The 110443-nt window shown below is 41.6% G+C and overlaps 3 protein-coding genes across 5 annotated transcripts in view; 2 read left to right on the plus strand and 1 right to left on the minus strand.

Moving 5' to 3' along the window:
* Positions 1-3690, minus strand: part of NOLC1 (nucleolar and coiled-body phosphoprotein 1) — a 10416-nt gene extending 6726 nt beyond the window's left edge. The window contains exons 1-6 of the mRNA XM_075717941.1: positions 3580-3690; positions 3437-3492; positions 3185-3306; positions 1457-1572; positions 536-677; positions 1-18 (exon numbers count right to left, since the gene is read on the minus strand). The exon at positions 1-18 is cut by the window's left edge and continues 89 nt beyond it. Coding sequence (XP_075574056.1) covers positions 1-18; positions 536-677; positions 1457-1572; positions 3185-3306; positions 3437-3492; positions 3580-3690 — 565 coding nt within the window. The remainder of the gene's footprint in view (positions 19-535; positions 678-1456; positions 1573-3184; positions 3307-3436; positions 3493-3579) is intronic.
* Positions 3691-8202: 4512 nt separating this feature from the next.
* Positions 8203-53259, plus strand: PIK3AP1 (phosphoinositide-3-kinase adaptor protein 1). The gene is made up of 17 exons (XM_075717606.1): positions 8203-8215; positions 14051-14467; positions 31301-31449; positions 32288-32432; positions 33997-34139; positions 35281-35413; positions 36156-36352; positions 38613-38802; positions 43942-44037; positions 45497-45676; positions 46476-46538; positions 47478-47683; positions 48992-49064; positions 49394-49549; positions 51262-51332; positions 51520-51629; positions 52721-53259. Exons 1-17 carry the CDS (start codon positions 8203-8205, stop codon positions 52773-52775), a joined length of 2397 nt encoding a protein of 798 aa, XP_075573721.1. The 3' UTR covers positions 52776-53259.
* Positions 53260-57549: 4290 nt separating this feature from the next.
* TM9SF3 (transmembrane 9 superfamily member 3) lies at positions 57550-108767 on the plus strand. 3 transcript variants are annotated; one of them, XM_075717457.1, is made up of 15 exons: positions 57550-57648; positions 67547-67742; positions 76617-76739; positions 80776-80936; positions 84507-84584; positions 85400-85531; positions 86064-86230; positions 88967-89061; positions 90987-91117; positions 99720-99859; positions 101441-101509; positions 101611-101757; positions 102192-102275; positions 102385-102461; positions 107023-108767. In XM_075717457.1, exons 1-15 carry the CDS (start codon positions 57550-57552, stop codon positions 107088-107090), a joined length of 1767 nt encoding a protein of 588 aa, XP_075573572.1. In that variant the 3' UTR covers positions 107091-108767. The 3 variants fall into 3 exon arrangements, with proteins under 3 accessions (XP_075573572.1, XP_075573573.1, XP_075573574.1); XM_075717458.1 differs by lacking the exon at positions 57550-57648 and adding an exon at positions 58645-58968; XM_075717459.1 differs by lacking the exon at positions 57550-57648 and adding an exon at positions 58683-58699.
* The last annotated feature ends 1676 nt before the right edge of the window (positions 108768-110443 follow it).

The raw sequence follows: 110443 nt of genomic DNA on the forward strand, positions 1-110443 counted from the left end.
CCTGGGCAGCTTTACTTGCTTTTGAGATAAGTAAAAAGGGACATTAGAAAACATGCTATGGTAGATGAGGGGTAATTGCATTCAGCATAAAGTATCATAGAGAGAACTAAGAACCCCAGGAAGCCAATAGAGCAGATTAAGGCAGTACTGCAAAACTGTTGTTTTATGCTACTACAAGCTTAAAGAAAGTTTTCAGAAAACTGTCCATTCTAGCTCATTGGAAGTTCCAGGACTAAAGGCTAAGTAAAGATCTTCCCTGCTCTTTGAGGGGAAGACACTGGCAAAAGCACAACTTAAGCAGTTAAGCTACTTAAGCAAACAGCGCAGCATTTGGGACCAGACATTTCATTTGTGATCAGTTCTACACCTATTCCATGTCAGAAGCAGACTGGACTTGAGTGCAAGTGGCAGTGACAGCAGATTTGCAGACTGCTATGTTAATACATATGCCTTTGCATGTAAGTACAGTCCCCCTCACTCCTCCCCTGGCCTTTTCGGTTTTGCACTTTGACTCATGATACACAATAAAAGGTACCTGATTTAGGTGTTGCTGGTTTTGGTGGCTGTTTCTTTGGTGCTTCTTCATCTGAGCTGCTGGAGTCAGAGCTGGAACTCTCTGCTTTCTTCTGAGGCTGGATTTTGGTTCCAGCTGGCTTCACCATGGGTTTTGCACCTTTCTAAACAACAGGAGTGAAAACTGATTGGCCCTTGTAGCCATGAAAAGAAAAAGAGGCTAATAAGTGGGACACACGTACAGAGACTATAAACAGCTGTCTTTCACAGAGGTTACCATTTTGACTTGGGAACACCACTCTGCCTAATGGTTAGGGCCTGAAAATCCCTGGATAACAATTGTACTCTGGGAAACCTCCCAGCAGCCTATGGGAGACTTGCTTTGCGTCTCAGTCTCCAGTTCTGCCTCCTCAAAATGGGGCAGCTCTGGGGCTGGCCCTGTGCTCTTCCTTTTCCAGATCATACTAGTTTGAAGACTGAAAATACTGACTGGGCAACTCTGGTTGGTTTCCTCTAGTGTACACTGACATCATTCTTCCTCCCTCCCACTTCTCAAGACCACGACTGCAACAAGAAAGATATGATTCTCTTTTTATATATACATATATATATATGTAGAAAAAGATCAAATTTCTTTCAGTGATTGTAAATAAATCTTTCTCTGCAAAAAATGTAAGCCCTGGCAGTCTTAGAATAAAAGCAAGGAGCAGACTTGGACAGGGAGCAAAGCGGGTGCTACACATGAAATTAATTTTTCACAGGACCAGTCCAAATGGCACAACATCCACTACAGAAATGACATCTTACATTGCACCTGCACCAGTCTAGGCACTTCATAGTTCAGGAAAAGCAAGCCCAATTTCAGAGAGAATTCTGCTGGTCAAATTTGCTATTATCCACCACTGTCAAAAATGCATTAAGGACACTGGAAAGAAAAGCTGACCTTTGTTGGCTTCTTCTCCTCCTCTGAGTCTGAATCATCACTGGAGTCCTCGCTGCTGCTCTCTGCCTTCTTGGCTGGAGGAACTGCTTTTGCCTTGGGCACAGCTACTGCTTTAGCTGCAAATAAGGGACAGCACACATGGATGATAAGTTGATGCACAACCTTCACATACCTATATCCCGCACTAGTGCGTATATCAGGGCAAAAGGATATACTAAGATCATTAAACCATCACCCAAGATCATAACGCTTTGTTTCTTGAGCAGGGCGCAGCAGAAGACTCCAAAATGGGTAGCCAAGAGGATAAAACCAATTCCAGATTTTATCTTTGTTATGTACACATTTAAGTGCAGACTTCTATCACCAAAAAGGATACCCCACAAGGAAAGTGTCCCCACAATCTGAGATAACATTAACCGGGTCTGCACACCTTCCAGCTTACAAAAACGCGTTGAACAAGCACCGATTTCCAAGGAGAACTATTGCAATGCTGTGTTAAGGTTCCAGACACTTTGCTTAATGTGTTTTAGCCAAATCTACTCCTTCCTGGTCAGCAATTGCTTTTTAATAATATGGAGCAAAATAAATCATCTTGCCTTAAGTTATATTTGCAACTGTCCTCATCAAATAAAAAAAATCAGATCTAAGTTCAAATTCAGCTTCAGGATGGCTCAAGTCAAAGACCAGTTTTCTTTCTCTCTCTCTCTCCCTCTCCCTATCTACTAATTCTCACCTGCAAATCTACCGCTAGATATACACAAACTTGGGTACACCATGATTAAGGCAAGGTGTAAGAACAATTTCAGATAAAAAGGGAAAAATACAGCTCACCACATACCAAAGTGCAGTGGAGGGATGTATTTTTTGATAGCACTAGGACACAAGCTTAAGAGAAAGGAGGGTAGTAACCTCACGCAAGCACCAGGTGAGTAAGGATGCCTAGCATTTCTGTAGAACTTGAGGATATCGTGTACAACTGCTCTGCATCAAACAGGTCACGGTGCCCACCACTACAGAGGAGCCCGATAAATCCTAGCCATGCCAGAGTTTTGTCAAATTATGCATATTTTAACAAATGTGAAAGCACCTATAAAACCTGAATCAGTTTTCCAACAATAGCACGATGAGAAACCATTCTTTAAAGCTCTCAGTGAAACTGAGAGTCCCTGGAAAATAGCACGGGAAAAAAAAAATCATGAGGGAAGTGCCTACATCCCATGAAGACAGTGCCAGCCCAAACTACATGCACTCAAAAAACCAGTTTTACCCAATATTTAAACCAACACATAATTTGAAAGTGCTGAAGCAAGTAGGAGTAACCCTGCCAAGATATCCTACCAGTGAGCGTTTGGAAAGCAGAATCTCAATACAGTCAAGGTAACAAAGGTGCTACTGCAATAGCACCTTCAAAACTCAGCACAGCCTAATGCCTTCACCAGTCTCAGGCAAACGAGACAAAATGACCAGCTAAAACATTCTAGCGGACACAAACCCTGACGTGCTTAAATCATAACTGGATGAAGAGAGATCACCCCTAGCTAGGGTGAAACACACCGTACATGCCATGGGCAAAAGACATGCCAGAAACAAGATGGGTCAATACAAACCCAGACCTTGATAGCCGCTGAAGGGCCTCAAACGAGCCGCGGAAGCCGAGCTCGATACCCAGGTGAGGAGCCAGCGTCAAACACAACCCTGGCCTGCCCCAGGGCCGCCCCCAAACCCCACCTGGTTTCTTGGCCGGGGGCGTCTCGTCCTCCTCGCTGGAGCTGTCATCGCTGCTGGAGGACGGCTTCCTCTTCGCCTGGGGGCCGTTGGGGACGAGCTTTCTCTTCTTGGCCGCTGGAGACCTACCGGGAGAAAGGCTGAGCCGGGGACCACGCGGCGAGGGCCGGAGGGCGGCGGCTGCTGCCGGAGGGAGCCCGGCAGCGCGGCGGAGCGCCCCCCGGGCCCGGGCCCCGCCGCCGGAGGGGCACTTACTTCAGCCAGTAACTGAAGATGTCCAGGAGGGAGGCCGCGTTGGGGTCCTGCTCCTTCTAAAGCAAGAGAGAGGCCGCGTCAGACCCCCCGCCGCGCCGCCCGCCCCCCCCCCCCCCCCCCGCCGCGTCGCCGCCCCCGCTCACCGCCGCCGCCTCCCTGGCGAAGGCGCGCGCGGCGCCCTCGAAGCGGTTCTCGCGCAGGAAGGCGAGCACGAAGGGGAAGAGGTCGCTGGGCACCGCGCGCCACTCCGCCATGCTGCCCCGTCGCCACGTGCCGTCTGCGCGCACGCGCGCGGCGCGCCGGCGTGCGCATGCGCGCGCAGCGCCTCGGCTCCGCCCCCCCCGCCCCCGCCATCTTGGCCGGGCCGCGGCTGAGCGGAGGCGAGCACCGGCAGCCTGCTGGCGGGGCGGGCGGGGAGGCCGCGCAGAGCAGGCACCCGTGAGGCACAGCCGCCCTCCCGGCGTGGCGTGGGGGGGATTTGGAGAGGCCCCGCCCGCGTCTGGGTGAAGGCTCCAAGCAGGGCGGGAAGGCTGCGTGTGGTGCAAAAGGCGCAGCGGGGAGGAGGAGGAGGAAGGGGGAACCCGGGACAGCCTTGGCAGGGAAACTCGGGAGTACGCACGTGAAACTGGAAGAGAGAAGACTTCAGTCCACTTAAACCCCTTCCTCCCCATCAGGCTACTCCTGGTTGTAATCCATTTTAAATACGATCAGTGAAAGGAGAATGGTAGGGAGCAGAAGGAGCAGGGCTGCTCCACGGAGGAGAACAAAGTGGGAGCGGTGGGCAGCCTCAGCGCTGGCAGCGTCCTCGCCAACAGGGTGCAGTCGTGCATAGCTTGAACATGGCAGGCAGAGCCAGATGCTGACAACAAACTTCATCGGTAGTCCCAGGAAAGGTGAGCTACGAACCAGGTCTAGGATCCACATGAGGAATCTGTTCAGGAGCAAAGGGAGATGGTACCAGGTGAAATGCTGGGGAAGAAGTAGCACTAGGGGTCTAAAGGGACTATCTATAAGATGCAGCTAGAGAGGGAATTGGGGACAGGATTACTTACAACATAGGTTTGAAGGGTATCAAGAAGGTAATGTTGGAGATAGGACTTGAAACAGAAACACCCACAAGATAGGGTAGCACTGAGGACCCAAGCCTGAGCTGAAATGGAGCTCCTGGGCCTGTGGGCAAAGGGTGGGTGTGGAAGCCCCAGGTGAGGCTGATCAGGACGAGCATGGCCTGTTAGGGTACTCAGGACCCTGATAAGAGATTTCATTCAGCTGTTGTGTAATGCCATGGCTTTAAATTGGTCATTTCTCCACTGAAGTTTTTTCTTCTGTGAAACTGGAGGTTTGCTTTAATGAATGTAGTGCTCTATTCTTATTGCTTTTATGATGGGGCTTTTTTGATTCTCTTTGATAGAGTGTACTATAAAGCTTGCTGAGGACAAAGGAAGAAGAGAGTCCTACATTGAAAGTTCTGAGTTAGGGCTGCCAGGGTCAAATAAGCAGTAGTAGGTAGGTAGTGTTATGCTCTTTACATTTCCTCTGCCTAGTCCTCTGCTCTTAACTATCTCCAAATGCTGCTGTGCATGGGTTCTGTCCCTCTCGTGTGCAATTAGGTAGCACCAGTTGAATGCACACTTGGGCAGGCTCTGTGCCCATTAGAGCACACATGGTGTTGGTGTCTCTGGAAGGTGCCATGTTTGCAGTGCTGGGGAAATAAAAGTAGTCATGTAGTGGTAGATTGTACTGTAGGATTCTGTCATTTGGTACAGGTGCTGTTGCCTGTAGTACTGAAAAGGGACATTCAGCTGAGGGCTTGTTAAATATGTGTACTTTGTTTTCAGATGCCCCTGATCTGGCCTGCCCTTGTTACTTATGGAATAACTCAGGTCTGTGTTGCAGAAAGGAAACCATTGCCAGGAACCAGTATTTCTCTCATTTCTTTTAGCTTCCATCCACAGTAAACTACAGCTGCAAGTTTCATCTGCAAAGCTCAGCACAAATTCTGTGCTTTTGTCTGCATTAGAAAGGAAGAGATGCAGCCATTGCTGGTAAACTGTCCTTATTTTAAGTACTAGTGTCTGAAGTAACTGCTGTGAGGAACCAGGGAAATTACTGGCCGTGATTGCTTCACTGGGTCATTTTGCTTCTTGCCTGGTTAGCAAGCGTCTTCCTCTCTTGCCAGGCCTTTGCCAGTTCGGTCTGTTCCCGGATGCTGTGTGACTGCCTCTCTTCAGAGCTGTGTGTGGCTGTCTAGGGGTGTTCCCCTGTGTTGTGCCTGGAACTCTCCAGATGACCTGGCAGGGCAGTAACCATGCAAGGAAAGCTATTTTGTTCTTGTATTCCCCCAGGCAGTAGTGGGAGATCCTGGGATCTAAAAAGCAAGCAAATTCAACTGATTTTTGCTAGTGCTTGTGAATTCCTTTGCTCCCCTCATAGGTCTTTCCAGTCTTTCCCCTTGGCTGGGCTCTTTCGTTAATGCTGCAGGGAGAGCTATTTACCTCAGAAGAAAGCATTCCCGTGACAGGTCTCTGCTCTTCCCACTCTTTTTGTGGCCAAGAAAAAGTGAAGAGAGATGGCATGGGTATTCAGACACTTGTGGAATCCTTTTCTTGTTGACCCTTCAAAAGTAGCTAGCAAAAAAAGCAATGTCTCCGGAAAGAGCAATCCTTTGCTTTGGACAGGGATAGGACAGACCCCTGAAAATAATGCTGCAAATGCAATTGTGTTCACATGCTGCAGTGAATTGAAGGGAGGAAGGTTAAGACTTGTACAGTCAATTTTGGGCAAGGGAGGATGAAAAGCTCCCTCTGTTTCCTCATTTTGTTCTTAATTCATTACAAGCTGTGTAACTGTTTCCCTTAGGCCAGCCTAATGTTCTAGGGTTTGAAGGGGCTTTCACCTCAATTTGTGATCTGAGTTTTCAGGTGGAGGTTGCTGTAAAGGCTTATGAAACAACATGCTAGCAGTTATTTTACTTAAGGTCCTTTGGGGAGGCATATTAATTTCACTTCAGAGGCTTAGGAAGTTTAAACCCTAAAGAGGTTCCCCCTGGGCTTTGCGTTGATTAAATAAAATACGTAGCATCCTATGTGACACTGATACATATGGAGAAGCATGGGTTCTCACTAAGCAGGAAGCTGACTGCTAGTCCTTTGTATTATACTGCAAGGCTTTAAAGAGAAAAAGAATTTAAAAGCTTGTTCCAAGGAGCATGTTGAAATCCTCGTCTAACATCAGAGATACGGTTTTGGTTTTAACTTTTTAGTCTGGAAGTTAGAAGATAAACAGTTTTACAAGGTAAATAATGTGGAACAATCATTATAAAGTCATATACATGGTTATCCATCTGTTTTACTAGTTTTTAATATATGCGTATTATTCCATAATAGTAAAAGAATTTGGCCAGAGACTCTAGTTTCCAACTAATAAATTTTTGTCCCTCACCTAAATCCCAAGTAGGTTCTGTATTTCCACACTTCTGCAGTGCCCAGATGTTCTGTATTCTATTGTACATTTTCAGGAGGATTCAGATGGGAAAGTGCTGGTTTCTTCCCTGTATACCTGCAGATTCTCATAAGGCTGTATCATCAGGAAGTGTTTTTTATCCTAGTACTTTCTTATTGTGGAAGCAAACACTCTGTTTTTGGAAGATGGGCTGTGGCACATGGTTTGTATACTTAAAGCAGGTTTTGGGTAAAGAAGGACTTGGAGGTATCAGAGAGTTTGACCAACTTCTAAGGTAGGGTTGATTAGTAGGAAACAGTCAGTTCCTTACTGTTTGTAGCCACCTCTGTTCTAACATTAGTGTTCGTGACATTAAGCAAGCTGCACACAGAATGTCTGCTGACTGCTTGGGAGTGGCTGTCTTGACCGGGAAACCAGACTGCAAGGAATCTGCTTTTGCTTAACTAAAGTGCAGCAATGAAAGACTTCACTGGTTCTCAGCAAAGAAATGTTTGAGTGCAAATCAGTGCGAGTGAGTTTTCTGAGTTTGCAAGGAAATAGTCTGAAATGATTATTTAGGCAGAATCTCTTGCTTTGTCTTCAGCAACAAAATTGAGTCCTCTCTGAACTCCAGCAGTGTCCTGCTGCTTATTTTACTCAAATGAGAGCATAGGCATATGGAATCTGGTGAATCTAAGTTAAAGGGCTGCGGCTTCTAGAGGAAAATACAGAATATCAAGTTGCTTCATTCTTTACATGAACAACTTCTGGCTCCTATGAGCAAGCAGTTTTATTTTTTCCTAGGGAAGAAGAAGTCAAAGCCTGAGACAAGGGTGCGCATAAAGCAGGTCTCGCTTGTTCTCTTCCACAACCATTGCTCCAAGTTTCTCAGGACAGGGCGTTTCGCTCTCAGCGTAACGCACAACCTTTCCTCGTTGTAGCGCCGTTTCCTTGCCCGCCTATGGGGTATATGCCTGGAGCCAGCTGGAAAGGGGCTTTTCCTTCCTGTGGCAGGAAGATCGCGCCCTGCCCCCGGAGGGCGATGCGCCGCCGGCCCGAAGGCGGCCCGAAGCAGCGGCCGGCCGGGCCGGGCCGGGCAGGAGCCGCCGTGTGCCCGGCGCTGCAGCGGCCGTGGCGGCCCGCCCCGCGCTGCCGAGCGCCCTCCCGCCGCGGCCGGGCAGCGGGGCGGGAGGCGGGGCCGGGCGGCGGGACGGAGCGCCCGGCCGGGGGCGAGGAAGTGGCCGCGGGAGGGACGCGCCGCGCCGCTCCGCTCCGCCGGCGATGTGAGGGGCGGGGAGCGGCCCCTTCCCCGCCAGACCCGGACCATGGCGAGCCCCGGTAGGTGCCGCGGCCGCTCGCCCCGGGAGCCGGGGGGGAGCGGCGAGGTTTGTCGCTGCGCGGCGGGGCAGGCTGGGGGCGCGGCGCCGGGCGGGCTCTGCCCCGGCGAGCCGAGGCCCTCCGCGGCAGCTCAGCCCCGGGCGCCAGCCGCCCCGCGCCTCGGTGCCGGGGAGCGCGGCTCTGCTCGCCCCTGGCGCTCCTCCGCTGCTGGGGGAAGGGGGAGGAGGGTCCCCTCCCCGAGGTCAGGGGAGCCCCGGGGCTCCTCAGGGCGGCGGTGGCTCCTCTGTTCGCAGCCGGGTTGCTGCGCTTTCTACCTTCTCTCGCTTCACTTGGCTTGTGCTCGGGGCAGGTGCTGGCAGAGCTCTCCTCTGTCTTGAGTGCACGTCGGGTTGGCAGCTCAGCTAGCCCTGAGGGGAGGGTATTCGACGAGGAGTCTGTCCCTGCTCAGCCTTTACCACCTAGATGGTTTTCTGTGATGTTTTGTAGAGAAGTCAGTTCTTCCTAAATACTGCTTTATCCCCCTATATTTGCATACTTCCTTTTTGGGGTATGACTTGATGCCCCTTGCCACAGTGGCACAGGATCCAAACAAACTGAGCTAGGCTGCCATCAATGAAAATGTTTTAGCTAACATACGTGCACGTAAAACGTAAAACTGGTTAGAATGGAGCTGCGAACTCCAGGGGGCGAGGGGTTTAGCCTATGTTGTGTAAGTCTTGCTAGTGCCCAATTTGCAAGTTCCCCTCCCTGTGGGGAAGTGTACGTGTTTTATCTAAAAAAGGAAAAACGTGCCATTCTCAGGGTGTGAAGTAACGTTACTGTTTCACTGACGCGTATCTCCTTGTGATGTAAAAATAAGCTAAACGGGGGCCTCAGGAGACTTGTGGGCAAAACTACTTTTCTCCTTATAAACAGAAGGTGATTTCACAGAGACTCTTAAAAGTAGAACAACTTTAGGTTCGCATATCGTAATGCAAATCTCATGTTCCTATCACTGAAGTTTGGTTCGCAAAACTTTTATCTACTTTGATTCTGCTATTTCCTCTTGCTTGTTTGCAGCACTTTTTTCAAAGCGAAGGTTTTCTGTTCCAGTCAAAGTGAGAGGTCTCGCTAAGATGTTAATAATTATTGTATGTGATCACTAAGACTTTGTTAGGCATTCCAGCTAGGCAAAGAATGCATTCATTTCCTCATACATCACTTAAATACACACACTTCAGACACTGAAATATGAAAGGTGCTGAGGACTTTTGTTAATGGCTCACCAGCAACTTCTAACACCTCTTGGAAGTGCTCTCTCTTTTAAGAATTTGATGATTAAGGTGGCTTGGGTTGGGTTTCATTTGTATCATAGGAACTTTCATCTTTCATAGGAAGATGGATCCCCCTCTGTCAAGGACTGATATTTTGGACTGCCATATTCGTGTATCCTCTATGCACATGAATCCCAAAGCAAACTGCTAACAGGCTACTTAGCGCTTTTTCATTTAGTCAGAATTTGAGGTAGAAAATAGATTTGCTTGCCACTGCATATCATAGAATCATAGAATGCTTTGGGTTTGATATAATCATCTGAGTTGGAGTAAAGGATTTGTCTGTCAGTTTTTTACCTGGTCTGTGGACAATGAGAAGTCATGGTCTACTTATGAGAAGGATGTGAAAGGTGGCACAGAAAAGCTGTGTATTGTGAGAGGCCCTGCATTTGCTTTATGGGGACCCGCAAGTACAATGGAAAGCTATTTATGATCTGTAAATTGAAAAAGGTCAAACCTTTTGGCTTGTAGAATGAAGTAGTAGGTAATACCAGTTGATGACATCCGATTCAAGTTTGGGGAGTGTTAAGTGGGCAAGATGTAGTCTTACCCAGACCTGATATGCCCGCTTCCCACAGTATTCTTTAGCTATTTCAGCGGTAATCCGAACCTTACGATATGGCCATAAACCAGTCTTCCATGTTTGCTCTGAACTCAAAGATTGTCACCTCACTACTCCCAAACACGGTCTGAAGATGCGCCTGATTTGTTTGCTTCTCAGAGAGGGATTATGAAGGCATGATATAGTCTATCACTATAGGATACTTTTATTCTCTTGCCATGGGCCTTCTGTGATTTTGACTGAATTGCTTCATCCCCTTCCATTCTGCATGCAGTTCATAAGCTAGGGAAAGCTTTGTATCATGTTCTGTCTCTGTGCTATCTAGTCTGCGGGCCTTCTACCTCAATTAGAGGTCTTGGGCATTTCTACAGTACTGGTTTGTAATCTCATCGGTCCTTTATCATTGCTGTATGATGGAGTGTGCAGCTAAGCACTGAAGGGGCAGTTACAGCTGAAAAGGAGACGGAGGGTTATGTTTTATCATTGCAAAGTGGAACAGAACCACACCTGGATGTTTTTCTATGAAATAACTAGTTAAACATGCCCTGCAATATTATTAATAGTGCCGGCATTTTGTAAACAGAAGCAGAAGTCACTTTTATACCCTAAGTTTAGGAATGCAGAAACCAGGTATTGTTAAAATTTAAACTAGATGACACTTCAGAGTGTGAAAGATATTTTGAAATGGTTGGCTGACACAAATCTTTCTTTGTCTTGCTATTGCATATACTGTTCATATCTTTCTTACTTGAACTGAAGGCTTCCTTGTGTTTGTTTTTCCAAAACGAGCCTGTTGAATGCATTGTCAAAGCATCCATCTAAGGTCAGGGTTTAAAGAAATAAAATTCCTGGTGTTCACCTAGGGATTTACTTATCTATGTACCACAGGCATAGTATACATTGTACTTTGAAGTGTGCTGTGTGAGTTTTTCTGTAACTGCTGTGTGAAGAGTTGTGGGAAAAACTCCCCCAAACATTCTGTATTTTCCATTTATTAGAGTTTTCCCTGAGGACTGGACAGTAGTTGGTGCTGCAAAGGGGGAGGTATTTGGTTAGACAAATAATAGCATGATCCAGGAAAGCAAGTCCTATGTCATCCTTCTTTTAAAAGAGGATGTTGCAATTGAAACTGTTTCTAGATTTTTGTTTTCTTTGGAGCAGTCTTGTTGCTGACTTAAGCTTATTTAGCTCTTCCAGTATTTAGCCACTTCCAGTATTTTTGCTTATGAACACAGAGAGTTTCCTTGGCTCTAAAAGTGGAGTCAGTTATTTTATTTTTCAGTTCTCCTTTTAAAAGCATTGTTCCTCAGTTTATCCTAGAAGTGTAAAAGGCTATAGGAGTTGAGGTAAGAGGGCCTGAGGAGAGTTGGCACAGCTCTGTTATGGGGAATGGTGTGCCCATAAAGCAGTGCTATCTAGGGAATCAATACCTTTCCTAAACACTAGGTGAAGTTCCTTCCTACTGGGTGCAGAGGCTGCACTGCTCTGGGTGATGTTGTCTCTGGGGATATAAATGCTGGCAGGGAGCTTGCAGAGAGTGTCAAGTTTGCATCTTTTGCCTACATATCGGAGAAGGGAGGCTTCTTGGATACTTAGTGCCCCACAGCGCAACGCATGTTTAAAATCAATGACTCTCCCACCCTGTGTCCTCTCCAAGCACAGCTGCTTCCGTTCATGGAGAGACTGGAGAAGGGCCTCTTTGCGAACAGGTTTAGTTGTGGAAGCTGTGCTCTTTTCAAAAACGCATGGTAGGATTCGGTATTCCATTTTACAGAACGTTAACATGCCCTGGAGACCACTGCTGGTTTCCCCAGAGTCCGGAGGTGGGACTTCTCCCAGAGAGTGCTGGCCACACCTCAGAGAGTCGCTGCGTTGTCTCCCCATCTGACGAGGTCAGACTCAGCTGGCTATGCTGCCGTGCATGGGCTCTGTTCTTGGCACACAGTTGTGCTGCCCTTTCCCACTGTACTGCATGTAAATCAACACGTGGCACTGGAGGCAGAAGTCTTTGGTACTCTTCCCTTTCTAGAATAAAACAACTGACCTCCTGATTTCTGCTTGGTTTTCCTGTTTCTGCTCATGTGATTCTATCATCTTTGTCAGGTGGTGTTCAGCCAGAAGGGCTATTTGGGCGACAGTGGTGTTCACTGGTGTGAAAGCCATCTTTTTTCACAGCAGTTCTGCACTGTTAGCTTAAGGGACCCAAGGCTTTAGGTCTGTTTGTCTGCTTTGAGTTGCTGGATCCCCTCCACTGAGAACGCTGTCTCCTACAAGCCTTCATCTGGGGTTTGGGGGCTGTATTCACACAGAAACGTGCAGCCATCCTCGTGAATACTGCTGAATTGCAGTGTCTGCAGTTCATCCATAGCTAGGACATCACGCTTTCACTGCTAGAGACTTTCCATTTATGCAGGCAACCATAACGTTATTGGTTGAGCACAGAGCACATCTCCACGCTTTACTTCTCAACTGTACCACTTCTACTCAACTACAGTTTAAAGTTGGTAATTGTATGGTTTAGAGCTGGGGTAGCATAGCCTAGACATCATTTCAGCCTTCATTTCTTAATGGAGGTTCTGGGGAAGGTGGGAGAATGGAGTCTTTGGAGGCTGTTCAATTTTGGTTGAATTTTAATAAGGTGACTGCAAAACTTTCGTCTTCAATTCTGATAAATTCACTCTCTGCAGATGCTCTTTTTGGCATGCCAAATTTCAGGCATTGCCTTCTACTTTAATTAGAAAAATCTGCCTTTGTTTGCTTGCTTCTGGATGGAGATGGGTTGGAAATGTTGACACTTTTAAAGACTCAAACTGGAATTAGAAGACAACAATTTGCTAATAAGATTTGAAATGCTTAGCACTGAAATTTACCATGGGACCAGAGCCATAATCCTCAAATTTGGGTAAACTTCTTCACAGGTGAATGGGAAAATTAAATTTAGACTTAAAAGTTTTCTTGACATTGGTGGGAGAACACTGCATCATGTCATATTTGTTCAATCTGCATGTGATCTTCTTAGCAAGCTGGAAACAGTTTTAAAAGTGCTTTCGTTTCAGAGCACAGAAATGCAGGAGTGTGTCAGTAGGAGCTGTCTCTAGAGAATTACGGAATAAGTCAACTTTGGTGAGCGTTATTTTGGGCTGTGTTATGGCCACCACTGTTGTATTAGTTCTTTCCCTCTGAAGAGAGGGTTTGTCCTGCCAAAATGGTTGGGAAGCCTTTGTAGGACAGTTCTGCGGGAGGGACTCTAACACAGGTTTGCAAAGTGTCTGAAGCCTGAATGATAGCATTGCTGTGCTGCAAGGACTGGGGCTGGTGTACCCTCCAGTTGCACGCATACTTTGCAGGCAGTTTGCTTTCTGCTGCAGTGAGAGTAAATGTCTAACACCATGGAAGCCATAGTGACTTCCTGTAAGCGTTGTGGGACCTCATTTAAATAAAGGCCTTTTTATTTTAGGTGTGCTATGTTTAGTGTATACTCTTGCTTGAGCATGTAATGGTCTGCAGTTGTGTTGCAGAGACTCTATAGTTGCCTAAAATGCTTTCACTTCGCACACAAAGGTGAACTCTCCTTTTCAAGGTAGTTTGTTTTGGAGGTCGGGTTTTTGTGAGGGTTTTTTCCTGTCAATATGCCCTAAATCTGTAAATCTCCACATGTGGTTTGTTTCACTTGAAACTACATGGGAAATCCCCTTTTTCATAGGGAGGTTTTTGAGAATGGAAAACCTACTGAAGTTTTAGTGGGGTAAATGCAAGTAGGAGTTCAACCACAGTTAGAATTGCTCTGTGGCTGTGAACACCTCACCTTGGATATATCTACTGTTCTTTTGAAGTGCTTTGGAGCTCCTGACATGAATTATAGGGACAACCCTGTGGATTTTTTGCTGCAAAGCTGTGGGTCGGTTCTTGCTTTGAATTTAATTTAATCCTCCTCCCTGTGGTCGTCTTGCACCTGCACAGGAACCCCTGGGGGATATGATGTGCTGATTGTGTATGCGAGTGACGCCACTGAATGGTGTCAGTACCTCCAGAACCTCTTCCTCTTTACTCGGCATGTTCGAAAGCATCGGATTCTGAGCTACCAGCTGGAAGGCGAGTCTGCCATCTCCCACCAGGAGCTGGACCTGTTCAACAGAAGTCGGAGCATCATCCTTCTGCTGTCTGCTGAGCTGGTGCAGAGTTTTTATCTCCCTCCCGTCCTGCAGAGCCTTCAGGAAGCTTTATGGCCCCCGTACAAAGTAGTCAAGCTGTTCTGCGGTGTTACGGACTGTGATGACTATTTGACCTTTTTCAAGGACTGGTCTCAGTGGCAAGAACTCACAAATGATGATGAGCCTGATGCTTACCTTGCAGCTGTCAAGAAGGCTATTTCAGAAGGTAAGGTAGCAGCCGTGGAGTTGCGCTTACTGGTCAGGGGTTGGAGGAGGGAGAGACGCGATACTGTTTATCCTTATTTTAAAACTGGTAACATGTTTTACTGAGATAGAAAACTAAAGCAAATTGCACAACCTTTGGAAACTAGGAAGTTTTGCAAGCCAGTTTTTCTATGCCTGGTCAGTTGGTCCCTAACTCAGGAGAGATTAGCAGGGACTCACAGAGGACTTCTGAATTTGGAGGTTATCTTAGGTGCCTGGTTTTGAAAGCAAATCGAAAATAAAAACTGAGTATCTTTAAAGTTCTGCCTGTAAATATTGTGCCCTGCAGTTTATTGACCCCAGCTGATGGAAAATTATCTTTTCCTTCAGACTTACATTTCTGTTGTACCAGGACCAAAATAAGGTTGTCTGATGTGTATTCGCTAGCACTGGGCCTAAAGTCAGAGAGATAACCATACTGGCAACAGATCAGCTTGTTACCTGTGATGCAATGGCAGAGATTAACTGGAGAATTGCACTGATGGCCTTAAAAATAACCCAACCAGTCTGAAAGTGATCACCTCATAACAAGCACAGAGGACTTAATAGTGCAGAAGTGTTAACAGCTGGAGACTACAGAAGCCCAATGTACTAAGTTTTAATTGGGTCTGAACTTTTCTAAACTCCAGAGGAGTGTGTGGTACTCTTTTCTCATAGTTTCTGTTGAAATGAAGGTGGAGAGCTCTGGGGAGTCATGCTGGTCAGGATGTTTTTATGACACTGCCATACATAGGGTTATAGTGTTCTTCGTCAGCCTTAGCAGGATTGGAGTCCTGTGGTTGCGTCTTGGATTAAGATATATCTGTATTTAGTGGCACAAATGAGGCAGTGCAGTCTTCTAGTGTGTCTGGTGTTGTGTGCATAAAGGTGCTTTATGCCAGGATAACAATGGTAATAATCATGATGACAAGTTTAATCACAGTAAAACCAAATTTTGAAAGTCATGATCTTGGCCAAAACAGTCCCTCTGAAAAAAGATGACCTAGGGATTGTGCTGAAGATGGCATTCTCGGGTAACCAGGTCACAACAGATGTTTCCTAGTACCTTTTAAAAACCTGCATAAGCTAAAGTTTGCATCTCCAAATACCAGATAAAACTCAGGTCAGTGTTTTAATAACAAATCTCCCAGGAAAACATCACTAATCACTGCAGAGCACAGCAAACTGCAAAAACCAACACCAATCTTTAACATGTACAGCAAAAAACGGAGCATGGTGCAGATCAGATAAACTAAGATCGAGAACAGATGAGTCAATATTGTGACCCGCAACTATTAACAGATATAAATTCCTTAATAAGCTCTGGTTAATCTGTTATTATCTCAAACCCTTTGTAGCCCCACATTGGGCGCCAAAAAAGGACTGTCATGGTTTAGCCCCTATTGGCAACCAAGCACCACACAGCTGCTCGCTCACCCTCCCCCCCCGCCCGTGTCCCCCGTCCGTCTGCTCCGTCCCCCCCACCAGTGGGATGGGGGAGAGAATCGGAAGGGCAGAAGTAAGAAAACTCATGGGTTGAGATAAGAACAGTTTAATAATTTAAATAATAATAATAATTAAAAAATTGTAATGAAAAGGAGAACGAGAGAGAAACAAAACCCAGGAAAAAAAAAAGTGATGCAACCGCTCACCACCCACCGACCGACACCCATCCCATCCCTGAGCAGCGATCGCTGCCCCCCGGCCAACTGCCCCCAGTTTATATGCTGAGCATGATGCCATATGGTATGGAATAGCCCTTTCGTCAGTTTGGATCAACTATCTTGGCTGTGCCCCCTCCCGGTTTCTTGTGGACCCAGCAGAGCATGGGAAGCTGAAAAGTCCTTGACTAGTGTAAGCACTACCTAGCAACAGTGCAAACATCAGTGTGTTATCAGCATTCTTCTCCTACTAAATCCAAAACACAGCACTATGCCAGCTACTAGGAAGAAAATTAACTCTATCCCAGCTGAAACCAGGACACTTTCAAACACACCTAAAATGTTTTGGTTTCCCAGTGGATAACCTAGGGCTGGTTAATAAAGTGGTCTGGCTCCTTTGCTTTCAGCCTGGAAGAAGGCAGAAAACAGTGGCTGAGCTTTTGTATTCTGAAAAATAAAACTGACCAGAGGTTAAATTAGCTTTTCTGACACTTTCTGGCAAAAGTAAAAGTTTAGTTACTGTTTCCTCCAAACTTGGGTCTAGAGCACGGCACCAGTATTTTACTGATTTTTAAATATGCTATTCAAAGTTAGGGAGGTTTAAACAACATCTCCCCGGATTACTAGTGTTAATGGTTTTACTTAACATGTCCAAGGACTGTTGGAGTTATTTTACACCAGAGTAGGAGTAAGTTCTAATGTAGCTGAAGAGTGTGTGAGAGGTCAAAGGGATGTTGATCCTGAAATCTCTTCCCAGAGCCAGCTCTTGCCAGTCTCTTCTGGCCTGCTGCATTCTGAGTGCACAAAGCACAACACGGGGCGGAAGAAAGATTCCTGCTGCCTGGGCTGCAGGTGGAGTGGGCAGCGCGAGTGTCTCTGTCCTTCATTAGATGGACCAGCTGTAGTGGGAGGTTTCATGTAGCCAAGTGGATCTGTACTAGTGAGAGGCTTTCACCCATCTTGCTTGTTTTAGGCGCATTAAAAATCAAAGAGAATTTCAGGTGAAGGGAGGGGGTTGGGAGTGGGAATGGATCAGCTAGAAACCACTCTGGATCAACTGCTTCTCTCTATAGAGAGAAGCTGTGTTTGTCAAAAGGAAGCACCCCAAATCTGCTTTTTATGCTAGGAAAGCATATCTGTTGGCAGCGGTGTGCTGAATACAGAGCATTACCAACTAAAGAGCAGCCTCCACCCTCTTTCGTGTCAGACGCAGTCAATGAATTGTATTAAGCTGACCTGGCTCTCTTCCTCCACTTCAACAAATGGTTCTCCACAGGTGAGCTAGCTCTCTCAGTGTACAGCTGGCTGCCCCTTGGCGCACTGGGGGCTGTGCCCAGGCAACCTGGGTGCTGGATCTTCCCAGCACTTTTCAGAGCCCACACTGGGAGGGGGCAGAGGTGAGTCTTGCTGGTAGCACTATGCTGTCTGTCTGAGCAGCCAGGGAAGTAAGTCTTGTATGCCTGGCTGTTTAGTGGGCTGGCTGCCATACATCTACGGCAAAACTTCTTTGGGGTAAGGCACTACAGTCTGACTTTTCACAGTTGGATGTAGAGTCGTTCTCCAGAGGTGTCATCTGTGCTGAAAGTTAGCATGTGCTGAAAAAAACCTGTGCTTTAGCGTTATGTGAAAGGTGTTTTGAAAGGGAGATTGTGCTTTGGATTTCTGTTGTTGTTTCTACATAACAAAAAAAATCAGCTTATTTTCTGTTTTCTCATTTGAACAATCATACGTTGATCTCAAACTGACTTCACTATATCTAGAAAATATCTGAGAGGAAAAACGAGATAAAAACAAACTCATTTGCTGTGGAGACTGCTGTAGCATTTTCCAAATAGTTTGGTACACAAAGATTCAGAATTTCTGGACTTCTGTTACTGTTATGAGCCCTACCTGATGTGAGCTGTCAGCTGCATGCAACAGTTGGGTGGCGTCAGGCTGTTTCTTCGTGCACATCAGAGCAGTTGCCAAGGCAAGCCATCTGCTGTCACTCTGACTCTTGTGAAGGAAGAACCTACTTAAGGTAGGCTGGTTTCATGGCAAAAGTGTTTGGATGAATGTATCAGATCCTACCTCTCTGTGGGGAAAAAAATGACTAGGTGACCTCTTCCACTGCGTGATTCTGCAGACCAAGTTTTGTGAATGGCCTCAAATGCAAATGTTCTGATGCTTCCTCTGAAGAGAAGACAACCCCAGGTGTACATAGTTCCCTTTTCGGGTGAAACTGTGAAAACTTTCTTCTCAGTTGGTAATAAAAAATTAGCATCTGCGTTACAGTTTGGTTGCAGCCAACCCCAGCGTGAGTGACTTAAAGCAACAGTGTTTGTGACAGCAGACCTCTCCCGCAGGGAAACACAGCCTGTGCTCTGCTCCAAGGACTTCATTGTTAGGATTTTAGATGAAGGCTTTGAAGTCAGGAGCTGTTAGAAGGTCTTGGCTAAGTCCATTCTCTACAGCAGACTGTGAACTTTTCCTAAGGCAACCCTCAGTTCCTACAGCACTCAGCAGAGAAAGTTTATGACCATATTTGAAATGATTTGTCTGGGTGTCTTCCTCTGGGAGGTACTTCTTCTCTCCATACACGTTCACCACTACTTCTAACAGCAGTGTCAGCACACGTTGAAAAACTAGGCCTGATGCAAAAATGACCGAGCTTCAGCTTCTTGATGGGTGAATCCTGAGCTAGTGGAGCATATGACACAGGACACAGTGATGGCAAATACCTCTCCAGGGTCTGCACACTGGCCCTGCTCAGGCTATGCTGTTGCTTCCAGCACAGCTGTTAGGCTGTGGTTTGTTTAGTGCATCATGGGAACATGACACCCCCAGACATCACACGCTGAAAGCTATTTTAATTTTTATTAGTTCAGTACAAATTCAGAAATGAGGAAGCACTCATCTAGCCTTCTTGAGAACTAACTGTGTGCTGACACTGAGTCTTGCTCTCTTGTAGATGGGACATTTTTAGTTCTACAGTTTCTCAGTCCTGGCAAACTGCAGAGGGCATGAAGGTTTCCATTTGCAGGCACTCCTGTAATCTGTGGGGAAGTTTTTCAGGCTATTCAATAACTGTGCTAAGGGCATGGAAATGCGCAGGATGGCACTGTACAAGCCAGCTCAGGTCCGTCAGGGTGCAGTGACCAGCCTGCTACTTAAACCCTCTTGTCTGGCTTGTGATACCACATCATCCTGTGCAGTGTGCATTGGGCAGCTGGGAGTCTGTGCCACACAGTTGGAGTCAGTGACCTTTCTCTTCCTCCTATGTTCTCAAAGCTCAGTTGACATCTGTTCTGTATTATGCACATTTCAACTTCTCCAGTTTGTTTCAGCCCCTACCTATGTTGTCCTGAAAAATTCCAAATTTCCTGCTTTGAAAGTTGATGTTTCCAAAGCAATTCCTAGTTAATCAGTGGCTTTGAACTTTCTGTGCACAAGCAAATTCTTGCAGGGAAAAACCCAGGGAAGTTGACATCAGTGTGAGATTGCTAAGGTGATAACTGAATGCAACAGCAGCTGTGAACTGTGCCGTTTGAAGGACAAGTGCAGCCTTGGCTGAGCAGAGCTCTCATGCAGTGAAATGGACAAAAAAGAAAGATGAGTACCAGCAAACTTCTTGCAAAATAGGAGGGTCAGAAGTGGGTGTGAGGAAACGTGGTGAATATGGAGGACATGGGCAGTTAGAAGCAAGATGAGAGTTTTGCTGGAGCCCTGTAGATAAGGAAGAGCTGGAATGTTACTCCACATAGTGAGGGTCTCATCAAGAGAGACCAAAGCAGTGAGCTTTTGTTGGGAGGGAAATGGCATAACAGAAACTGCATAAGCTGTTACCGTTCTCCCTCCTGTACGTGTCAAGGAATTGAATTAAATTCCTGGCTTTCTTCTTTTGTGCTGGTGAAACCACAAATGGAACTTGCGAGCATATCACAGAATTATTCAGGTTGGAAGGGACCTCTTGACATCATCTAGTCCAACCTCCCTGCTCAAGCATGGTCAGATAAAGCAGGTTGCCCAAGACCATGTCCGGTCAGGTTTTGAATGTCTCTGCAGGTGGCGACTTTACAACCTCTCTGAGCAACCTGTTCCAGTATTTGACCACCCTCAGAGTAAAAAAGTGTTTCTTGTGTTCAGATGGAATTTCACGTGTTTCAGCTTGTGCCTATTGCCTCTTGTCCTGTCAGTGGGCACTATAGAGAAGAGTCTGGCTCCCTCTTTTTCATTCCCTCCCATCAGGTAAACATTGATAAGATCCCCCAAGTCTTCTTTTCTCCAGGCTGAAGAGTTCCAGCTCTTGCAGCCTCTCCTCTTATGAAAGGTGCTGTGGTCCCTTAATCATCTTTGTGGTCCTGTGCTGGACTCAAGCTGTAAAGGTAAAGTAACCTTGGAATAGGCTACTCAGAGTTTTGAGGTCAGGTTGGATACAGCATAAGATGTTCTCAAGTGTGTCTCAACCCAGGGGGATTGTGGTAGTGCATGGGAGATTCCCTTCAGCCTGACACTTCTGTAATGACTTGATTGCTAACTTTTGCTCATCGCTGCCATTTAGGGCTAGAGCCCTAAATTCACAATGAATTCTTAAGTTTGGCAGGAGCTTCTCTCCTGTTACTTTGGGGTTAATGATAAATGATCTGTTCAGTGATGATACATAAATTCCTATTTGTTACGTATCTCAAGATTTCTGCTGAAAGGCACGTTTCTCCTGCTGTAGCTCATTGGCCAGCAGTCTTTCTGTGGAAGAGTGTCAGTTTGTTCATTTGATTGCTCAGGCAAGCTCCATGTTGGGCCTTGAGGCACATACGTCCTTCTGCTTTACCGTGTAACTATTTCAGGACACAAGCACAGTGAAATCCAGTGTTATCTGGTGTGTTACCCTTATACTTGAGATGTCCTGAGGAATGACAAAGCAAATAGCATAACCTAGAAGAATAGTCTGTGGCTTTTGCGGATAAATTTGAACACTCTTTCCTTTCTTCCCAACCCCCCCCTTAAAAATATGTTAACTCACACTGAATACTTTTAAGGGCAACTTTTCACTAGAAACTACAAAAGCCACCAGACAGTAACAGAGCTGCACACTTTAGCATAGGATGGTGGTGATCGTATCTCGGGTGCCTGCTCCAACAATTCATTGACGTGCAGGCTCTTTGTACTGTAACAGTGGCATTGGTAACTATTCCTCTGACAGTAGCAGCTACTTTATCTGTTGTGCTGTGTCTGTTTCTGGCAGGTAGCACTTCAGTCAGGGCTACTCTGTCAGCCTGACGCTGAGATGTGTGGGTGAGGCAATACTGAAGGAGATGCTATGAACTGGGAACTGCAACCTCCCTCCCCACAGGTCCACCGTGTCCTGCATGGGAGCATGTTCCTACAAGAGGGAGTGCTATAGTGTGATTTCCAGTGCCTGTGGAGTTTGCTGTTGCATGTGGAGTCAGAACAAGACCTGAATGCTGTAGCAGCCCTTCCCTGTACTGCTTTTTAAATTTCATAAAGCATGGCCATTGAGGAACATTGGATGCAGAAAGTAATCGTTCTAGGAAGAGGCATGGCATGGCCAAGTACTTTATGGGAAAGTTGTGCCACCCCCTTAAAGGATACATCCTGGAAATAAAGCACCCAAAAAGAGTTCTGCGAGTTAATGTGACATCCCTGGTCATCTTGCAGAAGGATCATGAAGCCATGTCAGATCAATGTCTCTATGAAACTACTTTCTTAATCTTTGGCCTTACAGGAAGCGGTGCTTTGGGACCTGTTGCACTGCTAGAGAGCTAATACTGTATCTGAGGCTCCAGCTTATGAGCAGACCCCAGTTCATGCAGCTCTAACTTACTGTGATGTTCTGCTAGATCTGCAGGAGTCTCTTTACCTGTCTGTATGAGATCCTAGCATTGCATTTTCCTCAGCAGCTGATCTCTTCAAGCCCTCATACTGTGGTCCCATGTCCTCACAATGTTCCTGAAGAGTTTCCAGTCCCATGCATGCAATTGCCATTTTCTGCAAGATCCATTTTGGCCCTTAGGAGGTTCTACAAACTGCAGATTGGATGTGGATGCCTGTGCCAAGTTGTGATCTCTGCTTGCATCTTCAGAGTCTGTCTGGATATCAGAAGTACAGTAAAGGAGGGAAGCTTGGAGGTAGGAGGGGACAGGAATCGATGTACAGACCTAAAGGGACAGAGAAGTGTGAAGCTGGGGACTATTTGGTGTTTACTTCTGGCTCTCAGTGCTCTGTGGAGGAATATGTTCTGAGTAGTCCTGTCTCAGAGAATTGCATCCAGCATTTATTTTTGCCAGCTTATTGGAGTGGCCTGGAAGACATGAGGCAGCATGATTATCTGCTGTGCTGCAGTCCTCCCTCCCTCCCTTGCTCTTTTTTTTTTCCCCCCTCTTTGAAGGGGCAAAATTAAGTGAATTCTTAAAACTGTATTTTTCTCTGTTACATTGTGTTGAAATAGAAGATATGCTTCTTTGGCCCTGCTCTTTGAAGAGGAACTGGTGAGGTATTAGTCAGCCCTCTGGGTGCAGTGAGAGTCTGCTTCATTATATGGGAGCTCTGCAGCCTGGCTGGTTCTCAGTGTCTGTCAAGGAGAGGAAACTGTGATGCTCTTGCACAGGAGTTAAGGTTGAGAGAACATACTGGTAGCATGCCCTTCCTTGCAGATGGTTATAAATGATTGATGCTGGAAATGCAGAGGCTTCAGAGAGCTGGTTAAAGCAATCAGAGAAACCTTAACTAAGCCCCCAAGTGATATTGAGAGAAATGCATCTTATCCATCTGTAGCAAACGGGATCGAGCAGTTGAAATAGTCTTCCCAGCTGCAGGATGGATGCATTGTTTGTCATCAAGTTGCTTCATGAAGTCCCAGTTTATGCACATTAAAAGCAATACTTCACGGCTCGTCTTTCATGACAGTACGAGATTCAAGCAGTGCTAGCATAGGTGCATACTAGCTTTCTAGACAGAGACAATGAAATGATAGCCTGGAACGAGTACAGAAACTGGTGTGGTTAGGAAGTGTCAGGCTATAATAGACTTCATGCACATCACAAATACTAATCATACTTCTCTGTAGTTTATGGTTCTGATAATCTCCCAACAGGTTGCTTTAAGGTAGTGACTACGCCTAATTCTAAGTCTCTGCCAATGTGAACTGCAACGCTTTAAAGCACCTGCTTAAAATAAGAGCCCCGTGACCATCACTGATGGCTTCTTCCAAGTTTGGAACAGCTGAAGTAATTTCTGCAAAATCTTTGCAAAGTGTGTGGTCAAACCAAAGATGCTTTACAGAGCAGGTCTGAAGAGATGAGTGGGGGACTTCAGATTGTTTCAAAGACCTTTGTTGTGTGCTTGGACAGTTGTTTTTCTTCTAGGGTTGCATTTTGTAGGATTTTCCATGGCTGTTTGTTATTACCACAGAAAAGTTTTGACGTGTTTTTCAAAAGTGACTTGAGAATAACAGTGAATCTTGAGCTTATCAGGGGGAAGTTTCATTAGTGGTGTAGGCTGGCCTTAGCACGGACTGCTGCAAAAGGGAGTGGTCTGCCTCATTCTGCACCTTTACTGGCTGGATGATCTGGTGTGGCATTGGACTGCAAGGGTGGTATTCCAAGAGAGACTATTTGAAGGAGAGGGCAGGACTGCCCTTTCAGTAGTAATGTGGCCTTAGATCTACCAAAGCCACTTGTAGAACCACACCTTCAGTCAAACAGTGATCTCCTGGTGGGATGTTTCCAAAGCTGCTACCCAGCTCTTCTAGGTGGAATTTCAGCTTTGTGCACTTTTATGTGGACAGTCTTTTCTGTCATGCAAGCGTTACACATTGTGCTTAAATTAAAGCGAGGAGATACTGGAAGAGGAGAGAGAATTAATCGGCAAGTTGGATGTTCACGTTTCTTGCATGCAGGTGCTCAGGAAGACTTGAGTCAGTGACGAATGTAATGTGATTCTTGGCACCCTCAAAAATCATCAGCTATGCATATGCTTTTTCAGTATGTGTTGTCTCCTCCTGGCACAGGTGGTTGAAGTGAACTATTCTAGCCTCTCTTTCTTGAGATTTTGGTCATGTACACAGTGTCTGTTGTCTGGGTGGCCAGAACCCTGCATCTTCATCAGAAGCTCTTTCCTATCTCTGTGCTGTTCCTGTGCACCCCAGCTAGTTCTTTAGGTTTATACACTTAATCCTGTCACAAATGGACCACTAGGCCTGAGAGACTGTCAGGCTAACTGAGAGCTCAAAGAATTATAATGAGTTGGCTTGCAGTTTCTGAACCATAATAGCCAGGCATGCTTTTAGCTTGAGGCAGGCATAGCGTGGTACATGTTTGCTTGAACCTTAGTGAAAGAACTACAAGCATTACACTTTGCATTTGTAGCACGCTCTAGACGTGGTCAGATAAACAATGTTATCTCTGTGTTATAAGGGGGACTCTGCATTTCACCCCTGAGCTGGCAGCTACTGTCTTTGCAGTAGGCATGAGTGAAATGCATAAATGTTCCTCCTCATCCTGAAGTTCATAGACTGGCAGCTTAGCTTACACCCCTGTTGTCAGCTGCTGAAGCAGAGATCCTGATCCTGCGTCTCGCTGACGCAGCCAAACACATGCTGTGTGTTTTCCACTGGTTCTGCTGCGTGGGCCATAGCCCCTGGTGAAAATAAAGACAAGAAGGGGAAACAGGAAGAGGAAAGAGGGCTGTGATGGGTGCAGTTATACTTTAAACTGCTGTAGCTCTTTCTGTTGTGAACATCTGCCCCCAGACGAATGCACTTTTTTTTTTTCCCCCAGCTCAGCAGACTCACTAAGCCAGGATAACTCTCTGGAGTGAGGTGTGCATTTGAGCTAAAACAAAGTCTTTTCTGGACAAGTAACAATGCTGTAGGGACAGTGTTGCTACTCACGTGCTTTATTAGATAATGGAAGAAGATATTTCTTCTCCAGGACTGTGCAAGGTCATCTGATAAGATTTCTAAGAGCAGAATTTGGCACAATCTCAGAACCATATTTTGAGGGGTCTGTATTTGGGGAATGTCTGTCTGTTACTGGGGTTGGAGGAAAACCCATGCTGGATTCAGACTGTGTGCTTTCCCTGAGGTCTTGCACGTTGCAGCTGTAAGAGTCACTGTTATCTCAGGTGCGTCCAGTTCTTTTACATTAAAGGTCCTGCTCTTGGCTCAGGGCTGCTAGTGAATGAACAAGAGCTGTAAGTTTGAAAGTTTTGCAGGAGGTCACAAATTGCAATTTCTTCTTTAACCTGTGATAGGATTACTGAGCGTTGTCATCTTGGGGAAATTGCTGAGCTTCTGTGAAACTTCCCTGTGCTTAGATCTTTGTGGATGGTGCCTTCATGCAACCTGCAGCATTACAGACCTAGAGTGTACCTTCCTGAGCTACTGAGGAAGAGGGGGCTGCAGACCAGTGATCCCAAACTGAACTATAAGAGCCCATCCAATAGTCATCTGCAGTCAAGGCAGAGGAGGCTGAGGAGCATTGCTGGGGCAGATGATGTGTGGTAGGCAGTTTCCCAGCTGTTAACCTGTGTGGCACTGTATCCATGACAAGAATTTCAGTGATGTGTTAATCCAGTTCCCATTTCCATCCATTTCTAATGCAGGAAGCACTTCCCATCTGGGATTCCTCCGCATGCTTCTGCACATCAGGAAATGTCATGTGAGGTGCAATGGTTATATGCATCAGTCTGATCACAGTTGCTTTGCAGCTGACTTTGCCTCCTCAGTCCCATTTTTCATCTGACATTAATAATGAATGCCAGTAATGATTAAAAACTGAGCTCAGCCCAAGCAGCCAACTGGAAGTTACCGGTGACATTTGTCCCTAAACTGGAATATTCCCACAGAAGGTACCTTTGATCCTGTGGGTTACCTTCCTGTTCTCTGCCAATTCCCCATCTGCTTGAGGTTTTTATTTTACCACTCTTTTCTAGTGTGGTATTTTTTCATATTTTTTCTTCTTGCTTTCTCTTCTGTGTCCTCTCCACTCTTGTAGCTTTTCAGACTTTCCTTTCTTAACCTCACTGTTCTCAGAAACTGCCGAGTTTCCTGTTCCTGCAACCCAAGTATGGTATTCACTGGCCACTTTGTCATCCCTACCTTACAGTATTTACAGGAGTGACATGAAGTTGCCCTTGGCATTGTAAACAACTTCTGGTGACTCAGCTTTCTCCAAATCCTTTTCGTTTCAAAGATGAAATTAAAAAATAACTTGGAAGCAGCATTTGGGAACACTGAACCAAGAAAAGTGAACAAATTCATTCACTTGGGTTAAATTTTCATGAAGATCATGAAAGCCTCTTGCACTCTGCTGCAAAGACATTATTCTCTGTTTAGTTACTTGTTTGTAGTGCTAAAATATAACAAAGAAAACACGTTCCTTGAAGTGTGGATGAGATGTGCTTTATAGAGGACTGTGCAGTAATGTATGTTTTTGAGTATAAGGATATATATTGTCTTAGTAGGTTACAGAGGTAAAAACTGTACCTTCTGGCTTCTCACGATTTGCTGAAATGCTGGTCCTAACAGGTCTTTTAATAACCCAGTTGTGTTCTTCGTAAGGATACAGCTTCTGTAAGAGATGCACAAGTGTGTGTGCGCACACTGGCTCAAGCAAAACTTGGCATAATAAAATACGGCTTATTTCCTTGATGAGGATGAGAACTAGTTTACTGTAACTTCCAACTTCACAGGACAAATGAAACGTGACCACTTTCTTTATAGAACTGAAAATCTGGTTCTAGGTGCTATGCTTGTAGATGAGCTGCTTGGGGTGAGGGGTTTGGAGAGAAGGGGAGATGTCCCATATTTTATTTGTTCTGTATGGACAGTTTTACAAAGTGTGTTTTTTCTTCTCCTCACCTGCTGCTTTTCTGCACACTTCACTCTGTTGAAAGGGGAAATGTTACTACAGTATAAGCCAGTTTTGAGGGGTTATCACAAGATGTTTCACTGCTGAGCATGTATCTCCTTGGTAAAGCAAGGGCTCTGAGGTTAGCATGATGGAAGATAACTTTCCCTGCTTTCCCTGACTACTTTGTCAGTACTCTGCCTGCTTCTCACGAATGCAGCTGGAGTTGCTCTGAGAGACCTAATGTCCTTGTTCGCACTGGGAAAAGGAGGCTGGCCAGTTGCAAGCTTCAGGTGATAGCTGGAGCTCTCTTTGAGGGCCTTCCCTCTTGTTCTGAGTGTACTGAGGTGAAAGTCTGAGGCCTCATGAAGGCTAGTTGTCTCGGCTGGTGAGCTGGTAGATGGACGGAGTGGGAAGTGTTCACAGATGCCAGCGAGGGGGTAGTCTGCACATGCAGAACCCATAGGGACAAGCTGTTGCCCAGTCGTGCCATTTGCATTAATATCTGGATGACAGAGTGGTCCGGACAGGCTGCTGACTCCTTCCGAGCATTCACGTGTCCTGTGGTCTAAGGGCTGACTTCTGAGAAACCACAGCTGTCGGCTCCATGCCGATAGCCCGCCAGCTTAGCCAGGAGGAAATGGATGACAGAGCGAGCTGTGTGTGCTGTACAGCAACAGGTCAAAATAACTGGCTGCTTCGTATTAGTTTCTAAAACTGCTAAATGGCTTGTGAAGTACGTGGCCATGCCTATGTTCTCCCTGGGTTTTTCCTGGGGGTGAGATTCTACAGGGCCCGTGTTGCAGGGAGCCTGGCAGGGCAAGCGAGAAGGGGCCGGTGTGGGGCTTGTTCTCTGTAGCTCAGCTACTGACGCTTCCTGGAGGGGGGCACATTCTTCAAGGGGAAATGTGGTTGGGTTTCTTGGACCGCATCTCCTCCCCTTGCTGCTATTCTCACAAGTATTTCACAGACTGTCAAGCGTGGCCTGAGGTAGCCTTCGTTTAAAGGGGAACAGAAAGGCCCTCCAGTCAAGGCAGAGCCGTTTATAACCACGAGCTGTTGACCTACAGCAGCTGCTCATGGAGAAGCTCAATTCAGGTATTCACTTCACTTTCTAATGAGTCTGTTGATCTCCTCAGTGAAGGCCTCTCTAGCCTGAGTATCATTACAGTGATATAATTGCTGAATCTGTATATGCAAATGGGTTGTCATTACTCAAGTATCGTAGTGAGTGGGAAGCCTGATCTAACAACATGTCCCTTTATAGCATGGATATTATCAAATGTAAATGGGATGGTTTCCTCTTCCAATGCTTGCATGTTCACAAGTCAGTAGCACATGACTGGAACTTGCAAGATGACCATATCATCACTCCATTGCTTATGTGGGAAGTTGGTAATTTGCAATTTCAGAATTTTCTGAGTGAAAAAACAAATGAATAATTCATACCTGAAACTCCAAGTGCCTGTTCCGTCAGCTGTTAATCCAATTACTGATTAACGTTGCTTGCTTCTTCCCGTATTACCTAACAGCTCTGTTCTTACATATGACCTCTGGGCAGTCAACTCTGTTACAAGAATGCAGAAGTGCAAGACAGGATCAGGCAATGCCAGAATGTCTTAAAAACTCAAGTTACTCTTTATCTGCTAATTTGTTTCTAGTATCAAATAACATCAGTAAAGCAGAGAGACTGGGGGGCTTGTTCTCTCTTTGCTCCCCTCTTACCTTTGCTTAGATGTTGTAGCTGAGATCCCACAGCTTTAGGTTTCATTTTCCTCCGAAATGGACCATAGGTTGGGCAAGTGAGGTACAAATTACCACACTAATGGTTCTGTATTGGGGTGGGGATGATGCCCTTAGTCTCAGAATGCTGGCAAGTGTCAGCTTGTGCATATGTTCCAAGAACAGTAATGCTTTGCTCTAATTTGGTCATAATTTTCCCTCTCTTATCTGCAGTAAGCTTAGTCTTTCTGATTTAGTCATATTGGAAATAACCAACAGAGATTAGAGACACTATTCTAGTAACAGTTGCCTCTTCTCCTCCTCCCCAAAAGACACGGTGTCTTGCTCTGCATGTGCCAAATGCCTGATGTGATAGCTATCATGTAAGGGAACGATGTGGGACCAATGCTTTATTTTCTCCTCTGCAGCTGGGCAGCCTGGCACTCCCAGGTAGGAGTAGTCCACCTTTCCCTAAGAGAAGGGTTCCCAAAACTGGGGTCTGGCTCTTGCAGCTGATGACTTTGGACAGTATCAATCAAAATATTAAGTTAAGGAATTTAAAAAGTCTGTTTTCTGTAATGCTTAGTTACCACTGTCTGAAAATCCAAAAGACCACCTTCAGTACATAGCCTTGTGTCAAAGTAGTTTCTTAGTCAAATCTGCAGATTTGTGTTGGTGCAGTATTAAAATCTATTTGCTAAATTACATGTGCTGTTCTAGGTTTGTTTAAGAAATGTTGGTGTTGGTGGTGATGCCTTACTTGAACTTTACAGAGCTGCAGATTTTTGGCTCTCCTCTCTCTAGAGCAAACATTAAAGCAGCAATCTACTTGTACTCATGTGAGTAGGCTTACTTGCCATGTGGAGTGATTCACATACTTGAAGTTAAGTGTATGTGCACCACTATTTGTGACAAAAATTTCAGCTGAATGATTCACTAAGATTTTGTGGCTTAAAATCTGTCTTCTCAAAGCAAAGTTGCATTTGTATAATTCATAAAATCCCATTTAAATGTATAGAAAATATGTAAAAAAATGTGCATGACAAAGAATTTCAACTATCCTAAGTTTAAGTCTTTTGTTAATAATAGTAATAATGAAGAAGTCTACCTTTAAATTCCTGACTGACTGCTAGCTTCACTGTTTGAAACTAGCAGGACATGAACTCCTAATAGAAGCCTGCTTTAATAACTTTGGCTGTCTTGGTTTGTGGAAAACTTGATGTACCCAGAGGTTGGGGGATTCTGAGTAACACCTGGACTGTTGGCAGATTCACTGTGTGGATCCCGCAGGTTAGACAGTGCAGTTGGCCACTTAGGTCTTTCTCATCAGGACCGAGCATTTTAAATAGAACCTTTCTTACTAACGTAAAAACTCTGCCAGTCCAAATCTGAGATTTTATCTAGTAAATAATTTGTACTATTCTTTACAGGTGTGTTTTACAGTATATAGTAAATAACAAATAACTTCCAAAATGTAGTCTTAAATCCTTGACTGCTCCACATTTTTCAAAGGTTTGGAAAATTTTGGCCATGGGAGATAGAGTTTTAAGAATTCATGCTAGCCTTCTGACAAGGGGAAGTCAGTGACTTTCACCCCATGTTTTGGGAGATGGGGAAAAAAGGTGTGAATTATGTGAAACAAGAGGTAGAAACTAGATAAGATAAGTGCTCTCTACTAAGCAGATACAAAATCGTCTGTTGTTTCCTTTCTCTAGTTGGGAAAAGTATTTCCTGGCAGGGGTGGACCACCTGTAATCTACTTTAATTCTTGCTAGGTTTTTTGGCAGCCAGTGATATCAATTCGGTTTGTTTGCTCTTCCATCAATATCCATGCTCTTACTGGGAAACTGAAAAGAGAACATTGTTGTGTACACACAGATTGTAGGGTTACATGTGTTTACTTCTACTCTTGGATCTGTTTGGGTAGAGTACTGTTATTCTTCAACGCAAAGGCTCTGGTACGTTTCAATTTCACTCTTGTATAGATACAGGAGCTTACAGTTCTTGCTCGAGGAACACAATCCCTTCAGACTACTGCCTCATGTTGTGTTTTGTTGACAGAATAATAAACTTGGGAGTTGGGGTGAGCAACATAACCAGGGTCCAGAAAACTAAAGATACTACTGAAATGAAAGAAAAGTTGGTTTTCTTCATTTACTTTAGGAGAGGAAGACTAAAGGCTGCTGCCCATCCTACAGTGTACTCAGAGTGCAGCTGAGTAAGATGAGTCCAGTTACTGATCATTCTTATATTAGACATTGACATGTTAATTTTCCTATCTAACATGAGAAGGAACTAGCCATCTCAGCAAAGAGTGGCATTGTTGTTTCATAAGCATGTTCAGTGCTACTCCAGCACTTTTGTGTCTTTGTGAATGTTCCCCAGCAATCCTCTTAAGGGAAAAAAAAGAGGAAGCTCTGTGGTTTCCCTTTCTTCAACTAGATCCCCTTTTCTGAGCATTATATTGAGAAGAATAGCAAGTTCTACCCCACTGCCTCCGTGGCTATTTCTTGGGATGGATGTGTATGATGTGTGTTTTCAGCAAAGGGGAGTGATGTAACAGGACTCTGTATGCTTTTTTTTCAGACTCAGGCTGTGACTCTGTGACTGATACAGAAACGGAAGACGAGAAGAACCCAGTTTACTCCCCTAGACTTGCCATGAGTGAAGAACATGGATCATCCAAGAGCACTGGGGAACATCCGGTGGTGCAGCCTGACCGCATACAGTGTGGGGTACTGTATGTCCACTCCTTGGGCTACGGTTTTACTGTGGGCTGGCACAACACAGTATGCTGCTCTGGGATGGACAGCTTTAGAGACCTGGGAACTGGTCCCTAATTCCTTTTCTGTCACCTTCCCTATCAGCCCCCTGTCCTCAGTGTCTCTGTTTCATGAACTCGGTTCCCTAGGCCCAGAAATAGCTTGGTAACATACAGTGCCCAGTGTTGTCTAGGCTGCAATGTCTCTTACTGACAGACAGTCTCATTAATATAGCTGCTTGTCTTGTGTGCTATGAGGCAGGTTCACACTCTTGACTTCCCATCTTCTGTTCTGGTGAGATTTAGGGGTGGCAAGTAGAGTGAGGTGATTGTAATGAACCAATTAACTCCACAGTCTGGATGCAGTCTAATATGACCATTCTGGTGCATATCCTGCAAGTGACTCCAAAGAACTTGGGTCACAGCTTCCTGTCTGAAAAACAGCATTTTGTAGTATAGCATCCCCTCAGATGGAAAAAGTCTAAGTTTCTTCCTTTGTTTCTGTTTAGAACAGGGCTGTGCTGCTTGAGGGAGGAGACTGACAGAGTTGAAACGAAATAATTTTATAAATCTAGCTTTAATCAGTTTATAAATCTAGGTGATAAATCTGCTTAATGCATGTATCTGTGGTGGTGCAAGCTATAACAGAAGCCACCTGCCCAGTTACTCCATGACTGGAGGATCCTCCTGAAAATGATTCAGGACTGTGAAAATGACAGATGATAATTTATGTGCTAGTTGCAATGACAACAAAATTCCTAGTAAGTGTTCTTATGTTGTGAACCTGCATGTTGTAATGCCTTTTCTCTTAGGTGCAGACAACAGTTTATATTATCATGAAATGTAAACTAGATGGCGAAGTGAAAACTGAAGTTCAGTTCTCTCCAGAGAATGCATCATCTGTGCGTGTGCTGGCTGAGATGGAGAATGAGTACACAATCTCTGTGGAGGCTCCAAGTAAGCTGGGCTGAGATTTTCCCCCCCTCCTCTCCGCTTTGCCTCCTTTCTATCTCAACTTGCCTGTCCTGAAGAGTGTCAGAGGTGTAAGGGTAAAGGTTGCAATGCAGGAAAACTTGAGGCTAGGAAATCTTGAACTTGCATTCTCATCTGTGATACTGTTGTGATGAGGAACTGAGATAGATTGCTGCCTGGGGGCTCTGTTTTCCCCTCAGCAGCAACAGGGTTGCTGTGTGGAAACACCTTACTGGGAGTTCTGAGAGCAGATTGCAGCTTGTAAAGCACTTTGAATTTAACTGTGTGTTATAACTACCACCACATTAGCATTGGTGGGGCACCAAGAGAATATAAGTGCCAGTAAATAATTACGTGACTCTAACAGTGTGTGCTTAATGTGTGATGATCTCTCTGTGATCAAAGCTGAAACTATTTATCCTGGCTTGCCTTTTAATTTAGATATGTTCTGTCACTCTAGATATTTACAATGACAAAACTGTAAGTTGTCTAAACTTTAGGTTCGCTGAACTGGAGGGGCAAGATTTCGGAGCCTTTCAGATGGATAGTAGTTTCCCAGCATGATTTTATTTAATCTACTTTGGTCTGTCCTCTTGAAGAGTCATTGTGCAAGCTCTGAGAATAGATACTAATAGTCATTATAGCATCTCCCGTAAAGTCAGTGAGGTGGATTGATTTAAAGAAGGTGACCTCACCCATATAAAAATGTTCAATTTAATCTGTCTGAAATCAAGACTTATAATTTAAACATGGACCTGGAAACTAACTTGCACTTTGAATTATAAACGTGACCTTCACATTGGTGGAGAGTACAGCTATGTAAGCCCTGCAGTTTTTAGCAGTAAGATCAATATATTTTTAATTCCTTTCGCACATGTCTAACTATTTCATCATTTCCTGAGTTGTTAACAGCTAAGCATATATACAGGGAAAGATTAATTTCAGTGGGTTTCAAAATACTTGTGTTTCAAAGAGCAAGTTCAGACCTGTGAATGCACACTGGACAAAACATCAAGAAGCTCCCAAGGTGCAGGTAGGAGATAAATCCTATGCATAAGTAAAGTTGCAAAGCTGGAATTCTTTTAAGTTGATTTTGTTCAGAGACTAGTGAGGCTGACAGGGGTTCTGAAATCCCTAGTGACTTCTCTGGTTTCTCTCCCTTTCTTCCCCAGCTCTCATGTTTCATGGCATGGTTTAGAGACTGCTACAGAGAAAGCCAGGGGTGGAGAGATGTGAGGCTTTCTAGTTTGAGGTGGTGTGCTTGTTAACATTAGTGGTCCAGACTACTGTTAGCAGAGGACCTGGCAGGTCACAAGTGATGTGCATTGACATAGCTACGAAGAAGGTAGTTCCAAAGTACTTTTCCTACTGCATGATCAGACTGACATCATCTCCCTTTTTTCATGACTCTTCATGATTCAATACAACAGGAACTGTTTTGGTATCCAGCTGGCAGTATCTCCAAACTCCTCCTATCCTCAGCGTTTTCGATGCAGACTCATTCCCATCATTTGTTCTTAATGGTGATTTCTTCTCTTTCTTTTCAAAGATTTATCCTCTGGGACAGTGCCTCTGCAGATATATTCAGGGGACTTGATGGTGGGAGAAACAAGCGTCACCTATCACACCGACATGGAGGAAATCAGCAGTCTGTTGGCTAATGCAGCCAACCCGGTACAGTTCATGTGCCAGGTAATGACTCTAGAAAACAGCTGCTTTGGAAATCAGAGGCTAGACAAGTGGACATAAGCAAAGGTGCTTGCCATGAAGTAGCTCTTCTGAAATGAAGAAATGCAAGGTTATTTAGGGATTTTCACATAACCTTAACATCCCCTTTTAGCGAAAGCATGGGTGCTTTTTCTGTCTCTGGAGCAAATAGCTGGCTAAGGTGACTCAGGCTATCCAACTAACAAAAAAAAAAAATGCAGTCGATCAACACTCACGTTTAGACCTTGATGACTGGAAAAGATTGGGATGGAAGAACTTGATATAACATGAAGTACCATAAAGAAATAAATTGTTTGGAAATTTGTACCTAAGGGTTCTTGGAAAATATGTGAAAAGGTAGCAAAGGTTCATACTAGCTGAGTGAAGTAGAGTAACATAAAATGATTTGTTTATTCTTAGCACTTATTTATTTAAAGCCACTCCTTAGTTCTCATATTTTGCACAGTTGGGGTACATGAACCCTATTAGAGGAGTAAAGCTTGCACAAGCAAGTTCTCCAGATGTGTTGTCTTCGCTGCTGGCCTGCATGTCCCTGATCAGCTGTGTAGTGGAAGCCTACAGAGTAGTGTTGTTAGTCACCAGCATATCTGGGGCAGGGGAGACTGTCTTTCCCTTCCTTTTTAGTTCAAGTTGTGGAGCAGTTGGTACTGGACTGTGCCTCTACTTGGGGAATAGGCATGCTTCCCAGTCTTTGGCTAAGAACCAGTCCAAAAGCAAAACCCAGAGTGTACACAGAACAATTCAAAATGGACTAGTTCATACTTAGAGCAGGAGTGACACCTCGTTGGAACAGTTTCAGAAGCAAGACTATACCTGTCAAGGAAGTAGGAAGTAACAGTTTTCTGTGCTTCCAGTTGCACGAGTGACTTTCTCATTGTACGCTCTGTTGTTGTGGAGTGTACAGTTCTTATCTGCTCAGATTTATGATACTCTCTTTCTGGACCAGGAAGCTATTCATGTTCTTTGCTTGACCTGAACATTGCTACCTTCAGTATTTATGCCTACTGTTTTCTGATACGTGCTAAATAAAGAAACACCTTATAAATCTTACCTTAACTGAATCTCCAGACTCCCCCAAACAAAATCGCTTGCCATTTATCTCTAGGCCTTTAAAATCGTGCCATACAGCATAGAAGCACTGGACAAACTGTTGACTGAGTCACTCAAGAAGAACATTCCTGCCAGTGGCTTACACCTGTTTGGAATCAACCAGCTGGAAGAAGAAGATATGACAACAAGTAAGTTGAAAGATTTTTGTTTTCTTTTTAAACTTCATTTGTATCAGTTGTTTTACCTTGGAGTGCCTTAACACTGTGGTGTGTGGAACCTGCACAGGCTGTCTCAAAAATCTTGGATCTCAGCCAGGAAGTCGAATTTCTGATGATGCCAATAGAAGGGGGATTGCCATTTGGGTTAGGTGACCCTTTTCTTATTACATGCATCAGTCTCACTTCTTTGCACTGTGACAGATGCAGCTACGTAGACAGCTTCAAACACAACCAAAGTGAAAAGGTGATGCTCCCCAAAATGTCTCCCATATTTTCTCCCTTGTTCTTCTCCCAGTCCCATGTGGCATTTTTCCTCAGCCCAGTCCTTTCCCCCCAACCCCATGATTCTGCTCTAAGGTGCACAGTGAGCACTCAGCAGTTGGATTGGTGTGGCACTGTGACATGGTTGCCTTACAGCAGCTGGATCCTACTGGAATGATGATCTAAGAAGTCCTTGCAAACCTGTGATCCTTCATACATTAAGCTATTACAGTCCTAGGTTCCCCACTAAAGGTCATAGGACTTAAGCCTGGAGATGCACTAGATACCTTGGTTAATTTGTGCAGTTAGCTCCTTTTTGAAACTGTATATATACTTTTCAGGGCTTTCACACCTGCTTTGGTCTGTGTGTTTGCTAGGAGTTTTTCCTCACCTGCTGGCTCTGTTGCTGCTACAGAGAAACTTAGATTCTAACAGCCTTCTGTTCTCACAGATCAGAGGGATGAGGAGTTGCCAACACTGCTTCACTTTTCTGCAAGATACGGGCTGAAGAACCTCACTGCCTTGTTGCTTACATGCCCTGGAGCACTGCAGGCCTACAGTGTAGCCAACAAATATGGCCACTATCCAAACACCATAGCAGAAAAGCATGGCTTTAAGGACCTACGCCAATTCATTGATGAATATGTGGTAAGAGGAAGCAGCAGTCCTTCTGCGTAGTCCCACAGCAGGTGTGGGCAGTGGCACCAAGCTTGGCACTTAGTGTTGTGGGAGCAGGAGTGATGGGGTAATAAACAGTGCAGTGTGTGGTACGGTGTAGAAGACAGACATCCAGCCATACTGAAAGCTTCCAGGCTGGATGGTTGGGTGCACCTCTGGAGCTGGGGAAGTTCTTGGGGCTTTTGCACAGAGCAAATAAGATGGAAGCAGAGACTGCCATGCTGGGTTTCCTTATCATCCATCTATCTAATGAAGTTTCTGCAGGGGTGTGGTTGGTGCCTGGTGTACTCTTCTAACCTCTGATCTTGGGAATACTACAGCCCCTTCATCCCACTTACTTTAGGGAGTAAAACGGAAACAATATGTTTGGGAAGGTACAATCTGAGGTGCTCTCTGATTAGTCATAGTACAGTCTGTATTGTTTATTAGCTCATTCACAGCTGATCTGTGTAGTCTGCATGCTCCACTTGAAATCCATTTCTTCCTGCGTTAGGATAGCTGTCTGTTCCCTGCTTGTTCTCTCTGGGAGCCCAGCTCACAATTCAGTTCTCTTTGAGCTAACCCCATCCCCAGAAAACAGCACTCTGACTTTTCCAGATTCTGACATGGACCTGACTCCAGGTGCACCAGCCAGTTGTTTCTGTGGAGTCCTTCAGTGTGCACAGGGTTTATCCTTTCTTTGCCATTTCAATTGTTTCCAGCCTGTATGCTTCAAAATAACAAGCAGCTCCTTGACTCAGATCATGTGAATTCTTGAGCAGACTTTATTTGCCTTTGCTTTCAGTGGAAGAGTTGCACATAATTGTCCCTAACAGTTGTCTGAATGGTGGGTGATAGATCTGCCAGCCCTAGCGTGGTTTTGCCAGCCAATTACAGTAGTGTTTAAGCCCTATTTAGGAGGCATGGGTGGTTCTTAGACTTGGGGCTTGCTTCTTGATATAGGCATGAATTTAGGGTTGTACATTAGAGCTAAATAAAGGTCATTCCCTGGTCTGAGATCAGGAGGGCTGCAGAAACTCTAAATTGTGTGATTAAAATCTTTGTATTGGGGTAAGTGAGAGATGCTTAGGCAGTCCTTTCAACCTCTTACTGCAGTACTGTGCTCCTCCCATGTCCTCCTCTCCACCAGCACAGTGACAGAGCTCTGTTAAGAGTAGGTCCTGCTTGCTGATCATCAAGCTATCTGTGCAGCTTAGTACCAGAGCACACAAATGATCTGTACCAGTGTGTCCACTGCAGGGTCATGACTAGAAACACTACTAGTCAGGATATCTGAAAATCCCAGTAAACCCCTTTACTCACCTAATTTTCTCTCTGGCAAAAGTTCCTCTGTACCTCCCTAAAGCATTGCATGAGCTACCTGCCTGACCATCTTTGACTGTGGAGGGGAAGCATGTGTAGACAGTTTTGACACACATGCCCTGTGGATTGAAGGCCTGTGAGGTGGCGGTTGTGGGTGGAAGAATATCTTGTAGTACTGCAACTGGTTAAGATGGCTGTGCTTGTGACGTAGTGGGAACTTGGAGAGGCTGGGATGAAGCTTTACATTTTGCTCCCTTGCATGGTTTGGTGAAGATCTGCACTGCCCCCCGCCCTCCTCCCATGTTGCAAATATGTGAGAAAGGGTTCTGCTGTCCTGTGAATCGAAAGTTGCCTGTATTACTTGAACAGTTGCCTGCTGTGAGGTTTCCTGTTAATCTCACAGAAAAGGGTCTGTGTACTCCCACTCTGGGTGTTATGTGCTGCTGATAGTACCAAGAAACTGAAACTGAATCTCACCAAAGCTAAAAATTTGCTTTCTTCTAAGTTCTCTGTGTGTGGCAAGCTTTCCTCCTTATGGTCAGCTATGCTTACCCCAAAATAGCCTTTGACACAAGGATTTGTATTTTTAGAATGAGCTTTGCTTATGTTCTAGGAGTTTGCAGACATTGGGTAGGACATGAAAGTGAGGGGGTGAGAGGCTGTAATGGCTATTCAGAACGTGTCAGCACCAACCTGTTTCACCTTCATTACCTATTATTACAACGTAGATCTTGAAAGCTGGGCGCAGACAGCTGTAGTGGGGATTTAATTCCTTTAAGAAGCCTTAGTCTTTGGGAATGGGCTGCTTTTAGAAGTTTTTTTCCATCAGTGATGGGTGAGTGAGATATCTTTTGCTTGCTTTGATTCTCCAGATTCTTTATTTAAATGAGACTTGAACATTTTTTTTCTTGCCCTCCTTCCTCTCCAGGAAACTGCAGATATGCTGAAGAGTCACATTAAGGAAGAGCTGATGCAAGGCGAGGAGGATGAGTCTGTTTATGAGTCCATGGCTCATCTGTCCACTGATCTGTTAATGAAATGTTCCTTGAATCCTGGCTCCGATGAAGAGCTTTATGAATCCATGGCTGGATTTGTCCCTGGTGCCCCAGAAGATCTCTGTATGTATATTCATAGAATCACAGAATCTTAGGATAGTTTGGGTTGGAAGGGACCTCTAAAGGTCATCTAGTCCAACCCCCCTGCAATGAGCAGAGACATCTTTAACTAGATCAGGTTGCTGAGTCCCGTTGGAGAGGCCTAAGCCGATTTGTCTCGCTTATACATAGTAGTGCCTCAGTTGAGTTTCAGAGTAAGGGCTGGTTATTCTGCTCTCACCACAAGGAAACCATACTCCAGTTCTGATGTTGGCTGGCTGATAAAATCACTCTAAACCTTTCTTTGATTGCCAGTGTACAAGATCAAGAGCTGTTTCCTCAGTGCTTTGAGGACTCTCTGAACCCTGAGCAAGTGAATTAGCATTTGGAAGAGACCAGATTTTCTACCATGTCCTGCTTCTCCCTCCTGAGATCCAGGGACGTAGGGGAAACTGACTTAACAGATGCTGGTGGAAAAGAACACTATGTAAGATGTGATTTAACTGACAACTGGGAAACTGAAAAACAAGAGCTCAGTTTCTACCTCAACAGCTTGAGAACAAAAGAAAGCGAACATCTAGAAATACGTGTACTGAAAAGATTATAATTGAAAAATAATTATTCTAATCCACTTGGTTTATTGCTAAAAATATAGAGCTAATTCTGATAAATATGCAAATGTTTAACTTTTTCACCATGCCATTAATATTCAGTGAGGCCGATTGCAAAAATCAAGTTAAGTACTTAAGGTTAAGCAGTTGTAAATTTGCTGTTCTTACTTATCTGCCTATTTGGTCTGGCTTCATCCCACTGATCTATTTTGATTCCCATGATGAGCAGAGAATCTAGCTTATTATAGTTTAAGTACCTGCATAAGGACTTCTAGTGTTTCTGCAGTTTTAAGTCTGATGCCTCAGGGGAAGAGCTTTCTTACTGAAACACTTTTGCTTATAGACTATATCTGTCCTGGGCTGGTTTTCTCCTCTTTTAGAATAAATTATGTTATAAAACACATTTTCATTGATACAGAGTCTGGAAGACTTTGTCAGTTCTCTGCCTGAAATCATAAACTCTCTGCGAAGTTTTGTTTGGCCACTGCAGGGATAGTTTTGCTCCCAAACCCAGGATTATTCTGCCTTCAGGTGGAGATAAGCAGTAAGGCCGGTTGGACTCCTAAGACACAAAGCTGCTGTTGTTTGCAGTAATGCGGGTGAGAGTTTCTAGATGTTTGGAAGCTCTGTCTGCAATCAGTGCACCTCTGAATGGGGTTGATTGACTAAGTCTGTGGATGGGGAAAAAAGATGCTTAAAACCACTAAGCCCAACTTGTCTTCTTCAACCCCTGAAATGTCCAGATCTCCCAGAAACTACGCAGGGTATATTCCTTTCTTTTGTGGATGCAAATCAAGCTCCCTGTAATTTACCACTTTTGAACAGGATTCTGAAAAGCCTCTCTGAAAATATTCTCATATTGGTTCAGATTTAGATCAGAATTGCTTCCTGTCAAGAAAACCATTTGCAGCCCTGCAGACTGTTGGTGGAAGAACTAATTGTTTTAAGGCCCTTGTTTCTTCTTCCTTGCTGAAGATCATAACCTCCCTCAGTCTGCTCAGTTGCTTGTGTAGTGTCCCCTTGCCTGTTTCTGTCAAACAAGCCACGTTAGGTTAAACAGTTCAAGTACACAGGTTTTTCTGCCCTCACTTACTCTGACAGATCTCAGGAGGGAGTTTGGCTGGTGTTTTGGATGAATACACGAAACAGAGCCTGCTTGGCTGACAGGCATGGAGATGGAGAGCTAGGAAAGGTTGCCATGGGATGGAAAAAGTGGTGCATTTGAAGCCTAAGTCAGGCTGCTTTCCTTAAGCCTCCTCAGTAGCAAAGGCCCAGCAGGCATATGTCCTTCAGGGGAAGCTTCTGCAAGCACAGTCAGATCAGCAGGGTGGCAGAGGTCTCTGGGATCAGCACCAGAAAGTTCTCCTGGTGTGCAAATGTACTGCAGGCTCTGCAGGGCTAGTAGGACTAGAAAGGTAAAAACCCAAACTGTCCCTAAAGTAGGTACTTATGATTCCCTTACTGAAAAGCAGAGCTGAATGAGTCTGCATTTTAAAATGTTTTCCTCATTGGTGAGATGCTGTATGTGGCTTATTTGTAATACTTCATCAAAGCATGTGAGTGTGGTTCCTGCTTCTTCTGGAGTTCTCCTAGTGTATTGCTCCTGCGCACAAATCTTTTACCTTCCACTCAGGAGTCTTTTACTGAAAATTTCTGGTTTTCTTATGTAGTCTGCTAGTCTTTGCCTGAAGAATATTTACAGCTTGTCTAAACAGTGCTTAAAATCTACCTGTATTGTAACAGGTAAGGTTAAATTGGCACAGTGCTCGACACTTAGATTGGTTCTCTCAAACTGAATGTATTTCAATATTATTTAGAATACCAGCATGCAGACAAAACCTCACTGAAATTAGTGGGAGTGCTGGCTGGTTTCCAAGTGCCATCACAAATAAAGGCTTCAAGCTTTTTTACTGACTTAAAGGTTTGTGAGAATGAAAAACTCCCTAGGAAATCACAATCAACTTCTACTGAGGTATTTTCTCCAGGTCAGAGTAGCCCTTATGTGAGTAGTTATGGCTGTGATGTAGAGGACAATACTGGGCTATTTGAAGTGTAGCCATACAATGGCAGCATGCCCATTTATTGTGGTCAAGATGTGCTTCCACCACAGTTTTTCAGAGACTGATCAAAGGAAGGTTAGATGACACAGGGTCAATTTGTCTGGCAGGAATGGGTTTGAGAATAAGGTAACACAGGACTGGAGCCATTGTAATGAGTTAAAAGTAGTAGCAAATACTTGAATACTAGAGTGTTCTGTTAGTATTCTTCATCCCACTTCTGATTATTCAATGCATTTTTACGTGGTGGTTTTATCTCTCTGTGTTTGGTCCTGGGGAAACATTTACAGAGAAAGTGCAGAAGCTGTGCAAGGGCCCAGTTTTGCTTAAATTGATGCTGCATGAAAGTTGCACATACCTCTGTTGGGTTGCTAGTTGTCCCTCTAAGTTTTGAGATAAATGATGGAATTAGAAAAAAATGGATAAGGTTTTGTTCATCTACAGAACACTGCCTTCCCTTCTGCTGGAAGGGAGCATTCTTTCCCAGGTAGGTCTTAATGCCCTGAGCAGTGTAGATCATAAAGGACTCCTAACCGAATCAGTGGGAACTGTGGGTCATAACTTGTTTTCTGTACGTCTGTCTGTTCACAGGTTGGTTGAGCTCCCTTCGGAAGCCTTAAACCCTGCAAAGGGAAACTGAAACTCTTTGAATAAATATCTTTTAGCTACTAAATTCTGACATTTAGGAACTACTTAACCCTCTTCCCGTTAACCCTTCAGACCAAGTTCCCTCAATAGCCTCAGGAAAATCTGGGGACCTTTCCTGTGATACCCAAAGTTCGTGTGCGCCACCTTCTTGTCACTTTGTCTCACTAGCCTGTTTTTGCAGCAAGTGGACAGCAGGTGTCATTGATGAAGTTGAGAACTTCTTCTCAATTTTGGTACATGGGTGAGATGTTAGGTCTCACCTGTATGCAAGACAGGCCTGTGTGCAAGAGGGCATTGAGGTCGCAGTCGTGTCTTCCAAGGAGAACTAATTAGTTGATGAATTTAACTACATTGACTATGTGATAGAAAACAACCCCTGCAGTATCCTGTTGTACTCCTGGTTTAGTAATCCTGCAGAGCACAGCCAAAACTGGGAAGATAGCGTTCCCTCCCCAGAGAATGAAAGGAACTTTGCACACCTGTCACATTCTGTTCTGCCGCCAGATCCATAACGTAGTGGCTTTCCTCTGGGCTTGTATTTGCTACAGGTTCATTTCTAAAAGCTACATTAAAAATGATCAAGGTGGCTGCAAGGTGGAAAAATCACTTTACAGAAAAATACAGGTCTGTAGTGCTGATTCTTTAGGGTGCTCGAATGTCAAATCTGTGCTTCCATGTAGTGCAGTGATACTTAAGTGAACTTTATATTAGGTTGATGGTGAGCAGATTAGCTCCACCAGCATGCTACTTGGCATGGACTGCAGAGCTCTTGAGAAGCTGCTGGTGTGGTTAGTCCACACAGCATGCACTATTGCTGTGGCTATGCTGGAGGTATTCCTATGAGGTTAAAGCTAGGCTGGGTGTATTCACGTGACTGTCAGTGGGTCCTTTAATAATTATTGTTTAAAACAACCCACAGCATTCTAACAAAGCAAAATCTTGCTAGCAAATTCTTATCCCATTCTCATAATCTCCTCAGCTTTGCAGCAAAAAAATAAGAAAGGTCAGCAAATATTAAAAAGACATTTATAGAGAAATATTTCATATTCTGTCATGTAACCCAAGCAATCTAATTTATATACTAATAGATATTTCACAATATGCCTCATCAATTCACTTATATCAATAAGTCTCAACAATTTGTTTATATCACTCTTGTTTGTAATAGCATTAGGAGCATGGTTACCTAACATTTTATTTTAGTTTTAGGATTGGTTTTAGGGTTACAATGAGGTTGACCCTTTTTTTTTTAATCAGAATTCTTCCTGTCAAAACACTGACTCAACAAAGTATCTTATTGTTTGCTGTCACTCCTTTCTCAATACTAAATTATCATCTGACTCTCTAAACACCTTCCAGTCCAACTAATTAACTCAGCCAGCTGTTTTGACTTTTATCCAATAAACAAAACAAATACTATCTTCTGTGTCATGGGCAAATTGCCCTTAATGTCTTGTTTTGCCAAGTCACAGTTTCCACTCCATTTGGCCTCTCAGGAGCACTGCGCAGAGGCCAAAACCTTCACCTGGCCAACACACTCTCAAAAATAGCTAATCCTCAGTGCCTGCTTGGAGCCTTGACATAACTCCTCAATAAGCAATGTTAGTCACCCTCAAGCATAAGCATCAGGCAGCTGGCAAAGATTTATGCAGAGTGGAGACTGAACATAGCAACTTAAGACCCTTTTTTTGAGGCAAATATGTGGTCAGTTGCCTGGCTTCCTCTTTGATTTTTACCATAAACCAAAGGTCCAGTCAGAAATATCACATAATTTTATTGTATTGTATTACATTGTTCCACATGTTTAACAGCACAGTCAACAGGTTCATCTTTCTGATTTTTTTCAGATGTAGAGATGCTTCAGTCCAAACCAGACACTCCAGCTGCTGGAGATGAAGTTTCTGTAACTACAAAAGACTCAATGCTCCGCAAGTTTTTAGAAGGTGAGATCTGTTTGGAGAGAGGGGTAGCAGTAGCACAGTTAAAGCAAATAAATGGAACTTGAGATTTCTCCTTGGTCTGTTAAGGATAGGAGCTAGACCACACTGTTTGACGTGGACAGCTTTGCCTTGGTGGGTACAAATGAGGCACAAAAGAAAAAGCAGCTTGTGAGGTGATTTCACAAACACAGTTAGTTTCTTACCAAAGAGGAGCAGTGATTTCTAGTTCCAGTCCCTGCCTACTAGTGAGTGCAAGCACACAGCTGGTATCTATTCAGGAATGGCTGTCTTTTGTCCTTATCTTAGTGATGGGAATTAATTTTGATGTCCTCATGTGGGTGCAGGCTCCCCTCATGGGCAGAGGCTGAGTATAAAGTAGAGCAGCACAAGCTAGTGATGAATTTTAATATAGATGCTTTATTCAAAAGTCCATTCATTGAAAACAGCAGCCTGGAAAGAGGAAGAGAACTGTTGGCTCCCAAATCTGTTCTACACTCTGCCTCTTCAGTGCTCCCTCTGCCTTCTCTGACCAAGGTCAGACCTTAGCTCCATGCTCTCCCCACTGAGCATGATTGGGTTGTCCAAGCCTTTTCCTGACTCACCAGGTTCCACGGGATACAGGCTCACTTTTTGTGGGTAACCCACCTGGACTCAGAGCAAGATTAAGTCTGGGGTTCTTAACATCCTGTTCTGTTTTCCCTGCCAACATGGATGCTCTGGCAGTCCCATTGCATTGACTCAACTAGGTGTTACAACATCACTAAAGGAAGGTCAGTCCGGTGGTTAGGGTGTTCACTTGTGACTTGGTAACAGAGCAGGGAGTTAGTCCAGGGGCTCTTAATTCTTTTTGCTAGCATGCAGAGGGAAACTAGCTTTTAAATCAGGTGTGACAGCATTTGATGATTTTGCAGTCATGTTAGGAGTGAGAATAGAATGGAGATGATGCGGTGATATAGTGGTAGCTGGTCTTGTTAAGTACAGATGTGTGTACCCAGCTCCATCTGAGACACATTGTTCTGAGATCAAATATATTGTCAGCCGATGGCAATTGCTCATTTCAGATGAAGGAATAGTTCTCTGTAGTACTTTGTAGACCACTACAAGTAGCTTTTGGAAACCAGCGCTCTGTTTGATTTTTTTTAACTGTTATAATATGTTAACAACTGGAATTAATTGAACTAACTGTTCCTTGAGTTCTTAAAAACAGTTACAAGATTTTCCACTATGTTTTCTTCACCAAAACAGATGGTACAGGCTTAGTGGCAAACACTTGCATGCTACTAGATGTTAATGACTTTATCAAGTCCTGTCTTGAAGGGCTTTGGCACTTAAGTCACTGCAAAACTGGATGTTTTTGCTTGTGAAATGGCCAGCTTGGTAAGAATGTGGTACACTGCATCTGGAGGGATCCAGTGTTCAGCGAAGTGGACAGGTTGTTTTTCTTTGCTCTAATCTGTTGTAGGTGGTAGCATGGATGAGCCAGATTCAGAGGAAGCAGTTTACCAGCAGTATGGCGAAGATGTGTACTACTCAGTGGAACAAGATACTTTTCCACAGGAAATGGCAAGCAGACCTCCAGTTCCTGTTCCAAGACCAGAATCCAGCTCTCCACAGCCAGACAATGAGCTGTACATCTCCAAAAGTGAGTTGGGCATCAGGGCTGAAACTGTAGACTAGTCAGCTGTAGGATGGCCTTTACATGGGCTCTGGTTGCCGAATAAACACCGAGAAAATCTACACGTTTTTGAGACCCCTGGATTATTTGGCTCTGGAGCTGGATTACATTTGGGATCCAATTTCAGATCTGTTTTTCATCTTTTGCCTACTCTGAAAATGTGGGGATGTTGTATCCTGAGGTCTTGGCCTGAGCTTGCTCTTAATGAAAGCAGTAGGACGACAGATTACCCCAAACAATATAAACAAATCTAACTAAATAGGAAAGATCCTGATATTATAAGGACACAATAATAAATTGAGGCATTGCTGCTCTGTAATGGTATCATTGATTCAATAGCATTTGTATAGGACATGACTCTATACCTCAATACCTCCCTCTGAGGTGGGGATTAATTGAAATTGAAGAAAATTGTGCCTCTTAGTTTGCTAGGCAGTTTTGGAATGTAGTCATATTTCACAAACATTCTAACAAGAACTACAGTAATGTGTGGGAGAGTAAGTTCAGTGACTCCTCCTTCCCCCCATGACAGGACTGTGGGGAAAGCATGTCCAGATTTCTCTTAGAGGTGGCTGAGCTAGATTCTTTGAGGTCAATAGAAGGGGAGTTCTACTGTACAACTCCTTATCTTGTTTTCTTCAATGGACTTGGTAGGATAACAGAAGCTGTAATGCAGTGCAGAATTGTGTATGCTTCCCATATTCATCCTTGCTATTTCTGTCTCTGTGAGATGCATTTCAGTGTCTAAAGAGTGTTTGTTTTACAGTTTTTGCACAGAAAGCTCAAAGACCTGAGAATATCTATGTCCCTAGAGGAAAGGTTAAGAAAGGTAAGTCAGAAATTCACCCTGAAAATCTTTCCAGTAATCCAAAAGCAAATCTGCTGAGGTAGCTTCATTTGTGTGAAATGTGAGAGAATAGTCTGTTTTACAAGGCTCTGGGGATAATAGTCCTATATGAATGACCCAACCTTTCTGACCTTACGTGACATTGGAAACTTTTTATAACTGCAGAGTGTGAGGGGGGTACAGACTGTACATATCCCCTGTCTTGGAGCTTATCCTCAGTCAGGATCATAATGATCATTGAAATCCTTTTTTATGTTGTGACCATATTACTTCATGGAGTTGATGTCCCACTTTGGATATAGCCATTGCCTGTTGATCATTATTTCCTGGGATTTAACCTTTAGTGAACTGTTTGCCATTGATCTCTGCACTTCCAAAAACGTGCCCTTTCATCTCTTATACTGTGCACTCTGAGTGCCAGGAACCACATATGAGCTTTTCTCTCATGTGTTGGGAACTCCTCTTTAGGTTGCAAATGAGTTATAAAGAGCCAGCATCAGCAGGATGAGTTTCCACCTTTCTGTTTCTGGAGTTACACTGCACAGATTACCTAGGAAGAGTCTAACTTTGTGACTGCCAAGGTGAAAGCTATGGTTTGTGGATTGCCAAGAAGAGAGAGATTTTTGCAGTGAGGAAGCAGAGCACTTTAAGGAGTACATTTTGTGCTATTTACTTAAATTATGTTTTTAAGAACAGAGATTATCCCTGGGACGTATTTGCATACAAGGCTACCTCTCAGCTGGGCTTTTAGCTGTGACAAATAGCAGGATGGCATAAGGACATGGTTAGGGAAACATTCAGTCTGTAATACTGATTTTTTTGCATCTCTGCTATATCAAGGGTACTTGAGTTTCTTTGTATTCAATGAGGACGACAGATGCCACAAGTTCAGTAATATTTTTGGTGTTCTTCTTTCTTCAGAGACAATAGTCAGGCCCGTAAGGGACCTGTCTCAATCAAGCATATATGATCCATTTGCTGGAATGAAAACCCCAGGTCAACGGCAGCTGATTACATTACAGGAGCAAGTGAAAATGGGCATACTCACCGTGGATGAAGCTGTACTTCATTTTAAGGAGTGGCAACTGAACCAGAAAAAGAGATCAGAATCATTCCGGTTCCAGCAGGTACAGGCTTATTCCACTGTTTAAGAAATACAGCTGTCTCTCTAGGGATATATCACAAGCTGTTCAGTGTGGGTACATTTCTTTCCTGGTTGGAGCAGGAAGACTGCTAACACAGTCCCCCAGCTAGGAGAGTTCTCTCTGACATGGAGGGGCTGTTCCCATGCAACAGCAAGCAGCTAGCTGTTTTACAGATCTGTTTGTCTTCAGTAGTACTGTTAGTTTTTGAAGATCTGTACACTAGGAACTGGGCCATTAAGTTGGCAGCAGCAACATAATGACTGGTGGAACTAGCAGTCATAGTTTAAAATTTCCATTCTCAAGTTAGAGTGGGGCTCCCTCTTTAAAACCAATGCCTGTTTCTTTTGGAGCCTTTTGTTCATGCTGCGGCAGTCTGCTCTCACGCTTGAGGTGCTGGTCTCCAGTGTGTGACGCTGTTTTGGGAGCTGTCAGAACAAAGCCAAGACTTTTCTCCTCCTGATTCTCACTTGGAAGGGTCCTCTACCCAGAAACAGTCAGAGGAATCCCTTCTGTCAACAAAGAATGCAGTGCTACTTTAGTAGATGTCTGTAGCAGAGATGAAGTGGCATGCTCTGTGCCCCATCCCATGAGCGGCTTTCAAAGTCTCTGCTCCAGATCTTGCCTCATGGTACATCAATTGCTCCGTCTGCTTTTCCACCTGTTCAGGGGTTTCCTCCTCTTACATATATACATATTTCCCTGCTGGAAAAGTTGTCTTTTTTTTTTGTTGTTTTTTTTCTCCCCACCTTTCCTTACTGTAAGATGCAGTATGCTGCCACACAATGGGGAAGAGACTTTGCTCCCAGTTATGTTTCCAGGTGTCCCCTCTTGGGACATCTTGAGTTCTTTCTGAATTGTTCCTCACACTCTGGGATGTGTGGCAGCCTTCTCTGTCCCTGCAGTCAGAATTATTTGTTCATTAGTACAGAAGGGACTGTGCAGTTACTTGATTGTAGCTCTTGTTTTTGTGCCAGTGTCACAGTGGAAACAGAAAGTAGAGGGAGTTCTAAACCAAATGTGCTGCTTATCTGAAACTGCCAGTGAGTCTGTGAACTTGACCTTAACGTACACATTGAACATCTGGAAAAAATTGGCTTCTGAAAGGCACTCATGGATTTCTGAAGGGAATAGATTAAAACCTGTTGACATGGTTTGGACTTCAGCCAGGTCTAGCAGGCTTTGTTAGAGATTGGTTGCAAAGTTAACTGAAATATAGTATTAGTATTGTCAGAAAGCTGCTCATCCTCCTTTATCCAAAGCCCTGAAAAGAATATCTTATGATGTTTTTAGGAAAATCTGAAACGGCTACGAGACAGCATAACCAGGAGGCAAATGGAGAAGCAAAAAAAGGACAAAAGTGCAGGTAACAGTCTCTGATTCTGACATTCTCTGGTAATGAAGCAGCTAACAATATTAATAGGCTCTTCAGGCAGAATTGTCTCTGTGTGTATTGTAGTTATGTAATATATTAATATTCACATCCATGTGCCTGTTGGCTAAAACATAGGGACGTTGCTTCACTCTTCGATTTCCCAGACTGAGGAAAGGATGCCCACATCTGTGGCGTGAATCTTGATTCATTCATGTACAGTTATGATCGCCCTTATGTGATTGTGTTTAACTTTGTTCTTGGGTGTCTCTCAGAAGCTCTACTTGCATAGACCCTTCTGAGCTGTTCACTTTCCCTTCCAGATTTGGAAATTACAGTACCCATTCGACATTCCTATAATACTTTGGGGAAACCAGCATGTGGAATATATGAATATGCCCCCAGGAAAAACGTTTTCCCACCAAAAAAGGAGTTAAAGCGAGGAGACTGGAAAACAGAAAGCACATCCAGCACAACAAGTAAGCAAACCCTGAGTGTCACCCTCTCTACAGGAAAGCTAGATGGAAAATACTTGCCCAGCCTGACTCTGGAGTCAGCTCAGGGGACAGGACTTCTGTTCCTGAATGTCAGTACTGACACCACCACCCCAAACCCCGCATGCCTCAGACTGGCTGTTCTCAAAACTGTAAAAGCAACTCAAGTGGTTTGGGCATCTTGCAGGAGAGGAACCTGAAAGCTGACCAAAAAATTCCCCTGAGCCTTCTCAGGGGAGGCATATCACCCGTCTTCAGGTCTTAAAAGTAGATGGCAGCTGCTCTCTTAGAAAAAAGGATGCTCCCTTGCTGTGACTCTCAGCAGGCAGTGTGCTCTTTTGGTCTGAAGTGCATAGTTATATTGCAGGCTGGGAACCAGTCTCTACGTATCATTTCCTCAACTGTTGTAGATAAAGCGCAGCATTTTTCATTGGTAACTGTGGGACCTCTTGAGTGACTTGGACAGTCTGCATGTTTTTATTATCTTTGTTTCTTACAAATTAATTCCGTGCAAATTAAATCCCAGCATTCTCACTGTTACTGCAGACTGAGCAATTCTTGCAGAACTCATTAAGATCATTTTGGTCCTCTGAAAGGAAAACTGAGTCCCAGTGAGGTTACTACCTTTGTGGCTCTTGGCAAGATATAGCTGGCACACATCCAGAGTAGGTGCCAGAGGCATATAAGTAACTTGCATATAAGCCGTTGTGAGAGAAATGTTAACGAGCCTGCAGAGTTCACTGTGTACAGCTTGGCTCTCTTTCCTATCGCATGATTGCGAGAACAGACCCTAGCACAGTATTTAGCACTCTTAAGTGCTGCTGTTTGTACCAGCTGATAATGAGAGTTACCTCACCAGGGCTAGAGAGGGACTGCATCTTATGAGGAAACATCTCTAGCCTCCATTTCAATGTATAGGTTTCTGAGCATTAATGTCCCAGTATTGCACAGCCCTATATTACGTATTTATGACTGAAACCAGCCATAGGTAGCAGTGTAGGATATGTTTGTGAGTTGCTGTCCCCTTCAGAGATGGCACGACTGACTGCAAAAACGTTCCCTGCCCTGAGACCATGCAAGTGAAATGAGTTTGCATAAATGGTTGCTGAAGGTTGTTTGAACAAACTTGTCGTTTTTAGCTCTGAAATAAACTAGGAAACATTCCTGTGATGAGTAAGGATTGTTGTGAGAGGAAATGGTGAACAGCTATTGGGAACAATAACCTCTCAAGCAATCACTTATTCCAGGAATGAATGTGTGATGGTGCTCAGAGCCGTCTGCCTCCACTCAGTTGTTAACGACATGGGGACTGATAATTTAAATATACGTAAATGTTGGGTGTGTAATACTTGTGACAATATTTACCTGACTTGCCAGCTGATATTGGCACTGGATCCTTTCAGTTAGAGTATGGTTGTGAGTATTTAACCAGAAGCCTGGTCCTAGATAGGGCAGAAATCTGCTAGAAAGAAAGCAAAACTGAATGGTTTGGCCCTGTGGTCTGTGTTGTATGAAATGCCATTGTTTGGATGCTGAACATGTAGAAAATAACAGTGGAAATAAATTAATCTAAACAAGCACTAAATGACATGTGCAGGAGGTAAGCATGAGGTTAGAAGGAGTCCTGAGTTAGTGATTGGCAGTTAAATCACCAGGATTTAATAATCAGTTTGGTTTCTCTTGCTTACTCACACCAGGTAGTGCAAGTAACCGCTCCAGCACTCGGAGTATATTGAGTGTCAGCAGTGGGATGGAAGGGGACAGTGAGGTAAGCTCTCACCTCTGCTATATACTGGTCCACTGTTCTTAAGTACATGACTTTGTTTTCATGCAAAAGAAAAGGAGCTCAGGGATGGCACTGCATTTGCAGAAATGGCAAAATGTAGCCACTTCTGTTGTGAAGGTAACAGGAAGCAAATTCTGCTGGTCTGTGACATCTTTTCTTCATTTTGTAGGACAATGAAGTCCCAGAAACAACTAGAAGCCGCAGCCCAGTTGCCCACCAAGCAGAGAGGCTGCCTTTCCTAGAAAGGCCTCCCAGAGTGCCTCCTCGAGGTGCAAGCAGGTAAAGCTGAAATGCAGCTCAGACGTGAGCTTTCAGTGAATAAATATGGAAGCCTTGGGCAGAAAGCAAGGCAGGAAGCGAATGTGTCTTTCAACAAAATCTAACAGACTATTATCTTATAAACACACACTGTTAGGAATTGTAAGATCCTTGTTTCTCATCTGTAATACTTGGTGGAATTGGTTTCCTAGTTGGTAACATGCCTGTTGCAGTGCTGTTATTCTGGTTCACACACTGCAAGGGGCAGCTCTATTTGAAGCACACAATGGTTGCCATAGTAAGACTGACCCAGGTGGGAGTAGCATTCTGCCCCTGGCAGAGATTTAGTACCTGATCCTCCTGAGAAGATCCTCTTGGAATGTACAAAATGTAGTGCAGAGGGAACTCCCTTTTGGCATTCCCATGCCTTTTTTTTCTTTTTACATATTTCAGATCTCTCCAAAGCACACTTGTTTACATGTGTGATTGGCCTCAAAGAACTGCACTGGTTTTATAAAAGGTGTTGAGGGGTTTTGCCTTGATTTGATCAGACCACAACAAACTTAAGTAACTTGTAAACATTCCTTTAGTCCAACCAGTGCAAGTCTGTGAAGTCCAGACCCCAGAGGCTTATCTAAGTACAGATGCTAATAAAATTCTCCAACTGTTAAAATAGTAATTACTAACGTGTGGGTACAGTAAGTGTTCTGTATGTTGGCTTGGCTCTGGCAAGAATATGGCTGGAATTTATCTGTAGTTAGTTTGAAAAAAAAGATTTTGAATCTTTTGATCTCTTCCTATTGCTCTTCATCTAATTTTCAGGAGAGAGCTACTATACTATCAAAGTTTTACTCTAACCAAGTACTATAGCATCTTTTCTAGTAATCATAGAATTACTGCAGCTGAAGAGCAGAAAAAATAACTTGGACAGGAACAGGGCTCTGGCATCTTGGTATCTGCTCTGTTGCTGAATCACTGATAGCCTGTTTTCTTGTATGACTTGCTTGTACAGTATTCTTAGATATGATATTATTGCATGCAATGTGTTGTTCTGGAACCCTATTCTCTACTATTTTTTTTAATGCATTTGTATTCTCTGTCTTTTTTTATAGGCCTGTAAGCTGTGAAGGCTTCTATCCTCCACCTGTGCCCCCAAGAGGTCGCTGAATCTCTCAACATCTGTGGAATATGAGATTTTTCTGTTTGTATGTGTGTTTGTACAGATATTTTTGGGTTGTCTTAAATTATTTATAAGTGGGAGCCAAATGTTTTCTTCCCCTTCTCCCTAAAGCTCTGGTGACTTTTCCCATGATTTTCACTGAAACTTCTTGGCCTTGTATAACTTTCCTGCTTGGAAAAATTTTGGTGCTTTGGGACTTCAAGAAAGCGTCATGGTTGGGAAGGAGAACGCTCTTGTGTGTCTTGGCAGCCCTGCGCTAACACGAAGTTTCCCTTTCACCAAGAAAGAACACATGTCCTTTTAGAAACTAAATCCTGATAAGCATTGTTACCAAAACCCTTGATACAACCTGCAAGGGCTTGACTGGAAAACAAGCTTGAAAAAGTAAAGAAAATAATTTGTTCAAAGACTTTGTTTGAAGAACACTCATTACAGCAGGAGCAGGTGAATGTACTGCTGTTTGGCCTAACATTTTGGGTACGGACATACTGACCTTTCAGAAGGTGTAGAATCTCCCTCCAGCAATCACTAAACCATGGGAGGATGAGAAGGTGTCTTTATTCAAGAATGTAGTTTGCATACAGCCTTGAAAACGCCTTTCCCCTTACCTCCCTGAAGAGGACAGACATTAACAAGGTGGTGTGTGTGCTGCATTTACCATGAAAATTCCCAGGGCAGCTGGTAAGGGACCTGCTGTATCACAAAACAACTGTACTTAAACTGTACTCCCCTTTTTTGGGGAGGGGGTGGGTATGTTGTTACTTGAAATCACATGATTGACCTCTCAAATTAGAGGAAGGAATTGGCAGCAATGCTGTGTTCTGTATCTCTTACATGTGTTCATTGTAGAAGTGGTATGAAGGCTTTTCACTTCATGCTCTGGAATAGTATAGTGAGTCTCCAATTATAGATGCACACACCTCACAAATACCAGCAATGTAGTTAGCCTGCTGCAGTGGAAACAGGCAGCCTGGGGGCTGCTTGCTCTACTCTTCCTTTCTAGCAATGTGAATCTGCAACAGCTGTGTCCAGCCTTTTTTCTGCCTGAGGACTTAGAAACTTAAGGAGAGCTTCCTGGTTTGGCTCTCTGTGTTCCAAATGTAGAAAGCATCTAAAGCAGAAATGCATTTTGATTCCTCATCTCAAGGGACTCAAATGATGGAAGTGAGGTGTTTTGGGTTTTTCAAAATTTTTTTTCTTCCAGGCCTTTCAATCTTCTGTGCATACCCTGGCCCTTGGGGGACAAGTATAGGGCTCTGGTTGTCCATAAGTGATGCAGATGAGAATTCTGCAAGATACCATTCAGGGTAGAGAATTAAGCATCATTACCTACTTGGTTTTCAAGCCATTCCCCCTCTTCCAGCCCTGAGAGAGACATAGGTACATCTGTATTAGGTGAGATCCCTCAGGTACAGGTAGGACACATAAAGTTTCTGTCCAGTCATGTAAGCTCCCCTTGATCTGTAAGAGAGCAGGTGATAGAGTTGTAGCTCCTTTCTCTTGTAGGATGGCAAAGCTGACGTGCGGAGCTGCAGGAGTGACAGATGGCAACTGTGACTGAGCCAGTACTGAGTGAAGGTTGAGAGCCCCTGCTGCTCTCAGGGGTACAGGCATAAGCTAAATATCATCTACACATTAAACTCACAGGGTTTGACTCCAAGTGCAGTTCATACAGCCTCTCTGTTTGATAAGAGGGATGCAGGTGTGCTGCAGGCCTATAGCTACAGAGGTGAGCTTTTTTTTTCTTTTTTAAAAGACATCAGTGCCTTCTCCAGTAACTCTGACACTACAGGCACTCACTGACAGTTTGCTCTTTGTTCACAGTAGCCAGGGGAATGGTGGGGTGGCAGCTGCCTTCCTGTGGTCTTCATGGAATGGAACAGAGTTCCCAGCACTATTCAGTCAAAGAAAGCAGGGAAGGAGGTTTTGGTGATGAAATGAGGAAAATGGTAGCATGGATAAGTGAAGGAAACAGGGATAAAAGAAATAAACTAAAAGAGGGAATTGAACAGCTTGATTGTCTTCAGCTGTCACACATGCTTTGGTTTGCACACAGCTCCCTGGTTTTGCTCAAAAGTTCCCCATCTCCTTAGTGCTGGCTGCAGCTGTGCTCCAGAGCTTGGAGCTGTGATGTGATGGGAGGAATTCATCTGCTTTTACATATGCCAGGCACAACATAAGGTAGAAATGTAGGATGTGGAGAAAACCGTAACAAGGCAGGAAGGGAAAAGCAAAATATGAAAGTGTATCATGCAGAAGACTTCTTTTCAAAGCTGTTGGACTGAAGCAGCCCAGGGATATGCGTCCCCCAGCTAATTTTTAATTCTGCACCCCCTGCATGTGATAGGCAAATGTCTTCTGTGGGAGGGGTCTATCTGAACTGTATTCCGAGCGTTTGCCTTGGCACAATCCTAATAAAAATCCAGTTCACAGCCATGTTATTGCTAGTACGGCAGTGAGATGGTTTATATCTGAATTGCTGAAAAGTAGCTCGTAAGTAGCCTTTGAGTCCCACTCCTGTTTTCAACTTAGATACTGCCTTAGTCTGACTTGACCTATCATACAAAAACAAACGCTAGTGGGGCTCCGGTTTGGAGGAGAGGTGAGCTGGGACAGGTAGGGCTGAGTAATACTATAAATGTACTCTGTTCAGGCCCCTTCTGTGCTGCATGAGGGGGAGAAATTGAAGATGTAGCTGTAGCCACAGCATTCCCTTCTCACTTTCTCTTTGTAACTTCTCCTGGATGAGTTAGGGATCTCACTGATCAGCAATCACAGCAAAACTATCACCCTATCAAGGAGAAAAGGAACAGCACTAAAATGGCTTCACTGTTAAATGCAGGTAAACGATTGAGATGCAGTCATGCCTTTCCAGTGTCTTGCAGGCCAGCAGAGAGGCACCTTCTTAGCTGCCAAAACATGTGTTCCACGTTGGTTTGGTTTCATTTAGTTGCTTTAATCCTCTTATGGCTCAGTGTATGGACTCCTTGTATGTGTAGACTCCAGTTGTGCTGGTGAGCATGTGGTATGTATTGCTTCCACTCAGGATGAGAAGTGCGCTGAAACTAAAGCTCAGAAGAAACTGGAGAAGAAAACTGCATGCAACCAGATTGTTGGTTACTCAAGAATATGCTTGGGGAAGAGTGGGAACAAAGTGTGTTTCTGTGGAACACTAGAGCTCAAGGACTGAACAGATAATAAAATAGCTGGTAAAAAGTAAATGGCCTAGCCACCTGTAGGGGCATCAACCAAGCCACCAAGCTCAGGTGGCAGCTGGCTGGCCCAGGGAAAGTGTTTGCTCTGTACAGTGTGCCTCAGAAAACCTGCTGCAGCAGATGGCTCTGGCTGCCCTGTTGTTGACTGAGAGACTTAAGTACTGAATAAACCAAAGATGCTGAAGACTCCTCTCTCTTTCTCCCAGGGGTAAGCTACTCTGTTTTGGACTGAGATGCAATGACTTTAAAGAAACATATGGTGTTATCAAAGCTGTCTAGGTTTTTCTTTTCTTTTTTTTTTTTTTTTTTTAAATAGGAGTTTTGAATGTGTTTTGTCAAGTATCTCTCTATAGGGACCTTGCTTCTACTGAAATAGGCAGGAGATTGTGAATGTACTATCTGGAAAAGGCTTCGTATAAACGTAGCTTGCTGAAGTATGTTCAGGGAAGGTAGGTTGAATCTGTAAGACCACAAAGGGAAAAGCTTTTAGTATAGGTATGTGGTGATCACAGTGGTAAACAGGAAATCTGTTTTTGCGTCATTCCTACAAAGCATGGATGGTGTGTAACAGCACGGAGCACCTCCTGCATTCAGCTCATGTCCTCTGCTGTTTATTTGTGGACTTGTGCAGTATGTGAGATGGTAGCCCCCCCTTTTTAAAAAAAAAAAAATTATGGCTGATAGCGCCAAGTTCACAGGTTCAATCCCTGCTTACTGCAGGGGGGTTGGGCTCGATGATCTCTCAAGGTCCCTTCCAACCCAAAGCATTCTATGATTCTAAAATTGTTTGTGTTTGTTCATTTGAAAAATTGTCTGATCAACCAACACTTAATACCGTGAGCTTTTTGGCTTGGGGGTTGGGTTTGGGTTCTTTTTACTTTGGACTTGTAGCTTGAAGACAGTTCCAAGTTGACACACAGGTTTGCAGGCTTTATCTCAAAACACAAAACTTGCTATTTGTTACGTTTGGGCGCAGCTTTGCCGCCTCAGCAGCTGCCCCCTGACAGCTGCGGCTTTTGGCACTTCTGCGTTCATCCATTTCTTCTGCTTGTACAAGTGCTGTAAAAACGGGACCGCTTAATTTTGAGGGTACTTGCGCACAGCCCTGTCTCACGCTGTTCTCAAGCAACTTTAGATTATTTCATTGATCGATGCGATTTTATCAATTGTAAAATAATGCCAGCAATTAAAAAATAACTGAGCTTCAACAGGCTCATGCTGAAGGCCGTAGCGTCACGAACGCCCGCGGTGTCTGGGCACTTCGGGTCCCGCCTCCCTCCCGCTGTTTCCGGAGGCACCGAACCGCGCCCTGCGCCGGGGCAGCGCCGGGGACGAGCCGCCCCCCCCCCCCCCGGCCGGGCCCCGCGCAGCGCTCCGCCGCTCGGCTTGGCTCCCGGCGGCCGCCGTAGGCGCCGCGCTTCCGGCGTGCGGGAGGATGACGTGGCCGGGCGGAGCGGAAGTGGCGTCGCAGGTCGGCGTTGGCGGCGGGGCGCGGGCCGGCTCCGCGGCGGGGCCTGCTGCGTGCGCGGGGACGCCGAGGCCCGAGATGGCGGCGCCCGGGCTGCAGCTGTGCGCGGCCGCCGCGCTGCTCCTCCTCCTCCTGTGCCTGCCGCTGCGCGCCCGCGCCGACGAGCACGAGCACACGGTGAGGCGGGTCCCGGCCTCCCCTGGGGTTGCCGCGGCGCCGGGGCCGCAGCCCCGGCCTCCCCTCCCGCGGGCCCGGCTGCCGCCGAGGGGCGGCGGCGGCGCCCGCAGCGGCCCGGCGGGGCGGGGCGGGGAGCGACGGGCCGCGGCCTGCGGGGAGCGGGGGCGGCGGCGGCGGCGGCGGCCCTCGCCGCAAGCGGGTGGCTCCCGCCCCGCGGCGCTTCCGGCTCGTCTTCGCCGCTGCTCGGGTTCATTGGACCGCGCGAGCCGAGTCGGTACGGGGCCGGGTCCTGTTCCGCCTGAGGTGGTGGGAGCGGGACGCTCGGGAAAGGGCTGCCGGAGTTTTCTGATCTGGTTTGGACGTCCTGTGCTGGCCGCTAGCGTGGCAGCCGCGCGGCCGGGTGCTGTAGCGCTGCGCTAACCACCGCCTGTCCCACCTTTTCCTGGAGCAGATAAAAGCCTCGGCAGGTATGCTGCTGTGTTTAAAGAGAGCTGCCCTGCTGTTTGACTTGCACTCTGCAGGAATAGTCATTTCTTCCGGGAGGATGTTTGCCTTTGCTTCAGAACAAAAGTACAAGCCGGAGTGCGCTCTGCGCTGCCTGTGCAGTGCCAGCCCTGTGGGAACGCGCTGCAGCGTGACAGCCCGCGTCTGGGAGCGGGAGACGTGTCCTGGGTCTGGGCTGAGGCGTGACAGCCCGCGTCTGGGAGCGGGAGACGTGTCCTGGGTCTGGGCTGAGGCGTGACAGCCCGCGTCTGGGAGCGGGAGACGTGTCCTGGGTCTGGGCTGAGGCGTGACAGCCCGCGTCTGGGAGCGGGAGACGTGTCCTGGGTCTGGGCTGAGGCGTGACAGCCCGCGTCTGGGAGCGGGAGACGTGTCCTGGGTCTGGGCTGAGGAGCAGCAGCGGGGCAGGGGGCTCCCGGACCTGGAACACTGACACGGACCCCGAAGGAAAACGGTGCATACAATACTGCTGGCTTGAGCGCTCGCCTGTTGGTACGAGGGTAGTCTTTATAAAGTGCTTGCAGCGTCACCTGAAAAGAATCTCTAGGAAGTAAGCATCAGTGCTTCATCAGTTTGTGATTTTGCATCAGAGTGTTGCTTCCTATGGCTTTTGGTGTGGGAGGGTGGAAGTCTGAGCCGAGATGTGATTTTGGAATGAGACTTTGCTGAAAACCATCCCTGTTTCCTCAGAAGTGGAGAGGGTTAGTGTGGCTGTGATGAAATGCACTGTCTGTCTGTCTGTCAGAACTTTTGTGCTCTTGAGCAGCCTGGCTGGTGAACACTTGCTCGGTTTCTTTCACTTTCTCCAGGTGTGATATGGTAAGCTTAATAAGTGCATTTAATAAAACAGATAAATAGCACTGATAGTTTTTGTATAAGCAGTAGTTAATTAGCTGCTTAATTCCACGCATTTATGATACTTGAAAACTGTTTAGGATGGTCTTTATTTTTTAAAAGCTAATGGGATTTATTAGTGCTGCAGTTAATGATGGAAAAGTTAAGGTAATACTGAGTACTTTCAAGGAGCAGATATTCTTTGAACTAGCTTAGGTCCCAGTTTTGTTGCTGATCCTGTGTTTTAGGGTTAGGTTTCTGCTGAGGTGAGATGGTTTTCAGCATAGCACTGTGCTTATTGTAAAGGCTGTTTGACTTGAGGGATTTCTAATTATTCATTTAATATTGGTAGTCTTCTGGGGAAAAAAGTATTTCATAAAGCTGTCATTGAATTTATTGATTTTTGAGCTCTCCCTTCAAAAGTGAATTCTTCTGATGGTTTTTAGGTCTTCTGAATGATTCCCTAAACAATTACCAATGGAAATCACAAATTCCTTTTGAAGGCTTGTCTTTTTTTTTCATCTAAATTACTCAACTCTTCAAGATTATAACTCTGTCTCTTGGTTTAGCATTCTAGTTCACATGATGTCCAGTTTAGTAACATCACGTGATAGGTTAGGCATAGTTGATGTAGGGACACAGTTACCTTTTTTTGGAAGGCTGTCTCCTTGCTTAGATATTTTGATACTTTAATATTGTACAGGAGGTCGGAGTGGAGGCATTATTAGTCTGAATGAAACATGAACAGGGTTTTTTAGTAGTACACTGATTTTGAGATTAAGAACCTGAAGGAACTGTTCCCTAAATACTGTATTTTAATTAATTTCATTTTTGAGTATGATTGCAGTTGGAATATTAATCTTTCTATAACCAAAGTGCTTTATTACATTTTAGAGGCTTTGCTCACTTTTGGGGGAGTGGAGGGGAAATAGTAGTATGCTGATTCAGGACTTGGTAACTTCAAAATGTAAATTTTCACAAACTTCCAAGACTTGAGCCCTATTGGGAGGAATACACACCATTATGGGCTGCCATTTCCTTATTAATGGTTTGGTGTGCAACTTCTTGTGCCCAGGCACTTGGTCATATCTGGGTGAGGGCGTGTTGTTAGTCTTGCCACAGTTTGCTTTTAACTGCCGATGTACAGGGCCTTATGTGTATTGAGCATGCTGAATGCTTAGAAGTACTGACTTAAGTGTTTAATGCTCTGTGTTAGCAGGTTAATTTTTTACTTCCTTTACTGCTGCTATAATACATAATAGTATACAACATTTATAAAACAATACACATGTGTGCTATAATGTATTTTCGTATGAAAATAAATTGGCTGTTAATGTTTTATATGTGTATAAATATATACACATATATATTAATTTATTATTATATAAATTAAATTAATATATAATATATTAATTTATGACTGCATGACTGCATAAGCAAATATTATAAAAGGTAGTTGTGAGAGGACTCCTCATGAAGCTCTAGGACTATAAGTATTAGTGTTTCTGGAGATATAAGGTATGGATAGTTTCATTGGATCAACAGCTAAATCTTTTATCTTAAATTTGAATTAGTCTTTAAAAATGATGTCTGCATTTCTTTAGGGGAAGAATAGTATAAATACAATTATAAGATAAAGACTTGGGTATTTAAAATCTTGCTGAAGAGAAATTGGGATTTGACACAGCATTTAAAATCTTCATTATTAAAAGACAATGCAGCAGCACAACTTCAGACCACAACAGAACACTTTATCAGAAACTAACTGAAAACTTGTCTGCTGATTCTTTAACTTATTTTCATGCTTCAGAGTGTGGCATGAACATGTTTTTTGCCTGTATTCTGATAATTGCATGATTTTTTTGATAGTTGGCCTTTTACTTGTCGAAGTGACAGTATAGATGAGATACTGGTAGCCTTGTCACAATATATGCTGATCCTGCAGAAGCAGGGTTGGTGGGCTTCTGCCTGGCCTTTGCTTTCCTGTCTTCTGTTGCTAGACTTGTTGGACTTGATGATAAACTAGACAAACTGTAAAAATATTCTAAAATACCCTGGGGTTTTTGTTGTGGGGGAATGGTCTAGGGAGTAGGTAGCATTTTAATTTTAAGGTTGCTTCAATTTAATTATCAGTGCTCTGTAAGCATGGAAATATGTGACAAACATTGAAAAAATAAACAAAACCCAGCCTGTACTGCATAGCAAAATTCCTAATCTATAACGACTGAGAAAAGCATTTTTGTTGGACTTTTAACCTGATGAAATACGTTAAAGCCCTGAGACTGTAAAGCTTGTTTAAGTTAATACATAAAAATACAGAATTTGTATAGTATCTGTAAACTGTCATTTAGAGAAACACTGTAGAAAACATTTCAGTGCATGTAAAATACCTCTTTGCTTACAAAGTTGTGTGCAGATGACTAGCCTGATTCCTTTTTGAAGTTCTCATGGTTCCATTTTGAAGAGGTGAAATAAATGTCACAGAAGCAGGACGTGGTGTGCCTGAGCAACCTCGTGCATCTAGAAGTGTAACAGTAAAAGGACTGCTTGTACAGTAGTTCAGACTATGCTGCCGGTACAGTTGTAGCCACATTTTGGTGAGGTCTAAAATTCAGAGAGAAATGAAGAGATGTTACTAGAAATAACCTGCTCTATATGAAGGAGAGCATGAGGCTGATATCCACAGTTTAATAGACTGTGGACATGAGCTGCAAAAATTGTCTGTTACCACAGTGCTTGATAGCTAGAATATCTGTAAGATGCTGGGGACTAGAAACCTGGGATATTACTCACCAGTTGAGTGTTACTTGCTGCCTCTCTTATTTCTTGTCCTGCTTCTGCAGCTTTGCTCTGCCAGTAGCAGGTAATGTTGACCCTTCTTTCCCCTGAAATATGTGCTGGTGTTTAAGGAACTGCATTCTGGAAAGCCTCGCTCCAAACTTTAACTTGAGAAAAGGAGTAAAATTACATACTATCGTGATTTGAATTTATTTTGCTAAATCGTCGCATAAGATTTGGTAGTTGTAATCCTCTCTGTGCCTCCATCATATTTTGCAAAGTGTTTTTCATGGTTTACAAAGAATATCAACAACCTGCCAGTCTCATATCATTTTCTGCAGCCTTTCATATACTGACTTAATCTAGCCTCAATTGTTTTATAGAATAAATAATTTATTTCTAGGGCTACCATGCTGATTTCTACGGTTGTGCAAAGAGAACATAAAGTTGCGTTCCACATCATGAGTGCCCTACTGGGTAACAGGAAAGAAAGATGCATGTACTGTGCTGAAGGTAGTTTCAGTATTGCTATGCTTGGATAGGTTTTAAACCATACAGATGTATGGAAATTGTCTGTGTGTTATGCCTCAAAGTGGTGCACAGACCGAGTTTTCAGTAGCTGTATTGTCATGGAAGAAGTCCACGCCTGGCCAGATCAAACTGCGCAAGCTTCGTGCCAGTTTAATATTCTGCAGGGGATTAGAAACGGTAGTGTCGCATTGTTGCCGGTGTGGATGGGCTTAACATGATTTTAGCTTGCACATGCACAACATCGCTATAGCCCAGTGCTCTGAACAGGCCGTGTGACCATATTGTGCTGCTTTGGAACAGATGTCCCCAGCTGTGATGAGGGTTGTAGCTGATAGGTGGTTGCACTTGAGGTGCAGGTTGGTCCTCCACCACCTGGGTGGCAATTACAGAAAAAAGTTTCTGAAGGTTTACCTCCCATTAATCAGATTGTACCAGCATATGGTAGGTAGTGTTGATGCTGAGGCTTGTTCAGGCTGCCACTGTGTTTTTGCACGGCTGAAATAGATCATTATATACTCCACAGAGTTACTGAAATTACTGAGCTGATATTAAGCTTAGTGCAGAAAAAGATGCAAAGTCAAGCTTGCTATGGTTACAGAATGGGTACTACTTTTTTCATAAATTATACTAAGTAAAAGGTATTTAAAATTGTGTTTTCTAGTCTTCTTTCATATTTGGAAGTAGTGAACTCTGTGAATTCTGGTACCATTGCTAAGCTGTTAAATGGTTGTGTCTGTGAATTTATTAGGATCTCTGAGCTATGTGCCGTATATTGTCCCTTCACAGGAATCAGAACCAGAAGAACTTGCTGAGGTATATATACCAGGGTAGAGGTTGCACCATCTTACTTGTTGACCTTTCTTGCCTTGTCAGTAACTATGTTATTAATAGGACACTGGTGTCCATCTTCTGGCATGTGAAAAGCTGCCTTTTTACCATCTAATTCTGTGCAAACAAGTCAGGAAAGAGAATGCAGAATAAAAAAGAATTTCTGAAATAGCAGTACTTCAGTACAGCAAAATAAGTCCTTCACATTAGGAAGATGTTTGGCACTTGTCTTCATAAGGGATAAGGGTAAAATTGCATTGACGCATAATTGTAACTCTAGATATTAGACTCATGTCACTCAAATTATCTGGAGTCTACTCTGCAGATCATTAATTTTACTTAAAATTATTTTACTATGTGACATTACTTCATTACTACTCACCCCTGTTGCAAGGCTCAGTAGTTTAGATACAGCTGTAATAGGAATATGTTTGTTTCTTTTCTAAAGGTCCTATAATAGCGATGGGTCAAATAGTAACTCAGGACCCTTATATGTGGAATGAGAGCAAGAAATTTTTATTTAGATCTCTTACAACGACAGCTATTCGTGGCGGATTTAAGTCGTCGGATGTGTGACGTGGATATTCTTGCACATTGTAGCCCACTTCCTCTTTTGTTTGTTCCGTACCTGTATGGATAGGGAGTTCTTGATACTTTTTTCATGTCTTCTGGGATCTGGAGGAATATCAGTGAGTCAAAGTATTTTGCTTGCTGCTTATGTAGCAGAAGATAAGGAAACTATCACACTTACTGTTTATGCAAGTTTTATACTGCTGTATGACAATTTTTGAAAGAGACCATTGGACTCTTCACATCCTGTCTTACTCCATGTTGGTTTTGACTATGAGTTACTGCTGACTGGCCTGCTAAGGCTAACAGAAGTCAATAGGATTTTGATTTGCTCCGTTGAGTACAAAGTTCAGAGGGTACAGTTGAACAGTTGCTCATCAGCCAATATCAGAACAGTAAAAATAAGCATTCTGGGTTCTTCTGTTTTGTCACTTTGTCTGGTGTGTCGTAAGGCTGATCAGTTCCTGATGAAATGAGAATAGTTTCTTCAATATGTTCTTTCTGCCAAGAATGAAAGGTGATGCTGTGGAGCTGAAATTTTCTTCCTGTTTTCTACGGCTTTGAGTTCTCCACAGTTTGCAGGAGACTCCACATATGCTGAAAGAAGAGCATGACGGTAGTTGAAACTACTGCAAGACTGACAATGAACATGCTGACCAAAATCTGACTGGTGCTGATACAGCATACCTGAATGCTGGGGCACCCTTGGAACCAGGGCTTTCTTCAGCATGTTATTTTATGTTCTCTCTTGTAGTATGACATTTTTGCTAGAAGGTATGTTGTATGTTAGCCTTCTCTGAACCTAGAAATCCTCACATAGAGGTGACAGAACAGTCCTACAAGATACTCTAGTTCTTTGTCTAGCCTAAATAAGAATAGTTTTTCCTGTAAGTGTGTTGACACTGTTATTTGTTGTAGATGCTTTGGTATTGTGAAGACAGTAATGAAAAAGAGAAGGAAAAAACCAAACCAAAACAAAAAAACCCAAACCACCACAAACTTGAACTCTTTGATAGCACCGAGTTCTTGCCACCAAATTAACCGTACTGCTAGGCTAAGATTATAAGGATTAGATCTGTCATGACAGGGAAATGTATTTAAACATGAAAGCTCATCTTTATAATTGAGAATGAGCAAAACCCAGCAAATGTAGGAAGAAGAAAATCTGTTTGAATTTCTACTAGACACCACCACCACCCCAAATTCAGGCTGAAGTTGCTTAGGCTGGGTTTCTTACTACAGCCCTCTTAATTTGGGAGAGCACTGGGAGGACCTGATGGACTGCAAATTGCTGCAATTGTGGACTTGCTGATTGTGGGTGAAGTGTTGCCTGGGATGACTGAGGTGTTCATTTATGTAGCAGTCCTGAACAGCTTTCTCTTGTGCTGTTCTGGGATGGTTGTGAGGAAGGAGGAAGTAATAAATGTAGACTGAATTCTTTGCTTTTGTTTGGTTTGGTCCCTTTTCTCTCCAGAGCAGACTGATGGCATCGTGGAGTCAGTGTAGGAAGACCTTGTAGGCTCTGAAGGAGGACTGAGCACCATGTGGATAAGAGAAAAGCAAAGACCAAATTTGTTATTGTAGATATTGTAATTACAGTGTAGTTACATTATTAGATCAGAAAATGTAACAAGATTTTAAATAATATGTTCTGAAGAATTTGGTTTCTGTCACTTGAAGGTGATCTGGTATAGTTTCAAAAATGCAGAGGTCCCAACTCAGTGTGAAGCAGGTTAGAAACAAGAAGCTAAGTAAGGCAGTGGTCAATGCTTTCTTTCCTCGGGTACTGTCAAAGATGAATTCACAGACCTAAGGGTGTTGCCATATTCTATTACTGAAGGTTGTGCAGAGACATAGCTAGGTTCACATGTAAGCTGTTGCATTACAAGGAATAATGCTAAACTGGGCTCTTGACAAGTTAAGACCATTTTGAGAAAGGGCTGAAAATATGTTCGGCAGCTGTTAGAGGAAGAAACAGAAGACGTGCTAGGCATAACAGACTAGAAGGAGATACAGAGCAACTTGTCCCTTGCTACATTGGCAAGAGCTAGAGGCGGTATCGTAGTGCAGATTCTCCACTGTTTCTGCTGCTGAGGGGGCTGGAACTGTGATGTTTCTTTCTTGCTTCCTTCTTTCCAACTTCCCAACAACTGCATTGCGCAGGTATAACCTTTCTGGTTACTGGCAGAGAGGGAAGAATGTCTGCTTTCTCTTGCTGTGGTGTTTACTCTTTGTTTGCTCTGTCATTGACATTCTTTACCTGTCAGAATTGTTCCGAAGTATGTGCTCTGCAAAAGGGCAGGTTTGTGAAATTGATAAGTGTTTGGTCTCTACTGCAGCTCAGAATGAAAGTAGGAAGATATTTAAAATTTCTTGTTGGAGATCACTCACATAAGACCTGTGTGCATCTTTGTAAACAAAAAAGGTGAGGCTTGTAATTGAGATGGCATGTTAGTATAAAGGGATTAAATTATTTTCCAAAGCAGGTTTGTTTAAATCCTTGAGTTTAACTTTTAAACACCTCACCTGAAGAATTCATTGCATTCCACGTATAACTAATTATTTCTGAGTTAACCTGTCAGTATGACTGTGGTTATTCAGAATAAATGGAGTTGAAGAACCTGTGTTTATTTGTTAAAAAGGGAGATGCAGAATTATATTCAGTATTTCAGCTGTGCTCTATGAAATAGTTACAGCTAATTAACATTTGAGTTTCTTTTCCTCTCCAGTGTGTTCTGTGGTTGTGTATTGGTCTTAAAATAGTACTGTACTTAAAAAAAATCAGGATGTATATGATAATTGTGCTTGCAGGTGTGTACAGTTATAAGTAGGGTTTTTTCCCTGCCTTAAAAGTTAGATCACTGTCCCTCCTAATCTGTTGAAATTGTAGCAGGTGAGAGGCTTTGTAGTAACGAGCAAACCTGATACCTCATCCAGATGCATTCAGATATAGTGCAAGTAATGATTTCAAATAATTTAATTCTCCTGAATTCATGCAGTATTTGAATACGGCTAGGTGCTTTACGGACTTTTTTGTTGTTGAAAAATTATAAGGGCTTAAAAAAATTACTGGCTTCTAGCCAAGGAGTAAGTTTTACTGGCTAACAGAAGCTGTGGAAAGTGAAGGGTGGATGTTCCCACAAAGAATTTCATGGCAGCCACCATGACACTCCTGCTGTTCTGTTTTTTCACTGTGAGAATATTGGAAATGCATCAAAGTACAGTCCTTCTGTCTGACTTTCTTGTCTCTTGGCTACTGTAGGTATGCCACAGTTTAATTTTAGTGCTTCCTGTGAGGTGTTGCACACTTTTGGGAATTTTGAATGTAATTTATACCATTACAAAAACGAAAAGGACTTGCATTTTAGGAAAATACAGTATACCTGTCACCATAGGTAGACTGCCTGATTTATTTGCTAAGATCTTATTTAACAAGATGCTAGCCTGATACTTCCTTCCAGTGGAGATTAGTAGAGTTTTGCTTTTAGCTGATGTGTGTTTCCACAAAATTTGTAAAAGCTTATTTATTTTTGAGACTTCTGCTCTTCTCCACTTCTGCTCTCTGCATCTTCTGCTTCTCTATTAAATTTGTATGAATCCCCCTCTTCAGATACTTCAGTGGTAGGTTCTAAGAAACTGTATGATCAACTAAGCCTTTTTTTTGTAGGAAAGCAGGCTGAAAATCTTGTCCTAGAATCCCTGCCACCCAAAAGACAAAAATACCTGACCATCTTTAAGTGTAACTGTTCCCTGTGATTGAACAATCCTGCCTTGCTAGTTAATATAAATGAGAGCATTTCTTAAATATTTTTATTCTGCTGGGCTTCTCATCTAACTCAATAACTTTATCTTTCAGTACCAAGATAAAGAGGAAGTTGTTTTATGGATGAATACAGTAGGACCTTACCACAATCGCCAAGAAACATACAAATACTTCTCTCTTCCTTTCTGCGTGGGATCAAAAAAAAGCATCAGCCATTACCATGAAACCCTAGGAGAAGCACTTCAAGGAGTTGAATTGGAATTTAGTGGTCTTGACATCAAATTTAAAGGTAAGCAATTGAAAGTGTATTTAGTCACTTAAAAAAACCCCACGAACCCTCAAAACTTAATTTTTTTTTTTTTAATTGGAAGAACTGAAAGTTTGCTGCTGCTAGCAACTGAGTGTATTTCATACTGTTGCTTGAAATGCCCTGCAAGTTGTCTGCTACCATTGGCTTTTCAGTTTACAGTAAAGTTTTCAACTATGTGCTTTTAAGGCAGATGCTTGCAGCAGATATATGCTTCTGAAGTCACTGATCACACTTTATAAAGTAGAAGAACTCAGCTTTCTGCGTATGAATGATTAAAAGTATATTTACTGGAATTAATATTCTGGAATTATCAATTCTGAAGATGTAATTTTTTTCCTATGGCGTTGAATACTTGCAGACTCTCTGCAGTTGGAAAGGAGTAGCAAGGGCTCAACATCTAAGTTCTACCTTAACACAAATTTAATTATTGTATACTTCTGGTCACTTTCTAGTTTAAAATACCTTTGCCAAATGCGTTTGTATTATTGGCTCTAGCTCATCATATGCCAGTCGGGATGGAGCTGGTCTTGGTTTTTTGTGTTGTTTCCTGCCCTCTCTCTCTTTCCATACTGTTCCAGAGATGGCATTTAACTTCTTTTTCAAATGCACTTCTTGGTGTTAGGGGCTGAGTCTTCTACTGCATAATTTATCTGTGTGTGTTCTGTGGTACCCAGAGTCAGTCCTGATATCTGTAACTGGTAGTTGCAGAGCTTCAAATAATAACAGATCCTTTTTGTCTGTATTGAATTTTAACATTTATATATTTAATCCCATTTTAGTTTCTGTGTATATGTATTTTTTTTCCCTTGAGGGCTACGGTTCATTGCATCACCAGTGCTTAACTGGGTGGGGAGCTTAACCATAGTATCTCTTGTCTGAGCATTTGCAATAAAATGGGACTTAGTTTCTGTAAGTTACAAAAGTTTTATCCAAAACTGGACAGCTGCAAAACAAGAGACTTGATTATGTTTTTGTTATAAGTAGGATAAGTGGAATAAAAGATTAAAAGTTTGTTAAAACCATAAATTCATAACATCTCTGCACTGAAGGAATTTGCAGTGGAATCTTTCATTTAAGACGTAAACTGTACCTGCACAAACACTGGAAGACAGTCCTATTACTAGTTTGCAAGACTTGTAGCCTGCTGAAAGTTTTATTCAACATGGGGGAAATAGTTTTCCTGTCAAACCTCGAAGCATATGCTCAGAAACACAAAATGGAAAGAACAGAGAAGGCAACTGGCAGCAATTCAGCGTGGCTGTGAAGATTAAGTAAAACTTCTATTGTCAGAATATGATAACTGGCTGTAAAAATAAATATTTATATGTGTAATTTTTACTTCCTTTAATTGCCCCATCTTTACAAAGAGATTGTGTTATTCCAGTGACAAGCATACTCTCTAGATGCAACACCAAATTGAAAAGACGGGAAGGTTTGTGAGTTAATGTTTACTGTTATGAAGTGTCCTATTCCCAGATTTATTTTCTGAAGATTATCCGTAGTTCATTTATTCCCCTATCATATCAAATATGTGCTAGATCAAGTCTTTTCATTTTGTGACTGGGAGTACTGAGCGGATTGTGCTGTTCTGTAGCTCACTTTTCAGCACTTCCATCCTGGACCAGCCCTTTTCCTTATTGACCTGGACGTAGTAATTTCATAATCTGTTTCTAGAGTGGAGGTGTTGAGGTGATATCAAGGGAAGGAAATGGACTGGCTCAGCATCAGGACCTGGCTGAAATGCTTGAAAAATTTTCTTCTTTAGGGGTCCAAAAAGACTAGAGCCTCTGTTGTACCAGAAGTACATGCAGTAGGCAGACTGGTTTAGATTTGTAAAGCATGTTCATCTAATTTTTCCTGAAATAACGTTGAGATACATGAAATTCTCTTTTTATCTTTTGTCTCCTCTTGTGACCACTTTATAGTCTGTAGTCAGATGTAGTTTAGATTTCCAGAGTATTTTCTGCCATTTCTGAGGGAAATATGCAGAAGCAGAGCATTGGACAAATCCATTCTTCTGTGAATACGCTCTCAAATACTTCTGTAAAATACTTTAATAATGGAGAAATTAATGAGTTTCTGTTTCGGTAATTCTTTAATCTAACACTTAGAAAATACATATGTAACATATATTTTCTTAAACACAAATAAATACAACTTGGGTAACATTGAACCTCCAGCTCCTCAATACATAGAAATTGGTACCATTACTATTTGGTTAAGAGAAGTATTTTGCAATTCAGAACTACAGGGACCCGGACTAACACAGATTCAGAATGGTAGAAAAGTGCTGTGTTTTTTCTAGCTTGTGGTTGCTTTGGTTTTGATTATGTCCCTGCCAAATTAGTTTCTGTTGTCTACCATAGTTCCTCACAACAGGTCAACCTGTTTTCCTTAAGTCATATTTTGCTTTCAGGTTAGGAGTTTCAAATTCTGATTCACAACTGCTTGTGCTGATGTTTTGACACAGCAAGCTTCAGATTTTTCTCTGTTAGAAGTATTTTTTATTGCAATTTCTTCAGGGTTTAAGGTCTGATCTTCCACTTATGCTAGTTTTTTCAGGTGTCTTTTTGCACCTTGAATTGCTTTACCATTGCATACCAGGTATGTAGTTGCTATATTGGGGTATATTCTTCCAGACAGACTGGGCATGATGTTCTTCCAAAGAGGCTTTAAATGGATATGGAAGAGTAGAGATTTCAAAAAGAATCAGGTTTTTATGGCTTGTAAGTGATTGATGTGCTAGTACATTTCCCAGCAGGTGGGAAATTCCTCTTCATCCATGTCCTTGGTTGCTTTTAAAAAATTTATTATTATTAACACATTGGCGCTCTGTGTAGATTGCTAATCTCTATTGGACCTGCAGTGAATTTAACTCCGCACTGAAGTGGCTGCAGGTCAGATGTTTTCTATAAAGCAGATGGTACATGGTAGCTGGTTGATGACTAAGTATGTGTATGTGATCTGGGAAGCAGTCCATGTGCATTTCTTGTTTTTTCCCTTACAATCTGTGTTCTCTGGATAAAAGATGAAGACAGTAATCTCTTTGCTGTAGCTGGCATCCAGTAGCTTCTATATCAGGAGATGCTTTTGTATTTCTAGCAGTGGATCCATGAAGTGAAATCTGAATGGGAGTCAACTCTATTTTACTACATTTAATCTGCTACTAAAAGTATTAAAATATCCTTTTTTCCAAATTTCAGAGTAACAAGTATAAATTAATTATAGCAGTAGTTATCAATACTTATTTAATATAAAACTATGTAAAAATTGTTGAAATCCAAACCCCCTTGATATACAGGTTTTTAAAGTAAAAACCCAGAACAAAAGATTGCCATCTGAGATTAATTTTTACAGGCTTAAAAGCTGTCATAAAACCAGTACAATTTATATCCAATGCATGTAGGAAAATTTAAATTTCATAGACCAGCCCTTAAAATTTAGCATTTGTATAAAGAATTATTTTCCAATTTGGTTGTTGAAATTGTGATGGTAGCTCAGTTTTTTGGTGACTCTTTAATGGTAGATTTTGTTCTTGGCTGAAGTGGTGTTCACTTTTTTTTTAATAATTGTAACTGGATTGTATCAGTGCAATTGAATCTTTATTTGTAATGGATAATTTTCTCTCATTGTTGTGATTGATCCGTCCTCCCACCTCTGCACCAGTGGTCCAGAAGTTGCTGCAATTAAATTGAAACTGAGTTGTCCGTGATTTGTGGGTTTTTTTTCTTAACAAATAGCAGCTTATGTTTTGGCACCAATAGAGTCATATGTTCTTAAGTGAAAGAGATGGCGTCAAGGAGTGTTGAGTATCTAGCAGCTACAGCTGAAATAATTAAGAGCTGTTCAAGTACCTTTCAGTAATCATTCAGATGCTTGGATATGCATCTAAATACCTAACCATAGGGATCTGCTTTTCAAAATGTTAGCATGACCATCTGAAAGACTTGTACAGTTTTTCTTCATGAATACATAAATCAGATCTAAGTTCTGAGTTAACAGGTAATCATGGTTTTCGTCATGTGCGTTTGGGATTATGGCAAAACTAACAATTACAGGTATCTTTCCTCTTTAAATGAGTGTTGTAAGAGTTTACAAAATTAAATTAGATTTGGGGTTTATACTTTTAGGGTTTTATCCTCTGGAGGGAGTAAAGGGGAATTAGAATTGTTCTAATAAACTAGCTTCTGCAATAAAAACCTGTTCCATTCTCAACATAGTTTGAGTGGACAGCAGTAGCAGGTAAGTGTGAAACTGCATGTTGTTCATCATATTCAAAGAATTATTTAAGCTGCAGCTGTCAGTAACTGAAGTGCCATAGACTGCGTAAGTAAAACTGTCCATTCAATCAGTGGACCTTGCCTGTATTTTTGAAATAGAGTAAGAAAATTATGCCTCTGCAGAAATGTATTCTGCTGAGAATGGAGGTTTGCACTTGAATGTTCATAGTGGTGACTGGTGGGGCAAATCTACAGTGTATTCAAGAATCCATGATGTAGTGTGTCTTCTTGTATTTAAAAATGTATCATGTGAAAGGATAGCTGCGACCATAGAGGATAGCTGGATTTCCCTTTTGTTACAAATATGGACAATGTTGTTCTTGTATCAGAGGTCTCAAATCTGTATAAATACCTTTGTGAAAAAAGTAATGAATTATTAACATACTCTTATATTATAATTTGACTTTAGGTTTTCAGTTGGCTTAATTCTTGTCAAGCTAAATCTAGATTAATAATGCTTTTTATGTAATATGTCAAGTTCTTTATTCAAACATTTGAATTGACATCCTCTATGTTACACCTGAGACCTAGTGAATTATTAAATGTACTGAACATTGGGATCATAGCAACTTCAGTTAGAAAATTAATTTTTGACATTGCCATACAATACCAATTAGAGAAGATGAATTTAGAGGGGAAAAGGATTTTTTTAACATACTTGAATTTTGCGCTTATTTAGAAATGTTATTAAATGACCGTATTTCTAAGTGAGAACTCCTTGCCCAAGACTTCCTTCTACAACACCTCTAGAGAATATGACAGCTATTCAGGATGATGTTCAGTGTTGTACTAGGAGATGGTCAGATATAATGAGGTTTTATATGGTTTATATGTTTGAATAAAACCCATTTGATCTGACTGTTCATAGGAAATTTGAAATCTGGCATAAGTGCACCTGCTTTTCTAATGAGTCTTGCTCTCATGCTCTTTTAAAATGTGCTTAATGTGCTGTTGACATTACTGAAGCTGTATAATATAGCAGATGTTACCTCTTTGACATCCCTGATGTAGACACAACACAAAATGTACCTCTAACTTCACACTCCTCTTGGATACCCACACAACCATAACTTGGATAAGAACTATCTAACACATGCAAAACTTTAGGGCTGGTAAAGCTGTAATGAAGTAGACTTCAGCTTCCTCAGCCACTGAATGCTCTTCTAAGCTACTTTCATTTAATCATTTAACACAGTGGACTTAAACTTAACCACCTAATCCTGTCCTGTAACTAATCAACAGCTTCTCCATTCTTAGTGGCTGGAGAAAGGAGCACTTGTCTTCATTCCTCCTGTCTCATTCAGTTGTTTCAGGGGGAGGTGAGAGGAAACTACTACGTAGTGTGCCTGAGGGTGAAATCATACCATATGTGAAGTCACGCCTATGTTTTGCAAGAATTGAGTGAGGTTGTTTTTAATGATTCTGCTGGGGTTTTGTGTATGTGCGCTGGAGTAACTCCTAACGTCGTTGATCCACAGTTGATTGTAATATCACTGTGATGTCTTTTGGTATTCTGAATATGGGGAGTAAAATCCTTAAAAATGGATGAAGACTGTTTTTTGGGGGCATGCTGCTCTCTGCAGCCTGGTTGGATGTCAGTGCAGTCATTTCACTTTGAATGATATTTCAAAGTCTTTTTTTTTTTTTGCAGCAGCAAAAGCCACTGTTTACATTCTAGCATATTAGATGCAGAATGGCTCATTTTAATGGGGTAAAAAAAAAAAAAAAAAGCAAATTCCAGGGGTCTGAAGGCCCATGCATAACTTGGTATTAGATTGCAATCTAATACCAAATTTGTCTTGGTTAATAACTGCAAACAAAGGCTGCTGTATTCAGGCTATAACATGGGAAAGGTCTCTAAAAAGAGCACTTGCAGTTCATGTGATTTCTATTTCAGTAGCAGCACTTGCTCCCGTCCCTGTGTTGTCCTTCAGTTGTGCTGGTGCTGCTGTGTATGTGGGTGAAGCAGCCAGGAGAGAACCACCTAAAACCAGCCTGGCCCCATAGCACTTCCCCAGCTCAGGCTTCCATGCTCCGGCGCTTCATTTAACAGCCTCTACCAGTTTCTCTTTTACCCTTATTTTAATTCACAGCATATTTTCATTTGACCTCTGTGTGTTGAACAATCCTTTGTGAGTTAAAAAATTTAACATTAGAAAGGCGTTATCCATTATTTGAGTATAGTATGAAACTGCTAGACAGTGACAATAAAGTGCCAAATATTTTGGAAAGAATTAATCCCTACTTAGTAACAAATCCAGAAGATAGGGATTATGTTTTTTTTTTTCCTTTTAATTAATGTCAAATGATTCAAAAAAATCTGTTTAAGTGAAAAAGTGCCAAGCAGAGGCTTCTTTTTTTTTTTTTTTTTTTTGGAACATAGTCCAAAAAGTATAGGATCCAGCTCAGTAGAGGCATAAATGCAAACTGAGTCCTGGATTTGTAAGTCTGCGTTTCAGCTGTGGTGCCAACTTTAATGGCTTCCCTCTCTTGAATGTACCAGTATGGGTCCTGAAGACGTAATCCATGGTCTAAAAGTCTTCTTGGGACAGTTGTTGACTTGAATGGTTTTGGTTTTTTTTTTTCCCCACTTTTTTGTTTGTTTGTTTGTTTTTTCCCCCCAGCAAAAGGTTTATTGCCTACTAAGTCAGTCTGAAAAATGATATTCCCTCCCCCCCCGCCCTGTGAAAAAATGAAGCTTAGAGTGCATTTGTTAGGTCTGGGAAGAAACAAAAATAGAAAATACTAAAGTTTTCATAAGAAATAGAAAGAGATGCATCCATTCCAGGATAGTCAGGGGCACTATTTTCTCCAGGGCTAAAGGAAATCACTGCAACTATGCACAACTGCTGTTGGCTGGTTTCTTGCCGTCTTGCTTCACCAGGCTTTGCTTCAGTTTTGCTTGACCAGACATACTGTGCATATTTTCATTTTGACAAATTGTCGTCATCAGAGAAATAATGTTTTGTGTTGGAAATACCCTACTTGCTGGTGCTTTTTCTGTGCAGGTGTTTTGATTTTTTTTAAGCTTTATATTGCAGTTAGTGTATAGGAGAAAGTAAGCCGAATTTTGATACAGATTAAAGCTGTACTTGGGGCACAAATTAATTTTATGTACTAGAAATGGGCCCTCAATTCCAGTGATGACAAAAAGAGGAGGGAGGGGGAGCTGGAATTATTTATGTTCGCTTTGTTTCACTATTTGTAAAGTGAAAACATTCACTAAAAAGCAAATGGGGCTTTTTGTCTCTAAATCTGTTGCTGCCTGAATTCTTGTAAATATGAGCCCTTTTGTCTTGTTTCACTTGAAAAGGCAACATTAGGGAAGGAAATTAGGATGTGAAAGAATGGCTGCTAACTGCATTACTTATGAATTGTAGATGGGGAAAAACAGCTTTCTGGCTCAAAGAGGTGGATTTATTTTATTTCCTAATGCAGCCTCTTGTGCATTCTTTGCGTTACTCCTATTTTTGTCTTCTGTCCTTTTTCTCTACCTTTACCCTGATTGCTTTGTTTTTTCCTTGATGGTAGTTTCTTGAAAATTACTGAGAACTTTCAAAAGTTTCAGTTTTTACAAACGGTATTCCTAGTCAGTGAGCCTGTTTATACTAAAATGGAGAGATAGTATCATACACAGTTTTAGGTGTTTGTTAATAATTTCATACCTGTCCTGGTTTCGGTTGGGATGGAGTTAATTTTCTTCCTAGTAGCAGGCATAGTGCTGTGTTTTGGATTTAGTAGGAGAAGAATGCTGATAACACACTGATGTTTTAGTTGTTGATAAGTTCTGCTTATGCTAGTCAAGGACTTTTCAGCTTCCCATGCTCTGCCAGGTGCACAAGAAACTGGGAGGGGGCACAGCCAGAATAGTTGATGCAAACTGCCCAAAGGGCTATTCCATACCATGTGGTGTCATGCTCAGTATATAAACTGGGGGGGGTTGGCTGGGGAGCAGCGATCGCTGCTCGGGAACTGTCTGGGTATCAGTCGACGGGTGGTGAGCAATTGCATTGTGCACCACTTGATTTGTGTAGTAGTATTATTATTATATTGTTACTATTATCATTACTATTTTACTTTATTTCAATTATTAAACTGTTCTTATCTCAACCCAGGAGTGTTTCTCACTCTTACTCCTCCGATTCTCTCCCCCATCCCATCCGGGTAGGGGGAGTGAGCAAGCGAGCGGCTGCGTGGTGCTTAGTCGCTGGCTGGGGCTAAACCACGACACTACCTCATTTTAAAGTAAAAGAGGTCTCATGATCTGTCCACATAAAGCTGCCATCAGCAAATGGATCTTAATGTAGAGTGGGTGAAGTAGCAAAAGGATACTTTGAAACCTTTCCTTATCCAGTCTGTGGAATGCTTCTGCATGTGGAAGGGTAGAATTACAAAAAAAAAATCATGTAATTGCTTTAATGGTTCCTTTTAAATGTCCTTTTTTGTTACCTAGTTGGGGATAGCCAGGAGGGGTTAAAGACTCCAGCAGTGTCCATCCCTCCATTTGTTTGGTTTGCCTTCACTTTGAGCCAGCTCATTAATAAATCATTAACTGTGCTTTAATTTTTTGCAGATGATGTAATGCAGACTACTTACTGTGAAATTGATTTGGACAAAGGCAGAAGAGATGCATTTGTGTATGCCATCAAAAATCACTATTGGTACCAGATGTATATTGATGACTTGCCAATATGGGGTGAGTGATATTATGTGTAAACAACTTGATTACAACTACAGGAGTCCTGTGCTAGTGGGTTTCATGGAGTAATTTAATGACTAAGCTTCATTATGAGAATCTCACAAGTATGTAGAACTTATGTAACCAAATAATACAAATAAATTGAAGGATTATTGCATTGAAAGAACAGTTGGGTGGCTTATACTAGTGAACTACAAAAACAATGAAAAGCTCTGTTGTTTCTCAAGCACTCATGTAGTAATACCAAGTTCTTAGGGTTAAATTCTTTTAAATGTTCAAGTAAGTGGTAATTAGATAGGTCCGATATAAGATCCATGTTAATGTGTTCATGAATAAGAATTTTTGTAAAACTTTTTCAATGTTTTAGCTTTATTTTGCTAGTTCTTGTGTTTATTAATAATGCAAGACTTGTTTGATTTACCTCTGTGGTAATTTAGTGGCTTTTAAACAGTTTGTGTGCACAGTCTGTGTTTATATGAAGTAGTTTTGTTTATGTGTTCTTATACAGTTCTTAAAATTGCTCTCGCTGATTGTTATAAATCTGAGCTTAGATGTACTTGTGTCTTGAATCAAAATTTATGTGTCCTTATTGCCATTGTCTCTTAAGCTTTCTGTTTTTTGTCACTCCCTGGTAACCTGTGATCACATACCTAGTAAAGAGTGCTTTGCAGATTGCATTTTGCACTGATAGCAATCAGCCAAACTCCCCAAGCCCTAATCCCCCTGTTGTAGATGTACATTGAAGGGAAAGGAAAAGTGGCACAAAATACTTCATTAAGGTAAGGTCTTTGTTGCCTGTGTTCTGAGAAAGAGGTAAAAAACCTCAAAATAAACAAAAGATCAATGAATGATTTTCCTAGAGCAGTGGCAGCTGCGTAGGCTTTAGACTACACAAGGATGATGGATGCTAAGCTGACTTCTTTGGAATCCTGTGTGGCTAGCGAGTCTTTGAGAGTTTCTTTTTTAGGACTGATTTTTCTGATCTTATTTGAGAATATTTTTTCTCACCTCAAATACTGAAGAACAAATATACTGTCTAAATCTTCTACACACTGACTAAATTTTATGCTCGCAGCTGAAAAATCTGTTTTACTGTGATTCCAGTGTTATTAATGTTCTTCAGTAGTATGTTTTGTATGCACAAGAAGTTATTCCTAATGCTACAGCTAACAAACATGTAGAATCTAGGTATCATCTTTGTATGATGTTAAGAAGGTGGTTTTGTTGTTTGGAACCAGGACCTCAAGTTGTCATACTTAATAGATGACTGCATCATTGTAAGTACTGGTAATATTATGCAAGGATATAATCTGACATCAGGTGTGAAAGCAAGTGGTGCTGAAGATTTTGGTCTATGTCTCCTGAGGGCTAGGTAAAACTAGCAGGACTGCAGATTGGTCATTCAATATTAGCCTGGCTTTTATTCCAAAAAATGTATTGGTTCTTGATGGGAGGCTGAGAAGGGAGTGGATGCACCTGAACTGATCAGAAGTGTTTATCTGCAAGTCTGAACAAGTCTTTCTGACCTTTGGGTTCCAAGTACAGTTTAGAAAACTGTGAATATAGCTTATCTGCATTAATTCTGTTTTTGGTGGGTCTCTGTTCAACAGTAGGAATATTTCAGGCTTTGAGTGCTGCCTAAAACTTAAAGCTTTGAGACTTGCTGCTCACTGAACAGTTTTTATTATAAATATTTCTGTTATGAATATGGCATGAGTGATACTGTAGACAAGCTCCTCTAGCTTGTTGGTGTCTTTGACTGTGTTGTATAGACTTGCCTAGTACCACATAATGTGGTGGTAGAGATACGAAGAAAAACTAGTATCTTTTGCTTGATCGTCATTGCATAGCTGTTAAATTCAGTAACTGTAATGAAAAACATTAGGACTACTTAAGACACATGGGAGTAAGAACTTTAGTAATTATGATGGCATCTCTGAAATACTCCCAATACTGAGAAGTTTTTTTTGTTTGTTTTATTACAATAGTGTCCAGAACTGGTTACCCTCAGCTTGCATTAAAAATATCTTGTGCTGAAATGGCTTTTTTGTTACTATGTGAAGGCTATCATGTGGACCCACATCATTTGGATTACCTTTCCTGAGAACCCTACAAGCCAGCATGTGTTGTATGTAGTGTATCACCCAATCCACTATTTTTTTTCATTGCTGATTTGCATCCTGTAGCTGAATTAAACCAAATTTTTGTTTCCTAAGTGTAAATGGCTAGAGTTCTTTCTTTGTGCTACCAAAAAAAAGTAAGTATTCTCTGAAGAGTTTAAAAGAAAAGGATTCAGATGGTGTTGATGTTTGCTGAGAACTCTAGGCAACTTCTGTTTAATTCTATTCTTAAAGCAGACCACTCACTGCTCTAGGCTCATCCAGATGGATTTGTGGCACTTCTCCTGCCTCCTGGCAAACTTTAACTGAGTTCATATTTTGTGTTCTTCATGGTTTTCCACCTTGGCAAGGCTTAACAGGTGTCAGTCATATGCACGACCATTAATATTTGAAGTTCTCCTTGGGAAGTCCTCAAAATATTCAGTAAGAAGTACTCTATTTTCAGTAAAGAATAGGCATAAAATAACTTTTCTTAACTGCTGATAACTAAAGGTAATGACTTCAAACGGCTGTTTGAGGGCTTTGGAAGGTTTACACTTTATTTTCTGACCTGAAAAAGGCAACTAGATCTTTTTAAGTGTGTTCAGATAAAGTGAATCCATTTTCTATTTTTTCCTGAATTGCTGCCCCGCAGTGGATTGGCTAGGCTTGACTGGTTTTGTTTCAGGACATCTCCCCAAGTACATGGAGCGCTGTGTTAGTTCATTCCTTCAGGTAGCGATTGATCAGAATGTCCTTTAAGTAGTTTAGAGGTCTGTATTGTCATGGTTTTGGATACTACCATAGGAACAGATGGTATGCCAGGTGCTAGGCTGTATGGCATAGGCACAAACTGGCACGTGTTTCATGTGGATGGCATATACAAGGCAATCCTGACAGATGAGCATGAGTAAAAAACATGACAGAAAAATACCACCTTGAAAATTAAAAAGCACAGGTGATGCGTAAGTGCCATTCCTTCATATACCTGCTGCTTTGTGATAACCTGTTCCATATCCTTCACCTACTTGTTCTCCCACGCCCCCACACCTTCGTATATCTGGAGTGCTGCTTCTATTGTGGCTTTCCATCTTGTATGTGATCTTTGACATGATGGTCTTGACATGAAAGATGATGCTTGTAGCCTGGGAACTTGGTGACTGCTAGACTTGACTTCCATCCATCCATCCCTCCCCCCCCCCCCCCCCCCCCCGCCAAGCATAGTACATTCTCTGGAATTTTTCTGTAGTAGATTAGGTATTTTGCAGTAATTTATTGAAAAGTAAGAACTTAATCATGGCTAATATTCAGTTCAGTTGAGTTCTGATGCTCCAGGAGCATCTGAGCAGCTTTCCATGTTGGAGGTAATAAAAATCTTCAAGTAAATGATAACTTTCTGAATTTTTCAGTGAAAGTAACAGAGAGAGCAGTCAAAAGCTACCAAGCATTGGAAGCTTGTGTGCAAATGAGAGCAAAAATATGTGTTGGAGAGTCAACTAATGAGTAATACAGAATTAAAGTAAAATTTTTAAGAGGGAGAAAAATGACTGAAGGGATAGACAGGAGATGGGAAAATACAGAGGTCTTGGCTAAGTTCTGTTCACGGAAATTAAATCTGTATTCAGCTAGTTGTTTATCTGGTAAGAATTCCAAATAAAACTAGAGGAACTGTTGTTGTGTCTTCCGTTTCTTCTGCAGTGTTGGTAGCTGCATGCTTTTTCCTTTTAATGCCATTACAAAACGCTTCTTGCAGATACCTGCGGATTGAAGGTGTAATCCAGGTATTGCAGTTGAAAAGAAGAGCATTAGGTCTGCTGTGTTCTGTTGCCTTTTTAGGTGGCAAAACTTTTCTAATTCATATTTTAAAAAAACCGATTGCAGAATATTTTAAAAGCTATACCTGTAATAGATGCTTACATTTGTTTCCTGTGCAGGTATTGTTGGTGAAGCAGATGAAAATGGAGAAGATTATTACCTTTGGACTTACAAAAAACTTGAAATCGGTTACAATGGAAATAGAATTGTAGATGTCAATCTGACCAGTGAAGGAAAGGTGAAATTGGTACCAAACACAAAAATCCAGATGTCATATTCAGTAAGTAATTTGGTGATGCATCTGTAATAAGAAATTCTACATGATGAAATAGCTCAAAAATAGGTACTTCACACCTACAACTATGTATTGATACATCAGGCTATATTAGAGGATCTTCACTCCTACGTTTTTTTTTTTTTTCTCATTACTGAAAAACCTTGATAGGTTTATTAAGAGTAAATATAAATGATGGTTTTTCATAGAATCATAGAATCGTTTAGGTTGGAAAAGACCTTTAAGATCATCCAGTCCAAGCATTAACCTAACATTACCATGTCCACCACCAAACCAATTAAGGGTAGAGTAGCAATTTCATGTTTCCTGGCTTGGTGGCTCGATCATTTATAATGAAAGTAAAAACTAGGAATCATTAAGATTGGAAAGGATCTCTAAGATCATCAGTCCAACCATCAACCCAGCACCACCATGCCCACTAAACCATGTCCCAAAGTGCCACATCTACCCGTTTTTTGAACACTTCCAGGGATGGTGACTCCACCACCTCTCTGGGCAGCCTGTTCCAATGCTTGACTACTCTTTCTGTGAAGACATTTTTCCTAATATCCAATCTAAACCTCCCCTGGCGCAGCTTAAGCCCATTTCCTCTCATCCTATCGCTAACTACTTGGGAGAAGAGACCAACACCCGCCTCACTACAACCTCCTTTCAGGTAGTTGTAGAGAGTGATAAGGTCTCCCCTCAGCTTCCTCTTCTCCACACTAAACAACCCCAGTTCCCTCAGCTGCTCCTCATAAGGCCTGTGCTCCAGACCCTTCACCAGCTTTGCTGCCCTTCTCTGGACACGCTCCAGCACCTCAGTGTCTTTCTTGTATTGAGGGGCCCAAAACTGGACACAGTATTCCAGGTGCAGCCTCACCAGTGCTGAGTGCAGGGGGGCAGTCACCTCCCTGCTCCTGCTGGCCACACTATTCCTGATATTTTTGAAACACTTCAAACAAACTGAAGCTTCTGTAATCTGCAGAAAAGTGTTTTGGTGGGAAAGGAAGATGTCCCAAAAGGTATGGAGACTAGAGGTATAGAGGATCCCCCAGTAGGTATGCATTTTCTTAATGTTTGGAGCTCTGACATTTGCATCATAGATTTGAACTGGATTGTGAGCTAGGACCAAAGCCCACTGTAAACCTTCATACTTTGTAAGCAGTTAGTATCAAAGCTTATTTTGTTTTTGCAATTCCAGTAGAAATTTGTCTTGTAACCTTATTAGTAAGATTTTCTCTGAAGCCCTCTGCTATTATATTGAATTGCTATGATAAAAGGTAATGAATAAACAGTGTTTGCTGATCTGAGATAATGAATTAAATTTTTCAGTTTTCCTCCTTACTTATTTGATGTTACTTAAATCTGTAATGGTTCACTTCTCATGTTCACCACATTTGTATACTGAAACTAGTTCTTAATGCATTGCTTTTGTACAATGTGTTAGCAGTAGGTGTCAGCTTTAAGGTGTTATTTCAGAGGATATTCTTGCCATTATTACATTTGTCTTGTGCTGAATAAGTTGCATAGTTTAAGTGCAGAAAATTGGTTCTTATATGTGCTTTCTAGAATTGTGTTTACACTAATCTGTGCATTTCTACTGCAAAATTGATAGTAGAAATTCTGAAATTTCCTATTTCAAATTCCACCAGCATTATGAAGTCCATTTGCTCTGAATTTTGAGGTGGACAGCACTGAGTAGCTGCTGGTAATGTAAAGAACATTAGATGTTCCCTTAAAATACTTTTAGTGTACAGAGCTCAAGACTTACCTATCCAGTTCTCTTGGCACCACTGGGCAGTTGCTGGGCTGGCGTGTGTGTGGTCTTTAACTCATCATTTGTCACTGGTGGATTTGTTCTAAGCAGTGCTTCTTAGTGGCAGATGCTCTAATGAGAAATATATCTGCTTAAAACAGTGTTGAAAGCTATTAATGTTTTGAGCTGCTAATCTTGAACAAGGTTGCAATTTGAACTGAAGAACATTAATATCATACCTCAAAGTGAGTAATACTTGAGTCTTGGGGGTTTTAATCCATCTAAGGTCTGTGGTGAGTGATAGGGGTATTCAATCTACATTTATATGCTTTCTTCTGTACTGAATAAGACAACATCTGTTGGAAAGGATAGTTCCTTGTCATGTATTTTAAAAAGATATGCACAAGGGGACTGCATTTGTTTCAAGATCACTAAAAATCCTGATATTTCCTATTCTTGGAAAGCTTTTGAAAAAAATTTAGTGTACATTTGTGTTTAATTTCTGAAAATGCATTTAAAAATTAAAAAATTAAAACAGTCTTGCAAAAATTCTGAAAAATACTTTGTGCTACTGTATTAGCACCATATAGTTCATTGGTGTGATTAAATCTTCCAAATCCAAAGCAGTCCTCTGTGCAGCTAGTGGAGTAACTGATAACAGTAATATGCTGCTACCCTGTGATAGTATGGCCATAAATACACGCTATTCCAGCTGGTTTCATATTTAGTTACTGGCATTTGAAGTGCCTAGATTGCAGAATCCTGTGGTCTTACAGATTTTAGGCTGCAGCTTTTAGCTTGTAGCTTTTAAAATTTTAATGTCTGTCTTTTAGGGTCCAGCTTGATTCCTTTTATCCAGTTCCCTTCAAGCCAGCTTGTATCTCGGTTTATCCCCTTTTCCTTCCTGTTGGCATCTGTTTTAAATCTGCTCTTATATCTTCTCATTTCCCTCACTTCTGCTAGACTGAATCTTTTTTCTTGGGCACTGTACTCAGAATTTGGGTACAGATCATTTCACTGAATACCAGTCTCAGTGCACGGCAGCAAAACAGATCTCAGCTGCCATTGGGGGAGCAGAAGTAGAGGGTGTTGTCATCGCTCAATGAACACTGGTAATGTTCTCCGCAAGCCTCTTTTCATACAACGCAGCACATGGAAATGTTGAGAAAAGGGAGTGTGCTGTCAGCAAAAATAAGCTTTGGAAAAATTCCACTGCTTTCTAGCACATCATTCTTGAACATACTTAAACATGCTTTCTTTCTCTAACCTTTGTTCTGAAATCTTGGGCATATTTGGGTCGATTTTTCAAAGGTATTGCCTCATTGTTTTAAGAGCATCTACTGTGGGGAAAATCTGTCATCTTTGAACTATTTGTTTGACACAACTGAAAAATAGGGTCATTTGGTGGATTTTGGATTTGGCACCTTCAGCATGAGTATCTTTATGAGCTCCTTCTATAATCATGAAAAGGCTTTGTTATATTTGACAACTAGAAGTTTGCATCTTTGGATAGTCTTGCAGAGACAGTGAGAGCTGAGGCAGTGCAAGACTGATTCTTCCTTGTTCTTAAACATACGTGTAGACAAGATTAGATCCATGAGGTAAGGTGGCTGGTGTTCATTCTATGTCTGACCTGTAGATATCAGTCTTTAAGAGGTCCTTTAAGACTCAGTCCATTGTTTTTTCCAAAACCTAGATTCATATTGAAGAAAACATCTGAAGCGGATGACTTTTAAAATGTCTTTTAGGTTTCTGCGTGTGAGTATAGCTGAACATACTATAACGAGCTTTTCAAGTGTAAATTTTTCTCTCTTTAGGTGAAATGGAAGAAATCAGATGTGAAGTTTGAAGACCGATTTGACAAGTATCTTGACCCATCTTTCTTTCAGCACAGAGTATGTATTGTTCTAAGACAACCTTACAAAATATCCCTTTGAAATGGTTGCTTTAGTTCAGAAGATGTCAGAGAATTTTTGGATGACATCTTTGAATTTTTGGATGTCTCGGGTGTTCTGGGACAATGAAACAGGCAGGTTTAGGACTGCAGGTTTTAAGTGATAGTTCTGTTGCTCAAATAGGATGGCTCCACTTTTTTTAGAGTGATTCAGTAAATGTGCAGGCAAGCTTCAAGCCTGCAGCAACTACAAGTTGGCGATACCAGTTGTGATGGTTTAAACCTGTGGTTGTAATCTCCTTAAGGGTAGTATGCTGAGCTATACTACTTTCTGAAATTAGAGGTTTTGGATTCTGTTCAGAGCTTGGTGAAAACTAGAAGATGTGCTTGTCAGAGGCAAAATAATGCTGCTGCACATTTTGGTCCTGTGCAAAGCAGTGGTTCCTTTGGCTTTTTGCCTGTGAGCATCTCTCTTGCTACTAAAACCTCTTCTGTAGGAAGGCAGTATCTTGTTGCCTTGGATGCTCCCTTACTAAGGGAGCATGTGCAGCCAGTTGTTCGAACTTTGCTGGTGCTTAACTAAGCTGTGATAACTTCGTCATGAGCAAGCCTGGCTGTTGAAAAGATTTATGTATGGTGTTTCACAAGCCAGTTTTACTGGGACTTTCTACAAATGTAGTGTTACTTACAATATGGGTTTATCGTTACTTAGCTAGTGCTGACAAGCTGTCTGCTAGGCAATGATTTATCCTTATTGGAACAAATTTGAAACACATTTACAGTTCTAAACCTTAGGGATGTGTTTTCTTTTTGTAGATTCACTGGTTTTCAATTTTCAATTCTTTTATGATGGTGATCTTTCTGGTTGGCCTAGTGTCTATGATATTAATGAGAACTTTGCGAAAAGATTATGCAAGATACAGCAAGGAGGAAGAAATGGATGATATGGTAAGATCTGCGTTCACGCTTTTTTAAATCTCTTTTTTTAAGGTTTATTGTTTTCTCTTCATATATTCATTGTGTTAGCAGCTCTGAACAGCTTTCTTCAGTGGGACAGAAAACTGCTTCATGTGCGTCTTGAAAGTGTCACTGGTTTTCTTTATAACATGCTTCTAGGTTGCAACCCAGAATTCTGTCTGTAGTCACTGTGTTAATGTTCGTATCCACACTTAGGTTAAATGAGGTCCATTTTGGGTGTGTAATAGAAACCTGTGTATAATTCTAAACACTTCAGAGGATTTTAGGGACAGGGAGGGAATCAGATAGATTTTACTGCATCATACATTCAGGTCGTAATTTTTTTTGTCTTCATAAGCATCTGAAAAGTAAACTTTTCTCCTAGATTTGATGTATTCAGGAGAGAAGACATACTTGCACTTGAAGTTGCTTTAATAAATCAAATCTTTAATTTATGCCTAGCTTGTGTGTTTGTCGTTAATTGTCATGACTAGACTTAAAATTTTTTTGTTGTTGTTCCTAGGACAGAGATCTAGGTGATGAGTATGGGTGGAAGCAGGTCCATGGAGATGTTTTTAGACCATCCAGTCATCCTCTAATATTTTCATCGCTTATTGGTTCTGGTTGTCAAATTTTTGCTGTGTCTCTCATAGTCATTGTTGTTGCAATGATAGAAGATTTATACACGGAGTAAGTATAATTGTGCCATGCCTTCCACATATGAATGCTTAAATGAACAAAATAATTACAAAAATGAATGTTCTAACTGGCCTGGAAAAAAGTGTTTGAGAGTCTTTAGTCTTTATCTTTAGATTAGATGTAGTATTGAGAAGGGATCTTTTAAGTTGTAATGAAACTTTGTACTACTCTTATCATGTGAGTTGGTCTCCTTTAATTTTACTCTTTTAATGCTTGCTTTTTACATGATTTATTATGAAACTAGTTTGTTGTTCTGCAGCATCATGGGTAGATTCTATAGGAAATAAATGTTAAAAGGTGCATATTTTACTACTGGTTTCATCTAGAGTGACAAGATATTACTATATTTCTTACCCTGTCTTCCCCACTGTGTCCTGTAAATACTGAAGTAGGAGTGTGCTGTGTTGTGAATAGTCTTGTCTACTGCTCACAATGCATTAAGCCAATCTTATCCACAAGCCTTTTTAGGAATGGGGATTTAATTTCTTAAGTTCTTTCTAACAGATAGTGCTCAGCCTGTATTGCACGTAAAACCTCCAGCAACGGGTGGGCTGTGGTCCTGACTGGAGTGAATTCATTTAAAACAAATAGTACTCCAGTTTAAATTTAACACACCACTTGTGGTTCACCTAGTTCTCTTCCTTTACCCTTTACCTGTTTGAGATTTTTGGTGTCCTGGATTGACTTCATCTGTTTCTGTAGTGATTGTATGTTTTGTATGTTGGATACTGGGGGGATTCCTCGTCCCCCCCCTCCCCCCAGTGCTTTGTTTTAAGCGATGACTGAAATTTCAAATCTCTGTTCTATTTCCACTTGAATATCACCTGTAACTATATTTTAACAAGTTGTAATACTTCTAATGTGCCACTAGAGAGAACTCTTGGTTTTGAATTTAGCTGCCTTTTAATGGTGTGTTTAAAAAGCCACTCTGTATTATATCAGTATCTTGACATATTTTCATTTTTCATAGGGTGTTATTCCCCCCCTTGTGCTCCATGGTTACTTTTCTGGGTAGACTTACATACACATTTTTAATTGTACAGCTTGTCAGTCCTTTAAGGGAGGGAATGAAACCATTTCAGAATGTTTGTTCACTGTAGGGATGCTGTAAGTTAGTAATGGCAATTGTAAAATGTGTCAGAACAGTAATTTTTAAAAATAAATGTGCACTTAGTCTTTTATTGCAATAGGCCTTTATATCACTTTCAAAGTGAATTTAATTCTGGGTGCGTAATGGAACAGTTGACAAAATCTGGTGCAGACAATTCTTATGTTTAGGAAAATAGTGATGTGAGTGAAAAAGGCTGTAAAACAGAATTACAAGAATGATTGCCTGTCAGTGTTCTTCAGGTCTGTTAAAACTCTTAGGGATCATGCAGCTGATGCCAACTAAAAGTGTCTCAGTAAAATTTGGTCGTGTCAGCTATTAATGTATTAATGCTGGTTTGTGTTTTGAGAAGCTTTTCCATTAGAATATTTGAAACATAAGTGAGTAAGCTCAAGAATAGGAAATTTTGAGATAATTTTAGATAAACATCTGCTGGTCATTTTACAGGTAGCCTGGATGTACATGTTTGACTTAAGACTGTGCATGGCCTTCTGGGGTTTTGCATGTGTTTCTAAATTGGCTTAAGTTAGGAGAAGTATTAAAATTGGTTTCTGTCTAACTAGTAGCTTTCTAAAATGGAACTATTGCCTTTTTTTTTTTTGGAAGCAAATGTTAGCATAACACTGCTTTAGTGTGTGTGACCAGCAGGTATATTCGCTTAGTTCAATCCATGCAGTCATGGAAGCTGGTTGTACTAAAGATTACTTCTTTGAGTAGGCAGACGTCCGGTAATGGTTCATCAAAAGCCAAAATGCCAATAGTCTGGAATCTCTCAGAAGAGCTAATTTGAAAAGTACAGCAAGCTGGCTGAAGACCTTCTGCTTTTGCTATCAAAGAGTAGCAGAGGGACACGGGGGAAACAGTTCTATTCATGAATAACATTTATATCTTGCTATTCCTAGACATGATTTTTAAAAATGTATTTGGAGATGGCTTTTGTGATTTAAAATTATTAGCTTTGCCTGTAAAATTTTAGAAAAATTATACCAAAATGGGTACTCCAACATTTAATGAGGTGATAATTTAAAAATGACTAAACTCTTCTGATTGGACTACTCCATGCTGATTTGTGACTTCATTATAGTATTAATAGTTTCTAAATCAGGTCTTCTGATTTTCTGTAAGATGATCACTTTTGATCTTAAAAGTTAATTTCTGAGGGATGGCAGAAACATCATTCACAGTCTTAGTATATTTTTGTTAAACTGGCCTTTATATTAAGCAAGGAGTACCTTTTGTCTGCAATAGTTGAATCTTACACTTAATGTATGTCATGTAAATAGCTCAGGTCTTTATACAAAACGTACACACATCCAAATGTCAGAGTATTTTGATCAGAGGTGAGATTTTGTACTCCAGTGAAAATAAATGCATGTTAGAAAAGAAGGTAGTAAGTCGGAACTCTTTTTACCCAGATTGAATTAGACTTGGCCAGAAGCTTTGGATACAAACAGTTCTCATTCTTATGCAGATTTTACAATTTAAGCACTTTTAAATTTTTACATTACCTAAAAATATTAAATGTCTGCTTCTCCTAAATGTACATATTTTACTGTAATCTTTTGCTCTACTACTGTTTGTCTTTCTATGTCATTTACCAAAAAAATCCCTTCTTGTAGGAGAGGATCAATGCTCAGTACAGCTATATTTGTTTATGCTGCAACATCGCCAGTAAACGGGTATTTTGGAGGAAGCCTTTATGCTAGACAAGGAGGTAAATTGTTTTCATGTTTTGGCATTTTCATTGCATTGTTAAATGGAGAAGTTATTATTTTCTGATTTGCACCAGTATAGAAGTGTCCTCATGGAGTTAGACCATTCAGATGGAATCCATTAAATTCTTAATAAACGGAAAATATTTTGAGTATGTTTAACTTCCATATTATTTCCTATTCAGTATTGGCTGCATTTTCTAACTAAAGATAGCTGAAGTCTTTGGTTAATTTAAAAGTAATAAGAGCTAAAGAACTGTTAACAGTTGTATCTTGTGAATTGCTTGTTATACTCTTGTATATAATTGTTTGACTCATGACATCCAGAGAGTGTAATAGTCTCTTCCTCTTCTGTAACATGCTGTTAAACAGCTCATGTCATGACTCCTACATAGCCCTCCTCTGTAGGTACCAGGAGGGCTATGTTTGCTAACACAGAAAGGATGAGTATACAGTACTTACTAGACCATTAACTGTGGATGGGGAAAACTGTTTATAGCATCTTTTTCTACTTTTTAGTATGTGCTTTGCTTTATACTTAGCAAGTTCAAAATGAGTATCAGTAGAGAGCAGCAGCCAAATAAAATTGACATAACAGATTTGGACAGGCTGTCTTCAGGTGCCTCCCCACTACGCCTCTGAGTTATGACCAGTTACATCCTCACAGTCCGCTAGCTTCATCCGTTCCCTATGCTGTAATAAAAGAGCAATCAATATCTATTGTCTTCTATAGTGCTTTAGGAAAAATCTGGTAAGTTCGCAAAAGAACTTAACAGTGTATCTTATGCATATCTTTTTAGCACAACATACTTGTTAGTATTCAGTCTCAACTGCACTTTAATCTACTCTGAGTTTGGAGGTTAGATGTTTCTTTTCATGTGGCTTGGGTATAAACCTAGTGATTTGTTTACCTAGTGAACAGATCTAGGTAAATTAGGGTTGCTGTTCTAAAATGTCCCATGCTGTATAGTTGAGCCACATTTGCATTTTTTTTTCTACAGATCAAACACGTAAACTGTAAAAATGCTGAATATTTTGGTCCATGGTGGAAATACCTATGATGGTCCAGAAAAGCATATGCTAGTTTTCTGACTGTTTTTTACTTAGTGCGTATTACAGATGCATCTATGGTGTATTAAATTTAAATATAGACAGTATTTAAGAGCATTGAAAGTAAAGGGAATACAGACAGTGAAAATTCTTAAGGTATGGCCCAAGAGGGATTTTTTGAGCTCCTCAGGGAGCTCTAAACTTAGTAATAACTGCTAACGAGTGTTGCTGTTCCCTTTATGCCCGGGGTTTAGAAATCGCTTTCCTTCTACCTTTTCTGCTGTTGAAGATGTCTGAGTTCAATTGTGCCGTATATTAAATGCATTTTGCTTTATATCAGGGATAGCTGGTTCCTTAATGCATCCTGAATGTATGGAGTCGGTTTAGTTGGGTCAAGACAACCCAGAGCAGGTGCTGCCTGAAAGCATCTGTAGCGCTGAGTTGTCCCGGGAGCGGTGCTGAGCTCTTGTGCTCTCAGGATGGGAGCAGGCTCTGCACAGGGCCAGCTCTGCCATCTCTGTCTCTACTAATCTGCAGGTTACATATACACTACGTTTCATACCCCGGTTTCTTTGGCCAGCTTAGTCAGCATATGCTGTTCTTCAGCCGAAATGTTCTCACACTGTATCCCTTTTCCTGTCTTTTCACCTGGCCTAATAAGTCGGTTAATGTGCTGCATCTTGTGAGTTGCCAGGAGTCAAATGAAACTGTTAGTTGTTTCTTGGCTCTTGTATTGATGTAACATGTTGTTACTTAATTCTTTCACCGTTTTCGGGGAGAAGTCATCAAACACCTAAATTCTGGAGAGCTTGCTGATAGCTTTTTAAACAAAATACACTGTGTCTCACCAGTCCCATTGGAATGTCCCTTTTTACAGGAAGGCGATGGATAAAGCAGATGTTCATTGGAGCCTTCCTTATTCCAGCAATGGTGTGTGGAACTGCCTTCTTCATTAACTTCATTGCCATCTATTATCATGCTTCAAGAGCTATACCCTTTGGAACCATGGTGAGTCATTTTAGTGGAGAATTTAAACACCACTGTAGACACAGCAAAACTACCTTTTAGTCTGAACAAAATTGTGAGTCATAGCTTTAGCTTCCTAGTTAGAAATTTATTCTGGGAGGGTTTTAAGGTGCTTCAGGTATAATTTGTTTTAATCACGATAGCAACAGCTGCTGGATGCCAACAACAGTCTGCTTAAAATGGCACTTCTGCTTTGTATTCAAGCTTAGTGTTGTAACAATACGGGAAGTTAGCAACTTGAATTTTCTTCTGGGTGGCGAATGCAAACTGGTTCTAAGCTAAAATGCAATACAAAAGGATTCCAAGTGAAAGCTACTTCCAAATCACTGTAGTCAAGCAGAAAAAATAAAAATAAAAGATCAGCCAACAATATGAGATGAGACATCCTGAGGAGATCTGGCTTTACAAAAATGAATCACTGTTTTCACTTTGTGAAGTGGTATTTAGTATCCAGTTATGGTCTTGTGTCTGTGTATTTACCATGTCACTTGAAAAACAATGCTGGTTGAATTATTTTCTCATTTAATCATGATGACTTTTCTTGTTTCTGGTGGCTTTTGTCAGGATTTTGTTTCTTATCATGGCCCTTTCAAGTAACCTCAAATAACCCTGTGAATACAATGTAGGAAATAATCACTTGGCACTTTGGCAGAACTTCTGTTTGAGCTTGCAAGGGGTATTACTTGAGAGCAGAATTTTTTTAAATATGCAGCATAAAATTGCTTTTTCTAATTTTATGCAGTAGCGCTGTTAACTTTAAAAGAATCTTAATACAGGAAGGCTTGTTTTCTTTTCAATATCTGTAGCAAATCTCAGTTTTTAACCTTTTTTTTTTTTTTATATAGCTCCCTTTGCATATCAGTTTTTGTGATATGTTAAATTGCTCGGGCTATTCAGAGATGCTTGAGTAGCCTTGGATTTCTTCTTAGTTTAAATCTACAACAAAATGAAGCTTAGTATCCCAAGTTTGGTCTTATAAATTGTATTATTTGGGATATAATTGAATTCGGTATGTGACTGAAAAAATTCTTATGAACACATTGTTAATGAATGAATGTGGTAGAAATCATAAATGCTAATAAAGAGAGAGACAATTCTCAGTTTCAGGGAGGCTTTCAATAATTTTCTACTGATGGAGGAGTCATTACTTTACATGTACATTGCTGATTCTAGTCACCTCCTTAGTAGGTATTTTCAATGCATGCCTAAATACCAACTTTTTACATTGAATTCATTGTTATATAAACACTAAATATAATATCGAGCTAAACATGTTTATGAACTGTTCACTTATTTTTTCTGGTTTTCTTCTTCAAGAAATTAGACTAAAATTCTATCTTTGGATATGTTTGTATTAGTCGGTCAGTGCCCCAAAGGAATATTGTATTGTCTTTTCTTTCCTAAGCTAGCAGCCATATACCACACTGTCAGAAAAGTTTACAACATTGATCTTTGATATGTGGAAACAGGCTCTGTTTTCTGCTGAGCAGGCATTTATGATACCACATTTCTCACTTGTATTCCCATTTGGAGGTCAGGAATGCTGAGGGAAGGGAATTCCACCTGTGCTGAAGTTTGTCTTGTAAATCTGTTTAACTGATTTGTATTTTAAGATGTTGGAAACATGTACATGCAAAAGCAAATAGGAATATAAATCTTCAGGGGTCACTTAATCAGGATGTTAGGACTCTTTATACACAGCAATTTTAATGATCTCAAGGTTTTATGAACGTGTTTGAGTCATTATGACTGTGGCAATAAAACTTCGGTGGAGTTAGCAGACTTTTAGTAGGAGCAGGTTATGAATCGGAAACTTCATCAGAATAAGCAATGCTCTGATGACTTCAAATCAACTAATGAAGCTGGTTTGTAGAAGGAAATGAAAATTGTTTGAAATTACCATGTTATGCTTCAGGTTGAAGTCCCCAGGAAGCCCTCTGGCTTTATGGATGATACCTTTGTGTCTTTCCACCTTTGTTTTCAGTGTAGAGAAGCTTCCAGAATTCTCTAGTGCAAACTTGCTGCTGCTTTCTTGGGGAAATAAAACCTCTGCCATCTAAACATACTAGAACACAGAAATTACTTCTTTTATGCTGGCATGTCTTGAAACCACCCTCCTTGATTTAAATTGCTGGCAAGCATTACCACCTCTCCTTGACTACTGAAAATCTGGAAAAAGCAAAAACCAAGTTGCTGATAAAAGTCTCTGAGCTTGAAGATTGCTAAGAGGCTATGCTTAAATAAGACATCCTGTGCCTTGCCCATTTTGCATTGCCACTTACCAGTGAACCGCTAAGTAGTCTCCTCTCTGTGACTCAATTCCTCCCTCCAGACAGATTTTTCTATCGAATGTAGGCAAGGAAAGCCGATAGTGTCAAAGGCAAGACATCCAAGCTAACGCACAGCTGCTGCATCTTTGATCTACATGGTTTCTGCTCTTCCACAATTTGTCTTGAAATGCTCAAATTGATTGGGCTCTTCAGGACCTTCATGTACCTCGCTGTCATTGCAGTCTGTTTTGAACTTCAAAGCTTCGTTCACTTTGTATATCTCATTCCCGATGTCTGGGATCTCCTCGAAGATGTGGCAGGGAAGATCCAAAGCTTGTTTCTGAAATGGTTCTTCAGTCTTGGGACTCTGCCTTTAGCCCTTTTGGATATACATGCAAGCCATCTACCTATACTGTGACAAACCTTCTGTAGTGAAATACACAATGAGCCTGAACAAAGGCTTCTTCTCTTCCCTGGGATATCTTTCAGCTGCCCTTCCCTTCAAATGCAATAAAAAATGTGACAGATTTATTCAAATATGAGAGCTTTTTAAAACTTAATGGTTTAAAGCCTGCAATTCCCTAAGCATATGATGGAAATACAGAAGCCTAGGCTTTTTCTCTCGTCTCTTCACCTTTATAGAAATGCAGTGGGTACTGTTCAATTCTTTGTTCTTTTGGAGCCCAAATTTGATTTTTTGGAGTATTTTGTTTATTATATCCTGTTACTGAGAAACAGAGTTCTTCTGAAGGTGGTGTACACCTTGACTTACCTTCTGTTGATTTTTGTCAGTCTTTTCGGTGTATTTATCAATCGTCTTTCTATTTTGTTGTGTTTAAATTATATGCAAAAAATAGAGCATGGAGCAATTAAAAAGAATTTTAAATAATGGCAAGTGAAGTGACCTCTCCATATACATTTATGAGAAGTGTAGTGGTAGTTCTATGCAGAAATACTAAGTAATGCAGAATTTCTACAGAGTACAGCATGATTGAATTTGAAGCGACTGTCTTAATTCTGGCATTTCATAGGTTGTGACTGCTTACATTGTTCTCTGTGTGATACATAATTTAAAGATTTCCATTAAGGCTACTGTGACTAGTGTAATATTCTGACTGCAGAATCCATGCAGTGTCTATTAAACTGTTTCAGATGTACCATTTTTGTTTTGTTTGAGCAGTACACTCATGTGTGGCTAACATTTCCAGTATGCATTTTTAATGCTTTAATTAAATAAGATTACACACACTGAATTTTTCTGGGGATCGAGATCCTAGTGTTTGTGTCTTTTATACTTTGTTTAAACTAGAAAAAAGTGTTTCCTCCAACAGATAGCTTAATCCAGGCTGCAGCCATCCCTGACAGCTTTAAGTTGATATGAGTATTGGCTGCCACTGAAAAAGGAGGACCTGGTAGCACCAAAGATTTTCATGCCTTGAGCCAGTTAAGGAAATACACCTGGCTAAAAATAGAAAAAAATCTAGTTGTATACATTCAGCAGGGTGCTTCCTCAGATTGCTTGAAAGTGACTGTGAAACCCTTGGTCAAAAACCTCATTTTTGCTGAAAATAGACACAGCTTAATGCTTCTGCCTAAATTTTCAACAGTTCAATTTATTACCCAAAGCAGCACCCTAGATTAGCAACTTAGCTGTAATAAAATGAATAACACTTTATTTTGAAGCCTTCTATTGTTTTCTTGTTCTGTGTAATGTTTGGGCACATGATGTGCAGAAAACTGTTTCACTGTACAGATTCAGTAACCTCTGTACGGGGGGAGAGTCTCATGACTGAGAGTGCAGTTTTGGTAGCTGACAGGAAAGATCAAGCTGCTGCTTTGACAGTTAATTTTTATTGCTTTTCTCCCTTGTGCATTAAGCAGTCAACGCACCACAGCCTGCCAGTAGCTGTTTAATATTAGATATGCTCATAAAAATTTTAATTATCACCTTTGAATGAAGTTTAATCTACAGTTGTCAGAAAATATGAAACACATGGCACTAGAACATAAATTATATCCCTCTTGACAATGTTTCCTTTCAAATAAGGAAAACTGAATCCTGCACATTCAGTCAAGGGCAGTAGAATATTCTTTCCCCATCGAAACAAAACACAAAGGGGTTAGAAAGAACGCAGGCTTGGTGGGGTTGATGATCTCTTCTATGGCAACTAAAACCTGCAAACTAAATCAGATGCTTGTGTATAAATAATATATTTTGTACAACAAAAATGCAACGGTCGAAATAGGTATGTTTTAATGTACTGGCTTGGTAGAAAAACTCATGTAATTTGTCTTCAGACATATGTATTACAGGGAGCGTGTGCTTGTTTGCTTGATGGAAAACTGGGTTTGTAGATGTAGTAGATTTACCTGTTTGCATAATTTGTGGTTTCTGAAGTGGTAGTTAAAACTGTTCTCTGAATTCCTCTTGGCTGATGTTACAGTTATACTTGTCTTACAAGTCTCACTAAGACCTAACTTTCTTATCTCTGCCTGTCACGCAACAGGTATTGTTGGGGTTTTGGGGTCTTTTAGTATGTTACCAGTGACCTCTGTGGGGAGGCACTTCTGCAGGAGGGCAGAGCATGTGCGTGTGTTCGTTTCCTCTTACCAGTGAAATGGAGGCTGGTAAGTGCTTGAGCCACTTTTGCCATTATAATCTCATTCTCCAAAACCTTTGAGGCAGAAATCTCATAGCTTCATCTCTGTTTCAGTTAAGGCACTTGTGTACACTAGTGCCCTGTGTTTGCTTCAGTTTGGATTTAAACTCTAGGTTTAGGCATTGCCCAGCCTGCATCATCACTGCCCTTGCCATCTGTGGCAACAGGCACTACGTGTTCAGTTTGGGACAGAGGCATGTCTTCACCTCAGATCTGAAATTAAAAGGAACATGCCTGGAAGGGCAGAAGCTAGAAAAGCCAGTTGTCTCCAGTCATCTCTCACATCTAGAGAAGACTATTACTGCCAAGAATGAAGAAAGTAATTTTCAGCAAGCATCAGTCTGAGCAGGTAGACTGCCCTGGAGTCAGACAGTGAGTTGAAAGCAAGAAAGAGGATGCTACTGAGGTCAGCACAGTGCGTGCCAATTCTAACCAGCATCAGTTGTGTTGGTCAACCTACTAAGACCAGCAGGTTGCTGTCACCAGTGTGGGGTTATCTCAGAAGACAGAACATTCACGTCTTTATCAGCTTATACAGCTTATCAGAGGCAGGTGGAAGTGGGAGGCATTCCTGAGCCTGCACTATGGTCCGTTCTTGCTTGCTTAGTTGGGCCTCCATTGCACTGCAAAGTCATCTCAGATAAATTTTAGACTCTTGAATGCCCTCAGGAAAAAATGCACTTCAGTTCCAGCTGTCCTCAAAACACAGCATAGCATTAAGACAGGCAGTTCACTGTTTAACAAAATGTTGACTTTACCTAATGCTGCTTACTAGATTTCACTGAAGATGCTAGCTGTTCTGTCTGAAATGAGTTCATTTTTCAGCCAAATGGTTAATAGAATGGGAGGTATTACAACATTATCAATCATGGCTTGACTGAACTGCTGGTGAAGTCACAAGCACTCAGATTTTCTGACAGATGCCAGTTACAAGCGTACTGGGGACAGGTTGGCAGTACTTACTGAAGCCATTATTCAAGAAACTTTGGTCTGTTTCAGCTTGTTTTATGCAGAGAAACATTTCAGATTTCAGAGCTGCTGCTGAGTCAGTCTCCCAGACAACAGCCAAGCCCTGTGGGAACAAGTTGGGCCTTCTCCTTGCCCACCTGATTTGATGCCATTCAGCTCTGCAGTTGGTGTCAGTAGAATGAGCACTAGAATGCTGCTGACTGCCTTTCTTCATCTAGGAGTTTGCCAGCTAATCAGTAATTAGGCCTGAATGCCCCTTGCTTGGTTCCTTGTCCAAGGTTATATCCTTTCCATGTGGATTCCCTATGGTAGATGCGTTTTGCAAGATGGACAGTTACAAGCTACTAAGTTTTGTTCCAGGTGAGCTTGGAACCCAAGGCTGTTCTCGACAGTTTCTTTCTGCAGTAAAGCAGCTGATTCACTTTCTACCACTATCCCTCGTCAGGGGTAATTTCCAAGATAAAGAAATGAAGCTACAGACACCTTGATAACTGCCCTGTAAAAGACAGTTGTGGCTGGATGAGCAATAAGGATGCCCTTTCACACTGCCTGTATCTGAGCTTCCTGCCCCGGCCAGGTTTGAAACCTCCCTGCTGGAGCGCCACAGAGCAGCATGGACAGGGGCCACCCAACACCCCTGGAGGTCCTTGCACAGGCAGGAAGCAGAGCAAGCTCTTCTTGGAAATGGAAATGGTTTCAATATGGTCAGCTCGGAAATTCTTTGGATCCTGTCCAGACCTTAATTCTTGAATGTCTCTTCTATCCACTGCACTTCAAACAAGCTGGGACTTTTTGGTCAGGATTTTAGTAAATGTAGGACTCAAGATGTTCTACTTTGGTGTTTCTGATACTTTCTGATACTTTTCTCTGAAAATTCTCAGCTGCTTATTCTTTTAGACTGAGGAGGTTTCAAGTGCAGGACCTGCATCCATTAAGTGAGTTAGTTGTATACTTTTGCAATTTATTCTTAGGCGACCTCAGTGTCCTACCTTAGACACTACGCTTGATTACCTTTGTTTTTTCCAGTAATGGAAGATAAATGGGAGATACGAAAGATGTATTACTTGTGTAAAATCTGCTTTATTATTGGCAAGTATAAATACTGCTTAGCTTTTCCTTATTTACCATTGACGCTTCATATTTTAGTGGCTCATGATGTAATTTTTTAATAACCTCTCCCCAGAGATACACAAAGCAGTCTGGACAGTGCTTCTGCTTGTTGACCACCTGTTTGGTGTACCCCTTGCGTGAAGGCTTGCTCCATCCAACCCCAGGCAACGTTTTCCATTTACATCTGGCCTAGGCTAGTAATGGTATGCAAGTCAGTAATAGAGGGATAACCCACTGGCTTTTGTCAGATATTGCCTTAAACTCATGTGATTGACTTAATGCTAAGTTTGTATTGAGCTAATGTAGTGCAGCTCCTCATCTCATGAAGCCTAGTGGTTCTTGCTTGTCAGCTGCTTGCAGTAGATTTCCATAGATATGACATAGGTGAACAGCTTTTATCTGTCCTGGAGTAACTGTGTCTTAAACAAGTCAGTGTGGCTCTTAGACCTGATCCTCTGTCCATTGTTTTGGATTAATCTGCTACCATGGACTGCGTCTTCATGGGGTGAAGGAGGAATATAGCTTCTTTGCTCAGGAAGCACCAGGGTGTACACAGAGCCTCAGGCAACAGTGCTTTTAAAAGGCAGTATTTTCATATGTTTGCATAGAGAAGGTCACAGGGCCAATATTCTGAACTACGATTATTGCATTACAGGCAACTGTTCTGTCTTTAATTACCAATATACCAAGTTAACAAACTGTCTAATGCTAATTAATTTTGTGCTAAAGAGTTATGAGTACAGAATATCTTGCTAAATGCTTTAAATGTTCCTGTTTCGGAAGATAAAAATATGTTGTCTTCAAGGAATAGCAAAAGTAGAGCTACCTACATAGGCTGGAAAAAAGATGATTTGTGGTAAAATTTTAGGGAGGCTGGAACATTGGAAAGAGCTGGAACATTAGCTTGACATCACTGCATTGTGCATAAACGTAATCTCTATATGTAAGTAGGGCCGTTGTGGTTCTAAATTGTGTATCTCTGCATACCGGTGGTCACTCATATCTTTGGCAGTCTGTGTTCTTAATTACCTGGTTGGTGGATAGTGGAGAAAATTGAACCCAAAATTTTGATTGGTAGCATTCTGACATGGCTTTGCAATTCTTGTTTGAGTTTCTTTTTTGTATTGGATTAAAAATGTTGCACCCAGCAGTTGTAGTTTTGTATGCAACTGCCTAACTGCTAGATATTAACCCCCAGGGATGGTATACTCTGCAAAAGTTTAAGAGAAGCTGACAAAATTTTCTATGATGAAGTACCATGAAGACTTCTATTTCATTTCTTTGCAATGTATTGAGTATAATGATTAGATGAAAACAATAAAAAAAATCTGTAATGGTTCTGTTCTCTGAATTGATGCAAGAAAATATACTTAATAATGTTTATTGGGAAGTTTCTCAGGAAATAAATATTTCCATTTGATAAAATCGATGTATATTGACTAATGCTTCATAACTAGGAGTATGATTCTACAGCAATAACTACTAAGGACTGATATATACGGAGTGGGTTGGTTGTCTTCTTTTGTCGTCTTATACCTTTTTATAAAAAATTATTATTTTACTTTTTGCTTACAGGTGGCAGTGTGCTGTATTTGTTTCTTTGTCATTCTTCCATTGAACCTTGTTGGTACAATTCTTGGCCGAAATCTGTCAGGACAGCCTAATTTTCCATGTCGTGTCAATGCAGTGCCTCGTCCCATACCAGAGAAAAAATGGTAAAGACAAGCATGCATATTAACTAGATGGATTCACTTCAGTACATTCAAAGTGACTTTTCAGATTTCATCATTAAAAGTTTTTCTAGAATAATTTTTTTTATTTAAATTGAGTTGTGTCTAAAAGAACATGTCTATTGACATTTCTTTAATGTGATTTTTCTATTGAATAAAAACACCAAGTACGGTTAATGGCTAATAGTTGTAGCAGATTTTACAGTCCTGGATCACTGATTCACATTTGGCCTGAAACGCTCTTCAGTCTCTTATGTAAAAGGAATGGTCCCAACCCAGTTCTTGTATGGGTGTCTTGAAATTAAACCTTTCCTCTTCAGTTAATGCCTCTTACAGATTTAGGATTGAATGTGCCTTGGAGACAGAACTGTTCTGTTTAATGGTCTCCATGTACAAGCTGAGACATATTTGCAGGGTGATGGTGGGGAGAAGCTTGCAATGCTGTTCCCAATTCTGCACTTTTGTTAATGGCACAGAGCCTAAAATACTCCAGGTATACGGTTTGAATTGTGAATAAACCTTTATTATTTTTGAAGTGAATATAAAGGGGTGGGTGCCTAGTCTCAAAAAAGTAGACTTGGGTTTTTGGAAAATAGTGAATGCAGTCACTTTTTCCTATTAATTTAATTCTGAGATGGAAGCAGCAAGCTATGGAAATGAAAATATCCTCAGAGGATTTTTTTAAATAGATTTTTCTTGCTTTCCCTGTTCAGAGGAATGGAACAGACAAAGTGAAGGGAGCACTGAAACGTGTATGCCTGTGATATCCAGGAAGTGCAGCACACTTAGTTTCTTGTTAGTGGTGGGTTGTTCAGCTCAGATGCTAGGATTTGATTTATATTGTGACCTGTATCTTGGGAATCCGATGGATTTTTCTGGAATAGCATGACAGATAACTAAGATACTTCTCTTGAAGATGATGAAATTCCACACTGTCAACATAGACAAGTCTCCCTATAAATAATAAAAGAAGCTGCAAATTAAATCACTGGTTACTAGCTAGATTCAGCATCATAGCAAGTACTACACAGAGGTCACCTTTAGTAAATTACAGTATTATCTAGAGGTAGCTGAGTATTAATTTTTGACCATAGGCTCCTGACTCAGTATGGTATTAAAAATAAACACTGGTTCTTAATTATATAACCATTACCCTGCAAAATTTTCTTTTGTGCTTTTTGCTGTATTTGTAGCCATCAACAGCACTGAGTTTTCACTGCCTTCATTCAAGGCTAGTGGATGTTATGGGGTTTGATTGCTTAGGCCCTTTTTGGGCAAGAAAGATTCTTTCTGTAGCCTTTAAGGCTGGTTAGATGCCTAACCTTACGCCTGTAGGTGATAGGCATGAACCTTACGTTTTGTTTCAGTTTTCCCCAAGAATAACTTCTTCTATCCATACACATGATGTCTTGGCAGGAATCTTCTTTCTAATATGCTGGTATGAGACAGAAATGTTCTTGTTAGCATGCTTTTTAAATAATTCTCTGTGGTATATGAATGATCTTGTTAATATATTTATAAATGAAAGATTAAAATTGTCCCTAAATGAATCTTAATATCTTTCAGGTTCATGGAACCAGCTGTTATTGTTTGCCTAGGTGGGATCCTCCCTTTTGGATCAATTTTTATTGAAATGTGAGTATGTCAGCTATTTGCTAATTTGATTAAAAAGTATAATAATTTAAGTTCAATTGCATTTTGGTTTTGAAATAAAATATTTTGTTTACCATCTTCAGGTATTTCATTTTTACTTCATTCTGGGCTTACAAGATCTACTACGTTTATGGCTTTATGATGTTGGTTCTGGTTATCCTCTGCATTGTGACAGTTTGTGTGACTATCGTTTGTACGTATTTCCTGCTAAACGCAGAGGATTACAGGTGGTAAGTATGGCATTATTTGCATAGTTAACCAGATTGTGAGAGTTTTATAGAAAAACAATATACTTCAGTCTAGATGGGTCTTTTCAAAGTGTCCCGTGTCCAGATTTTAGCTATAGGGAATAAAAGCAGTTCTTGGATCCTTTCTGTACAGGAGCTTTCTGTGTGTACGTGCATCTGTGCGTGCATGTATGTATGTATATATAAAAAAAAAAAGTCAAGGCACACAGGAATAGGAAGAAGGATCATCACTTGCTATCAGTGGTAGCTGTTGCCATAGAAGCTTTTGTCACTTATAGCGGACAACGTGTAGATGTTGTTAAATACATCTGTAGAACCAGTACACTTTATTTCCAGGGTAAGGTTTTAGCACATTTTGCATCTTCTTGGGAAGCCTTTTGGTCAGATACATGATGGACATGCATGTTTACTTTCAGGCAATGGACAAGCTTTCTTTCTGCGGCATCAACTGCGATATATGTTTACATGTACTCCTTTTACTACTACTTTTTCAAGACAAAGTAAGTGATAGTTTTCTTGCTTGAATACCAGGTTACCATATTGCCAAATTAGTTTATTGAGAAAAACTGGGGAAAATACCTAGCATAAATTCCTATCTTTCTTTTTCAGGATGTATGGCTTGTTTCAAACATCATTTTACTTTGGTTATATGGCAGTATTTAGCACAGCTTTGGGAATAATGTGTGGTAAGTTTCAAATATATTGACAGTTTTCTATCAGAATTTTTCAGACTGTCATGTTTCTGATTTTAGCTCTGTGGTTTTGGTGGTGGAGTGTGTACGTCTGCAAGATCTGCTCAAAAAAGCTTACAGTCTTTAAAAAGAATCTTAAAGAGTTCTGTGCTTATACTTGGCTCCTACCTAATATAGGAGATGTCTGTGTATTGTGTCTTCTGATAGGAAGATTATGTACTGTGCAGAGAATTTCACACTCAGTGCATGCTTGAAAGACTCAATATTTGGCAAGAAATTCTGCAAAATAAGTTCAAAATTGAGTCCATGCTAGCATTTTGTTTTGGAGTTTTTACTGTTGCCCCAAGACAAGGAGCTAGGTACACCCATTCAGGCATCAATGGTATTGCAATACTGAAGACCCTACCATCTGTATCTTGTGGCATGTATATATGAGGGTGACCAGAACAGAAAGGACTGACACTTCAGGATAGCATTGGAGAAATAAGTATTGGAATATTCACAGGTGAGGAGAGTGCAGAGTGCTCCTCTGTGCAGCTGGATTTCATTGCTTTTTGAGAAACTGTTTTGACAGATGTTTAGAAAAAGATACGGCACTCCTCAGCATGCAGGTCATCTGATAAAGTCAGATATACTTGTTTACCTGTTAGCTTTATTTTTATCCTTTGCTTTATGACTTTCAGAAAGTGCTGCTTGGTTCTTCTGCACTTTCCTCTGATGTTACTTGGTTTTTATGTGTGATCCTTATTTAATACTTTTCTCCTTAGTAGTGAATGAATAGTCCTGTAGACTCTAGCAGAAGGATTTCTTTGAGTTAGGTGTTTGAGACACATGATGTCTTACAGGAACTTACTTTCTGTAAAGTATATGTTTCTTGATATCCCAAGAGGGTGATTTCACAATGCTTTATAAAAAGGGGAGGGGAATCATCTCTTAACTGCTGAGGACCTGTTCCCCTTTTCTCTCATATACAATCTAATCTTGCTTCATCAGGTTCTTGGCACATTACAAGACTTCCCTGCTGTTCTGGTGGTCTTCCGGCCATTTTTTTCTTTAATAGGCTTATACTTTTCAGCTCTAATCTTTTCTTTTTAAAGTGCTCAGGCTAGTATTGATTAAAATGTCTATGATGCAGAAGCCAAGCTTGCCCACCCGTTTCTGTAATTAAAATGTTTTTTAAAACATGGAAAAGGAAGATTGTCGAATGCTTTCTTGTCATGGTAGGACACTACTTGATGGAATATTAGAGTAAAATCCAAATTTATTCAAAATCAGAAAATACTTTAACACACTAAATTTCCACAGCTCTATTGAGATTTCTTTTTGTCTTTTTAACTGTGTTGGAAGAGAAGCTGTGAGATTCCTTTTTACTGAGAACTCCCATTTTCAGCATGTGGAGGGAAGAAAAAAAATCCCCTGTCAAAAAGCATTTGTCTAGGGAACTTGCTGCCATTGAGGTCTAACAAAGACATTTGTGTTAAGAGAATTGTGCAGTGTGCATGCTACTGACTGTACGTCTCCTGTGAAAAGTGCGTAGAGCCCGTGCTTTGGATGCTCATGCAAATGGGTGTGTTCAGTATCACACAGTTGGATATGAGACAAGCTAGTTAGGGTCCAAGGCAGCCACAGGGAAACTCTCTGTAGGCTTGTATCATCCAGCTCTGGTTTTAGTGCCCTGACAATGCCTAGTGAACTCAAATCCCACACGTAGTGGGATGCTTTGATCCACAAAGTCTGCTGCCCTCTGCAGAGCATCTAAGTTCTGGGACTGGACAGTAGGGAGCCCATGAGAACTTCCAAACCTTTTGAGCTCCTCGTGCTTCCCTCTGAGTGACAGAAAAGAATAAACCTTATTCCCTAACTCCGTGGATGGCTTAGGAGCAAGGTAGTATAGAAAGGCCTCTTGCAACCACACTTCAGCATCCAGATAAATACTGTAAATATGATTGAAGGGCTTTTTAAAAAAATTCTGTGCTTAAAAAAGTCACAGATGTAGTAAGTGTTAATTGGTTGGAAGTAATAGATGGGAATTAATCTTTCTCTGTTTGTGGTTGCTCTTCCTCACTATTTTGATTTTTCTCTATTTAAAAGCTTGTTGTTCTGCCGAAATATGCTTGCAGTCTATTTCTGCTAAAGCTATATAGGCCATAATCAAGTTAAAACACCTTATCAGATGATATTTAAAATAAATAAATAAAATTATTCCCTTTACTATGGATTTTTTGATTCAAATGAGCCAACTGTCCTGCATTTGTTTCAGGAGGGACATTCTTTAGTTACCAGCATCTAGGGTTTCCCCCTCTCCGCCCCATGTTTTATTCAATGCCTGTGAAGTAGCCTTGAGGCTTAACCCCTGCCTTGGGTATTGGCCATTAGTGGCCTTCATGGATAAGGCTCCTGTGATTCAGAATAGGTTATGATTTGTGTATGGGGTTGCAAGCTTGTGGTTTCATGTGACTGCCACTCTCCTCCCCCTCACTTCCATCTCATGCACACATTCTCTAGATCCCAAATGAAACACAATTAGTGCTTTGTTGTCCCAAATCTCTGTGATATCTGGCATCACATCACTAGAGAAACCCTCAGAGAACAAGTTCTGGAATGTGCCTGAATTTAGCAACTAAAATGGGCATTGGATCTGTTGGCAGTGTCTGCTTTAACAGGCAAAACATGATGAGTCTTAAAACAGGAGTCCAGTGCCATTATTCTGTCTATTTACTGCATAAGACAGAAGGTGAGTTTCTTGACAGGCTACGGAAAAATCTGCGTGTGCTCCCATATGACTCTAAGCTCGCATCACCTCCTCTGCACAGCCCGTGCTTGGGTCTGTCAGAATGCTGTACTGATGGCTCCTTGAACTGCCAGGCCTTTTCTTCTGCTGCATCCTCAGCACACTTAATGCTTGCAAGCAGCAACCTGATCTTGTGTGTGCTGTATTTTTCATCAAACTCTACTTTGTCCAAGTTAGCAATACAAATCCCTCATTTGCTGGCCAGTGGAATGGTTGTCATGATATTTATACAGCTTGAAATGCTGTGCGACACAGAGGCTGACTCCACAGGCTCTTTACTACACCGATAGTATTGGAACAATGCATCAGGTTTGCCTTGTGCAGATTTCCTGATTAGATGTGAATGTTGGGCTTTTGGGGGTCTAAACCCCAAAATTCTGTGTGAGTTTAATGGCTGACCTCATGAATTATCTGAGCAGTCCCCAGGATTTAAAGAACTCTCCAAGCTCTAAATAAATCTATGTTCAGCAATGCTAGCTGCAAGTCTGTACGGCCTTAACTTCTAAAGGCAAAAAAACCTTTATTTTTCTTGAAAAATGAAGTTTTGGCAGAAATTTTTTTAGCATTTGTTAGGCTTTTGTATTTCACATGCCTTACGCAAGTCTGGTGCATCCCAGATCACTGAAAATGTTGTTTCATGCTTTGTTCTGGGCTTTTCTTTATTGCTTCAGGGAGGCAAAAATACTGGTTTAGAGTCCATTCTTCACTGAGCATCCAAGTGATTGATGTTAGGAGTTCTCTTATCTGTACTGAGTTATAGGCCCTCACTTCTCTATCCTTTTCTTCCCACATTTTATGATGTGTTATTCTGGCAGTCTGACAGCAGTTCTCTCTAATTCTTGCTTGATTTTTCAACTTCTAACCCGAGAGCCAAATTTACTTCCAGAAGGCTGATTTACTATCATTTTGCTTGGAAAAGGTGAAGGAGAAGCACTGGGGTGTTGTCTTAGGATATTCCCTGCTGATATCCTAAGACAACAGTATTTACTGAGCCTTGGCAAACCTGATGTTCTGGGTTTGACCAGGTAGGTTGCTGAATCTCTTTCTCAGAAGAGGTCTTGGTCCAGTGCATTTCTTTCACTTTTCTAGGTGTTCTTAGTCCTGCAGTATTTTGGGTTTAGCATATACTGTTGCCCCTATCAAAAACTCAGTGATGTGTTCTTTTATTACTGGTGTGACAATGCATACGCTGCTCATGACTCTTACTAATTTGAAAACCACAGGTTGCAATTTCCTTTAACTACTAACTGCTACTAGTTTAATCTCTTTGTACAGACCTCCTTGGAGTTTAAGACTCCTGGGATGGGGATCTATTATTATTTGTGCCTTGTGGGAAGGAAAAAGCCATCTGCCAATAAAACACTCATCCAGAAGGCATGTAACTTATAATAAAAACCCGCCCTCCCATCCACCTTCCCTGCAGAGTGGGTGATTGTATGTTTTTTACCCTCTGTTCAGAAAAAGGGACCCGGTTATTGGCAGCAGTAGGGGGGCTGCTATATTTATCGAGGCCAAGTGAGCATGGCCTCTTAGTAAGATGGCTTAATGGATTTAGATTGCTAGACTAGGGGAGTTCTTGCCAGACGTTCACTGGGAGCGTGGATAATTAGAGTTTGAGAACAAGTATTGCAGGTAAATAATTTTCTGTGTGCAGAGTGCATGCTTTATGTGACTTTCTGTTTAAGCGTGTGTGTGTTCTTTATTGCTGGCTTATTTTGATGATCAGCTGTCTAACATATTCAACATTTTTTGTTTATTTTACAGGAGCTATTGGTTACATGGGAACAAGTGCCTTTGTTCGTAAAATCTACACTAATGTGAAAATTGACTAAGGAAATAAGAAAATTGAACTATGGATCAGTTCCTGTTTTCATGGGGATGAACTTGCACAACAAAAAGCGCGAGAAGAGATTTGGGTTTTAACACTGGGCACTGTATGGGTCTCCATTTTGTGGATGGCTTAGAGTAACATCTATTTCATTGATCCTAGGTTCTTACTGACTGCTTTCTCCAACTGTTCACAGCAAATGCTTGGATTATATGCAGTAGGCATTACTACAGTACGTGGCTAATCTTCCCCAAAAAAAATAAAAACCGAAAAACCTAGCTCATTAAAGATGAATAGACTAGCTCTCTTCAGTGAAGAGGACAAACGGTTTATTTAAAGCATTTGTTCCATTCAATAAAAAGAGGGAAACTTGGCTGCTAAAACTACTTGATTAGTAGTCTTCCTGGTACTTAACATTTCTAAATTATGTAAAAATGCCGTTCCAGAAAGATTACTCTTCTGATTTTTACTGCCATTGCCAGGATAGGAGGTATGTTTTATATTTTGACTCCAGGTGCTTTTTGGTTTATTTGCGATATCAACTATACCCTACACTCATTTGTTTAAAAAATAATTTAAAAATATATAAAAACCCCATATGCATGTAATATATCAGCTATTGTTCTAGTTGGACCAACTTCCCTTTATTTATCTTTAAAGTAATATCCAGCTACATCTTAAATCCATCCAAAGAAAATACAGTCTGAAGACGGGGTGTGTTCTCTGCAATGCAATTTACTGTACAGTTAGAAAGCAAAATGTTAAATGAAGAGGATTGTTTGTTTTTTTAATAAACACTTTGAGGTCTAGATTAAAACAAAACCAACATTTTAACTGAATGTCTAAGGTGATTCTCCTTTTTTCCAAGTTAGTCTTGCGTTTCTTTTTGCTTTGGGTTTGAATGAAGATTCTCCTTTAGACATTATACAAGGGGTAATAAGTGTATATAACATTAAATAATGTAACTTAGGTGTAGATCCCAAATGTATTTGGATGTACAGATTTACTACAGAGTACTTTTCTGATGATTCGGTGTAAAAATGTGTGAATTTGGGTGGCTTTTTACATCTTGCCTGCCATTGCATGAAAAGTTGGGGTTTCTTCACAATGTGTGTATGTCATGCTTTTCTGTTCTATTTCCTTTCTCAAGCTCTTACAGGAATTAAATTTGTAATTTAGAACATTTTAATTTTTGTTAATCCTGTCTGGACACTTGTGTAACATCAAAAGCACAGTTGCTTTAGAGTGTTCAGAAAACTAAAATAAACTTTTCAGACAAAAATGTTCTGATTGTGAAAATAGATGAGTTTGCAATTGAAAATGTTTGAAAAGACAATACTGCTGAACGCCAGTTTCTGTATAAAATATTAGCGTGGTTTTCAAATATCAAAACCCCATACTTTGAATTCAGAATTTGCTTACAACTGTATTGTACAATACAGCTCCAAAGTGGATGACCAGCCCAGAAAGATTCTTCTTGGCTGAACTGTTTGTGGAGAAATCTGTTTTGTGATCCAGCTGGTGTACTGAGAAAAGGCGGGGGGGTAAGTGTGGACTGAAATAAATGAGCAAATAAAGGTTAAGTCTTTGTAAGATGACTGTTAATTATGCACTGTATTTAGCTAGAAATGTCCTGACTGTGTTTGTGACAGATTTGAGAGCCAGTTGGCTTAATTTTTTTTTTTTTTTTTTTTTAAGGCATCTGCCATATAGGGATGTTTTTATCAGTGTGGCTGTCTGAAATAGAGCACCTGCCATGGAGAAGGCAACTTCCTGAATTTAAAAAATGAGCGAAGTGTTTGTATTGATTAGCACTGTATCATTCCTTTATAAAATGTACTGATAATGCCACAATGAGAAACAACCATGCTTTGGCAGGGTTGGGTTGGAGGTTGGGGGAACTGAACTGATAGGTAATAGTGAGAAGCAATGCATCCAGCTGTATATGGCTCCTGAAAAGTATTTGAGCTTTCAGCTCTGATTTCCCTGGCCAATTTTAACCAATCTGTCAGAAAATAATTAAGTTTTGCTTCAAGTGAATGGTTAGTGTCTGTAGCTGAACACTCTGCCGTTTAACAGAAGATAATTCTTTTTTAAATGTACAGGCTGATTTTAAGATGAGCTTATAAACTGGGTCAACAGTTAGTTTTCCTTTGTTCCAAAACATGGAGACTTAAAGCAAAGAATGGGTTTTGTACTAGTTCTTGCTAGTGCATACAGCCGTGGGAAGCCCTCTTTTTATCCATGTTCATCTAAATCTGAAGTGAGAAGCCGTTATCTTCACACAATAAATACATTAAGTACTCTGCTGAGATACAAGTTTTTTAAAGGGATTATTTTGATAATGGGTCTGTTTCTCTATTTAGAGCACTGCTATGTGATTAGTCTATCAGAACTGTCACTAAACCGTTTGTGAATTTCATTTAATCACTTTTTAATGCCACAGAATGGTGGGCTGCCTACTTGCTTTCTCTATCCTCTGGCATTATTAGCTTTTGCATATCCAGATAGGATTGTATAGCTTTTAAAGTGACATTGAAAAGATACTTACTGCACAGGCATTGCTTTTGTTTCTGCAAGCACGTTCCTCTGGAGAAGTACTGTCTTTAAATAATTGACATTTTTATACTTCCACCCTAGCACATGAGTAAGCTGGGGGGTTGCTTTGTTTTGCCCCTTCCTTTTGGTTTCTGAAGGAGTGCAAAATGTGACCAGTTTTCAACAGCTTGTCTTTATGGCTGCTGTTTGGGGCAAGGCTATTTGGCCCCCAAAAACTGTGGATATAGCTTGAACCATCTTGCTTAATAGAATTCGGAAGCTCTCTGCTTAGATGATGTAGTCCTTCCTCTTTTATGGAAGAAATAAAGATCTTACAGCCAACACTCCTCTTTCCATGGTTGTTTCTCAGGAGTTTCTGGTTCTTGAATTGCAGCTTTTTGATAATTCTTCAGTTGGCCGCTCAGTGCTTCTCTTCCCACTTCTGGTACAGAGGCCAGAGAACTGAGTAAATAGTTGTGTAGCAATAGCCTGTCTTGATCAAATGCTTTAAATAATTAAAGTTGTAAATCTTTTCAGTTGAGGCACAGTGCACCTAGAAAGCACTTCTGGTACTTCATGTATGAAAAGTGGTGAACACTGGGTTGGAGATAATGGAGACTGCAAATAAACATTACGTTACGCTCTTTTTTTGATGTCTGAATGTTTTGAAGCAACAGTGTCTATTAACTCCTCTCCAGACTTACATTCCAAAGTGTGTAAAGGGCAGACAATTGAATTTTTGTTTCTGTATGATAGTCTAGGTTTATTTCTTTTAACAAGCATCAGGTTAAAAACCAAAGACCTAATACTTTGTACACT

This window comes from Pelecanus crispus, chromosome 10 (genome assembly GCF_030463565.1).
Source record: "Pelecanus crispus isolate bPelCri1 chromosome 10, bPelCri1.pri, whole genome shotgun sequence".
Taxonomy (NCBI): Eukaryota; Metazoa; Chordata; class Aves; order Pelecaniformes; family Pelecanidae; genus Pelecanus; species Pelecanus crispus.

Bases quoted from the DNA above. Each gene is read 5' to 3' on its own strand.
- TM9SF3 (XM_075717457.1), top strand. From the start codon at position 57,550: ATGGCGGCGCCCGGGCTGCAGCTGTGCGCGGCCGCCGCGCTGCTCCTC. The intron at 67,743-76,616 runs GTAAGCAATTGA...AATTTTTTGCAG, and splicing joins TCTTGACATCAAATTTAAAG to ATGATGTAATGCAGACTACT. The intron at 84,585-85,399 runs GTATGTATTGTT...TTCTTTTTGTAG, and splicing joins CATCTTTCTTTCAGCACAGA to ATTCACTGGTTTTCAATTTT.
- PIK3AP1 (XM_075717606.1), top strand. The intron at 36,353-38,612 runs GTAAGAGGAAGC...CTTCCTCTCCAG, and splicing joins AATTCATTGATGAATATGTG to GAAACTGCAGATATGCTGAA. The intron at 51,630-52,720 runs GTAAAGCTGAAA...CTTTTTTTATAG, and splicing joins CCTCCTCGAGGTGCAAGCAG to GCCTGTAAGCTGTGAAGGCT.